The 144,179-nt window shown below is 35.0% G+C and overlaps 7 protein-coding genes and 1 long non-coding RNA gene across 16 annotated transcripts in view; 4 read left to right on the top strand and 4 right to left on the bottom strand.

Moving 5' to 3' along the window:
- The window catches only part of LOC106664314 (sortilin-related receptor-like), a 74,897-nt gene extending 39,457 nt beyond the window's left edge, over nt 1–35,440 (top strand). For all 4 annotated transcript variants that reach the window (XM_014389931.2, XM_024229195.1, XM_014389933.2 and 1 more), the window contains 6 exons: nt 225–356; nt 7,059–7,244; nt 8,163–8,347; nt 17,688–17,913; nt 33,381–33,623; nt 35,363–35,440. In XM_014389931.2, the coding sequence (XP_014245417.1) occupies nt 225–356; nt 7,059–7,244; nt 8,163–8,347; nt 17,688–17,913; nt 33,381–33,623; nt 35,363–35,379 (989 nt within the window). In that variant the 3' untranslated portion in view covers nt 35,380–35,440. The remainder of the gene's footprint in view (nt 1–224; nt 357–7,058; nt 7,245–8,162; nt 8,348–17,687; nt 17,914–33,380; nt 33,624–35,362) is intronic.
- Nucleotides 1–39,107, bottom strand: part of LOC106664218 (MORN repeat-containing protein 3-like) — a 106,708-nt gene extending 67,601 nt beyond the window's left edge. Inside the window, exon 1 of the mRNA XM_024229196.1 lies at nt 38,834–39,107. The gene's annotated coding sequence lies outside the window, so the exon portion shown is untranslated. The remainder of the gene's footprint in view (nt 1–38,833) is intronic.
- LOC106664313 lies at nt 37,316–54,261 on the top strand. Of its 5 annotated transcripts, none has more exons than XM_014389925.2 (5): nt 37,316–37,685; nt 45,251–45,403; nt 50,689–50,850; nt 51,188–51,521; nt 52,739–54,261. In XM_014389925.2, the coding sequence occupies exons 2-5, from the start codon at nt 45,277–45,279 to the stop codon at nt 54,252–54,254; spliced, it is 2,139 nt and encodes a 712-aa protein (XP_014245411.1). In that variant the 5' UTR covers nt 37,316–37,685; nt 45,251–45,276; the 3' UTR covers nt 54,255–54,261. The 5 variants fall into 5 exon arrangements, with proteins under 5 accessions (XP_014245411.1, XP_014245412.1, XP_014245413.1 ...); XM_014389926.2 differs by lacking the exon at nt 37,316–37,685 and adding an exon at nt 42,810–42,975; XM_014389927.2 differs by lacking the exon at nt 37,316–37,685 and adding an exon at nt 43,152–43,223.
- Nucleotides 54,262–57,088: 2,827 nt separating this feature from the next.
- Nucleotides 57,089–69,810, bottom strand: LOC106664344. Its single transcript, XM_014390011.2, has 16 exons — nt 69,587–69,810; nt 69,269–69,496; nt 67,247–68,222; nt 66,958–67,085; nt 66,694–66,867; nt 65,887–66,017; nt 65,643–65,823; nt 64,749–64,850; nt 64,480–64,665; nt 63,620–63,776; nt 61,538–61,695; nt 61,243–61,441; nt 61,026–61,179; nt 60,623–60,948; nt 58,211–58,486; nt 57,089–58,150 (listed from the first exon to the last, which is right to left on the bottom strand). The coding sequence occupies exons 1-16, from the start codon at nt 69,653–69,655 to the stop codon at nt 57,201–57,203; spliced, it is 4,395 nt and encodes a 1,464-aa protein (XP_014245497.1). The 5' UTR covers nt 69,656–69,810; the 3' UTR covers nt 57,089–57,200.
- A 2,861-nt stretch (nt 69,811–72,671) lies between these two features.
- LOC106664243 (thiamine transporter 1-like) lies at nt 72,672–112,242 on the top strand. Of its 2 annotated transcripts, XM_014389771.2 has the most exons (11): nt 72,672–72,904; nt 107,745–107,881; nt 107,946–108,116; nt 108,979–109,189; nt 109,262–109,389; nt 109,582–109,710; nt 110,561–110,669; nt 110,724–110,916; nt 111,108–111,243; nt 111,303–111,382; nt 111,467–112,242. In XM_014389771.2, the coding sequence occupies exons 2-11, from the start codon at nt 107,756–107,758 to the stop codon at nt 111,528–111,530; spliced, it is 1,347 nt and encodes a 448-aa protein (XP_014245257.1). In that variant the 5' UTR covers nt 72,672–72,904; nt 107,745–107,755; the 3' UTR covers nt 111,531–112,242. The 2 variants fall into 2 exon arrangements, with proteins under 2 accessions (XP_014245257.1, XP_014245258.1); XM_014389772.2 differs by lacking the exon at nt 72,672–72,904 and having other exon boundaries at nt 111,445–112,242.
- Nucleotides 76,072–77,746, bottom strand: LOC106664246 (mast cell protease 1A-like). The gene has a single exon (XM_014389774.2). The coding sequence runs from the start codon at nt 76,959–76,961 to the stop codon at nt 76,140–76,142; it is 822 nt and encodes a 273-aa protein (XP_014245260.1). The 5' UTR covers nt 76,962–77,746; the 3' UTR covers nt 76,072–76,139.
- LOC106664247 lies at nt 82,779–83,611 on the bottom strand. The gene is made up of 3 exons (XR_001340145.2): nt 83,456–83,611; nt 83,290–83,382; nt 82,779–83,020 (listed from the first exon to the last, which is right to left on the bottom strand). It is a non-coding gene; the product is annotated as an uncharacterized LOC106664247 (long non-coding RNA).
- LOC106664245 (trypsin-like) lies at nt 86,478–89,025 on the top strand. The gene has a single exon (XM_014389773.2). The coding sequence runs from the start codon at nt 87,083–87,085 to the stop codon at nt 88,001–88,003; it is 921 nt and encodes a 306-aa protein (XP_014245259.1). The 5' UTR covers nt 86,478–87,082; the 3' UTR covers nt 88,004–89,025.
- Nucleotides 112,243–144,179: the final 31,937 nt, after the last annotated feature.

Genomic DNA, 144,179 nt, shown 5'->3' with positions numbered 1-144,179 from the left:
CTTGAGAATGTCCATCAGGCCAACGTCCTTCATTAAAACATGACAAACATCCAACTTTAAAACAGATTAAACGAACCAGGAGGATTGATTCTCATGATAATTTTACGTTCAAACTGTTAGTAATTAATTAGTCTTATTAATATTTTTAGCAGGAGAAAACATTTTTGACTTATGACTGTAAAATAACTCTATGATGTAAAGTAATTTTTAAAATATTGTTTCAGCAACTCTTATGGGCTCCCCTTGCATCATTTCTGAGCAGTGTTGGCAAAAGGTAGCAAACAGCGTCTGTCACGCCGGCGTCTGCAGATGCAGCAAAGGATATCTTCAGTACAGAAGGCATACCTGCGTGCCGCGTAAGTGGTAGAATGATTATCTGATTTTATTCGGCTCAGGTTAAAGCTTTTTAAGCCTGTCCTTTATAGGCGGTAATCCCCGTAACTGGCAAATGGGGGTCGAACTAATTGCGACAAAAACTATCATTGTTGTACGTCCTTCCTCGATTTTCCCCTCAGTTTTTTATCCGGATAACCTTTAATGGATGTTTGACGTAGATTTTTTTACTCCTTCGCATATTCTCGTAGTATAAACAGTTAATTAAATTTAAAATTAATCTAGAAAAAAAAACGATAACGCTGACAAGGGTAAATAGAATATTTTACTTGGTTAATTTAGTAAAAGTCTAATCGAATCAAGTAGGATGATGTATTTTGCTTGGTGGCGTGACTACTCAATCGGTAAATGGTGTCCAGAAAGCCGGCATTGAGCATAAATTATGCTCCGGCTTCCTATCTCGATTTCACAAGAGCTAATGGGTCAATTCAATTATGGAAATGGTTTCCTGATGTTTAGTTTTTGTTGCCTTTTAACCCCAATTTTCAATATGCGTTATTGACGAAACAAAATTCTTAAATGTGATTGATTTAATTTAAACTGGGGTTTTAATGATATCTTTGTGCATATAAACAGAGGTTTCAAAAAATTAATTAAAATAAGCTATTGTTTTACTACTTTTACCAAACATGGCTCAGGTTTAAACTAGGTCATCACTAGTACATTTCTATTTTAGAGAGGCAAGACGCTTACATATTCCAGCTTTGTTTATATGCATGTAATTTGTCCACCTGCAGTAGATGGCATTTTTTTCAAATATAAAATTTTCTCGCATTGTATAAATTCATAATTTTTTTTCCACATTCTACATGTATTTGTAAAATTTTAAACAATGTTTATAAATCCCAGGCCGTGAAGATGGTCTCAATAAAGCTCGAAACGTTGGCACGATAAAGGAAATGTTTTTGTAAAACCTACGACACACCAGACCGCACCTGACGATCTCCAAATAATCATTGGCTAACGGTCGCTAAACACCACACATCTTTTACACCATTCAAAACATTACACAAATTAAAAAGGAAAATGACTGAAGATCAAATAAGCCAACTAGATCAATAAACAAAACTCAACTTACACATGAACACGCAGAGAAACACTACTAATTCCGAACCCAGCCCCACACACCATGCACAACCCCTTAACTAAAACTTCACCCCACAGAAATCACCCACACCTAGCACTGAAGATTGCCAAATGTCGTTACCCATCATTTTGTTCTACACAGACCAACACTAAAGATGGTGAATAGCCGAAATGCGTCTGACAGACCAATCTAGCGATGATATACAGACCAAAATAGTCCGTAAAATAAATCGATTTAATTATTTGGGCTATTTTGTGTTTTTGTCTCTATGCAATCTTTTCACGCGGCTTGAACTCAAATAAAAATTCCCGGATGAAATCAATGTGTATTCCTCGTCGGTGTATATATTATTTTAGTTAGCGTGGCGTTGTAAGGCGATGGAGGGGCTGGCTGATTCCTTAAAGCGATAATAGTATGAAAATTGTACTGGTAAATCGATATCATTTAACGTCCTCACCTGTTGCACGAAACTCCTACGATAAATATTTTTCTATTTAACTTTGATCTACGTTTATTTTTCAATTTATTACATTTCAAGAGGTGGAATCGTCGTGTGAAAACGTTTACAACATTCCAATCATTCATTCACCTTTGTCTCACCTGCCACAGCAACGAAATTCTATTAAATTGTGCTGTTTTTCAATGATGAACCTGTAGTTTGGCAGTTTCTGATCATTCTGAACTGCATGTCTTCGCTGTTTTGGCTTTGTTTTCTCTGTTTTCAGTGATAAAAACAGGTTGAGCTTTGTGAGAGAGAGTTATTATTATATTGAAAAATGCCCAAAAAGGAGGGAAAATTCAAAAGGTAGGGTTGAGATGGGAAGTTGGTGTCCGAGAGGATCAAAGTCACGATAGCTTAAGTGGTAGAGCAGCTTCGTATTTAGCCGAAGGTCGTGGGTTCGAATCCCGCTCGTGACACTGACTTTTTTATCTCAATCAAAACCTTAATTAAAAATTAATTAATTGAAAAGGTTTATTTGGTCAATCGGAATTTTTTTAACCTAGGGTTAAATATGTCGAGTTCGAATGCAGGGCCGCTGGATTCGAACCCGGGACCTTTACCTTACAGTGATGAGCGCCGTGTCAACGTCTAAACCGTTGCGGCCACCGACGCCCCAATAGAAATTATTATAGTTTCAGTTGGTTCTATCCAACGTAACGTACAGTAATCATTTTGTTTTAATCAATTTGCAATACTTGGTAGATATAAACTATTACCATTAATTGATTCAGCACACAACAAGGGTGTTGTCTAGACAAATGTAATTTAAAAAGGGTCAATGAATTGTTTGTTATATCCCCTGCACCCATTAACCGTTTACCTTATAATTCAAACATAGTCCAGCGAGAGCAAAATCACCAAAAATGTCCAATTATATGAAACTACAGGCTAAAATCGAGAATACTCAAGCTGCCACAACAGAGAGGTGTCATAAGAAGAAGATGTAGATCAATATCATTAGTTCAAAAATGGTGTTGAACTGCAAAACCAAAATAAACATATTAAGCAAGCAGAGCAGTCAGCCTCTGCTGGGTCCCAGGACATATGGGGGTAGAAGGCAACGAGAAAGCGGACACACTTGCAAGGAAAGGACCTGCTACACCGCTGATAGGACCTGAACCCTTCTGTGGCATAGGAACCCACACTATTAACGAATATCTCAGACAGAAGGACAAAAAGAAAATGAAGGAACAATGGAGTTCACTCATTGGACAGAGGCAATCCAAGAATCTCCTAACAAATTTCGGAAGAAACTGAATGTGTCAAAACAAGCGGAAATAAACTGCGAATCCATAGAATTGTTAACAGGACACTGCAAGCTAAATGGACACTTAAAGAAGATTGGAATCATCTAAGACGGCACATGCAGATTCTGCAAAGAGGCAGAGGAGACACCAACACATCTACACAATACTATAATGGAGGGGAAGAACACAGGAGAGCATCAGATACAATAATATGGTATACAGATAGCTCCAAAACAAACGAAGGATCCGGATCAGGCGTTTTCTGTGCAAGCCAAAAACATGAGCAATCAACCTCATTAGGGAAGTACACTTCGGTCTTTCAAGCAGAAATCATGCCATCAATGCTTGTGCCCTGGAAAATCCTAAAAGAGGTTACACTGACAAAAAATTCTCATAACATCTGATAGCCAAGCAGCCATTAAAGCATTAGCATGTAAAAGAATCACATCAAAATTAGTCAGTGAATGCATCCAAAATCTCCAAAACCTGGGGAAACACAACAACCTGATTATATCTTGGGTGCCAGGGCACGGGAATTTTGGTTAACGAGAAAGCAGACAGACTGGCCAAAGGAGGATCTGCAAGACCATACATAGGCCCCAAACCTATTCTTGGGATAACAAAAACAAATATAGAATCCTCCACTAGCGGTGCTAGACATAGTAAACATATGATGAAACCCTCACCGAGACTGGCAAAAGCATTGCTTCAATTGGAGAGGGCCAAACTCAGAGGAGTGGTAGGTCTACTAACCGGTCACTCGCATCTGAGAAACATCTACACAACATGGATATATACAAGGATGATGCCATTTTCAGATTATGTAATGTGGATGAGGAACCAGCCATCCATATCATCTTCGACTGCGAAGCAACAGCTCGATGCTACCTAACATACGAAAAAACTTAGGGAATGAAATGGTAGCAGCGGCAGTCAATGACCTGATACTTCTAAGGAGAAGGATTGAGTCTATTGCACTGAACTAAGGAACTAAGAAGGTACAATAAGCCAAAAAGCTGCAGTCCCTGGGGAGGGCAAACCCCGCTTCCTAGTATTCTTTTTACTATACCATACCATACCAACATACCTACTAATAAACTGCATTGCTACACTTGCCCGCAAGAGGAAGTGCTTTGGTATGTACAATGTGACCATAGAAGAGATTCAACCATTGAAACCAGGCCTATTAATCAAGTTCTTGGTGAAATAGAAATCACTTGTGTGCTTTAGGCAGGGAACGAGGGATACAATAGCTCTTAAAGGGCGCAGTATATACTGTATATATGCGCAGTATATATACCCCGACTGTTTATTACGTCTACATCTAAGAAGAAGATACTTCGATTGGGATCTATCACAGTGAAATCTAGTTTATACAAAGTTCAAATGTTACAACCATCGGGTTATTCTCCATCCTAACTATGTTACTCATTTGTTGTTTTCCTTAACTTAATTGATTAGTTATTTAATTAACATGAACACGGCGACCTTTGAGCTACAACTAAATCATATCCATTTGATGCTGTTTAATTTAAATTAAGTACCAACATTTTTAATGCTTTTTGAATTTTTGAATTAAGGTATAAGGCGGATGATACTACAGAAACGAATAAATACGATTAATCAGGGCAGAAAAGGTAACGCTTGTTGACTCTATCGAGTATTATTGACTTTTGCATTGTTTGAGTTGAATTTTAAGTAGGTCTGTCAATTGAAAAGTTTGGATTTGAAGTATTATATGTTGAAAAAAAATGTGTTTCTTAAGGAAGTTTTATTGCATGTTGGCAAGAAACCTAGCTTAATAAAATGCTTAATATTTAAAAGTAACCGGATGAGAATATGAAGACCAAATTGGTCGGTTTAGGTAAAAATTGAATATCCATTGACACAAGAATAAATAAAATATTTGACCACTTGTTCATCTAGATCATTTAATAAAATTAAAAACAACAAAATAAAGATTGTATCAAATTAGCATTCTTATTTGGTTTAATAACGTCATTCTAATACAGTTTAAATTCGTCAAAACTATTTGAAATACTTTAAATCAATTGTGCACATGTTTTTTCCGTGCAGCATTGAACACAGTTGCGTGATTGAAGATTTATTCCGACGTTGATTAAACGGAAGTCATTCCAGTGAAATTTAGTCATGACAAGAGGAAATGTCGCTCACTGAAGATCCGTTAAATTGTCCATTTGTAGACTTTGTTCTATTTCTTTCGCTTGCTTTATTTCATCGACCAAATCAAAATTAAGTGGGTCTACATAAGAATTTTTTTTTTATTTCACATTTTAATAAAATTATTTACTTGTATTCCATTGCATGCGATTGCAGATTCATTTGTCCATGATCGACGCGATACAGAATCCAATTTTTAATGTCGGTCATTAATCTTCAAAGGAATCGATCGTTATCGTGATTCTTTGAAATAACAAAGAGAAATGATTTCTCTTAGTTTGCTCTTGTTAAATCAGCATGACGCCAGAATTTAGAGACAGTAGAGATATGTACCCAAATATTTGCAACAATGACTAAATTTACCCTTTATTAGGTTCGTTTTGAATTATTCCAGACAAAGAGATTAATTCTATTCGAAAGTTTTGATCTAATTTCATTTTCAAACTTGTTCACATGAGTTATGCTTGCTATGTAAGGTATGGTTGAAATGAAAAAGCTAGTGTCACGAGCGGGATTCGAACCCACGACCTTCGGCTAAATACTCTGTTGCTCTACCACTTGAGCTATCGTGACTTCGACCCACTCGGAAACCAACTTCCCATGTCAACCCAACCTTTCGAATTTTCCCTCCTTTTTGCCATTTTTCAAAGTCGTGTTATCAGGATTCGATTCTCGGCTACAAATCAAATGGCCACGGAGAGCTTTAGTGAAGATATACTTCGTTTTACTTATTAAATGGGAAAATTCAATCGGACCACGAAATGTAATGGACTAGTTCACATATTTTGGAATCTACATACGCGTGTAATAAATAATGACAAAATTGTTCATTGGCCTAACGTTATTTTAACATGAAACACAAAAATACTGGTTTTCCCTAGTTTACTGTTAGCGTTTACTAGCGTTTACTTTATAAAAAGCGTTTTTTTTTCTTCTGTATATTCATATTTTATCCAATTTAATCTTTGATCGATTTTTCTTGTTGAGCATAACAAAAATTACTTCAGTCTTGTATCCGCCAATAAGACAATTGGTATATTCGTATCTTCCACACGGTACCAACACTTGTATTTTCACGATCAGAATATTCCCACAATAAATGCATTCTAATCGGCTAAATAGTCAAATGTGATACCCAAATCCGATATTATATGTATTTGTTCAAACCGCTCATAACCAGTGCATTCACTCTAATAAATAGTTTTACTTAGTCAATTCCAAAATATTTATATAGTGGATTATATTTATTCACTTTAAGATGCTGCTTTGTATATATGACACACGTATGTGAGTTTCGGTTGATTCCTTTGTCAGCGATATTTGTTCTGTTTAATAAACTTGCATGGATAGAATAATATTCCGTCTGTGTTTGTGAATTTGTTTTTATGTTACTTTAAAAAGTAATAAACCTATTGGTTTAGAGCAAAAATTAGATTTTATAGTGTGTATTTGTGTGTTTTATATGTACATATGTAACTACTTTTTGTGTGTATATTTATATACAATTCAAACGTTTTTAAGAAAATCTCGTTTTGAGACATACTCAGGGTGAAATTGTCAATTAATTCGTTAGTGGGAAACTATTGACGTTTAAAATGAAACATGTTTCCTTTTATTTTTCATATTATTTTTATCGTCGATGTTTCAGCTGCGCGGGTCGGGGAGGTTTGCTACAGCAACACGCACTGCAAGATGTGGGACACGGAGTCACAATGCGATTTTCTCATACCGAAACTTTTCGGAAGATGCGGATGCAGAGGAAGAGTCAAAGGTGACAGATGCCTACCAGCGTCTAGGCAGCCTCCTCCGAGGATTAAGCACAGGCCTCACGCAGGTGAGAATTTTTGTGAGATGGACAGTGTTTTGACAATTTCGGATAGTTGATCTTTCGCGGACGTCGTCCTTACTCCGTGGGAGTTTTCGCTTCTCATTATTTTGTCAGATGGTTCGATAAAAAGTGACTTTTCCATTACTAAACTTTTAATAGGTTTTCCTTTTCAAGGTACATGACATCGTTTTAACTCGCGCTTAGGAAATTAAGATTTGAGCCGTTTAGAGCAAAACGTTTCTGTAAATATTTTTAAAAAGTTTGTGCACGCTTCACTCCGTTAAGTGTCGAAGATCTTAATTATATGTTTGAAGAGGATCGATGAATTTTGAAAGAAACTAGTTTTTCTACTTCACTCCAAAAAATCGAAATACAAAGAGTATTGACACTATCACTAATTCAATTACTTTCCACTTTTTGAAAAATATACATGTGCATATGAAAATTTCAGTAAACTTTTTTTTTTCTTCTTTTTTAATATTGTTAAATATTATTGTGTTTAAAGAAAACGTTTTGACATAACATTTTCTTACTCACATTATTTCCATTCATGATGAAAATTCATATTGATAGTTGCTTAGACCATGGACGAAACTAACGTTATTTATGAACTATCGATACTTTGTAAGTACTGTCGACCATCGCCCTTCCACAGTACTTAGTAAGAAACTTACTAATTAATTTATTTTGACCATACTTTCTGGTAGTGTTGAAGGATGTATAACGGAAAGTTTGTACAATTCATTATTTCATGTATTGTAATTTTATTGTTTTGTTAGTATGTACAATCAGTCTAAAGCTTGTAATTAATTGTACACAATAATTCTTTATGTCCTATATTGTTATTAATTATTGCCCCTAGGTGAAGCCAATACTTATTGTTAAATCTAATTTCGGTTTTATATTATGTTTTTGCTGTTAAAGCTGAACAGTTGCGTCACGGCGAGGTCTTATTCCACCCGGTCTCACTTGGGCTGATCTGTGGCTCGGACGAGCAGTGCAAAGCCGCAGATCCGAACTCGATCTGCAGGGACGGTATTTGTGATTGCGTCGTCACAAACGGCACCTGCTCTGCTGCATCAACTGGATGCCATAAAGGCACGTTTCAGGTACAAACAAGTCATTTTAAACTTTTACAGCAAACAAGGTAGGAATGGAAAAATATTAGCTAGTTTACTAGTAGTACGTACTTGTTGCTTTTGTACCAGGTTATTTGAAGTATTAGTGCATTCTGTTCAGTTAGAACCAGAACAATGATTAATTTAAAAAAATACTAATTAAAGAAATTTCTAATTCATACTTTGAAGACCACTTGGGGACCATAATTTTAATTTCATATGGTATAAGTCTGAAATAGAGTAAGTATGTGTATAGAAGTAGGTGCTTGATGATGTCTGTTGTTGGGGCTGATGAGGTAGTTGGCATGTAGTTGGGTGTAATGCTACACGAGTATGGCTGGAATTGCGGGTGGACAAGTTTCCCCATACAGGTGGTGATGTTGGGGCAGGGATGAAGCCTGAAAACACTCTGACTGTTTTCCCAATGCTACTGCTTGCTGAATCTGGTACTGTTGGGTTCGTCTTTCGTCTGGGCCGGAGTGCTGGGAATAATGCTGATATCGTTGAGAGTACTGGAACTATTGGCACTTTAGTTTTGGTTATCTCCTGCTCAGTTTTCTATGGTTTTACAATTCTGCAAGCTAGTTTTTCAGATGTCGTGTAATCAGGATTCGATTCTCGATGATCGAAGTCACGAAAGCTCAAGTGGTAGAGCAGCGGCGTATTTAGCCGAAGGTCGTGGGTTCGAATCTCGCTCGTGACACTGACTTTTTCATTTCAACCAATACCTTACATAAAAAGATAAATTAATTGAAAAAAGTTATTTGGTCAATCGGACCACAAAATATAATCGGTTTTACATTGTATTATCCAATCGAAAATCGTGTTATAAGTGAGCATATGGTTCTCATAAATTATCATGATAATTAAAAAATACTTTTTCCTTTTTTTAAAATTAAAATGAAATATTTTAATATATAATGATATATAATGATTATACGTACAGCTAGAATGTTTTAAATAGTAGTTTCTCTTTCTATTCTTAATTACACTGCTCAATCCCGTTCATATCTATTTGGGATTCGTGTTCGATCTCGTAGCGTTTCTTATGCGTGTCGAGTATCAATGGCTTGTACATATTATTTTCATTTAACAAGTGGTAATCTCGCGATAATTGCACAACAATTACCGGTAAAACCAAGAGGAACATGTACAGACTTGGAAGTCTTGATTTTTGTTATCAATTGTACAAATGTAAAGGTTGTTAACTATTGTAACTCAATAAATGTATCTTCCTTTAGAATTACAGTTTAGTTTAATTAGATTAGCGTATATTTGCCAACAGACAATTTATTACATAAGCACTTCCCCAAGGCGAAGGTAATTTATCGCGGTATTTAGAAATTGTATTATACAAACGATTTTTTTAAATAATTACATTGCAGTCCATATTTTAACTTAATCTAAATCGTAATCTTCTGTCGATTAATTAATCTTTATGTAAGGTATTGGTTGAAATGAAAAAGTTAGCGTCACGAACGGGATTTGAACCCGCGACCTTCGGCTAAATACTCCGCTGCTCGACCACTTGATCTATCGTGACTCCGATTCACTCGGACACCAAGAGGTGCCTCTCAAGTGGTTAGAGCAGCGGCGTATTTAGCCGAATGTCGTGGGTTCGAATCCCGCTTGTGACACTGACTTTTTCAAGCGGCTTTACTCTTCTATTTGCTTAATAGCTGTCACAATAATCTCTTCCCGTAGATTACTGTCCCGTAACGGCAAAACTGTGATGCTACCTAACCAACTGATGATAGAACGGGAAGTTGACCTTCAAAAATCCTAGATGTTTAATAGTACTTTTACCCAAACGTACCGTATTGGGGAAATTTATTTACAGCTTTTGCCTTAAGCTCTTGACCAGTCCAAGAAATCAGGTGTTGGAATCTAAAATTGCGACTTGCGTTTTTAAAAATGACCCTAATAAATATTTATCCCAATCTGTGTTTACACGCTGACTTTCATCTGTCAGTTCATTTGTGAACACAGGCCAGTTGCACAAGGGGAAGATGACATGGAGCTTATATCCATGAGAGACTGTAAAGTAGGCTAAATGTGAAAACTCATGTGACAGACACTACCAGCGAGGAGAGTTAGAATGTGCTTAATTTTGCAACTAAAGTACGCGTAAAATGACCAAAATGCCCGTCGTTGAGTGGCGAAACGGGAACGCGCTTATTTTGTGAGAAGACACTTTCAATGATGACAGCATATTGTGCTCTCTTCTAAAAAGAAAGCGTTCAGTTAAAAAATGATCAATCAGAACCGTTTATAGCACGCCGAATTCATCCTGCCAATGAACCTAACGCGGGCTATTGTCGAGGTGATCAAATGTTTGCCTATCCCGACTTGGGGCAGTCATGACTTTATGCTTATCGGAATGGCAAGCACGTCGTGGATGTTCACCACCACGGTGTTTGAATTATTAAGTCACTGTTCTGGGAACCTTTAGTCGACACCGAAACCGCCAAGTTAGATTCAATCGATTCCGATCAATTTGAGTTAAAAGAAGAACGCTTTGATTACTAGAATATTACTAAGCTTTGATTATTAGAATATTAAGTTTTTACAGGATCGAAAAAAAATTTAATTAACACATTCGAAATTTTATCTCAACCTGGTCGTTTTCCGGATTTTGAACCTTGTATTATTATTAGGTATTGGTTGAGATAAAAAGGCAGTGTCACGAGCGGGATTCGAACCCACGACCTTCGGCTAAATACGCCGCTGCTCTACCACTTCAGCTATCAGTAGTAGAGCAGCGCTGTATTTAGCCGAAGGTCGTGGGTTCGAATCCTGCTCGTGACACTGACTTTTTTAACTCAACCAAGACCTTACATCAGGATTAATTAATTGAAAGATGTTATTTGGTCAATCGGTCCACGAAATGTAATGAACTTGTATTATTAGGTTAATCTCCTGAGCTAATGAAATTACACTTCTTTTATTTCTTATTATTCATTATTTTACCAATCTCCATAATAATTAAATTTTCCTATTAATCTTTTTGGATCTTGACATTTGATGATGCAAATATTTTTCAAAATTGTTCTTAATGTATTTCTCTCCCCTTTCATAAATACTGTTATTTGACCACATGACGTTTATATGCATAAAAGTGTAATTAATCTTTTTCTTCTCTATTTTTAACCCGTTATATTTCCTGGTCCGATTGACCAAATAACTTCTTTCAATTAATTAATCTTTACGTAAGGTGTTGGTCGAATGAAAAAGTTAGTGTCACGTGAGGGATGCGAACCCACGTTACACGCAAGTTGCAAGTCGAAGGTCGTGGGTTCGAATCCCGCTCGTGACACTAACTTTTTCATTTCGACCAATACCTTACACAAAAATTAATTAATTGAAAGAATATATTTTTAACTTTTATTTTAACCTCTGACTGTCCTAGGATACCAATCGTTTAATTATTGAAAGTATTTTCTAATTATAGGCGTTTCTATAATTTTATTCAATTATTGTTCTAAAAAAATTAACAATTGTGTAATTATTCTCCTATGTTTCTGAAAGAATTTCAATTTCTGTTGGCGGTACTTATTTACCAAACCAGGAGGTTCCTCGGTGGCCAGTCTTGCTGCAAGTTGGTTAAACAAATATGCATGCAACCTAGAAACTTTTGTAATTAACATTAAGTTTTATTTCCAGCAAAAATTACTTAGAATTTATGAAAATCAAAGAAATATTAATTTATTAAGTTTGGGGGATAAGGATAAAGAACTATAAATTTGTTAATAAAATAAAACGCCTTAAAACGTGATGTTAGTGAAACGGAAGAAATAGAAGAAACTGAAATATTCTATGAAATGGAAAGGTGAGTCAGACAAGGAAATCATTATCGCCAGAGCTTTTGAAATGCATGCTATAAGGTCGGTAAAAAGGTAAAATGAAAAATAGCGTGAATGATAAAAAGAGCCGAGTCATTTGCGCCCTCCTCAGAAATAATGACAATTATAAAGATTTCTAGCCCACTACGTGAAAAAATGATATGAGAATTGTTGTTTTCTTTTACAAAAGAATCATTAACCAATTTCCATTTTTGTAGTTGATTATTGTTAATTTATGAGTTGTTTAGTGTTTAATGTGTTACGTTTGTATATTAATAAATGTTCAAGTTTATTTTTCGTCCTTTTCGTACAGTACGTTGTGTAGTAGTTTCATGATTGTTTGTATCATAATTGTATTGTGCCACAACAATTTTACACAAAACCATTATGACACTTCAAGAATAACATCACACTTTATGCCCTGAAGATGACCCGAATAGAGGTCGAAACATTGGAAAAATTATGAAAGAGGTGTTTTCGATAATACTTTATTCCTGACCGCTCCTCACAAGTTCAACAAATTATAATAACCGGTTACTAAAAAACATACATTTTTACCCGAGAGGAACAACAAAACTAACATGGCTTTTTACGAGCATGTCACCATCAAACATAGTCATCAAGCCTCACAGTGAAAAACATATCAAGATGAAAGAACCAAAAAACCAGAAGAAACTAGATGCTTCTACAAATCGACGGATTTTCGTACTAAAATTAAGTTCCTAAACAAGGTATTCCCTACTCACATAATAAATAACTTCATCCAATTAATTAATCTTTGTGTGGGCACTCTCACCACGACTCACACAATGACACATCTACACGGAAAACAATCACTTTCAGCCTGAAGATGATCTGAATAAAGATCGCACCGTTGGCACGATAAAGAAAATGTTTTTCTAAAACCTACGTCACACCAGACAGCATCTCACGACCTCTAAATAATCATTAAATAACGGTCACTAAACACCACACATTAAAAATAAGAGAAAATTATTTCTGCATAAATGAAACAATTTTTTTTTTGTGCAAAAATTTGTTTTTCGGATTTTTTTTGAGACTTTGTCTAGAACTAACAATAAAATTTAAAAAGTATGGTATAAATATATTACACAAAACATTAGAATCAAAATTATGTAAAAAGATTCCTATAAAGAATTAAGGTCGGAAGAAATAGGGACAAAATAGAATGTGGCAGATGAGAGGAAGTTAGAGTTAGAAGTGAGTTAGAAGTGTTGACATCCGCCCGTAGAAAGAAAAGATCGTATTAATAAGGCGTTAGAGGCGTAAAAGTGGGCCGGAACCGCGTTCAAGGATTTAAAAAAATAGAAACGTCTCTCTTTTTAAATCTCAAAACAAATGAAAACTCAAAGAATGAATGGAAAGAGACGAAGACTTAAAAAGTTAAACAGAAAAGCTGATACATTAATCTTTATGAAAGGTATTGGTTGAGATAAAAAAAGTCAACGTCACGAGCGGGATTCGAACCCACGACCTACCTACCGGTCGAACTTTAGTGACATTACTTCATTTTGCTTATTAAATCCATTAGGTTACGTGGTCGGACAGTCCAAATAAATTGTTTTCAATTAATTAATTATTAAGTAAGGTATTGGTAGAGATAAAAAAGTGTCACAAGCGGGATTCAAACCCACGATGTTCGGCTAAATACTCCGCTGCTCTACCACTTGAGCTATCGTGGCTTCGATCCATTCGGACACCAACTTTCCATCTCAACCTGTCATGTTTTAAACATGTATGATAATTATGATGATGAAAACTAGGAAGTAGGATTTTGTTCCTACTAAGGCAGCCTTCTGGTTTATTGTACTTTCTTAGTTCTTTAGTTCAGTCCAATCGACTCGATTTTTCTCCTAAGAAGTAGTAGGCCAATAACTGTCTTTGAATTGTAAATCGATTCCAGGGTTTTATTTGCATCCCGGGTTATGTCTTTGAGTGATTGCTTCGCATTCAAAGATGATAAGGGTGGCTGTTTCTTCATCCTCATTTCTTAACTATAAATGGGCTCATTATTGAATAGTTGAATATGCCCATGTTGTGTGGTTGTTTGATCAGATGCCAGTGACCGATTAATAGTCCTACCACTTTTCTGAGTATAGCCCTTTCTAACAGTAGCATTGAGTTGCCAGTCTTGTTGAGGGTTGTGCTAGCAGAAGTTGATTGTGCCTAGGGCCCCTACAGTTTATTTACTCCCCCTTTTGTCTTTTTTGGATCCATTCTGTGATGAAGGATTCCATGTTTGTTTTTATTATCCCAAGAATAGGTTCAAGACTTATACATAGTTTGCAGATCCCTCTCTGGCCAGTGTGCCTGCCCTATCGTTACCTAAAATTCCTTTGTGTCCTGGTATCCAAGATATTATTGTTTTTCTCCAGGTTTTGTAGATTTTGCAAGTATTCGCTGACTAGTTTTAATGGATATTTTTACATGCTAATGTTTTAATTGCTTCTTGGCTATCCGATTTTATGAGGTAACCAGTGTAATCACTTTTATGATTTTAGACAAGCATTAATGTCATGCATTTTAATGTATTCATGATATTGAAAGAATGAGGTATATTTCCTTCATGAGTTTGATTGATCATGTTTTGAGCTTGTACTAAAAACGCCTGATCCGGTTCATTCATGTGTTTTGGAGCCATCTGTATATTACATAATTGTATCTCATGTTCTCTTAAATTCTTCTTCTTATTTGTAGTCTGTTGAGACTTTATTGGGTATTGTAAAGAGTGTTCCCAGGTTCATGTAGTCAGCTCCCATTTTTAAGTATTGCTGTCTGATTTTATTCGTTAAAAAATGTGTGCCCGATATTCTCATTCAGTTTGATTGTTTCTGGGGTTTAAATGAACTGATCCTAGTTTCTCTTTAGCAGATTTTCTAGTACAATTGAGAGGGCTGCTTTCATTGGCCCTGTGATCCATTGTTTTATCAATCTTTGTATGTTGCCTAATTTATGAGAGACATATGAAAGAACTTATCTACGAATCAATACATTGAATATATTTTAGAAGATTTAGTTTAACTGTGTGTCTGAGAGATATTGAGAGAGTATGACCATCAGTTGACCAATTTGGTGCAAGGAATGTTTAAATTATTCCATTTTTAGTTATCGAAGCGGCTGAGAGTTCAGTGGATGCTATTCAAATGTTAATGGAATGGGATTTGATTTAGTTCAAGGGCCAAACTGGATCCAAGTGTCAATATCTGTTAATAATAGAAAATGTCACCCCCACTGGAATTTACCCAAATGCCAGTCAATAATTCATACCCAACTCAGGGTCAGTACTCCATTTAAATTTTTATTTTCGGATTTATTTTTAAAAGTAAGCTGAAACAACAGGGTCGATTAAACAATATTCTCCATTAATTTTAGCAAACAAATAACATAATTATAATTATGTTTGAGTGGAATCAAGGCCTAATTTAACATATTTTGCTTCATAGTGTAACCATCCTTAATTAAATTGTCGAATGCTGACTATCACCTAATATGCTCGCGTGATCCTAAAGCGAGGGTAGAAATAATAATATTATAAGAATTGAAACTTGGCCAATGTTCTAGGATTTAGTAATTCCTTAGTTGGTAAAACTATAAGATTCCCGCTAGTAGAACTCTAACTAAACAATATATTTAGGTATTTCTACAGCAGAGCGAAATAAAATAGCATTGGTTTAACATAATGAAGAATAGGGTTTAATTAATTAATCTTTAAGTAAGGTATTGGTTGAGATAAAAATGTCAGTGTCACGATCGGGATTCGAACCCACGACCTTCGGCTAAATAGGGCCGCTGCTCTACCACTTGAGAGAATCAAGAAACTCTATCGTGGCTGCGGTCCACTCGGAAGTCCGGAGTACATCTCTAATATTTTTTTTAAGCTTAAAACCCTAAGAGGAATTCGGATTTGCGCGATCATACAGTAAAATATTCAGCTCCTCTTTGAAATTACTCTGCTGGTTTCTTTTAACTTATCTTTGTCATTTTTTGATCAATTTAAAATCAGATTGCACCATTATTTTTAACGTACAAAATCCTTTAAATGATGTGTCAGGGTCATATTTGAAATTTTGAAGTTGAACTGGGCCTGAGATACCCTGAATAATTTTTCTTTAACAAAATTTTAAAATTTGGGACTAGACTAAAAATATTAAAACGTATTTTTTTTATAGCGTCAGTGGTTCAAATTCAGTCGGGCCATCTAAAAAGGGCACCCTGTATAATATGTATAGAGGGTGATGGAAGAATATCGATTACTCCACCACCTAGCTGAGGGAATTTTATGAAAATAGGAAAGAATGTATTTTTTATTTATTTAGAAATCGTGAGATGCGATCTGGTGTGATGTAGGTTTCAGAAAAACATTTTCTTTATCGTGCCAACGTTTCGAACTTTATTGAGATCATCTTCAGAGCCTGGGATTTACAAACATTGTTTACATACAACAATTACATTTTGGATTTGGAAAAGTTTTTATTCATTTTACATGGTTCCATACTTCTGACTACGTGTAATTCTTTTAAATTTTATTATTTTTCTTTCACTATTTGATTACATTTTTATTTTACATATTTACACTAAACATCAAGATGTTACAATAATTGTTATATATAAAATTATTATTTATATAATTATTATAGGAAATTTGTATCCATATTATTAATGAATTGGGTGGTATATTTTAAGAATTGAAGTTCCAGTAGTTGATCTTTTCTTAGGTGCCAAGATCCGTCCGTTTGAAGAATGATTTATTAGGATGCTTCTCACGTCATACATTGGGCAGCAAAAAAAAAGTTATTCCAGTTCTGAATCTCTGCTACGCAAGGACAATTAGGTTGTTTTATGATGTTAAACCGATCGAGTATTCATGGTGTCTCCCATGGCCGCTTAGCATAAATGTCAGGTTATGGTTCAACCTTATAAGACAGTCTTTCTTTTATTGTTTGGAAATATTCTTTTGTTTGATGACCCTTGACAGAATATTTCCATATATATTCCCAATTTTCAAATGTCTTTCGGCACATTTCATTATAACTGATGTGAATTTTTGAATAGCTTCCTTAGCAAGTTTGGCCGCTTCCTCATTTCCATGATGGCCAGCATGTGCATCCACGTTATTGTTGTTCCCCATCCTTTCTCGTTTAGTATAGTTATTGTCTTATTTCATACATTTAAGAGTGAATGAAACCACAAGTAACTAATTGAAACTGTCCTTCTGGAAAAGGACAAACAGAAACGAGGCACCTGAGAACCATTTGCCCAGCCTAAAATCATACAGCTAATTGCTTATAGTTAATAGCATTCGCGGATGGTTAAAAAAAAGCTTATTTTTAGTATTACAAAAATAAGAAAGTTTTCGAACACCACAGTATTGTTTACGTAAATGGTCCTGGTTTATTTTCTCACCAGGCTCTGTAACTTGTCTTTTTTTCAAGTTCTAAGTGTTCACTACAGTTTCTATTATATTCTAGTGTCGGCGAAGCGGAAAGTGCATTAGCTGGTACATGGTCTGCGATGGGAGGACAGACTGCCCTGGAGGTGAGGACGAAGACTGCAGAGGACACTGTCCAAGGACCGCTTTCAAATGCGCCAGATCGAAGCCGCACCAGTGCATTTCTGCAGGACTCAGGTGCAACGGGATTCCCGACTGTCCAGCCGGCGAGGACGAATTCAACTGCAAGGATTTGGCAAACAGGGGTAAAACACATCTTTCAGATGAATACTGTTTACGCGTTAATATTTTTGCAACAGTTTTGGATCCAAACACCACTGGATTTACAACTGAACTGTACACCTTCTCCTTAAGGAATCCCCAAACATAGAAATCCATGACGGTAAGAAGGGGGGAAAGAGGTGACCACAGATGACTCCTCCTCTGGGGTATTGCTTGCTAAACCAGGCACGCACTTGTTGGATGTATGCATACAGTTCACTATTGAATATTGGTGAAGATCTAAGGGTTAAAACCCTCGAAACATCTGATATACTTAGAACCAGTTTATCCACATGAATAACTGTATGTGCCAAGAGAAAAAGAACATGGATGTGTGTCAGACATCGTGGTCATCATTTTGAAAACAATTTGTAACGTCTTCTGCTTGTAAATCCTTTAATAATTTATCGTGGGAAAATTATAATACTGAAAACAAACATTTCTATTTATCGTCATCACCTGAGTCGTGACCATTCGCAGGTAGTCGAGCATTGATTCGCAATTAGTCTACTACAATCAGAACGGGTTATGAATATTCTTGTACCGTTTGAAAGCTTAAAAAATAATGAACTTTTCGTGAATTTTGACAATCTATAGGATTTAAACGCAAGGGCATACCTAATTATGCATTATTTCTTAAAAACCAAACTTTGTGGTATTTTTAAAATTTGAGCATTTGCTAAGGTTCTTAATTGAAAATTAATTTTCAGACAAAAGTAATAATTTGAGCGTTTTCGAGAAAAACTCCGAGACACGTGAACTTTTATTTATATCTTAGTTTCTCATGAGCTAAAATTGTGGATTTGTCTCTCCAGATTAGCAACATACGAATGGCAAGACACACATCAGTGTACATTTTTGAGGGGGTGTTGACACTGAATTCAATGGTGCAAACGGTTTTTAATTTAGTGCAACCGTTCTCAAGTTATTCCCAAAAAACTTTTTCTGAACATTGGTCTTCTGATAAATTTTTTTCAAACTTCTTCAACCAAGATCAAATTTATATATTTATGATTTTAATCGGCAGTAAAATAAATTGCTCAAGTTTGTATTTTTAGAACGAAATTTGCACCAGGTAAGTTAGCGTTTTAATGAGCTACACCCAGAGCGCCTTGTTAAGCGATGTTTTTTGAGAAAATTGTTGCAAATTTGTCTTTTAGTACAAGAGCAATTATTTTATTACTAATTAAAATTATAAATAAATGTTACATACTCGGCCCTACCCTTATCTATTGTAACCCTTTACCTCCTTCTTTATCACATCTGCACGTATGCATTACCAACAAACCCCTTCCTTCTTTAAATCCCTTAAGCCTTTCCAGAAATTACGTTATGAAGTTTTGTCTCTCTCAAGATGTTTTCTTCTTTCCTTTTTATTGAGTTATTTTTCCTTTTTTATTTTCTGAAAGTGGCGAGGATAATAATGAACTCAACAACTTTTTTTCCCTTCTATAGTTTTTATTTGTCCGCAATGCATTTTGGGGTCATCTTCCCGGTTCCCCAAAACCATTAGGGGAGCGGAAAGATGGCCCCGAAATGCATTGCGGACAAATAAAAACAATAGAAATGAAAAAAAGGTTGTTAGGTTCATCTTTACCTCTGTTAATGGACCACATTGGCAAATTGGAAAATGTTTTCAATGATGAAAAACGAATACTGTCGTATTTATCAGTTATTTCCATTAAAATGATGACATGAGTCTTTCTTTTCAACGGAAAAGTGTCACAACTTTCGATGATATCAAAGATCGCGCCTTTAAAAGAAAAATCTCATTTTGGGTTGACTCTGTAGAGAAGGAAAAGGTGGAGTAGTTTCCTGTGTTAAATATTGTTTTAAAAGAAAAACTGGAGCTTGCGAACGGCACGTTGATTGATGAAATATGGAAACACCTTAGAAGTTTGTAGATGCCCTTTTAGCACTTCTTCCTAACAGCTTGAGATACTGCTATACTACCTCGAGACAGCTGCAAGACCAATGGTGGGCAAACAGTTTTCCGTTCCGACAAGCCAATAGACTTCAAACTCCACCTTGAAAACTACTTTCGAGTTCGATACTTACCACCGTTTTTGATTCCGTCTGGAAAACAAAAAATTTCAATCATTCGTTGAAAAAGGAAAACTTGGTCTTCATCCATTTGCCCGAACTTACCTATGCGAATCCGGATTTTCTATCTGTACAGCCATCAACACACAATACCGAAGCTGTCTAGATGCTGATCCGGACATCCGGCTGCAAAAAATTAGAACAAACAACTCCAAATTTTGCAGGTTAAAACAACCTCACTCTTCCTATTAATTGATATTCATTAAATCATTCGTGTTCAAATTATTACTTTTGAAATCGGCTCGAGTTTTACCTAACTATGATTCCGTTCTGTCTAATTTCGGTGTTCCGGATTTTGTATATAAAGTCCAGTATGTCCGCCAAAAGTTTGTTTTCTGTAGTGATATCCCTCTCAATCACCTGATTAGGAATGGACTGTCCAATTATAAAACTTTAAGAAGAAGAAGAAAACATACTTTATTTATACATTCTAATAACAAACAACTCAACTTTTCAAACTTGAGATAGAACTTGAAGTTAAACTGTAAATATGTACATATATACAAAAAAAATACTTTCGGAAACAAAAGTATTTTACGACATGGAAAGAATCCTATGTCGGAGGCTGTCTGTTTCTTATTTAATTCTTATTTTATTATTTATGTATTACTGGTAATTATTAGCATTTATCAGTTAAATTCACTTATTAATTCATGCCAGTTTTACATGTTTGGCGGGAAAATTTTGCAATATTTTTACAATTATTTATATTAATCCATTTATGTTTTAGTGGTCTAATTGACCAAGTTACTTCTTTCAATTAATTATTCTTTTTATTTAAGGTCTTGGTTGAGATAAAAAGAGGCAAAAAGAGGGAAAATTCGAACGGTTGTAGGTTAAGATGCGGAGTTGGTGTCCGAGAGGATTGAAGTCACGATAGCTCAAGTGGTTTAGAGCAGCACCGTATTGAGCCGAAGGTGGTGGGTTCGAATCCCGCTCGTAACGCTAGGTTTTTCATTTCAACCAATACTTTACATAAAGATTAATTAATTGAAAGAAATTATTTGGTCAATCGGACGGCGAAATAAAAAGGATTTAATAAGGAATACGAAGTATATCTTCACTAAATCTATCCGTGGCCATTTGATTTGTCGCCGAGAATCGAGTCCTGATTACACATTTGAAAAATGGCAAAAAGGAGGGAAAATTCGAAAGGTTGTAGGCTGATATGGGGAGTTGGTGTCCGAGTGGATCGAAGCCACGATAGCTCAAGTGGTAGAGCAGCGGCGTACTTAGTCGAAGGTCGTGGGTGCGAATCCCGCTCGTGACACTGACGCTTTTATCTCAACCAAGACATTACATAAAAAGAATAATTATTTATATCGTTCAATAAGGATTTAAAAAGGATTTATGGAATCGATCGTATGCCTAGTTAACGAATACGAAACTCAAGAATAGGATACTCGGCCATGTAATGAAACCCATTTTATTTTGCACCGGAGTTACAAGTAGAACAAGTATCATTGAAGTTTCCTTCTCTTCATGGTCGCGAGTTCAAATTCATTTGTTCACATCTCAAGTTAACAAAACCAAAAACTTCAAACAACCGGTAGCTTTCTGTAGTCGTGTTGGTTGGGTCGAAGATTGCCAAGGATTCATCTCTTCGTAGTATGAATAGTGCCTCGATGCTCGCGCACTATTTAAACAGTCATCCCTGTGAGCTACTCTAGCTTTGTCCAGAAGTTTCTTTGAAAAATCTGTCCAGTCACTTATGTTCTCCCATGAAAAGGAGAAACCAAATACCAGATCCCAAGCCTTAAAATTCCATTAGTCAAGCTATGCACCTGCCATTAAAATCCCAAGCCCTGATATAAAATAACAAAATAGAAACTTACAAAAGTGCCTTTTTTAAAAGAAGAATCATACAAAGACAAGGCGGTAAGACGTCTATCGAATGATGATTGATTTATATAAGTTCAATTTTAAACGTACAAATACAAATATACAGAATTGAGCTTATGACGTTTCAGCCATTTCGGTGTTCGGGCGGTCCGAGGACTGACCTCCGTCTTATCTATCCCGTCGCCCAAGTTAGGCTCCAGGGGTTTTCAGCAGTTAAGTTATTTCATCCCTCAATGCATGCAATTTTTAAGCCTACGAACATTCTCATACATTCTTAAATACATTCACGTACCATTCACACAAGTAGGATGACGGTGTACTCGATATTCCTCCAACACCCTTTACTTACAACATTTAGTGAGACTCGATGGGCTCTAAAATCAGAACCCAAAACGAACATATATTAACCACTATTTACAATAAAATATCCCTGTTTCCTCCAAAAATCAGAACAGTTGTGTAGTTTGTCATCTTCACATCATAGGACATTCTATCAAGCAACAAAAAGTGAATGGCTTTTCATTTTACATATATGCATTTATAAATTTGTGACAACCATCGATTTTTTCTTTTTCCTACTGTTCAATGATTAAGAAACTCATTTCATAAAAACAAAACAGATATTATCTTCTCTGTTAGAGATCTTTTATAAGAAATTGAGGATAAGTGGCAGAAAAGAGTGAATCCGTTGACTTTTCCCATCTAAAAGGGCGGATCAATACCGTCCATCTAAACTCAGCCCACCCGAAGCAATTGCAAAAATGGTCTCTGCACTCCCATGATTCGATTACACAAAATGGCAACGGTTCGCAAAAGTGTGAATATCATATGTCTGTATTGCCTTTACAATGAAAATGGTTTTCGAACCTGATAACTTTTGATTGGTATGTTATGGTTTTTAAATGTTAAATGTTTCGGCTGGATACTAAAATAAAAATTTAAAATAAAAGAAGGAAAATAAATAAACCTTACGGTTTAGTGTGGACTGTACAAAAAGAGGAACCATTCACTGGAGGTCGTCTCGTGAGGTTGGAGCCCCCCCCCCCCCGTTGCAACGCCGTAGAACGTCCTATAGCTCAGAAAGTGAAGAATAGAATGGGAAATAAGTGAAATTTTGGAAAATGGTTAAGAAAATTATAGGGGAAAGTGAGAAGTGCTCAGGGAAGAGGTTATAAAAGGGTGAGTTCGAGAAGAGTTTTCCCAATGGCTCCTTACTGACATACAGAAAAATTGGAACGGTCGGAAAATGACGAAGTGGAGGTTGAGGACGATTCAAAGAGCCTATCTTGCTTTAGCCAAAACCCTAACCTTTTAAATCATGTTACTTTCAATTTGTGATTCACACTTTGTTATCACTAATTAACTAAATACTGATCGATTTATTTGTAATTGAAGGTCATCCAGAAAACTAGAGATACTCAAAAAAGAACTTACCTGCTTTGTAATGACTTAATTTGCAGTGTTTCGATAATATCGTCATCTGATCAATGAAATCTCACATAAATATCAAAATATGCAGACATTTTCTTACCTACTCTTCATTTTCAATAAACAAACATTATAAAATATCAATAGTAAAAGTTATAATTTGTAAATCTTTATCACGATAGCTTTTGTCGTTGTCGTAGATGTTAGCTTTTGTCACGATAGCTCAAGTGGTTAGAGGAGCGGCGTATTGAGCCGAAGGTCGTGGGTTCGAATCCCGCTCGTGATACTGATTTTTCCATTTCAGCCAATACCTTACATAAAGATTAATTGAAAGATGTTATTTGGTCAATCGGACCCCGAAATATAATGGATTATAATTTGTATTGTTTTTTCAAGTTAGTGAACTGTAACGTTCAATCCGATCATTATGGAGTGTTATTTACATAGAATACAGCATCATTTAAAATGCTAATTTACCTGAAGCATAAATTAAGGTGAAGTCCTTTCATTTCTATAGCATGTATATCTTGGGAAAACAATCTGCCGCGAGTATGTTAAGCCAGCATAACCGGAAAGCAGTTATGGTCTTATCGGCTAATGAATACTCAAAGAAATTAATTTCTATAAAATTTATAGAATTTAATATAATTTAGAAAAACTTTATTTAATAGTGTTTAATAAATTTTTATTTTTATTAATTAATTAATTTTATTACGCATTCATTTATTTTTTTAATAATGTTTTAACAATAAGTTTTTTTTATTGTAAACATTATTAGTTATAAATAAAACATAACCTGTACAAAAAAGTATTGATTGCTCCAATCTTTAAAAAAAAATTTTTTTTTTAATTAGTATTAATTTTTCAGCGCGTGTTCACACAGCAGAAGTCATATCAATCCTCGGGGTGCGTAAAAAAATCCCATTTGTAAGTACGTGAGTTTGAAAACAGGGCCGCAGGATTCGAACCCGGAACCTTTACCGTGTTAACACCTTAACTTTTGAAGACACCGACCCCCCTATTGTATTAGTTTTTAGTAATTATAATGGAAAATTCGGTGTTCATTTTTTAAACCGCAATTCATTCAATAATATTATTATATTCTTATTGCAATCAACTTCTACTGTATTATTATATTACTTGTCGAAGATATAGTTTATTTATCGTTGAGTATAGTATCGGCCTTCATGATAAATATTGAAGTAAAGTGATCAGGGATGAAGCCATGTAGGTAAAAAAAAATCAACGTGTTTTTCTGCAGTCAAGCTTTCGGCTGTATTTGACGCCTTCCTCAGGACTCTATTTGAGTAAATTTAATAATAATAAGTAAATTTAAATAGAGTCCTGAGGAAGACGTCAAATACAGCGGAAAGCCCGGCAGCAGAAGAAAAGTTGGTTTTTTCACCTACATTGCTTCATCCCTGATCTCTTTACTTCAATGTAATTTATTTATTTTATTAACATTGGAACAATATTATTCCATTTTTTCGAACAATATTTTGAAAAACAACCGTTGGTTAATAAACAACCAAACAAAATACTATATTACAGAATATTACACGAGATATTTGTGGTATTAATATTGTAAATGAGAGTATTTGTACCGCCGAAGCAAGTAAGTCTTAGAAGGCAGAGAAATAGAAGTAGCCAAAATCTATAAATATTTAGGTATCCACTTGACTCCTTCATTTAATTTTAATGCTCATTTTCGGGACAAAATAAGTAAAGCAAAGTCCGGGATTAATTCTACTTGACAGAATGTTTCATTAAATTCAAAAATTCCTATGAACGCCAAACTTAAAATGTGTTACGCAGCGTCTCGAATAGTAGTTTGTTATGCAGCCCAAGTTTTCCAAATCTATGAACAAGTTGAGAAACTACAGAGATTTTTTGTGAAAAATCTACTCAACCTTCCTTACAATAGTCCTAATTATATTTTACATTTACAAATAGGAATGAATAGCACATATGTATATATTTTAGGACTGCATTTAAAATACATCTTAAGAACTTTAAAACTGCCTGATTATAGTCTCCCAAAAAATATATGTAAACATATAATAAATAAAAATATTCTTTCGTTAACTCATGGCAGAAATTATGTAATCAGTACGATATTGCCATAAACGTAAACGAAAACGTAGAAAAATTTTAAGTATAAGTTTAGAAGAAAATCGAAATGCATAAAAAAAGCTAGCAATGGGATTGTTCGTGGAATGTACCCATAGCTAAATTATAATGTTTTTATTTACACTCCAGATCGTTTACTGAAGTTAAACTATAATGAAAGCAAGGAGGGAACAGCTGAACTTAAATTTTAGACCAGATTTGTGCCATCTTTGTTCATTGTGTACTTAAAAAAAATTGAAGATACAAACCATATGATTGCAATCTGCCCTATTTTAAAGCCATATAGAATAAAATACTTTAAGAAAGATAATTTAACAGACTCTGAACTTTGTAATTATCTAAACGGTAGAGACTGAGGTTTACTATGTAATTATTTAAAAGATGCATTATATTATAGAAATTTACTTGTCAGAGAATTTAATTATTAATAGGAATTCATTTTATTTATTTTTTTTTACTCTGTGCTTACGGGTAAGGATCCTCTGACTCTATCACTACTGATGAAGGAGGCGATGGGGTTGCTAAGCGGATGGTGTGGTGACAAAGGTCTTTCGATAAATCCTGCTAAACTGGAACTGATAATGTTCAGCAGGAGAAGATCAATAGGCAATTTTAAAAACCCAAAATGTCAGGGTATTGAATTAAAATTAAAGGATTCAATCAAATTCCTTGGGATAATGCTAGATAGGAAACTTGATTGGAAAGGCAACATTAAAAATATACATAGGAAAGGCACTATATCCATGGTGCAGTGTAGGAGAATCGTTGGTAGAACATGGGGTATTAAACCATGGGTGGCCAAATGGATATACACCGCGATCATACTACCAAGATTTATATTTGCAGCCCTAGTTTGGTGGAAAGGGCTAGAAAACAAAGGGGCTATTAACAAGCTAAGGTCATTCCAAAGACTAGGTTGTATGATGATGACGGGAGCATTTCCCACTACACCAACCCTAGCTTTGGAAGTGATAACTAACACTACACCTCTACACATTGAGGTCAACGTTAAAGCACTAACCATAAGGGAAATAATATAGGACACTCGAAAATTATACATTTATTGAGTAAGGTCAACAAACAACTACTGGGTGTAAGCGATAAAAAGGTGAAAACACCTTTAGGGAAAAAGTACTTTCAGGTAGTTACTCCCTGTGACTATAACTATAGGTCTGATGATGACCATCGTAGCCTAGACTGCTTCACCGATGGCTCACTCATTAAGGATAAGGGAAGCGGTGCTGGAATACACATACCTAAATTAGGGATCAGCATCTCCTCCCCTCTTGGTAATAACACCTCGGTCTTTCAGGCAGAGGTCTGGGCCATTAATGTTTGCTGTAGAACACTCATGGATAACAAGATTAAGGGAAAAGATATTAAAATTTTTTCCGACAGTCAGGCCAGTCTAAAATCATTACAAAAAGAACTATCAACATCTAGACTGGTAGAGGAAACAGTTGAACTCATTAATAGGATTATTACCAGGTATGAGAATAGGGTAACCCTCATATGGATACCTGCTCATAAGGGGCACTATGGCAATGAGGAGGCGGACAGCCTGGCCAAGGAAGGATCAAGACGATTGTCGGGCCACAACCGGTATTACCCCACTCTTTAAGCACAGCGAAAGAGAGTATAAGTTGTTGGGGCATGAAACAATTCCTTAAGGAATGGAATATGTCCCCCGGATGCAGGCAATCGATGGGGTTTGTGAAGGAAATCAAACCTAAAGAAGCGAAATGGTTACTCTCTAACTCTAGGAGAGGAATAAGGAGACTGATAGGTATCCTAACGGGCCATTGCCCCTTGAGAAGACACCTCTTCATAATGGGTACTCTAATAGGAATCTAATAACTTTCGAAGGAGAGGACATAACTAAAACACTCCCCAGGATAAAATGGTCCACAATCCTAGGGTTTGTGAATAGGTCCAAAAGGTTTCTGCAGGACTCGTGATCCGACCAGGTCCCGGACCTGTTAGGGATGGGGTACGGGCCTACCCAGGCTTTTAACCCCTCGGGTCCTGGTCGCCCGCCCTGCATAATATATATACTCTGTGCTTTGTTTCTTTTTCTTTTTATAGCAGAAGATGTAGATGTAATATTCGGGGTGTAGTATGCTGCGCCCTTTAAGGTATCCCCCGTTCTCTGCGTAAAGCACATCGGTGAGTCCTACCTCACAAGAAATTTGATTAATAGGCCCTGCTTCAGTGGTTGAAGATCTTCTATGGTCACATTATACATCCCAAAACACTTCTTCCTGCGGGCAAGTGTAGCACCGCAGTTTGTTAGTAGGTGTGTTGGTGTCTCCTCTGCCTTTTTACAGAATCTGCATGTGCCGTCTTGTATGTCATTCTGCGTGTCCAATCTTCTTTAAGTGTCCATTTAGCTTGCAGTGTCCTGTTAAGAATCCTATTAGGATTCGCAGTTTCTTCCTGCATCCCTTGATACATTCTGTAATTTCTTTTCTTCCGAAATTTGTTAAGAGGTTCTTGGATTGCCTGTATCCAATGAGTGAATTCCATTGTTCCTTCATTTTCTTTTTGTCCTTCTGTCTGAGATATTCGTTAATAGAGTGGGTTCCTATGCCACAGAAGGATTCAGGTCCTGTCAGCGGTATAGCAGCTCCTTTCCTTGCAAGGGTGTCCGCTTTCTCGTTGCCTTCCACTCCCATGTATCCTGGGGGGGGAGGCTGACTTTGTTCTGCGTACCTAATATGTTTAATTTGGTTTTGCAGTTCAGCACCATCCTTGGACTGATGATATGCTTTGATGGCTGCTTGGCTATCTGACATGATATGTTCCTGTTTTTGTACCCTTTATTCAGGTTGAGTTGAATACATCTCTCGATTGCGTGAATCTCATCTTGGAAGATACTGTGTAATATCCCCATGGGTTGTGAGTATTTGGCTCCAGGACCGAATACTCCTACCCATTTACCTTCTTGTGTTCTAGATCCATCTATGTACCAAAGGATGGTGCCAATCTTAAAAGAGGTGTTTCCCTCTCGTGACCATTCTTTTTTGGTACCTACGTTTATTCGGAGGTTTTGATTAAATGCAAACATCCTGTTCATGTCGTCTCTCGGAGCCATGAGTAATCGGATGGTCTTTCATTATTTTATTGCTGTTTCTCCATTTTAGTTGTATTCCTGTTGGAGATTTCTCTTTGCTAATACTAATGATGGTTTTCTGCGGTGTCCTCGTTACCATGGGTCGATTAATCCCAATACTTTTTCCATGCTAATTGTGGGACATGTTCTCATTGCACCCGCTATGGAAATGCATGTTCTTTTCTTTTAGATATTTGTTCTGCTTTATCGGCCTAGGCTACAGCTCGGTATGTAAGTATGGGTTTTACCATCATAGTGTGCATCTAAAGCAGGGTTTCCAGTTTTTTTTACTCTGTGCTTTCTTTCTTTTTCTTTTTATTGTAGTAATAAAAAAAATAAAAAACTTGTAAAAAAAATATTGCAACTCTGCTGACGGATTAGTATCCAAGGAAAAAAAATGTTTTCGCTGAGATAGTTTGTTTTTTATTTTGTAAACAACTTTATTAATAAACATTTTTATTATTATTAATTATTATTGTAAATGAGAGGCCAGGGTCAAAGCGAGCGGGCATTTCTGAAAGGCGGGCATCAGAAACCACTGCCGAGAGATTAGATAGCCATATTGTTTATCGGTTAATCTTTTTGAATGATAAAAATATCATTCAGCATTATTGTATCCTTGTGCAGCGCAAAACATAGTTCAAAACGTGCGTTTCGTTACGGAAACGATTTAATAGATATATGAAAAGACAAAAAATTATTCATGTTGGACAAATTGATTTCACATCTTCTCCTCGTCCCCAAACCTTTCAGACCTTACGTCGTATTGGAAAGAAAGCTTTTACGGTAACCAACCAAGGCCTTAACTCTCGTTATTTTTGTATTACTTAATCTAAAATGTCAGGGCATGAAATTTTAGGAACTTATGAACAAAACCAAACTTTAAAAACCTGTTGTTTATTACTACTATGTTTACTTTGAAAATAGAAGTGGGTTAATCTGTTTTCATTACTACATGGTTCCATTCGTCACCAGGATAGAAAGATATAGATAAAAGAAGATAAGAAGGCAAAATGGAAAGGGGCAGATAAATAGAAACTAGATAGATTGAGACAGAAAGAGTAAGTATGTAAGAGAGAGGAAGAGAGAAAGAGAGAAAGAGAGAGAGAGAGAGAGAGTGTGTGTGGTAGGTGAGTGAGTGAGAGAGAGAGAGAAAGAGTAAGTAAGCTAGTGTGTTGGTGAGAGAGTGTAATTCAGTGAGTGTGTGAGAGAGTGGTAGATAGAGTAATTTATTACTACGCGAGTTATTGCCATTCCGAAAGCCATGGACTGGCTGCTAAAACGGTCAATTAAGGCGATAGTAATAACTATCTGGACTGATAGTCAAATCGCACTAAACCGAGTGATGGATCGACGAAACCACCTGATTACTGTAGAGAACATCAGATATCTAATTTGGAAACTTCGAAAGGAAATTTAGGTTAATGTAAACTTCGAACAGACCAAGGCTCACATAGGTAATGAGGTAGTCGACAGGCTAGCAAAACAAGCAGCAGGTGACTCTAAACTGAAACCAGAATTTAATCCTGTACCCTTCTCCTACGAAGCCAAATAAGCGAACGTGGACACCAAAGATGGGAGCAAATAAGGCACATCACGGTCAAAAGGTTGCACGCCTAAAAGTTGGCGGTGGAATTGCCAATTAATTATAAAATTACTCTGACTATATGCGGACATGGCAAAAATGCTGCCAAAAAATTGGCAAGACTTCCGAAAGAAAGCGATCGCTGTATATACTATATATATACTGATAAACCGTAGACGTGGGAACACATCATCCTGGATTGCACCACTTTCATGCATAAAGGAAGAATTTGACAGGTGCAGTCGTTTGTCAGGGAGAAGCATGGCCAGCATCATTTGAAGTTTTACTTAATAAACATTTGAAGAACTTTTTGTAATTTTTAAACTGTATGGACTTTAACTTAATCTGAAGCATTACAATTTCTTTTATTTTCTTGTTTCTGGGTAAATTTTGTTTTAGTTATTGTGTTTGTGTTTTCATTTCATTGAGTAAAAATTAGTTGCATAGAATGAAAAAATTTTTTTTAATGATCTTTAATTACTTTGTCGGAATGGATCTGATAAATTCCCCTTCAGCAAGGTGGCTGCAGTTGGAAAAAAAGAATGAGTGAGAAAAAATGAGTAAGTGAGTGAGTGGTGAGAGAGCGATAGATAAAGTAAATGTGTGAGTGAGAGAGAGAAAAAGTGATCGAGTTAGTGGGTGAGCGAGTGATAAAGGGAGTACTTGAGTGAGCAAGATGTATACTAGAGATATACTGTATTACCTCTATTTTTAAATATATCATACACGTTTTTAAATAACCAATTTTTAATAATTAAATTAAATTAAAACACAAAACAGTATTTATAAATTATTTTCTTGGAGTAGATAGCTCAACATAATGTGTTTATAACATGAATTATGATTTCCTTGCACAAAATAGTATTCATAATTACATAGAGTCGTAGAAGAAAATTTCTCAATTTTTGAAATTAGTAGTTAGTTTTTTATGATTTCAGTTATATTTTGTGCTTTTTATCAGTATTACATATTATAATTGTCTATCTCTTATTATAGTTATCGATGGGATAATTTTTAATTGCTGACAATCGTTGTCTATTTCGCAATGAATATTGTTGGTGACATTATTTGGCTGATTTTGGTTAAATGGGAGGGTGTTGCCTGTTCTAGATAGAATAACAGGAAGTTAATATTCATGATATGGAATGAAAGGGACTTGCTTGATATCTGTACATTTAATTCGTAATTTACTTGACGTCTTGGGTTTAAATATTGTAAATAGATGCTAATGTGACCATTAATTAGTGACCGTTAATCGATATTTATTTAGAAATCGTGAGATGCGGTCTGGTGTGANTGTGATAGGCCTTGGATAAATGGTATGGAAATGTATGCTGGTTTGTTTGTATTCGATAGATTTAATGTAGTATTATTAGTAATAGTGGATGGTGTTAGAGTTGAGTTGTAAAATTTACAACTCAACACTAACACCAGTTAAATAGTATCATGGTAAAATATGAAGGAGGTATATTCGTTAAAACCTCAACGAAGAAATTAATATTCTTTAATTGGCCTCATCCCTGATCATTTTTATTATTAAAGAAAATAATTGTGCTAAAATATGAGGTGATATATAGATGAACTCGCCCATCCTGCTATGTTACCCTTATTTTGTTGAAAAACCCAAATTAAGAAAACCAAGCCTTGCCAATTACAAAATAAAACAAACTGTTCTCAATGAAAAATATTACAAATTATATGCCCTTTATTTTACCTTTATTGTGCATAATTTTCTCGTGATAACCGTGTGAACATAATTATATTGGATACCCCGTATAAATATTATGTTTTTCCTAATGTATATTTATCGTTTTGCCTTCCGTTATCGTAATTCTTTCTAGCAGTCCGTTCTTTTTTGTTACTTCTTTTAATTATTAATTTTATTTATTTCATTTTAAGAAACAAATACGATTACATGCACAGTGTCCCCCTGGACAATACCTTTATTCACCAGGCAATTAATTGGCAACTTAGTTGCCATTGGTAGTCATTTATATGTATATGTTTATAATAGGGAAAAATTAAAAAAAAACCTTCGACTAATATTTCTTATTGTGATAAGAATAAACAAATAAGTCTATATATGAGAACCTAATTTATTTAATAAAGTAAATTAATAATAAATATAAATACATTTAAAATAAATATAAATATATTTGTATATATTTATGCAAATATATTTGCATATACAGACACATGTTCACACATATACACACATACTAACATGTTTGAGTACACAAGTTAGGCGATAATATATTTGATCCTCCCACTTGGTCCCATAGGGTTTTGTGTTTGGCTCTGGGTGCACATTTTTGTCCGAATCTTGAATTAATCTTCTGGTGTTACCAAAATATCTATCAAAAAATTTTTGACTATTGGTTTCTATGAACTCACGCCAAATTGCACTCCGGAGTTTGTGTGGAGTTCATCTATCTTGCTAAAGGGCTGTTACTGCATAAACTTAGGTACTTATTTGGCGTTCTTTGTAGCTTGTTATAATTGGTGTTACAAGTTAAGTCCCAAGCAGTGCATGCATATGTAATCACTGGTCTTACTATGGTTTTGTAGATGAGCATTTTGTTATAAACACTCAACTGGGACTCTCGGCACAGGAGTGGAAAAAGTATTTTTACATGTTTTTCCCTTTTTGAATTAGTTCATTGATATGGGCTGTAAACGTTAACTTAGCATCTAGTCGAACGCCGAGGTACCATATTGAGGGAGACCAGTAATTTCTTCATCATTAAAGGGAACTTTAAGGTCTACAGTTGGGGGTCTTTATGGCTAAGAGTATGGCTTCAGACTCCTGTTCACACTTTTTTCCACCTCGTCAAGTACCCGATAGTCCTGTCCGCTGCCTGCTCAATCGGTTCACTACAGACCCACTCTCCATGATGATGTGTAGAGCTAAGTGTCATCCGCGAGCAAGGCCAGTTAACGCCAGGGGTTTTGGGCATGTCATTAATATAAATGAGGAACAGTGTAGGTCCCAGAACAGAGCATTTTGGGACTCCAGCTGACCAACCCGTAATTCTACGCATTGAATTGATATTACGAACTTTTGTCGGACGAGGTATGATCTTGATTAAGTACTGGGGGTAACCCATCTTGATCAAGTTTGATGAATGATAAGTTGGTTTCTTTCGTTTTATCTGATGTATGTATGATTATTATCGTAATACATGTATATGCAATGCCCATATTACTTAAGTTGCTCGCCAAAGTAGTTCTCAACATTAATTTGTCAACAGGATGCCCGAGAGGGACGTACAGGTGCAAAGATGGGACTTGCATCGGAGGCCACGAGTTCTGCAACGCGGTCCTCAGTTGCCCGGACGGAAGCGACGAACCGGAAGGCGCCTGCCTAGGAAGAGGTCCTGCACATTTCTGCCCTTTTCGATGCGCCAACGGACGGTGCAGGTCGACAGCGGTCGCCTGTTCTGGAAGGGACGGATGTGGCGATAACTCGGATGAAATTAACTGCTCCGTCTGCAGTAAGTACAACAATAACTGTTTTATGTAGCACTTGTACTGCATCCATTAAAAACTCTTGTTCACCAGTTCTATACTTGCGGTACACAGTGTTGATTTTTGTCCTTTCCTTTGTACATAAGTTACTGTATGGTAAAACATTTTCTTCAGTGAATGTGTGTATCCATAAAGGCTGACAGTAAATTTGTAACAATCCCCTTTGTTTATTTGGCACATGTTCATTAAATCTACACTACCCTGTTAATAACCTATTAAAGTAATAGATAAAATAACCTGTTCCTGATCTAACTTTTTCCTGTATCGTATAATGTATTATACCATTTCAATTTTTCCTCAACTGCTTTATGATTTTTGTTTTCTGTGAAAAATTTTCTTGTATCCTCTTGTACATTCTCCAACTTCTTAAGCATTTTCTATCTCTCTTACATACATTCTCCAGCTTCGTCTTGTGATTCTTTTGAATTCTTCTAGTACATCTTAAGTATTCCCTTGCTTCCTCTTGTGAATTCTTTGTGCTTACTTTTATGTGTATACTCATATTTCTCAGCAGGTGTGAAATTCCCTTCATTTTCAGGGGAGAGTAGGATAAGAAAAACCGATTATCGAGAAAACCGAGGCTCTAACAAATCATTCATGAACAGGTCGGCTTCGTCGTGTCTGGAAATAACACAGGTTAATAACTCGACAAAACCGAAAATGTTTCTTTAATCACGTAAGAATGTGTAATTGCGATCGATCCACTTTCCAAACTCGAATACACAACGCTTTCCTTTTTCTAAGAGGGCAAACTACAAATCGATTGGAGAATACAACTTTTCTATTTAAAATTTAGAAACAATCTATTAGGTTTCGTGGTCCAATTGATAAAACAAATTCTTTTCAATTAATTAATCTTTAATTAAGTTTTGGTTGAGATAAAAAAGTCAGTGTCACAAGGGGGATTCGGATCCACGACGCCGCTGCTCTTCCACTTAAGCTATCGTGACTTTCATCCACTCGGACACCAACTTCCCATCTCCATTGGCCAAATAACTTATTTCAATTAATTAATCTTTATGTAAGGTATTGAGACTTTTTTATCTCAACCAATACCTTAATTAATTAATTGAAAGTGGCTATTTGGTCAATCGGACCACGAAATATAATCGACTAATAATGTAATTAAAAAATTGAAAAACGTTGAAATTATAAAATAATGTAAAAGTTAAAAGACAATATTGTTAAAAAATTACGAAAAACAATATTACAATTAAGTATGTTATTAAAATAAAAAAATGAAATTAAAATAATTCACGAACACTTTAGATCAAGGTATGGTCCTCAAAAAATAAAAAAATTTAAAAAAAAATATATATATAAAAATAAAAATAAATAAATAAATAAAAATCAGTTGTTACTGCCAAGCTTTCGACCTATTTTAAGGTCATCAGGGCCTATATTAATTTCACATTATGAAACATATTTGTGCAATTTATTTAACAGTTGTTTTTCATAATGAGAAAATGTGTCTCTAGGACAGCATAAAATCCTTCATTAAACAAGAAAACATTGGCGTAACTCGAAATGTGGTAATTTTCCTGATAAATACGCACACTGATGGTTTAAAGCTCGACACAGAACTTACGATATGCCACTTTTCGTGAATGGTGACAATACGGGAACTACACGTCAGTCAATGCTGATTGATCATTTCATATTACCAAAACAATCGTTTTATTTATTTAATTGTCTTTTGTTTCAGAGTGCCCGAAAGCATGATCTCCATTCTCTCAACATCTCGACGGTTGTATTTTATTTTTTATTATTTGTAATTTAAATTAAATTTTGTATTTATTTTCTAAACTTCTTTTTATTTCACCACCTATACAATTAGTTTATTATACAAATTTTGTAAAATAAAAGAAGAAACAATACAGATTTAAAAAATAAACTGGGACTAATTGGTCATAAATGGAATGAAAATTTAATTTTTGCATGTTTTAAAATTAAGGTCAACGCCGTGAGATATAATCAAGACCTAAATTCCCGGGTTCGAATCCAGCGGCCCTGCATTCGAACCCGACATGCTGTAAAAAAAAACATCGGCACCCGGGGGTTGAAATGACCTCTCCTGTTGTGAACCCTCGTAAGAAAATGTAAAATATTCCAAATTTGAAATAAAGGAAGATGTGTAATATATTGTCATTTTTTATTCACAAACATAACAAAAACAAAAAGGTACGAAGAAAAAATCTAACAACAATTCTGGTCAGAAAAATGACATGCAACCTGTTCGTTCGTGGTGATCTATGCCATCTACAAAAGGAATGTCTAGATGCTATCTGTCTAAGGTTTAACAAAAAGTTTTACTATGCTCCAAATTGGTTCATAGCACCACCCTTCTCCAGTTTGATCAAAATTTTTTGTTGACAATACAGAAAAAAAAACTATTCAAGACTGCTGTGAGAGGTTTTTCCACATTCGAATAGGTTCATGGACGATACGTTTTTTCTTGTAATTAAATTAAGAAAAAATTAATAATAAGAATAAAGTTATTGGACTATAATATGATGGAAACATAAGAAAAAGTTTGAGATTGCTGACCTTTCAGAGTTTGTTAAAATATTTGCCATAAAATTATTCACGAAAAAATTGCACATCATAATAAAAAAAAAATTTTTAATCCAAAATAAAATAAGACATATGGCCACATAGTAGTGGCCTAATTGTATAATTAAGAGAGAGGGAGGGAGAGAGAGAAAGAAAGAAAGAGAGAGAGAAAGAGAAAGAGAGAGAGAGGGACAGAGAGAGAAAGAGAGAGAGAGAAATAAAGAGAGAGTGAGAGAGAGAAAGAGAAAAAGAAAGAGAGAGAGAGAGAGAGAGAGAAAGAGAGAAAGGAAGAGAGAGAGAGAGAGAGATAGAGAGAAAGGAAGAAAGAGAGAGAGAGAGAAAGAGGAAGAAAGAGAGAGGGTGAGAGAGAGTGAGAGGGAAAGAGGAAGATAGAGAGAGGGAAAGGGAGAGAGGAAGAGAGAGAGAGAGAGTATAACTTTTTATGTATTTGTTTATCATTTAAAACAAGTTATGCGGTAAAATACACTAATAAAAACTTATAAATATGCTTTGTGTGTATTTAATTTTCAAAAATCAATTGCTTTCTAGTCGGAATCAAGCACAAATGACATGATGTTTCAAAAAAATGTATATCTGTGATATTTTTGCCGAAATAGACTGTAAAACACCTATTTTTAATAAATAATAAAATACTTTTAAAAAAATTCAAAATTTGACATTATGACATATTTGTGGCCTAGTTGTATAATTAAGAGAGGGACAGAGAGAAAGAGAGAAAGAAGGAAAGAGTTTGAGAGAGAGGGGGAGGGGGAGAGAGAAAGAAAGAAAGAGGGTGAGAGAGTGAGGGAGGGAGGGTGAGGAAGAGAGAGAGAAAGAGGGAAGGAGAGGGAAAGGGAGAAGGTGAGGGAGAGAGGAAGAGAGAAAGAGGGAGGGAGAGAGTGAGAGAGAGAATATAACTTTTTTATTTATTTGTTTATCATTTAAAAGTTATGCCGTAAAAATTAATAAAAACTTTTAAATATGATTTGTGTATTGTTTTCAAAAATCAACTGCTTTCTAGTTTGAATCAAGCACAAATGCCATGATGTTTCACAAAAATGTATATCTCTGATATCTTTGCCGAAATAGACTGTAAAACACCTGTTTCTAATTAAAAATAAATAAATAGTTTTAGAGAAAAAGTTTCGACGAGGCCAGTTTTGGCAGGAAGAATCGTCAACATTGAAGCAAGCTCCACTGCCACGTCAGTAAATCCCGGTCATACAAGAATACATTCCTCTTAAATAGAACATAAAAAGACAAATTACAAAAAAAAAGCATTCCGTGAAGATTTCTAATTGCTCCTTGAAAATGTAAGTGGAACGAGCCGCATGCGCCAGTCAATAAAGTGGGGTTGTGGTCGGAGGGTGGATTTGGGGGTTGGAGTCGTTGTCGGGGGTTGGGGTGGATGAGGGTTGGAGCTGCCCTTCGCCTTCAGGCACCAGTACGTCTCCAGATCTCTCACGTTTGAGACGGTGAGTTGACAAAATTACAACCTTCACTACACAGGTTTTTTTAAATACATTTCAACAATATTTTGAGTAGTTTTAATTAACTGTATTACGCTTCAAATATCTAAAGCATCCTCCTTCTTCACGGATGTACATCCTATCTTATCACCCTTATCAAACTTAAACGCTTTTACATTTGAATGTTTTCGTTTGTAAATCGTTGTGTCAAAACTATTAGTTGTTAAAATTTTGTTGATTTATCCGATTTTCAGTTTCTGTTTAAAGTTTATTGTAACATATGTATGCGGAAAACATTTTATTCTCTCCAATGTTTTTTTCTATTTTATACGAAACAATAGACAAAAGTAAATATAACGGTTCCTTTTTGTATTAAAAATAAGTTCATCCTGGTAATCAAAGTTTTTATCTCGGCCTTTTTTTATTAGGGCTTATCTAATCTTGAAATAAAATTCCCTACTGAGTTGACCTCAAGCGTCTTTTTGTCTAAGAACATCGATTTAAGAGAGTAACCAATTTAACATACGATTTTAATAATTATACCTGAAAACAAACACGATAGACTTAAGTGTTTATACAAAATTCAATTCGGCATAACGCATGATTTTGTATTGGTAATTTAATTGTGTTTTAATGGCATATTTTACAAATGGCTAGAAGTTACATTATCTCGTTTCTTGCTGGTACATCTTAAGTTATGATAGAGGTAAAATAAAAACTAGGAAGAAGCCGAGTTCCGTTTCGATTTATTAATTTAATCTGAAGTTTATAATCTTGTAACACAAAAATCAAACAGTATTATACATATACCAATATACATTGTATTATAGTAGCAATAGAAAAAAAAATTAAAAAATGTGTGATTTAAACAAACGTACGATTGGATTTTAAATATAATTTAAGTGTTCCGTGAAATTTTGTTTATATGTTATAGTTTTAATTGTTGTTTGATTGTTTATCGAAGCGAATCATAATAAAACAAAAAGGAATTAAGTCAAATTATTAAACCTATTTTTACCATTTAAACCTATCTTTATTCCTATCACGTTTTACATAAAGTAAAATACCAAAATTATCGTTAATTTTTTATTTAAACGAAGATTTATTTTGATTTTAAAGTTTGGGTTTTATGTACATGGATGAAAATGGATTACCTGCAATTTTGAAAGTAGGCAAATTAAACTACATACGCGTTAAAAGTTAGGCTTTTCTAACGGATCACTTCACCGGCTGACTGCAACTTCATTAAATCCCAGTGATGAAAGACCTTCATTTACAATGAACCGCAATCGTCGACAAGGGGATTGAGCAGTGCGTTGAATTGTTTTACACAAAAACAGAACGAAAAGTATGCACAGAGCCCGATAAACATTTTTTAAAAAGATACGAAAATATTAGTACTATCCGTATGAATACTGTTCTTGACGATAAACAACTTTTGATCAATTGTAAATTGAACGTTTTTTTGTAAATAAATGAAAATCGAAAGGAAATGTGTTTTTTTATTCATGTCTACAGACAGATCACTGTGGCGATCGTTCTAGCCTACCTCTATTTTTATACAAAGTTCTATTGGCAAAATTAACACACCTACCAGCTGCCAAGTGTTATCTAAATGGGTTTTGTACCAGAGAAAATCAAATAAGTTATCCAGTTTAGTCTGAATCTATTGAAAACGAGACTTTTGAGGATAATATTAAAAATTATGTTTATTTGCGCGGGTAGACACGATTAATATCGCCCAGTCGCCAGATCTATTTCTGCCATCGTAAAAAAAAATATTAAAAAAAGACTTAGTCATTAAAAATATTACTATTAAATAATTTTAATGGAAATGTAGCTAAAAATAGCTCTATGGTGGTTAATCGCTATCTCTAGTCACGCCGCGCCCCTCGAGATTTGTTTTATTTTCTATAGACTTCTACATCAGTTGTCACGACAGTGTGTGAAACGCTTTAAAATCATTCTGAAACATATGCACACCACCAGAACAGAAAGCAGTTCACGTGATTAACCATATCGTCTTGCCTTGATAACGCACTAGATGTTGTTCTCAGAAACGTAATTGCGCTGATAGGAACTTAAGTTCATGAGGGTGGACAACGTTGATAGACCAAAACCGGCTATCTGGTGGCTCCTTTCCATTCCCAGTAACTCACTAATCATTGTCAGATATGGTAGAAAATTCGTGTGTTTGCGTAGAGTTTGTAGTCATCGATTGATTTGTTGTTTGTATAATACACTGATGGACATCTTCAACGCAACACTCAATTTATTTAGTCTAAAATTAAATCCATTATCTTTTTACATTAGTTACAGATAATTAGAGGCTATCGTAGTCAAAATAAACAGTAAATAATGCGTTGTTTGCACTGATTAATCCCATTGCATAAAAAGTATCATTACGCCCGTCCTTTCCGCTACGCCTAAAAATAGGATTCAGTTAATCTTTCTCCTTCGAATTCATTTGATACTATTCTTATATCAATTAATTAATCTTTATGTAAGGTGTTGAAGTGAAAATGTTAATGTCAAGAGCGGGATTCGAACCCACGACCTCCGGCTAAATACGCCGCTGCTCTACCACTTCAACTATCGTGACTTCGTTCCACTCGGACACCAACACTCATCTCAACATGACATTTGAAAAATGGCAAAAAAGAGGGAAAATTCGAAACGTAGGTTATTTGACCATATCATCAACCAATCAAACCACGAAATATAATGGATTTATTATTATCATTAACCGTGTATGTAGAAGTAAATGTAAATTTTACAAAAAAAAAATATGTTGAAATTAAATTTTTTTATAGCTTTTTGTATTGCCTGTTATATTTACAACATGATGTTAAAAGTATTTAAATAGTAATTTAAGACAAAGTAAATCTCTTGGGGGGCTTATTTATAGTTTACGAATGCCTAACACTCATCGGCTTACGTTGCATTCAATTAATCCCTATTGAAAAAGAAAAAATACCACTTTTGACAATGCAAATGGGAGGCAACAAGGAACAAGTTGAGAGGAATAAATACAGAAAACACCACCCGTAAATGGCTCTCATCAAACCAAAACAACAGTAGATAAGAAAAGGCTCTTTGCAGACTCTGAATTGGGCATACACATGGCTACCTAATCGCCAGGGAACCCCCACCCGTATGGGCGGTATGTTATGAGGCGCTTACAATAAAACATATATTGACTACCTGTGAACAGTACAACCAGGAAAGAAGATACGACAAGCTGCCTGAATCCCTGCATGATGTTCTAAACGATGATGCCTCTCTTTACGCCCTTTTCCGGTTTGTCGAACGTACAAACCTTTTAAAAGTATTGTGACCGTGTAGTCTGTCCTACCGGGGGATGCTGCTCACGCGTGAGCTCCTCTTATCCTTCACATATACATAACAGAACACCCAGCCTAAATGACCCTTAGTGGATGAACAAAAAAATAAATCCTGAATCAACAAGGAGGATTTTTGCTATTATTGGTCTAATATATATCAATAAGAGTTTTACATGTTACGATCCAGTTTGAAAATGTTTACAGATTAGCCAAGTACAAATGATTTAAGCCTGAAAATCCGACTCAATATCCTGAACTAACTGATTTGTCGCTATGTTAAAAAAGTATCCTTTTATCCGTGTCTCATTTTTTTCAATTAATTGTTTTACTAAACGGATCATAACCAAATTAGACTTATCGGTTTTTTCCCCCCCCCCCCAATCAGAGGAATAATTGTTAGGATTTACTGTTGCAGAATGGCTGTGAAAAGAGGAAAAAAGTAGTTGTTTTTTTTTTAATTAAAGGCTGCGACCTTATTGGTCATTAAGCCTTGAGTCTATACAAGAGCGAGGTCCCCGCAAACCCCGGCGCAGTGGCAGCGCAACTGACGCTTTTAATCTTAATATTGTGCCCAGGGCTTTATCGAGGAGGGGTCGATGTCTAGTGACCATCGACACCTCCTCCAAGCTCGCTGGAGATTTCTTGATCTCAGAGTCCGGGGAGGCACCCCTCAATCCAGCCCAAGACTGACCAGCACCAGAGGCCGTACGAGCATCGCCAGAAGTCAGCCGCGCCACGCTGCCAACATTGAGAACCAGCAAAACAAGAGTTGAGGGATGGGATATTAAATTTTATCTATTAGTTGGATGTCTGTTAAGAAGTTAAAAATTTTGTTTATTGATGTTGAGTTGTTGCTTAGTATGGATTGGAGGTCTTTGGGGATTTGGAGAAGGTTCTTGTAGAGGTTTATAAAGAACAATCTATTAGGATGTGGGACATTGTGATAGTAGTTTTGCAGAGTGGACATATATGTTTAGGGGTTCTTTCAAGGAGGAAACTATGAGTGAGTCGGGAGTGGCCAATTCGTAGCCGGGTTAGGAGGGTTTCTTCTTTTCGAGAAGGTCTGGAAGAGGACCCATTTCTTTACATCTTTCTTTATTGCGAGGAGCTTGTTTCCTGTACAGGCAACCCCTCTGTGAGGAGTACCATCCATGGCTTTCTCTCTCGCCACTCGGTCCGCCTTCTCGTTTTCAGTTATTCCAGCGTGGCCTGGAATCCATTTGAATAATACTTCTACACCTGCGTCTTGATATTGCTTTAACTTTGCAACAATATTACAGACGGTATTAGGTATTAACTAGGTTTAATAAAGATTTGGAATTGAACAGTTGGCGTATAGATTGCAATTAATCATCGATTACGATGGTATTTCCATGGTTAACAAAAATTAATTTGACACCCATAGATGTTTTATTTTATAAACAATTCCCACCTGGATGAGTTCTATGACGGTACTGAGTCCATGTTTGTTATTCCACCTTGCACCAGAAACATGTTTATTTTGTTTTCCAATGTTACTTCCCTTTTAAGTGATGCATCTAATAATGCTCTGCAAATAAAAAGTCCAATAAAAGAAATGATCTTTTTTTTAGAGGAATAACAGAATTGATTCAAAGAACAATAAAATGTATTTAGGGAAAACCTATTATTTGGTGTGCCAGCATGCTAACAACATAACGTTTATGAACGTGGTACCAAAACAGCTGACGAGTTGCAAACGAAATACATCAAAGCTCTCGTTTGAGAAAAAGAAAAAAAAATTCTTTTTTTCTCTACCACTCCAAAATTTTTGTTTAAATAAAGAATTCTAATTTAGCTTTTAGTTCATCGTATGAAATGTTTTTACTTTTGGGAAGTAGACGATTGTTAGGAAGAAATTATAACTGAAGGAGCAAGGACAGGGGGTGTAGAAGTTCTCCTGTAACAATTCAGTACCGCCATAGAACATCCAGGTGCGAATTATTTATAAAATAAAACATCTATGGGTGTCAAATTAATTTTTTTAAATCATGGAAATACCATCATACTCGGTGGTTAATTGCAATCTATAAGCCAACTGTTCAATTTCAAAGAGGCAATTCTTCATGTGTTTATTTCAATGGAGTCTTAAACTTCAATTTCTGTTTTCCAAAAAATGAAAATATTTCTGACTTAAGACTAGGAAGAAATAGTCGTCAGAAGGATCAAGCCAGACTAGAAGGTAGGGGTGGTTTGGTGTTTTAGCATAAAAACTTATCAAGGATCATTTCCTCTTAAACTGTACATGATTGATTTGATATACAGTTCGGATAATCTTTACTCTGTTTGTTGGGAAGTAAACAGACGAAGCAAAACATTCTTATTATACAAAACTGGGTTTCTCCTTTTGGTATCATCGCCATAGAGCATTGACAAATCATCTAAATCCGTCTATTTTCAGACCGCGAATAGTGACCGAAGGCTGAACTTGTTTTATCTATTATCCCAGGTGGTTCTTTCGATGAAAAGTTGGATTTTGAATAAACGGCATGTAACCGGGATAAGTTCATGCTGGGATGTAAGCTCGAGTTGAACTTTTCAACATCTCCCTGTCAATTTTACTCACATTTCCATTCGGCAATTCACACTTGACTGTGACAGTCCTAGATCTTTTTCCGGTCGGAGAGTAATATTTCATTCGGCTTCATTAGCGCCTTGAAGCGTTACCCAGCACAAATCTCCCTGAACATGGATCTGAGAGAAATGAGAAACATAATGCTTACGCTTCCCAACAAATACGCCCAGCTGATCTCAAGTTATTAATTTCAAATACATTAAAAGAAGAATGGAAAAACCGCTGGGCTCGGCAAAATAGGAATAACCCTGCCAAACTGTGGCAGGTTAAGAAAGACGTCCCTGGTTCACGGAAAATGGGTCAAAAAGGGAAAAGGTCCTACTGACAAGACTACGCATAGGTCATACAAGGATTGCACACGGGCACCTTCTAGCAGGAAAGCGTCCGCAAAGGTGCCCATTATGCAAAGATAGAGTAGCAGTCGAGCACCTTTTCAATTGTAGAAGGCTCGACGTTTATAGGCAATATTTTGGAATATCGTCGGACCTGTGCGTAGTCTTGGGGCACGGCAGCGGGCACAAATCGCTGTACCGGTACCTCAGGGCTATAGGGATCTTCAAATGTATATAGTTTATGTGTGTTTGTTCTGTGCTTGTGTTGTGTCTGAAGTGTTTGTGTCGTGTTTGTGTGGTGTTTATGTTATTACATTAGGATGAACGTAATTTATTTGCGTGAAAGGAAGGGGTTATTTACCCCGCCCCGAGGAATATCGAGTACTCTGGGGTGAGTGTGTGATGTCTGGGGAGCAAAAGTAAGTTATTAGCGCGAATGGAGTGGGTTCGGCCCCGCCCCGAGGAATATCGAGTACTCTGGGGGAGTGAATGTGACCAGACTTTTCTGTTAGTATTGTATGTTGTTTATATTTTACTCTGTTGGAATGAATGTAATTTAAGCATGAAAGGAAGGGGTTATTTACCCCGCCCCGAGGAATATCGAGTACTCTGGGGTGAGTGTGTGACGTCTGGAGAGTAAAAGTAAGTTATTAGCGCGAATGGAGTGGGTTCAACCCCGCCCCGAGGAATATCGAGTACTCTGGGGGAGTGAATGTGACCAGACTTCTATGTTTGTGGCGATATATATGTTATGTATTGTATGTTGTGTATCTATTCTTAAATTGACAACCTGAGGTACTAACAAGAGGCTAGCTTTTTAAAATAACTACTATACAAGTAAAAGCAGAAAGTCAGTAACCAGATCGAGATGCTCAAATGGTTGCAGTTCAATACAAAATACGCGAGAAAGACAGGAAAGAGAAGGAATACACGCGGAGGGCCGGCGATGACCTCAGCTGTTTGTCGGCCCATAAACCTTCCACTTTATATATATATATAATGCTTACGAATTGATTCGATAAAGTAAATAAACACGAAAACAAAGTACACATTCATATAAATGCCCCTCAAGAATCGAGGATATCAAAAATTTAATATGTAAGTGTAATATAACTTCGTATGAACAAGACTTCACTAGGCTTAAAGTGATGAAATATTGCATTTTAATCCTCATTCTTTCCCCCTGTTTTGTTGTTTTCTTTTTATAACCTGGGTTGGCGTTAAAATGCAGCTGCCTGCTCTATTATACAAATCAACCAGAAATGTTATACTTATCATAATAGTTTACGCATTATTTTTCAGGTACGAATGGATCGCCAGAGATCAACATGTGCCACAACCACCAAGAAGGTGAAAAAGACTTACTCTTGAGCGACATGTCAAAGCCTGTTCTAAATGGAATTGCAAATGGTACACATCACTGGGATCATTCAACCAATCCGATCATAAAATATGGCAAGTTTTTATACAAATTAGATACATATTATTTAGTGAATATAAACAAAATAAAATTTCTTAGCCAAAGGGAAAGAAAACAACCGTAGTTTTTTCTCTTCCTATGAAAATTTATCACCAATTGAAATGGGTAATACCAAACATCGCGCGTATAGGGATAGGGATAGGAGAGGCAGCCACAAGGCCTACTGCACTTCGACCTAAATAGACCTATTGTGCTCCTCTGTTAATTATAACTCACTGACCATATTCAGGTTATTAATCAGCCTTCACAGCTTTGCCAGCGGTTCCTTGGTGTAGGACCTTGCTTGTGGTTTTTCTGGTCCTAGTTGCAAGAACCTGCACCTACATAGACTTTCACAGAAACATAAAATGTGTTCTGGGGTCTCCTCCTCTTCCTGGCAGCATCTGCACAGTGTTTCTTCTGCCTTTACCCTATCCAGACCATGTGCTTTCTTATTTGGCAGTGTTCTTTCAGGAGTTCAACCCGAATCCTGGTTCGGTTGCGGTTGCCTTCCAATAATTCTTTGGTAAGTTTTGCGGATGGTCCTTCTATGAATCTTTTCGCTTGCCTCATACCTATGGTATTGTTCCACCAGGTTTTGAACTCATTAAGGATCCATTTTAAGATGTATCCTCTTTTGTGGCAGACTGCTAGACCGCAGTAGGGTTCTGGGCCAAGAGAGCCCATGTTGGTTCCCTTTTTGGCCAACTTGTCGACATTTTCGTTGCCTCTATGCCCCGAATGTCCAGGTACCCATGCCAGGGTCAGGTCATTAGAGTCGCTGACTTCCGTCAGGGCCTCCATGCAGTTCCAAACACTCTTTGCCTTCGCCTCGCATGAGGCTAAGACCCTGAGTGATGCCTGGCTGTCAGAGAAAATGGCTATCTTCCGGGAATGTACTCCTAGGCTTTTTTATTTCTCTAGCACATTGTTCAATCGCAATGATTTCAGACTGGAAAACTTGAACATAATTACCTAGGTTTACCGTCAGTTCGGTTTTGGGGTTCATCCCAAAGACCCCACTTCCTGTACCATTGTCGGTTTTGGAGCCGTCAGTATACCAGTAGGAATTTGCCTTTAGAGGTGTTCAAAAGGGGTTTACATTTTCTTAAATTCGGACTGTGGATAAACGAAAAACGAGAAAGGTTGGGGACGATATTCCCATAAAATTGAGCATTCATCCACAAAGCGAAAAACATTTCCCTTTTCTCTTGTGTTTGTTCGCATTAAGAATGCACGTGAGTAACAATGGGTCTGGAACTGCATGCGTTGGGTGTTGAATTGACCTAGAAGTTGACACAACCCCCCCCCCCCCGGATCCTGACATCGGTGGATGGACGGATAAGAATGAGGTCTGCCCTCGGACTGCCAACACCCGGGTTGGGTGATTCTCGAGCCTACCGGCAATTTACTGCAAACAGCAAAAGTTGGAATTGCCGGTGAACTACGAGAAGCGAATAGGCTCAACTCGGAACATGTATGCGGTCTGGTGTGGTATAGGTTTTAGAAAAATATTTTGTTTATCGTGCCAACGTTTCGATCTTTATTGAGATCATCTTCAGGGCTCAAAGTGTTTGTTTTCTGCGTGGATGTGTCATTATTGTGTGTCGTGTTGAGAGAGCCAGAAAACAAACACTTTGAGCCCTGAAGATGATCTCAATAAAGATCGAAACGTTGGCACAATAAAGAAAAGTTTTTCTAAAACCTACGTCACAACAGACCGCTTCTCACGATCTCCAAATTATCCTTAAGAATAGTAAACATGAAGATTACTCATTTTGTAAGCCAACATCTTTTCTCGTCTTTTCTCCGTTTTAATCCAGTTCTATTCTCTTTAACCATGGAAAGATATCATCTTGAACCAGAAGTTCGCAACATTGTTGTCAAAATGAGTCATCGAGGTCACCGGCAACTGGATATCGCAGAGGCAGTTGGCGTTTCTCAGAACGTGGTCTCCCGGGCATTAGCCCGATTCCTAGAGACTGGAAGCTCCAATAGGAGACCTGGTAGTAGATCTCATCATCTCAGCACATTACGACGCCAAGGGAGGACAAAAATATTGTCATAACTGCAAGACACAAACACCACGAGGGTTAACATGAACTCTGCTGTTGCGAACCATCGGGAAAAAAACATTTTACACATCGCTAATGAGGCTAAGCAGGGCCTAAAAATTATCATATTTATTTCACACGTAACTACCAAACAGTCAAAACAAAATTAATATGCGAACAACTTCAAAAAAAAAATAAATAAATAAAAAACAACGTAAAATTAGGATAATCTGTCGTTTATGTCCCATTTCAATTTATTTCTAAGTGACAATGTTGTGATTTAGATTTTATGATTAGGCCTAGAGTAAAAAATAAAAGAAGATCTAGAGAATGAGGGAGAGACATTCGAGTCAATAAGTGAACAGGTCCATTCCGTGTAGATGAGAGACAAAAAGAAGTGTGCGATCCTCAAAAGAATTTAAAAAGTATTGTCCCTAAAATAGAGTGCTTGGGTCCACTGCGGATTGACTGTAAACAGTGAGTACCCATCCACCCCTGTTTGTTTAAAGTTTAAAAAGGAAATTAATTGATTTAAATTGTTATTTTCTTGTGTAATTAATAAATTGTTTTCAAACTTTAATTAAATTTTATTATAAAAAGGCACCTGATCGGTTGTATTCAGGTTCGATCAAGATCTGGGGCTATGTTTCTCATAAAAAAAGGATTCAGAGTTGGGCCCGTCTTGTTGAATCGAGAATACACCGTGACATATATATATTTGTTTTCAAATGGTTTAATTTAATTATATTAACCCGATTAATTATAATAACATGTTTTAGTGTTAGTTGTAGTTATTACATGTGAGAAGTCAAAAATTCACCATGTTTAGGCGCATGCGTTCGTCTTAAAAATCATATCGCCGCCTTGTCTAAGGGTACTCATTTCTCAGTGCACATTGAGTAATTTGACTGGCAAGAACTCAGCGAGCTATGCTCGAGACAAACGTTAAATGTTGTTCAATACAGGTAATTTTTTCCCACAAATTTAGAAATTTAAAGGAAAAACATTTAGACAATTATTCTTGTAGTTTAGCCTCTGTTTACAAAATATATATATATTTATGTATCAACGATTGGACGATAAATAAAGGATTAGAATTTCATTGTTAATCAGGCTATTACCCTCTGCTAGTATTTATTTTTTTTTTAACTGATTTTGATTTGATAAAACATTGCTCTTACTGCGAAAAACGCAAATATTGTCACAAGCAAACCTAGAATTTTACAAAAATCCTTATTATTCTATCAAATTTATTTTATTTTATTTTAGGAAGGCAAATGTCATGTCTCCACGTTTTATTATCCATTTTGTTGGACGACGGCTAACGAATTAGCCGGTTGAATTTCAGACAAACAAGCTTGTGTTCATCCAACTTTTGATCGCTTCTTAAAAGAAATAAGATCAGAATTGAATGTCACGATTTCGTCGTAGGTCGAAAATTCGCTGTGGGGAAAACGGATCCACCTTTATTATTTTATTAATTTATCAAATCAAGTTAATGATATCTTAAAATTCAAAGTTATAATTAAAAATAGTAATAGTAAAGATGCGTGATGAAAAAAAAAGAGTCTCATGAGCAACAATGAACATCATGTCTTGCATAAATGAGTAGACACGAAACGAGCGAAAAAATTGCTTAAACAAAAACAAGATAGATAATTTACTATCGTTTATTCGATTATAATTTTTTATTTTTCGATTGAAAGGATTGATCCGGTTGATGAAATTTCGCCCAAATGCGTGAATAAAATTTTGCAAGCCTCAACAATTAAATATTAATAATTTTATTCTAGTAATGAAGATTATTTTTAAAATCCAGTGGACTTTGGGTAGGAAATGGCGGAAAAGTTTGGATGAGTGCCCTGGGCATTGGTGTACACAGGTGTACAAAGTGGTTTATTTTTTTTTTTAATTATTCAAGAGGATTTTATTCATTTTTAATATTTTTATAAGAAAGGGAGATTAACTAATTAAAGAATTTTGTTTTTTGTAAATATGTGTGTACACAATAATTTACAACCGGAAAAAATTTTATGCCCAATTAAATTTAATTACAATAAAACAAAATGTAAAAAATTTCTCTATAATTACAATTACTTTAAAAAAAGATTATAGTATTAGCCAGAAATAATTAAATATAACTAATAATCAAAATTAACTATTCAAATATATATTCTAACCTTTTAAAAATCTTCGATATTCATCACTTAAGTTCCAAAGTACATCTCTTCTGGACAGCTGGTATTTTGGTATTCCCTATAAATGCCAAACCTGCTATTTTTCCACAACTTCCAAGATTCTTCTAGATTTTTGAATTCCCTTCAGCCTCGGTCATCACGAGCTTTTTTTCCCCCTTCTTCTTTCTTATTTATATGTAATGATTTATTATTGGTACAGTGGTAGAGAAAAAGTTTTGTTTACCAAAGAGGGAGGATTATCTAAATCCTTAGGCCTAGCGTCTTGCCACAGAAAGATACATCTTAAAATGGTTCCTTAATGAGTACAAAATTTGGTGGAAACCCCAGGCATGAAGCATGTGAAAAGATCCGTAGAAGTGCCATCCGCAACACTTGCAAGGGAATTAATTACAGGAAGGCAATAGCAACTGAACCAGAATTCCGGTTGAACTCCAAACAGGGCAGTGCCACCTAAGAAGACCTAAGAGTATATACAGAAAAAACACTGTACAGAAACAGGCAGGAAAAGGAGGAGACCGCAGAACACATTTTATGTTTTTGTGAGGGCCAATGTAAGTGTATATTCTTTTAAATAGGAGAGGAAAAGCCGCAAGGATTCTACAAGGAGCCGCTGGCATTTCAAGGCTATGAAGGTTGGATAACAACCTGACGCTGGCCAGCAAGTTTTAAAAACGAGGGAGCACAATAGATATATTCAGGTCGAAGTGGAGAAAGCTTTTGGCTGACTCTTTCATACCTATCCAATCATATCCTATGGATGGATGAGAAAGAAAAAATGTATGAGCAAATGCCAGAAAACTTGATGCAGACAGATAAATCAGAAAGTGAGGGGTAAAGAAAGAGAGTTTAGGAGAGGAGAGAATGACCTGTGGCTTATTTATTTTAAAATTATGCTATTACAATTGATACTAGCATAAATAAAATATTTAATTATTTAATTTTCATTCAATTAACTTTTAGAAATGGAATGATATTGTCATCTTTTTTGTTATATATTGAAAATTATTAATAAAATGTCATTATTTACAGGATATAAAATTTTGCATTACCTCCAGAGCAGGCCTTATTCAAAAATAATCGTTGGATTTACCTTAGTTGCCATTTTGATAGCCTTTTATCTTATTAGCGATGTCACAAGTTTTGGATACTCAGATTTCATCCGTCAAACAATCAGAGACAATTCCCTGAAGTGTAAGTATGATATGATTTCAGGCCTTGTAGATTAATTTTTGGTTTAAATTATTTAATATTAGATTAGATAGATAGATAGATAGAGTGAGAGAGAGAGAGAGAGAGAGAGAGAGAGAGAGAGAGAGAGAGATCATATGTTACAAACATTACATTATTTTTCAATAAAAGTCTTAATGTTAAAAATAAATTTGTATATTTGAAATTTTAAAAAAACTTTAAACTTCATAATATTATAAGATTGTAGTTTATAATAACTCAAAAAAAAAGAAAGTTTAGAAACGTATTTTAAATTATAATATTTTACAAGTGTTTAAGTGTTTTCTTTTGTTATTTTCAGCATCTTATTTTTCCTATCTAAACTCAAATAAGAACTGGACTTCCAGGCCTGAAGGGTATCTAGTATGGAATCCAAGCTGCCGAATCCGTGATACGAATCCTTTTGATGAGAGCATCAAACACTTTTACGCGAAGCAGAAGCTGCCGAAATGTGGATATTTGCCCCTTCTCACTTCTCTCAAACGGGTCAACTCTTCCTCGCATGTCCTCATATTGCACAACGAGCATATGAACAAGTACCAAAAAAACCATAAAGTGATATGTTGCTACTCTTTGATCACGAGGACGGACATGCCAAACGACACTTCCTCAACCACTGCTGACAATGTATATAAGTGAGTATTGACAAATTTGTTCATTATTTTGTAGAATTTTTTATTTCTTTTGATTTATTGTTATCTTTTAGCTAATGGTATGCTAAGTGCATTGAAACATGTAAAAGATTTAGGTACATATTTTGAAAAAAATCTTTCCTTCAATGTACGTACATTTAAAATTTTTTTAAAAACGAGGGCTTAAACTAATTGGGTTCATTAAAAGGAATACACCATAATATTAATTATTATTAACCAAATATTAATATAAATTATTAAACATTCATTAGGCGAGTGCACGATCAGTATTGGCATACGATTTCCCAACTTGGACCCCATAATATAGCAATAATATGCAACTGGAAAAAAATCATTAAATACGTGGCTTATAAACTAAATAAAAAATCAGATGAAATAAATATATAAAATGAAGGAATTGCTCACCATGGATGCCTTAGAAAACAAAAGGTCTTTAGGTCATATTTTATTTATTAATAAAGTCGTTAATGACATTGCATTCTATTCATTATTGTTAAATTCCTCAATAACCTAAATTTATGGACAGCTTGTAAACATTAAGCAAAATCCAATATTTTATATTCCATTTGTGAGAATTCATTACATATCCTAGCCCATTAAACAAAGCATTAATATTATTAAATGATTTGTAAATAAATTTATTTAATTCATAATTCTGTTTTTGAATTTAAAAGAAAAAATTATATTTAAGAAATTTGAGCATGGTAATAAATAAAATATTGTAATTTATGGATTTTTTAAAATAAATATCCACTCAGAAAAAAAAGATATTTTGTTGTTTATTTGAAACTATTTGCACGGATTTTTATTGTTATATTAATTACAACAAATTTATTTTTATGTGAACCAAATTAAAGATCAGAAATTCATTAGTTGTAATAAAAAATATTTAATTATGGTGTTTTGAAAGAAAATTCACCAAAACACTGGAAAATCATTCAGTGATAACAATCTGACTAAAATTTATTTGCTTTTTTTTTTCTTTGAGTAAGTAAATAAAAAGCTTGTTTTTTATGTTTATATGAAAACAATGTAGCTAACAACGTTTGCTTGTGTAATATTTAGTTAGATTGTTATAGTACATATCGTTAAAATGGATTATGTAAATGCTACATGTTTATAGTATATTAAGTGCAATTTCTTACTTTAACAACTTAAAATAAAATTGTTTTCACTAATAATTTAAATTTCTCTTCCAGTATTGGGAAGTGCATCACCTTCAAAAACAATATTATATTTTCTCAAGAAGAAGAATTTGTTAAAGTAGTCTGCTCGTATAAAAATGGAGGCAGTTCGAAGGAAGTGTATGTCAATTTGCATGCATTTGTGGGAAACATTACGAAAGTCGGACCAAAATTGGAACACTGGTCGAAACCTGAAAGTCCAAAAGACAGGTTGGGTGTTATGATCATCGGGTTAGATTCCATCTCAAGACTGAACCTTTTAAGAACAATGCCGAAGACGGCAGCGTATTTAGAGGCCAATGACTGGTTCACTCTAAAAGGCTATAACAAAATGGATGACAACACATTTCCGAATTTGATGGCAATTCTAACTGGCTACAGTGTCGCCCAGATCAGAGCTGAATGTTGGCCGTCACCTAAAACCAAACTGGACAACTGTCCTTACATATGGAAAAACTTCTCTTCACAAAATTACATAACCGCATATGGTGAGGATGAACCTACTATCGGTTCGTTCAACTATCACAAAACAGGGTTTGTGAAGAGCCCTACAGACTTTTACTTAAGGCCGTTCATGCTGGCAGCTGAAAAGGGGACAAAAATCAAATTACTTGCGGGGCTCAATCTCTGCCTGGGGCCTGTCTTGAGCGTCGACCATGTTCTAAACTATCTTTTGGATTTTGCACGACAGTTTAACAATGTGCCAACTTTCTCGCTGTTCTGGATGAACAGTGTCAGCCACAACGATTTGAATACACCTACTGCCATCGATACAAAAATGGTCTCTTTCTTGGAAGATTTGAAATCGACAGGAATACTCAATTCCACTCTTGTCATTTACCTCAGCGATCACGGAATGCGATTTGGCAAAATAAGGGAAACATACATCGGGCATTTAGAGGAGAGGCTTCCGTACATTTATTTCTCGTTTCCAGAGTGGTACAGGAAAGAAAACCCAGACAAAATAGAAAATCTACAGACAAATGCTTACAGACTCACTTCACCTTATGATGTTCACATGACACTGGTGGAAGTCCTTGGGGAAACAAAAAACGGCTCAAAGGCCTGTCAAAAATGCCAAAGCCTGTTAGAAGAAATACCCTGGAAGAGGTCTTGTGCCGATGCCGGAATCACGAACCACTGGTGTACCTGTGCCGAATACAAGACTCTTTCCACCAAAACCTCCCTAGTCAAAGAATTGGCAGACTATGTGATGAAAAAGATAAACCAAATTACTTCCAAATCTGCCGAAGACTTCTTACAAAACGGCACCAGGTGTGCGAAACTTGTGACCAAAACTATCCACTCGTTCAGGAGCAAAGTGTTTTTCCACCAAGACGACAAAAAAGAATATGTGATTCTACTTTCTGCCGTGCCGGGTAATGGTATATTCGAGGCTACTGTCTCACACAAAAAAAAGAAATTCAAAATTGTGGATACTATAAGTAGGATCAATTCGTATTCCTCTCAAAGCACATGTATAAATGACTCCGGCTTAAAAAAGTATTGCTTCTGTGAAAAATTCAAATGAAAAAAAATATTTTTGTATTTCTTTTAGTTCTGAAGCCATTTATTTTCTTCAAGAAGATATTTCTAAACATAGTATTTTTCTATTCACTTTATTTTTAAGGTGAAAATTGCCAAAACTACTGTTATTATTAACTAAAGTCAGTATTCAATGTTGTCTTTTATGGAACATTTATTTGGACCAGTTAGTTATCCAGATATATTAAAAACTGAATTTCTTACAAAATTATTTTTGTATACTGGAACAATCATTGTTTATTAGATTATGAACATTTTTTCAAAGGCAATTTTAAATATTCATATTTATAATAAACCAAAGCTAATAGGCATAAAGATTGTTGTTTTACTGGTTCCAAACATCTTATAATAAACATTAAAAAAATTAAACTGTTTAATACAAATAGTTCAAAAAGTTCCCAAGAAATATTTTAATGGTTATTATAGTCAAAGTTGCCTTTCATTTTATTACCAAAATAGAATTTGTGATTAAAGAATCTCTTATATTTGCCTTCAATGAAGGCATGTGTATAATAATTATGTAAGATTTATTTGTTCTTAGGACTGAATGATGGAATCGTCTTAGTAATGGGAGTTCTGGGGAGAATATTGTGATATTTTCTACTAAAATTTTTAAACTACAAACACCAATTTTTTGTTATAACGCTAATTTTATTTAAAATAAAAGTTACTGAAAGTATTTTATATATACTTAGTGAAGAATAGTTCCAATAGTTTGTGATTTGTTTCAAAATGACCTTTATATGGTCGACATTAATTTCAATGAGAAGATAATAGTTTTATGTGAAACAAAATTTATAGTCTAAAACTGCTATTTTCAAAATAACCTACATCACATTGTGATATATTTAAGAAACTTGTATTTATTTTTGTTTAAATATGTTTGTTTTTTAAACTTAAAATCCATACTGTTTTTTTTTTTTTTTTTTTTTTCAATTCATTATTATTATTTTATTTTTTGCTTATTAGCTAGCTTGAATTGTACTTGGTGCCAAAATTTTTATACTAATATAATTGCATTTATTTCTTTTTTAAGTACCAAATAAATAAAATGGTGTCAAATTCCTTTGATTTATGTTTCTTATAATTGGGTGATCTGAGAAAAATATTAAAAAAATAAAAACCTAAGTGTCTTTGTATGCAATCTTTGTGTATTTACTGTATACAGCTTCTATAGTAAATTACCAGTGTATTTAATAAAAATATTTATTTTTAATTGTGTCTTTCTATTTTAGTTTTATAACAGCTAAACACTAAGAATTGTATTATTTACGTTTTTCCTCCTACCCTGGTAAGAGGGAGTTTATTTTCTGCATATTCCTTACATATTAATACGTGCATTTAATGAACCGAGTTTTGCATTACAAACAGACATAGTAGCATTTATTTTTTTAGTGTTATTTTTTTAAAGACGTAATGTAATTAATATTAAATGAATTTATGAAAGGCAGTTTTTTGTATGTGCTGCTGGAAAAATGCGGAGTAGGTAGTCGATGTCTTCTCTGGAGGCTATCTTCCTCCCTTCATAGGCATTCCCCTCATGAAACTACCCTTAGATCCTTCCGCCCCTTGGTCCCTTATAAATACAGGCCTTTATCTTTCCATGGCCACTCAATACCTACGTATTTTACGGTTTAAGCGAAGGGTGGATTTGAAATGAGCCTTAAGTGTTGGATGTAATTCCTTTATGAAGAAACCTGTCCTACTCATTGCCCATTCCTCTTCCCATCTAGTCATAATTGTGTGTGTTGGCGGGCAGGCGCGTATGTGTTAATTAATTAAAAGATTAAAAAAGGTATGGTGTTCATAAAATGGTAGATTTCAAAAATCCATTTTCCTTAACGATCCTTTACCAATCACAAGTACGCACATTTGAATGAAGGGTGTCTAAATCTTATTGTTCAAAATGAATATATCTAACAGCCATGACCTCCCCTTGAGGTCAATCTACTAGAATTGGACAACACTGAGAGACAGAAAAATCAGCTCCTGTGTTGTTTGTACAGAAGATTCTGGACAGTGTAATTGATTCCCCATTTGTCCAATATAATTTTAGGGCCCTGTGGCGCCAACACCATGTCCATGATTTGTTTCAAGCTTGCCAACATAGGACAGGCTATGATTTGGAATTAAGCATCTATAAGCAGTGTGACACATTAATCAATAAGGAAACCAGCTTTAAAACTGATTGCAGGAGCATAAAAGCAGAAATTTATTTAGTGATGTTTTGCTTTCATTGTATATTTAACTTCCTATTTATTTTGAGAATACTTTCTTTTGTGTACGTGTAATTTTTATTTAGTTTTTGACAAATTTTTATAATATATTTTATGCCTGTCTAATGCGTTTTTTAGTGACCAGTTGTTCAATAATTTATTGAAATCGTGAGACTTGGTCGAGATTGAATTATTTTAAACAAACCTTTTTAATTTTTTTGCCGACGTTTTGACCTTTATTCGGGTCATCTTCAGGGTCTGGGTGAATTATAAAACATATGTTGATTGGACAAAATAAGTACACACATATATTAATCATTATTTTGCGCCAAGTATTTCTTACTCACATAATAGCACCACACCTTATGTGAGTATGAAATACTACAGTCAAAATATAGGTAAAATTATGTGGTTCGAAAACACCGACAACTGAAGGGTTCATATAACTTCTTAGTTAAAATACCCTCATTTAAAAAAAAAGAAGAAAAAATGAAGGCAGTATTCAAACAATTCAATAATGATTTAATTACAAGTAAGCCTTTAATTATTTTAAACAAATTTAAGTTATTACACTTTACAAGTGCATAAATAAAAATATAAAAAAATCATTTCATACAGATACTATGTGCACAATTTACTAAAATTGAATGAAAATTACAATTTAAAAGATATTTATTCATAAAAATCTCCAGTTCCTTGTAGACTTGGCACTCGTATTAAAATAACCGCCGACTTTGCATTTTGGACATTGGTTTCCTTTCACTTGATTTCCCAGGCGCCTTTTTCGCTTTAGTTGTGCTTACTGTCAATCTGGCGAACTGGTCTGAGATTATTTGGGGGGTGAGAATGATTTTAGGCCTGGATTTATTGGTCAACTTAGGTGGTGTCCTTTCAATAATTGAAATTTCTTCTAAGCTGTTCTTTCCCTCTTGATTACTGTCTTTAGTCTGATTAGCATTATTTTCTGACTGACTTTTGCTGTCATTTTTCTTTTCTTCGATTACCGTATCTTCAGTTAAATCAACAAATTTCAACACTTTGGGATTCTCGTGCGGTTTTACTCTCCTTTGTACTGAAATCAGTTCAATATCATCATCGGAATTGTTATCATCGACGTTAAAAATAAGTTTCCTAGCACCAGAGTTATGTTTATATTCAGTATTTTTCTTAGCCAACTTCTTAGAAGTAGAAGGTACTGCAAGTATATTTTTCTTGGCTGTTAATTTTTTACTTGTTTTCACTTTTTTGTTATTGTCATCGTCATCACAATAAACTTTAATCGCTACTGCAGGCTTGACAGAAGATCCATGCTGATTTAGGCCTACTTTTAAGTTCTTTTTTTCTGTATTTGCTTTCACTGCAAAATTGTTCTGTCTGTTTTGACTAGGCCTAGCTTCATGTTGAGATGAAATCAACTGCCTTGGTCTTAATGTTTTTGACTTTGATACTAAACCATCTTCATTCTCCTGTGTATCACTGGAACTGAAAGGTGTTAAAAACTCATCTCCATCTAAACTATCCATATCCAATTTTTTACGGCGAATCGGCCTTGGGGTGATGAAACTTTTAACAGTTTTAGTATTTCTATTTATATTTACAAAGGACTCGGGATTTTCTGGCGTCTTGTCTCCCACTGGTTTATTTTGGAATCTCCTTCTTGGATTTACTATAAAAACAGAATTTTTTTTAAATATTATAACAAGAAATAATAAAGACAAATATGAACCTTGTTCTACTCTGTCCCCAGTGGCCTCTTTTTTCCATATGATGCTGTTTTTCTGGCTGAGGATGGATAACCTAAGATCTTCACATTCAGAATTTGCATTAAGTAAGGCTTCTAAGCAAATGGAATTGTATTTGAGTGCATTGTCATACTCTTCCCAGATTGTATAAGCCCAACAAAAAGCAGAATAAAATTGAACCTTGCTGATATGCAGTAAGGAGAACAATTCATCAGGTTCAGTACTTTTTTGATCCAAATAATTTATTATCTTGTGACCAACTAAAATATTTAAAAAATTTATTAATAATAAATAACAGAATGTATAGATTTTATTAAATTGATTATTATTCTTTTCATTTATTTTAACCCCTTAAGTGAAAATAATGATTGATTTCCACATACAGAGCTATTCATCATATAAGTTTTGCAATTTTTACAATTTTCCATGATGAAAATTAGAAACATAAAATGTAAATAAATACACGGTGCCAACCATACCACAAAAACAGAACAACAGGCCTTGGGGCTTTTGGCATGTTTTCTAAAAGCTAAACCTAAGTTCAAATCAATTTGTAAAATGTTTCAGTAATGAGAAAAACCAGTTTTTAGGCATACAATTTAGTTGGGACTAGCTTAGTGTGTCTGGTAATGAAGAGTGAGTGCATAATGTAGCAAAATGCAAAACAAGTGGATTGGTAATAAATTAGTTTTGTTTTACGCTTTTTTATTGATTATTTGGAGGTTGTGAGATGTGGTCTGGTGTGACGTAGGTTTTATAAAATTCTTTATCGTGCCAACTTTTCTATCTTTATTGAGATCATCTTCAGGGCTCAAAGTGTTTGTTTTCCGTGTAGATGTGCCATTCTTGTCTGTTGTGTTGAGAGTGCCCAATTTTATTTTTATTTTATTTATTTATTTTTTTTTTAATGGCCTCATGAACTATGCATATTAGTCAAGGAGTTGATATATTATGCGTATGCTTCATCTTCGGTGCGAAGAGTGGGCACTCTCAACACGACACACAAGAATGACACAATTATGCAGAAAATAAACACTTTGAGCCCCGAAGATGATCTCAATAAAGATTGAAACGTTGGCACGTTAAAGAAAATGTTTTTCTAAAGCCTACGTCACACCAGAGTGCATCTCAAGATCAAACATAATCATTAACTAACGGTCACTAAACACCACACATTCCTAAAATTAATTTTGCATCACATAATATCCTATAATGACATAAAAATATTATTTTCAATTTTAGTTACTGGCGGTGCCGCCGTGAAAATAGCTTAGAATAAGAACAACATGAACTTTTTAATTTTTAGAACTTCTCAGAAAATTCTATTGACGACTTCCATGCAAGTTTTAATGCATGAATTAATCATACGTATATTATAAGCGGAGACCAGATTTTTATGCAGTAAAAATTGCCGAAATATGCAGTTGAATGTCTTTTAATATGCAATAATATGCAGTATTAATACGTTAAAAGTTAAGAGGTTTTTATTTAACCCTCGGGGTGCCGGTGTTTTTGAAAAAAAAGCCCATTTGCAAATATGTCGGGTTCGAAGGAAGGGCCGCTGAATTCTGAAGCCCGGGAACTTCACCTTACAGTGATGAGCACCGTTTCAACACCTAAACTATTACAGCCACCAATGCCCCCTAAAAGTTTATTTACATTTAACAAAAATATTTTCTCACTTACATAATTAAATTATATATTTTATACTAATTGAGGTATAATTAATGTTAATAAACATGTACTTCTCTAAAATGTCTACTGTGAAATAGTGCTACAGTCACTTAAAATTTGTGAGAATGTTGAAATTGAAATAAGGCCTAAGAAGAGGTTTTATGTTATTTTGCCGGTATTTCTAGAATCTTCTCTTACTGTCAGCACGGCCTGTTTGAGCTGTCTTTGAATTAAACCAACTTGCTATTTTTGTCAACTTGTTATTTTTTATAGATTTTTTAAATTTTATTTTTAAGTCGAGAGACGTAGTTGTAGAACTCCTTCAACCTGATGATGAGCTAAAAGCTCAAAATCCGGATCGTTGGAAAACAACTTAATGTGAGTAGGAACTATCTTTTAAAAGGATGTTTTTTATGCTTCCCCCAAAAACCAATAGATATTTTAAATATTTAATGTGATAAATGTATTTTACGTAAAAATCCTTCAAATAGGCGATATTGTTCAAATATGCAATTTTATGCGATATTCATCAAATATGCAAAAATATGCTCTATAAAATTTAACCTACAGCTTCCTACATACATGATTTGGATAGATAATTGATTTCCTCGGTCATACGTGGTGGTAAACAAAATATGCAACTGCATAAAAATTTAAACTTTGCAAATTTTGTATAAAACCATCAAATTTTATAATAAAAGTTTAATAATGACGATACTTACTATTGAAGACTGCTTTTGCACTTCTGTAAAACCCTTTGGAAACTAGATGTGTTGCTCTGAGAGTGACAGCATTTAAAGCTTGAGTTTTATAGTCAATGCTGTTGCAATAAAGACATAAATGGTGAAACTCTGAAGAAAGGAAATGAGGGTTGGAGTGGATTTTTTCCGTAAGCCTAGGTGATGACGCTCTAATTTGACCCTCCATTTCACAATCGATTTGTTTAAATTCGAGTATTGTTTCAATTCCTTTCAGGATTAAATCACACTCGATGGTGTTACCGCATTTAAGTTCTACTTGTCCGAGAACTAAAAGAAGATCACATACTCTGAAAAAATGGAGGAGGGGAAATTAGTTGAAATTTTCTATATTAAAAAAAAAAAAACAATGGATGAAATAAACAACCTCAAAGGCAGGGCAAGTCTTTGTGCGACTGTCAGTTGGCTCTTTGTGTAACAGCGTGCTTGTCTGACGTAATTGGCATGGATGTACAAAGAGCCAAGGAAATACGATGTTTCCAGCAACAACCAGTGGAGGACACAAAGTTCGTTGAAAGAATCTAAAACATAAATACGGTTTATTTATTATACAAACACTGGCCGTGATATACCGGTCGACTTACTCCACAATCCGAACTTCACCAAATAAAGCATATTTTCAAAAAGCTTGACTACCGAATATACAAAAGGTTCTTGAAACTCATTGTTGTTAGTGAACCGGCTAGCCATAGTAATTAAAATTTTGTATTGGACATAAACTAAAAAATTATACTTGATCAAGTTACTATCAAGATTATTTAAAATTTCCAAGCAGAGATCTTCCTGAAAATATTACCAAAAATTATTTTAATAATAATATAAAATCAAATGTTTCTCTCTAGTTTTTAAATATAACATAAATTTATGAACAAAACCTACATTTCCTTTGTTGTAGGCATTTCTTGCGAGATTCACATGAAATAATTGCCAGACATAATGCTTATTTGTCAACTCAGAACACTTTTCTAATTCTGATTTTATTTTATCAATAGAAGTTTGCTTTACCGAAATCTGGAGAGCCAACATTTCAGAAATTGCTGGAAAATAAAAATTACAATTATCATTTACATTTTTATTTTTTTTAAATTAATCACAGTTTAAAATTATGCCCACTAGGATTTTGTATTTCCTGAAAAATATTTATTTCTTCACATTTTTTAAAAATTGTTTTATCCTACTGAAAAGGATGATTTGTTTAATGATTGCTGTAGCAAAATAGTATTTTCAACTAAGCAGATTTATATCGCAAGAGATACAGTCTAATAGAGAACTATTTTTACACTTATGGCTTTTTCATGTATAACAAAAACGTATGGTGTTTAGTGACCGTTAGTTAACGATTATTTGGAGATCGTGAGATGAGGTCTGGTGTGACGTAGGTTTTAGAAAAATATTTTCTTTATCGTGCCAACGTTTCGATCTTTATTGAGATCATCTTCAGGGCCTGGGATTTATAAACATTGTTTAAATTTTATAAATACATATAGGATGTGGAAAAAAAGTGAATTTATACAATGCTAGAAATTTTAGACTCAAAGTATTTGTACTCACTCAAAGTGTTTGTTTTCTGTGTAGATGTGTCATTATTGGGTGTCGTATAACAAAAACTTTAAACGCTGCTCTTTAGTACATGTGATATTCCACATACTGTCACACTTATGGATGTTCTAACATCAAACTATAAACAGAGTAGAAAGATCTGCACTCAGTAACAACAGTAACGTAACGACTGCACTCAATGATGGTTTTTTTTAAACAATGACCGGCTGAAAATCCAGACTCAAATTCACATAGGAAATTAAATGGCCCTCTGCCGTTTGAGGACTGGAATTGAAGCGGGCTAGAATGATTATGTAGATGTAGATGTAATATTTCAGGGTATGGTATACTGCGCCCTTTAAGAGCTATTGTATCCCCTGTGCTCTGCCTAAAGTACATCGGTGAGTCCTATTTCATCAAGAAACTTGATTAATAGGCCCGGTTTCAGTGGTTGTAGTTCTTCTATGGTCACATTGTACATCCCAAAACACTTCCTCCTTCAGGCTAATGTAGCTCTGCAGTTTGTTAGTAAGTGTGTTGGTGTCTCTTCTGCTTCCTTGCAGAATCTACATGTGCCATCTTGGATTATTCCAATTTTCTTTATATGTCCATTTAATCTACAGTATCCTGTCAGGAATCTTGTTAGGATTCACAGTCTATTCCTGCTTCCTTTTACACATTCTGTGATTTCTTTCTTGCCAAAATTGGTTAGAAGATTTTTGGATTGTCTATGTCCAATAAGTGAATTCCAAAGTTCGCTCGTTTTCTTTTGTCCTTCTGTCTGAGATATTCGTTAATAGTGTGGATTCCTATGCCACAGAAGGGTTTAGAATGATTATAACGATCACTGAATTTGTACGTTCATTACCCACAGACCTCAACAAGAATTGTGAAAACTGGATCATTTAGACAAGGATTTCTTGAGATTTGTTTATAAAGTTTCTTTGAGACAGGAATTTTTTTTCACCCCATCAGTCATTTCTTGTCGATTTTATCTGTCAGACATGTTTCGTCAAATTCAGTATTGGTCTGTTGTTTGAAATGTCACCAACACTAATACTACACAATATTTTACATTTGTTAGTATTTAGACGAAATAATGGAATGACTTGATTGATAAAGCTTACAATTGGCCATATTTTTTACAAATGCCTATAACGAAGATGTTTTAAATCGTCCTCCAGTGATCTAATATTATGAGAGATGGCCTCAGCTTTTCTAAAAAAACTAGATGCTAATAATAAAATGAAATGTCCCAATTGGTACAAAGTATGCCAAGCTAAAGAAGTTACCAAGGCAGAACATTTTGTAGTCTTTTTTTTCCACTACAGTAAATGAAATGACCTTACAGTCAAATCGAAAAGTTCCAAATGGGCACAATTTCTCCCCATTTTAAATGTAGTGGGGAAAAAACTTTCTTACCAATTGTTTTGTACTTTAAAGAAGAGAGTTTAGATGCAAATTTATATAGTAACTGCCAAATCTGTAATTCCTTCTCCTTGAACTTATACAACCTATACAAGTAGCCCACTGCTTTTATATATCTCATGGTACTGGATGTAATAATGTCATTAGTCAACTAAAAAATAAAAATAAAATAAAATAAATACACTCTTGTTAATTGTAATAAATTCAAGCATACACTTAATCGGTTTTATACATAGGCATCAATTTATTAAATTAATGTTTTAGTTGGTCTTAGCTAACAAAATTCAAAGTAATTTATAATTCTTTATGTAAAGTGTGCTTGAGATGAAACGATTAGTGCACAAGTGGGACTCGAACCGATGGCCTTTGGCCCAGTGGCCTTTTAAAGTTCGCTGAGAATTCAAACAATTACACGTAACTTGAATGTAAGGCAAAAAGAGGGGAATTTAAATAAGTTTTAGGTTGAGATTATAAGTTAGTGTCTTGGGGGTAATGAAGTCACGATAGTTCAAGTGGTTAGTGCAAGCGTGAATTAAGGTGAAGGTCATGGGTTCAAGTCCCACTTGTGACACTAATCTTTTCACCTCAACCACACTTTACATAAAAAAATATAATTCACTTTGAATAAGTATATCAAGTTTTGTTTGTTGTAAATTATACTGTTCTAAAAAAAAAAAAAATAAATAAATAAAAAATAAAAAATAAAAAAATAAAAATGAAAAATCCAGACCATTCATGGTAAAAAGAAAACCTTTTTCTTCCTTCAATAATTACACTGAACAGTTAATTAACATTTAAATTTTTATCCTGGAGGAAGTTAAATTTTTGAAAATGAAACAGCAGACAACACTCACAGAGTCTAACGAAATCTCCCAATACGCTATGGCCTGATCCATCTTTTCAAAAATATCAGCCTGTGCGTCAAGTTGGAGATAGGAGAATGCAGGCGCGAACGTTGTGTTGTCCAGGTCGTCGCCTTGATCAGCCTGAAGGATTGGGATGTCTGCTTTCATGTTGTCATCAAGCAAGACTACTTCTTTCTTGTTTTTGGATAACAAAATTAGTAAGGTAAGTAGTATGTAGTATTAATAGTAGTTTATGTAATATTAATCATAAAAAAAACCTCGGTCTTCTTCCTCAGCTCTAAAAGTTCACATCTCACTAACTGGTAATGTATGTTCCCAAGCAGTACATTTACTAAACTGTGATCTTCACCATTAACCACCTAGAAAAATTTCTGGATTAAAACATCACTGGATAAGAAAACTGTAAATATTAATGAAATAATTTATTTTGGTTTTTTATTCAACTTTTTAAGTACAAAGTATTGTAAAGTTAATTTTTTTTTTTACGAGGGTTTGCAACAGCAGAGGTCATATAAACCCTCAGGGTGCCGGCGTTTTTGAAAAAAAGCCCATTTGTAAGTATGTTGGGATCGAATGCAGGGCCGCTGGATTCGAACCTGGGACCTTTAACTTACAGTGATGAGGGCCATGTCAAAGACTAAACCTTGCGGCCACCGACGCCCCTATATATTACTTATTACTATACAATTAATGAAAAATTAAATATAAAATTTACAGGAATAAAAAAAAAAAAAAGTATGGAAAAATAGAAAACGTATCAAACAATACATTACATCAAACAACTTAGTGTTAGTAATAAAATAAGTATGAGTAACAACAAAAACATGCAACATGCATTAGCATAAATAATATGTACAGAAGCCCCTGCTTGCTGTCATGACCAATAGGATACTAGATATTCCGCCATCAGCCCTATGTTGTACATTAATTACACAACCACATTTGATTTAATTTAATAATTTACATAAATATCAAATAAGTAAATAAGTATACTACACACATATTCATATGCACATACATGCAGTATGTATTTACAGATAGTAAAAAAAAAAGGGTTATTAGGAAAAATTAATATTAGCCCAAACCATCCTTAATAATATTGCAATTTGAGATGTTTAAAGACAAGAGAAATGGTGACTTAAATAAAATACCTTAGTCAATCGCTGAATGAAATTGTACAAAGATTTTTCAAAGTTAATCATGTTTGATACAGCCTCTCCACAAGAAATTGAGTCTACAGCGCACAATAATATAAATGCAAGAGTCTTTTCGTCTTTCACAAATTTTGCCGCTATTTTGTAAGCTGCCAGAACAGGTTCTTTATGTGTCATCCTAATGCGAATTTTATTTTATAATAATAATAAATAAATAAATTGCTATTAAATTTGTACTGACTTGAATTTGCAATAGGCTTTTATTTCCCAGGAGAGAAGAGTGTTTAAGTCAGCCTTGTTAACTTTAAAGGGAGGCCAAGATTTTTCAATATTTTCACCATGTTGATTTATAATGGTCACAACGGTTGACTCCTAAATTTTGAAGAAGGTAATTAAAATATATTTTCTATTTTTATTTATTACTGATTTGATCTGGTATGACCTATTTGGACCTTGTAGGATAGAAGAAATAACTATTTTCTAGAGGTCATAAATTTTCTTTTATTTTAATTTTATTTTGGACATTTCCAGACAATTAGAAAAAATTATTTTAAATAAAATCTGAATTCTGAAATAACATTTTACCAATATACTACATACATTTTCTAGAAAGTATTTGCAAATTTGTTATTAAGGTGAAGTATATTATATTTACATATTTTGTATTTGTTTGTATTACATTTATATATTATTAGTATTGTATATTTATATATTTTCAACATAATTCTCTATATTGTGTGAGTAAAGTGTTATTTCAGATATTTTTTAAAATTAATTTTTCGGTGATGATGGGGCATTGACCCCGAAATTTCCAAAACAAAATTAACAATGGATATTCAAATCTTCAGCTGACTCGCCACTTTACATGGAAGAAAAATATCATTCTCGCCTTCTATTATATGAGCAATAGGATTCGTATTTTTATTTATTATTGGGGTATAACAGGAGTTATTATTGTTTAAAAAAATAGGTGTTCCTTCTTTTTTACAAGGTCTGAAAAATAATATACGTTCATTCTAAGTTCATTTCTTTAGTTAATTTAGTTTACCATGTCGAGTTTGATAGAACTGGAGTTTTTCATCCCGGCCCAGGTTTCAAAAACGAAAGGGGAAAACTTCGGGTGAACACTTGCAATTGCTATCAGTGCCATTTGTGCATCGATGCATAAATTAAGAAAGCTGAAACTCCAGGTCAGAATATTAAGAGATACATTGATGAAAGCCTGAAAAATAAAAAACCACAGATTACTGAGTATAAATCAAAATGAAACCTTTATTCCCTGAATAAATAATAATGAAACAGTGTCTTTTACCGAAACTTCTTCTGCTTGTTGTTTACTTAAATTTAAATAAAATCTTATAATCAATCGAACCAAAAAAGCACACTGTTGGAATAGATTTTGCTTTTTGTACACAGTCATTGTGTTGTTGGCAGTAGCAACTTAAAAAACAAACAAAAATACTAATTAATAAATGGTCATTATGTATACATATATGTAATATGGCTATATATAATAGTATGGCTGTAGTCAATTCCTGAAGACATGTACATAAAACAAACAATTTTTCAATCAACCGTTTAATTTAAAAAAAATTAAATACCTCCATATGTTAGATAACTATTTGTATCAATCTCTTTAGCAATGGTTGTATAAATTGCAAAAAGGTGAGCCACATCATCATAGATTTGGAGTAATAACTCTTTGCTAGGATCCGTCGAAAAGACAAAGTATAATCCAGTACAGGCTGCAACAATACTCAAATTTTGTGCCCTTTTAGGAGATACATTTTCAAGTCTTACGTTGGTCAAAGCAAGTGAGAGTTTTACCACTTGAGCCAATCTTGTTTTGATTGCCGGAGAGTTCTTTGCTAAATGCTGTTTATGTAGAGAGATAAGTTCTATTATAATATAAAGCACATATCGGTCCTTTTCCGTCCAAGGCTCACTGGCCAAGTGCACTAAATCAAATAACAGACTGTCGATTACGACCTCATCTTTTTCATTACAAAGCTTAATGACTTTTTCAACAATATTCAATTTATCGCAGTACAATTTTCCAATGGTTTTGAAGCTTTTTATACATTTTGTTAGCGGTTCTGTCGAGTACTGCATAATCAAATCTCTACCCAATGACGCTATGTAATTATCTATTAAACATGTGAAAGCCATGAAGTCTTTTTCGGTGATTTCAAAGTTCGATTTTTCCATGGCGATTTTTTCAAACCACTCTGCCAATAAATTCCAGGTCAAGGTGCCAAAATGCAAATACTCGTTTTGAGTCAGACTGTTTTTAAGGCGTGGTAAAATCATTGTTAAAAAAGTGAACAGCCTGAAAATTTTTTCATAAAATTGCAGGTCGATAAGCTCCATAACGTACAAAATCCACGATTTCAGCGAATTCTCTTTATCGCCAAATGTTGATTTGGAATCCAGCACCAGTTCATTCATTTTTGACAGGAAGTTATGAATTACATTAGATATCACCAAGTTTTCCTTTTCTTCCCATTTATTAATTTGTTTATCTTTTTTTATCTTAAAAAAATATTCGCATAAGTATTTGGATTGTAATGGATGGTCCTAGAACAGAAAAACAATTTTATGAATATATGTTTTTAAAAGATTAAAATTTTATCTGAAAATGTTACAGTTCTTTATTAATTTCTTCAATTTAATACTTAATACAATATACTTAGAAACTTTCATTCATATTGTATCATTCTTTTGTATTTTGTTAATGTCAATAAATGAATTTGTAGCCTGATCATCTCTTGATCATACGACCCGATGCACAATGCGGGCCCGACCATTCAGAGTGGACAAGCAGAAAGCGAGGTTGTTTTGGCCCTTAGGGGCCGGGACACCTCTACACCAATGCTGCGGCGGTATCACTCTTCCGCCGTATGCTCTCATCTTGAGAATCAAAACGTCCGATAAGGCCGAATAGGCTAGGTGCGGACGCTAAAGATCCTCTAGTCTTGTGACAACGAGTACTCGGGAACCTCAAGTACATTCAACTAATTGAATGAACTGAACTCCTCGTGAAACTAGCCCTACGATTCCAGATTCAAATCAGAGATGTAAAATTGAATTGATGGATTAAAAATTGTGATTTCTGCTGCTATAATGAAGGGAAAATGGTGCTTTGAATAATCAATAAGTTTAAGACAATAACCAAAATGCAGTTCCAGTGTATATATGTACACAGGATCTATTACGGTTTCAATATGGCGCAAGCATTGAAGGCATGTATTTCTGCTTGAAACATCGAAGTGTACTTCCCTAATGAGTTTGATTGCTCATGTTTTGGGCTCGTACAGAAAATGCCCAATCCGGTTCCTTCGTTTGCTTTGGAGCCATCTGTATACCATATCATTGTATCTGATGCTCTACTGTGTTCTCTCCTTTATGGTCCACTGAGACTTTAAAGGATGTTGTGAAGAAAATCTCACGGAAAATAATTGTTTAATACAATAGCATTGATATTTCTCCACTTAGTCGTAGTGATCACAACCCAAATCTGTGCGATTTAACAAAGGACAGAACTTGAACTGTGTTTGGTATATATGTTAATACATATACAACCATTTTACATAAAAAATAGTTGAAAATTTTTATCTACTTACATCAATTAAGAACTTATGAATGTGATAAAGACATTGAAGAAAAGAAAGCTGCTTGCATTCCCAAGTCGTGCTGAGCACGTCACAGCAATGTTTGGTCAACTCGTAAACTTCCTGAGTTCCTTTTTTCTTTACGATATTTTCTTTAGCCTGCTTATAAATGTATTCGTTCAGCAATTTCAAAACATTAAAGTACGTCGAGAATTTATTTTCTTTTGTTAGCTTCAAAGCCTGAAATGGATATTTTAATTTAGGATTTTTTTTTTCAATTGCAATTTTAAGATTTTTGAACAATTTAAGACGAATATTTAAACGTCTTACCTTGAACGTCTCCAGCGCTCTTTTGACGTTGTCGGCCTTGATAGCCGTGTAAACGTCCTGAACGAGCATTGAGCGATTTTTAATTTACAAATCATACAAACAGTAAATCCTTCAAAGACACAAAAATCAACACGTAATAATAATTATTATTAACAAACTTCTCTTATTTTCAAATTCAAAGTAACGGTTCTGCACGTTACAACCAGTTACAACCTTCACAACTCAAAAGGGCCAAAGAGGCTTCAACGTTCAATGACGAACGTCGTCTATGGAGCGTCAAACGTCACCGACTCCATTACTTGTACTACAAAAATCTTACTATATTACGCGTTAGGGTGAATCCCCTTCACACGATGCAAAACTCGTTTCATTGCGAGTGTAAAATAAAAATAAGAAAAAATATTTGTGCCACAAACTCAATTTAATTAAACGGAAAAGACAAAAATTGGGACCTGATCCAAATAAATTATAACAAAACCTTAAAAAAAAATAAATGTATTCAGATTTGAAAAAAATATGTGATCTTTGACATACGCAACTAACTCCTTGCCATTTACATAAAAAGAGCAGGTGTCTTCAAACAAAATTGAGAGAGTCCTTCCTCGTCCTTTCGTAGCTCAGCTCGCACGGCCTGATCCTGCTGTAGGGGATTAGCTTATCCTTTGAGGTAAGCTCCATTTAAAAATATTGTTATAAAAATTACTAGAGTTTCTACAATACGTCTTTCCCTTCACGTTCACAGTCTAACGGCAAAACCTTCGAATTCCACGTTCCTCAATTTGTGGAGAGATTGGATACAAAGAATATATGATATAATCATCAAATATATAATATAACCAATACAAAAGTTTCGATCATGGAAAACTTCAGAGCGGACGAGTACTTTGATATCCAATCCGATTAAAATAAGCTATCTGTCCCCTCGATGCCAAAGCCAAATGTGGCATTAAAAGAGTTCTTTACACCATTAGTCTATCCATCGACATCAAGTTCCTTTACACCATTAGTCTATCCATCGACATCAAGATCCTTTACACCATTAGAACATCCAACGACATCAAGATCCTTTACACCATTAGAACATCCAACGACATCAAGATCGTGTTTTATCTGATGTAACCAACAGTAATGGCAATGGCAAATATCTCAAAGGAGGGAGACCTATTATAAAAGCCAAAAGGTGAATTTCATATTTGGATAAACAGACTCAAACTGAAGGGTTAAAGAAGGAGGAAAATAAATCAGTTACCACATGCGAACGCATTCAGTTAAATTCAAGGCATGATGTTTTCAACAGTCCTAAAATTGAGAGAGTCCTTCCTCGTCCTTTCGTAGCTCAGCTCGCACTGCCCGATCCTGCTGTAGGGGATTAGCTTATCCTTTGAAATAAGCTCCATTTAAAAATATTGTTATAACTAATAAATATAATAACTTTTAGTTAATTACTTATTAATAATTTAAATACAAATAAAATTAATATGTATATAAAAATGCAAAAATCTTTGTCTTACGATGATAATAATATTTTAAAATATTTTCATTGCAACCAAGACCTTACATAAAAAACAATTAAAAAAAGAATTAATTAAAGAATTTTTTGGTCAATCAGACCACTAAACATAATGGATTTAATAAATAATAATACAAACATTAGCATTTTATTTGAAAAAATTATTTTGACAAAAAACACTATTATTATTATTAGTTTAATAATATTAATTCCATCACGTTTGTCTGATTTAAAAGAAAATTCAATATCTTCTTTATTATTATCTGATGATAGATATGTATTAGTTTTTCTCATGCAATATAATTTCCATGGAAAAACAAACAAAAAATCATAAGTAGTCAGGGACTAAAGATACTACACACCCAACTCAAACTGACTTTGAAATTACTTTTCATTTAATTCTTTATTGTTGTTACTATTTATTTATTACAAATTGTCCAACTTGCACTTTTGCTAGAAGTCTAGCGACAAAGAAAAAAAATAGTCGAATGTGTTTTTAAAAAACTTTTATTCAAAGAAATTACAAATAAGTACTGATATAAAAAAATGACAATTATAAAAATTTGAACTAACTTATTCTATGCTAAGGTATTATTTTATATTTGCAATGAACTACACCTGTGGTTACTTAAGGCTAACATACTTTTCTTATATCTATACAAAATAATGGTGATTACAGTTAATATGACGGGTAGAATTATAAACAGAAGGATAGTCCAAAGGCTGGGATTAACATGTACTGCTGGAGTTTCGTGAATGTTGTGGGTGAACGTTGGTATGTCCATTTCCAATTTTCATAAATGAACGGTGATGTTCAGGTTCTTCATCTTTTCCATTAAGAACGACAAGCCACTCAACCTGTGAGGTCGACCAGAAGTGCGGGTCTGTGGGTTAACCTCCTTGTTCCTGTGTGCTGTCTTCTGCATCTATGAGGAACAACCCTTTCAATTTGTGCGTTTCCAGGCCACTTGAAGTTTCTATTTTAACAGTGTCAGGTTTCGCAAAAATTGCTAGGTATTGGTTAATTTCTGGAATTCGTTGCAGTAAATTGTTGGCTATGTTGAGGTCAGCAATCTGGCAATGTTCCATGTTTTCATGAAGCATTATTTTCTCGCTGCAAGGTGTTGTTTGATGAACCTTCTCCTCTGCGGAGCGAAGGTAAACTCCGTTGATTTCAGGGCACAGTTTTTTCAGTGGTTGGATAATCGAATTGTCCCTTGACTTCAAAAAGTATTTATATCTGCCAGCACAGTTATAAATTTGTTTTTGTAATAAGATGGAATGGAAAGTAGACAATACAGGTCGTAATCTGTTTGTTGCGTTACAGGTAGCGACAAATTTCATTATTATAATATTTACATTTAGTTTTTATCATTGACTCAAGTTTTAGAATATTCTCTAGTTTTAGCTCAAATAAATTATGCTATTTCAATGCAAATAGCTTACAAAAGTAATTACTTTTTCCTTTAACAAATTAGTTAACCTAACTCTGCGTTTGACGTCAGAGAATACTTCAGCGATTCTTTATCGGTCACAGCTGTGTCACGCATGACCAGGACGGCCGGGAAGGAGGTAATTGTTGATAAGAAGGATTATAGAATTATGCCCCCTCCTGTTCAAAAGTTTTCGTTCTTACTTGTTAAGGCCAGTTCTTTTTTAAATTGAGAAGGATTACGTTTTGATCTGTATTATACGCGGTCATTTAGCCCGGAATTTTATCGTCACACAACTTCCAAGGACTTCTCGCTTCAACTTTTGCCACTGAAGGACGTTCACTTTTGTTTCAACATTAAAAAATATATATTGCGGTGAGTGTTTCCGTCTAGGTAAAATATCATATTTTTAATTTTTTTAAACGATTTTGGTGGATTTATCACCGGTTTTCCTTCCACGTTAAATGGCGCAACGTTAACACCAGTTCTTTTTATTCCACTCTCTTTTCTGTGTTCTGGAACTAAGTTTACATAAATTAAAAAAGAGAGAGAAAAAAATTAAGTCATCTTAAATTTGAATTACTTGCGGGCCAGCCTGTATACTGCATCATGTACCATGTCTGTATATATTTATGTTCTGGAAGCAATAGATAATAAATATGTTTTTGGAACCGTAATTTTTTTATTGATTTAGAATGTAAAGTATAAAATATTTTAGACGTAAACGAAAAAGGTTTAGTTTGTTCCCTGTAATGATTTTGTAAATAGTATTTTTCCTTCAGAGACTAATGACAACTTTTTTTTAAATACTTATAAATTTTTAAAAAGAAATTGATTCATTAATTTCCTTTTATCAGCTTAATCTTTTATAAATGAGGCTTAAGTCTTATTGCTAATCTAAAGTATTTCGTTTAAAACAAATAGTCAAGTGGTGAATTGAAGTAAATTAAACGCCATATGCAATTGATTAACAATCCATAAGATGCTGTGGTTTAAAAAAAAAAACGTAAATGTTGAGACTAAACATTTTTTTTAAACCGATAAGCATGGAGTTGAGTCGTTTTGAATATATTTTGGGTATGAAAGTGGTAAAAAAAAATCAACTAATGCATTGTGATGCAATAATAAATTTTTTTGTTTGGCCTGTATAAATATTGGTCATATGGTCGTTCAACAAAATCATGAGAGAAAAAAAATCAGTTGTTTTCCACCCCAACTAAATATGAATCCCTAATGGATTCTTGTCTAGCATAATTCCACACAAACACATTTCCACGAACAAGAAACACAAAACAAAATGACTTCGGATAACGACAGACTCTTCCTTTTGGAAGTGTATGTCGACAATGTCTCTATCGAGGGCCACGATTCGAAGATACTTATGAACTACAAAGACACGTACGCATGCTTCTTCTTCAGAAATTATCCGTTCCTGCAGATCCTGGGTGAGGATTGCTTACAGGGGAGTACGACGGACAATACGAGGAACGTCAAGTTTTTGAGCGGTAAGTCGTGCTTGTTCTCTTTAAAAACGACAAATAGCTTGAGACCGGATTTCGACCTCGTCGTCAAAGTGATGAGGTCGAAAGGAGGCTCGCCGGCGAACAACGAAGCGATTGACATCGGCGCCACCAGAGTGGATCTGGGCTCGAGCTTCACCAATCTCGTTAATATGACGGACAAAAACGTGACGGCGAATCCCGTTTCGAAAATTGTCAAAAACTCCTTTGAACTGAGGGACGGGAACGGTAAGATGGTCGGGAACATCAGGCTTTTCGTCAGGCTGTCCTGTTTCGGTAAACTGATCGTCACCCAGTTTCAGATGTCTGGGAAGGAATGCAAATCCTTCTTGTTCAAAGCGGCTTCCGCCGTACCCAGTCAAGCTCCTTCCGACATGTTCCAGGTCAATCCGCAGACCGGCGCTTCCGGTTACGGCGACGGTTACGGCCGTTATCCCTCTGGGTACCCGGGTGACGGGGCCCCCGGCTCGCCGGGCGGCTATCCTGGTCCGTACGACTACGATTACTACAACATGTACGGAGACGGGATGGGAGGGCCGTTCGCCGTCCCCGGAGAAGGATTCCCCGGCATGGGCGGCGTCGGGGGGATGGGCGGTGGTTATCCTCCACCTAACCCCGATTACAAAGAGATGACTGCCGAGGTCAACGGACATTCCATAACGATCAAAGTGCTAAGAAAACCGAGGAAGCCCAAACAAGCGCAGCCTATGTTTTGTCAGAAGATATCCACCGCACCTCCAAAGAAAAAGAAAAAGAAGAAGGGACCTCAGCTGCCGTTCGACTTGTGCAACTGTGACATACCCTTGCCTCCGGGGATGGTCAAGCCGAAAAAGAAGAAGAAGAAGGAGAAGTGCCCCGCGGCCAAATTCTGTGTCAACCCCGAGTGCCCCTTGGGCTACCCTCAGGTCCCTAAGCAGCTTACTATGCCTGGAATGGCCCCTGGCGGCTTCCCGACGACCCCGTACTACGGAGGAGCTATGGGAGCTCATCCCGGTTTGATGGGGCCTCAGAAACCTCCACAGGGCGCCATCAGGACAGCCGAAGGCGAGAGGGAAAATTACATTCTGAGCCTAGGTCAACCGCCTCCGTCCGGAGTCTGCCCGCCGCCCCCGCCTTACGGTTACGGAGCGATCCAGATAAACCAGGGGACGCAGATCGAAGGCGGCGACCTCGACGAATCCGAAGAAGCGCCGCCTAAGGAAAAGAAGCAGAGCGGCGTTGGCAAAAAGAAAGGAGGGAAAGGAGGAAAGAAAGGAGGTGGCAAAGGAAGCAAGAAAGGAGGCGGAAAAGGAGGAAAGAAGAAGAAAAAATAGCTTAAGTCAATGATGTTGTGAAATCGTCCATTTGTGATATTTCGCATACTCACAATTATACTGGGAAATAAACTTTTAAAATTGTTTCAAATTCTTTTGGGGAATAAACAATTTTTCTCAATTGATTTATTTTGTTTTCAAAATTGTATTAAGAGAATGGAAATAAGTTTTTATTATCTCTTTATTGGGTCATCTGGACCAGTCGAAAAATTAACTTTTTGCCACTTTTTACTCCCTTGCATCGAAAAATACATTGGCGTAATATTTTTTTTATAGTTACCAGAAATTTTTTCTAAAACAACTTTTATTACGAGAAATACCAACAACAAACTTAGGGATCGAACTCTTGAATGCAAATTTTTTATCGTATTTTTGCAATTCATTACGTGCTTTAAAAATAATAATAAATAAATTTAAAAAAATACTGTCTGAAGAAACGCCTCACTAGTTTAAGTTTTAAAAGGGTTCATTCAAAGTTTATTCGCATTTTTGGTTATTTACAAGGTAAACCTCCAATGGAAAACGATTAGGAAAAAGGTATAAAAATACATAAGGTTGGAAGCTAAAATTACTGTATTATTGATTCTTTTTCCACTTAGTCATGAGGTTAAAATTAACCATTTACGGGTGGCTAATTGTTAAACAAAAACAAAAACCGACGAAACTAATGACAGCTGTAATATATATATTTACTATTTAATTTAAAAAAAAAAATAAAAAAAACAGTTTGTTTCAAATTTACAGTTTTATCTTTAACGAATTGATTGATATTGATTATTAGAGGAGAGGCAGCTCGAAGTAATTTACGTATGGCCAGAAAAGGATAAAACGTTCTACGTTGTTCGATTCGTTGAGAGTAGCTCTGGCGATGTTTATTCCGAAGGCTAGTCCTTCACAGATCAAAGGACAACCCGAATCGCCAGTGCCCAACATCTCCCCTTTTACTGTAGTAGCAGCGCAGATTTCGCCGTGTTCGGTCATGTCCTCTCCCAATTTCGACAGTTCACGGCATTTCTTATTCGGCCACGGTGTGAATTCGAACGTACGCAGCACATTCGATAGTACTACTTCATGTGGGCCGATCTCCACTCTTTTCAGGCCCCAACCCATAGACCGACAGAGGGAACCTTTGCTCACCAAGTCGTCCCAGCCCTTTTTAAATTTACGGGGTTCTTTCGAGAAGAGATTTATGGGCTTCAACGTATCGGAAGGTACGAACGAGTTGTCAACCTGTGCCAAAGCTATGTCGTGAAAGCTCGTCGTATCTTCTTTGAAGTGATACTCGTGGTGCATCAAATACATGGCCACCTTTCTCGATTGGTACCCTTCTTTATTCAACTGGATGTCTATCGATCCTGCCAACACCAGGACATTAGACAGATCAATTGCATCCCCTTTGTAATGGAAACAATGACCGGCCGTTATAAACCTGTCCAGGGTTACCAACGTTCCGCCACATCTGTTATCACCCACTACGCAGACGACATATGGAAATTCGCCCTCATAAGCTTCACGTCCTCCGATTACTTTTATAGTATCGTTATTCCCTGTCCACGACATAGCAGGGAACAAAAGGAAAATGATAAAACATCTACCCATATTTTAAATTTGGCCGAATCCTACAAACAACATTTTCAAAATTTGCATTAATTAAATAGCTTATTAGATTAACACGTGTTTTATTTCACAGCCAACATTTGATACCGAAAAAACTTAGTATTATAACATGACAATGTGGTCTCTGCTTTTTGCAGTTTTCATTTGTAATTAGCCTTAAGCTTAGTCTACAATCTCAACACTCCTGATTCAAAGGAGATTCAGCACATGTCCCCATGTATGTGAAGTGTATTGCGGGTCTACGTGAAACGGGATTCAGTGATATAATGTTGTGCAACATTGCAAGTGTAGACGCGTGTTCCGGGGGCAGCCGGAGTGAGTCTGGTTGCCAGTTTCACGGTAGGGGAAATGGGGTTTCTAAATTTTGAGTTTTCGTTAAACCCCTTCGGCGCAACCGTTTGCAAAATCATTAGTTGTAATCGTAAAAAGTTGACAAATCCCATTCCCTCTTATATCCCTAATGTGTCCGAAAGATTGCGGCGTAACATCATTGTTGTTACTAAACAATTTACGCGGACCCACCATCTCCTTTGATTACTATCATTTATATTTTGAATTAATAATAACAATGACAGAATAACACCCGCGAGGCCTAACTACTGAGACATTTTGTAGGGAACTGCCTTTGTAGTGTAGACTTGACTTGTTGCGGGGCAGCCCCCAAATGGACGCGCAACATTGAATCGGAGCTGTTCCAGCAAAGATGAGCAACTTTGCCCCTAGTGTGGACTGAGCTTAAGTATAACAACCCACAATAATAAATAAATTTTAACCTCAAAATACAAAACTACGAATGGATTGTCATATTCGGACAATACCATTGTGCCATGTTCGTTTGATTCTTAAAGTTCGGGATTCTCATGTCTGCTAATGCTTGGTGTAGTCCCGTGTAGTTGGGTTTGTAACGTTTCTCTTACTAATTGGTGCATTGATTGAGTATATTTGCATGTACCGAGATTGTGACTTGACACCTCTGCTAGTCGTGGTAAACAAGCTGGGCAATTAAATTTCGCTGTGTACTTCGTTCCTTCAGTTTTTCTTATTATCAAACGGATCCCGTTACACAAACTGACTCCTATGCACTAAGTTTTCAATAGCATAACGATGCATCCTGCTTTTAAATGCAGTTCTGAAGGAGGCAAACCAGAAGGCGTCATTGATTGTAAATATTGGATTGGATACTACGTTTTCATTGTCGGCTTTGTCACCAGCTAGTGACTCAGCATAATCTATGGAAATACTCTTATCAATTTCTCCTGGTAGTAAATCGTAGATAAATCTAATATTATCTCTTCACTTAAGTTATCGCATAATATATCCTGGGTGTTTTCAAGTTTTTTTATGATTAATTAATTTTTAATTATGTTTTGGTTGAGATAAAAAAAGTCAGTGTCACGAGCGAGATTTGAACCCACGACCTTCGGCTAAATACACCGACTTCGATCCAAGTCACGATAGCTCAAATGGTAGAGCAGCGGCGTAAAAGGTCGTGGGTTCGAATCCCGCTCGTGACACTAACTTTTTTTATCTCAACCAAAACCTTAATCAATCGGACCACGAAACCTAATAGATTTTTTAATGTTATTTCCGATAACCAATTGAACATTCAATGGAATTACAGGTGTATAGTAAACTAAGTAGCCCACGGTACACTAAATTCAAACCATTTATATCTGTCTTTAAATTACACGCTCTATCGTTTTTGTAAATGAACATTATTTCTTGTGACAACTTACGCCCTAAACCTGGTTCAATCCAAAATCCATGAGTTTAATATCATTTGTATAGTGCCCTGAGGAAGGCCTAATAAAGGTCTAATGCTAGGCGTGGCTTAAAAACTTGTTTTTCTTAGGCCATTACCCTGATCCTTTACACCTATAATTTGTCCTCCGTTGGTTATTGCATTATATAAATTCATTTGAATCCGCACATATTTTTGGACAATTTGAATTTTTGAAAATAATTCCATAACAAAAAATTTTTTTAAGCATGATTCATAAATTTTCCCCTGCCTCTGTTTACTTATCGAAAGTCACTACCCAACATAAAAATGTTCCCAGAGAATGCATTATCGTCGTTAAAAACATCTTCAAATGTCTGATCGATGGTGCTAATACAGTTTTGGGAATCATCGACTCTTCATCCCAGATTAAAATGTCTGTATCTTTGAGAGCCCGTTTCATTTTACTTCACCAGTTGTTCAATGTGACGGGGTCTTCAACTAAAATTAGAAGAACTGCCGCTATTCCTGTCCTACCAATGGTTGTAACTTGTTTGCCCAAATGTCTGCAGGAATGTATCTGTATATGAAAATATCGTATCGCTATCTCACGGTCCGTCAATAAAGAACATATTTTGAGAGCTACTCATTTCTCCGATTACGGCCAAATTATTGGTACCGAAAAGTGTTGACTGGTATGAATTAATTTTTGTATACATTGTTCCTAATGTTTATCATCACAACGCTGTAGATCTTCGACGACCCTAATTTCTTTCAAGATTTTCAAGTCATCAATATTTTCAGGAAGACCATATTGCTTCATTGTCATCCTTTCGTTTTCAATCAGATCTCGAATGATGGACAGTGCAATAGCTTCATTAGAGTGTTCGCCTAATTTGTATTTAAATTGTTACCAAAGCATCGGTGCATCTACTTCAACACTTATTATTAAATAAACAAAGAAATGCCTCTATCTATTTAGCATGATTACTGAACCAGCATCGGCCAACATTTCGAGCATATAATTTTCCGATTCGCCCAATCCCGCTGCTCTCGCTGCCTCCTGATAAGTATAATATTGTACTCATTTTATCGTGAGCAATTCATCGAGACTTGGAATTGCCTTTGCGTCTCTCAGCAATAGTTTCAGATGAAAACGTTCGACTTCTCAACTATTTCGACTGAAACGATGTTCAATGGTGCCACAACTTTGTAATTGTTTTTACGTACCTGTTTTCCACGTATCATTATTATCATCATTGCATCATAATTCTATAATGGAATTTATGAGCACGTACATCGCCGAACATTCTTATCTGTTCATTAGATTTCGCGGTCTGATTGACCAAATAACAACTTTCAATTAATGTTTATTCAAGGTATTGTATCTGTACAAGAGATGCCTCTGTAATTGGATTTATTGTTTACGCCACCATTTTTAAAGAAAGGAAAAATAATTTATTTGCTAAACGAGGTTGGAAGTTGGTCTTTATCGAAAATATAGTTGAAGTCCAAAAGCCTCTCAGTAAGGGAGGCAAAAAATTCAAGGGTTATGCGATCAGGACCGGAGCTTTATTTAATTTGAGGTTGGCAATGACTTCATTGAGTTCCACGCAAGAGAAGGGGGCGTAAGAGACTAAATGCGTACTGGATGGGATTGGGTTGAGGGGAGTTAAGGAGAGCTTCGAAATGTGAAACCTATGCTTCTGGGGTTATACCAGAGCCACAGATAAACATTTTTTTAAGGAAGCTGTTAGCAAGTGACAAATTGTTTGGCATCTGAGATATTCTTAAACCTATGACCATTCGCTTCGAAGTAATTTTTCTTCAGTTCATTGCAGAGCCGGTTGTAGCTCGTGTTGGCGCCAAGATATGCATCTTAAACAATATTTGAATCAGTTTAGCTGAACAGATTTGGAAGTGCAAATACTTTTTTTTTACTGGCTTGCCAGCATTTGAAAATTAAACCATGGGCTTTTCTATAGCATCTTAAAAGTTTAGATGTGTTCAGATTTCTCGCAGAACATGAAAGGATATCAGTCAGATAATTGAGAATCTTTAGAAATTTTCCATTATTTTAAATATATGTCTAAGTTTCATCTGTACGTAACTAAATCTGATTCTTTCCATAAGAGTTGAGGGAGAAGAGGGAGGGGTTTTACTTAATTACTGATGAACGAAGGGAAAGCGGAAGGCGGTCAGGGAATGGTTAACTACGAAGATAACCACCATAATTTACCAATTTTATCCGTTTTTACAAAACCAATATGAGTGGCAGTGGAATTTTTATTGTCTAATAAAAATACGATGGAATTCTGTACACGAGTCGGCTAGTTAGCTAAGGAGGCATCCTTTAAAGTTCTCCCTCATATCAAAATTGATACGACACGGGCACAGCAGGGAAGTTCTACCGTTCATTATTCCCAACATTACAAAAGAAGCCGTGCTTTCAAGAAATATAGAGAGTAAAAAAAAGCCTTCTTCTCAACAATTACACGAACCCGAACTGGCCATGGCATCTGCGGTTCATATTTTTACATGATTAACGGTAGAACATCGCCAAACGGCCGCAACTGCTATGTAGAAGAGAGCCTTTATCATAAACTACTACAATTCACATGAGGCCGAGCGAGAACAAATTCTGAAAGAAATGAATAGTAGCTAGTAAAGAAAAGACCACTAAACTTAAGCTCGCGGTTGGCAGAGGGTATCATGGAAGACGAGGTCGCCCTGTTCAAATACTTCAGCAACTGTGACATTAGTGTTTAAATCCATTATATTTCATGGTCCGATTGACCAAATAACTTATTTCAGTTAATTAATCTTGATGGAAGGTATTGGTTGAAATGAAAAAGCTAATGTGACGAGCGGGATTCGAACCCACGACCTTCGGCTAAATATGCCGCTGCTCTTCGATCCACTCGCACAGTAACTTCCCTGGTTGGTAATTCCATTGAGGCCACGGACATTCCATTCCACATTATCTAGAATCTATGTACTGAACTTCATCGCACAAATCTTTGCAAACGGTGAAACGTGCTCTGCGGTGACCTTTATTAGTAAATGTATTTGTTATTCATGACAGAAGCGCAATGTTCAATAGTAGTACAATCATAGAACTGTGTACGTTTAGTATAAAAGTTTGCCCTTCGTTTGTACAAAGGAAAACCAAGTTTTGTCATATCGGTATCTTCTGTAAACGGTTTTGCATACGTTTTCGAACAGATGCGCGTATGTTCATCCCAACACCGTGACTGTTTAACGTGAGAACCACGTTACATATGTTTTATCAATTTATGCCACAATGAAGGGTGAAATTCTTTATTCGGATTTCGGATATATGTATTTCCACACTTACAAATTTATCCTCATCTTCCACTGAAAGTAATTTTTCATTCTACGTAACAAGGAGATGCACATGCGGTAATCTTCTCTTTTGAAATTAAACTATATATGAATAAACTCGGACCTTTCCAAATACAATTTCCAATTCTTTCAATAATGCCAGATACTCTTAATAAAGCAAAGGACGTACAAAAGTAGGAAGGTCTGATGCAGTCGTGCCATGAAGAAATGACGTGATTATTTCTGGCCAATTGGGATTGCATGTCATGGTTATGGACAAATACAAATAATCGCAAATGGCAATAATGGACAAATAGGACGACCGATGTTACGGGAAATGGCGATCGCATTATGGTATAACTGTTGCAATGCCTGAGGATTTACTTGAAATGAAGATGGAAGAACATTTCCCAATCTGAATTTGGCTGAAGTATTGATCGTGTTATTTTGTGCTGATGCTTTATGCTTGGCGTATGTTCAGTTCGTAATTTTACTTGGTTATTCTTAATGTAGAACAATCGATCCCTTAAACTTTCAAATACGCGTGGATGATGTAGTTGGGTCAATCTTTGAGAATAGTTATATTGATTTAATTCAATCGGGAGAATTGCTAATCGGTATACGTAATATTGAATAGGACTAAGATTTATGTTGCTGACCGAGGTTTGCTTCTCGATCCAAGTCCATCCTGTTTCTCCTGTCCGAAATAGCAAAGGAAAAATAATGGATCCACATGCGGTGAAATTGCTTTCTTTATTTTTTAAATATTTTTTATTTATGTATTTTATTTTTGTTCGTCAAGGAGTCAGTACAAGTATGTAGTTTAGATAGTAAGTCGTCAGTACAATACTTATTGTATAGTGAATGCAATAGATAACTCATCACTGTTAGTTAAAGGTTGCGGGTTCGAATCCAGCCGCTCTGCATTCGAACCCGACATACTCACAAAACGGCTTTTTTTCAAAAACACCGGCACCTATGTAAAAAAAAAAAAAAAAAAAAAAAAAGATAAGTATCAGTAATAGTCAACAACATGACATATAAACCTATTTAAACACAATAATTCTTGATCAATGAGTTGCAGGAGTACATGTTTAGCTTTCATCTTGTGAATTGCTGATTCACTTGGCTCCTTCATTAAATTTATTAAGGAATTATCAAGAGCTACCGGGTCATTTAGGAGCATTAATTTAACGGGTCTGTAAGCAGGCATTCCAATAAAAAATTATGCAAATTGTCACTTACTTTAGAACGCGTGCAAGGCAGAATATCCCCTGATCGGATAAATAATTATGTCCTTTTTTTGTGTCCAAAGTCAGCCTAAGTTGAGCGAATATTCTAATTTTATAAAAAGGTAGATTACATTTTAAATAGAAATTTTTAATGTTAAATAGAAATTTATCAGCCTTACCAACAATATTCCATTCGCTAAGTGCATAAGTGTATAGAGGAAGTGTGTAATTGGAACTTCATAACAATAATTATGAAAAGTGGAACAATAATAATTGTTAGGGGCGTCGCTGGCCGCAATGGTTTAGGCGTTGACACGGCACTCACCACTGTAAGGTAAAGGTACCGGGTTCGAATCCCGGCCCTGCATTCGCCCTGCACCCTGAGGGTTGTTACAACGTCTCGTCTGCTGTTGCGAACCCTAGTATAAAAAAAAATATTATTTAATGAACCGAGACTGTCTCTCCTTCTTACAATAACGAATTGACTAAACGTTTAATCCGGCGATAACCTTAATATAATCAAAAAGGTGCCCACAAATGCAGGAGTACGTATGAAAGATAACATTCACCCCACCGCCAGGAATGTCAATCACTAAGGTCGTCGAAATTATCAGTCAAAAAATAATTTATACCGATTTCCGCGATAGTCCGCATCTAAGGGTTTTATAACGCTAGAATCACGATAATGAGGTCAAAGTCCAAGTTTTGACCAAGAAAAGTTTCTTTTATGACCTAGTTTATTTGAAATATATTTGGCTTTTAGAAATTTTTTGGTTATTGATAAAGTTTGTTAATAGTTACTATATTTTTATTTAAGACATTTTTTTTCAGCCATGTACTTAACATGTAAGGCTCTGGTTGAGATAAAAAAGTCAGTGTCACGAGCGGGATTCGAACCTACCACCGTTCGAATTTTCCCTCTTTTTGCTATTTTCAATTGTCGTGTAATCAGGATTGGATTCTCAGTACTTATGAAGTGGCCACGGGGAGCTGTTTAGTTGGTGTCACCTTACATTGAAAGAACAATAATTTAATTGAAATAAGTAACTTGGTCAACTGACCACTAAAACGTAAATGCATGTACTTAACCTTTATTCAGACTCGAAATCGTTTTGGGCCATTGTAAGAAAATTCTGAAGCCCAAAGTACTCGCAAGAAAACCCTATAGATATAAACAAGTGGAATTCACCTATGCCGGTACTATACCCATGCTTTCCTACGTTTTCTTCAACCGTCTATAATGGACGCGGTGCATCCTTTCTTCGACTAACCTTTTTCATTTAAACAATTGGACGCAGGTCTCGTGAAATGCAAGAATGGGAAGTCCCCAGGACCTGATGGTCTTAGTAACTAGGTTTTTTAAACACATACCCCGAAACGCTCAGTACCTCCTTTTAAACACAAACAATAAATTTTTTCAGACAGAAAGCTTTCCAAGAAACGGGAAAAGACGGAATACTCTAATTAATGAATTGCGCCAGCAAAATTTATGCAAGCATGATTAAATAGTGCATTAGTCTGCATTGGATTGAATAGTGCAATCCTCTACTAGAATGTCAAAACAATTTGCTCTCATGTTAACTTTTTTGATAAAATCTACCACTTTGGTTTCATGTAGAAATGTAAAATTACTTAGTTATCTAGTCCATTATATTTAGTGGTCTATTGACCAAATTACTTCTTTCTATTAATTAAACTTTCTATGTAAGATTTTGGTTGAAATGAAAAAGTCACTGTCACAAGCAGGATTCGAACCCACGACCTTCGGCTAAAGGCACCGCTACTCTGCCACTTGAGCTATCGTGACTTCGATCCACTCGGACACCAACTACCCATTTCAACCTACAACGAGTTATCTATGTTCGAATTGTGAATTTTTAAGAGATTTTTATATTGGATTGCGGTTCATAATAGGTTGAAAACCTCTGCCGTTTGGCTTTCTGAGCTCCGTTCATCATTGCTTCTCAAATGTATATTTGACCGAAGCTCCGAGTGTTTTTTAACGTATACATAACATATAAGATATATAGCTTTGATATTGTTGCACCTTGAATCTACATGAAGTTGAATTTGTATCTGCATTTTGAGCATTGAAGGAGGCAAAAGCGACTAGATTTATTATGTTTGTTGATCTATTTGAATCCATATAAAAGGCTTTTTAATTTATCGGGACAGGAATCGAGATCAGGTGTAACAAATTTCCCCCTAAGATATTCGGTCTCGATTGTACTATTGCCTTTAACTCTACCAACACTGGGTCTTTCTTTATCTCATTTTTTTGCATTCTACATATCATACAATTTTTTTTGTTGTACGATTTTGCAGACCTTGATTGTTATCATTCGAAATTGCATTGAAAACTAACACGTCAGAATGACCATGAAAGACATCCTCTTGTTTTAGCCTGTTTTAATGTACGTTCATAATGCGATGCAGAGTGGTTGTATGGCTTTCTAGTATAATGTCTCATTTCTCAAATGCTTTTCTTCTTCAGTTCACTTCGGTCTATGTTTATCCATTGAATTGTCCATCTGATCCCCGTAGGGACGGAAATAAAAAAAAATCCTTTCTTAGCTATCCATGTCATTATGGGAATGCACCGTCAACATTTCAGCCATTTGATCCCTCGGTTTGGTCTGTACGTTGTCAGTCAGTCACGGAACTGTTTTATATATATATATATATATATATATATATGAAAAAATTGGCCCGGGTTCGCTGATAGAGGTTACATTACGATCCTGAAAAATGTTCAAAAGCTTTGTAGACTCTTTTCTCTTTTGAATTTAATTTGGACATATGATGTCCAGATAATCTATGGAGTTTCCAATCTTCGTAGAGGCCATTAGACTCCATAACCTTAAATCCAAAATGCTTGGGAAAGTACGTATATCATTTTATTACATTAATTATTAATTGTATGTTACTGTGTATTTATTTTTAATTTGTAATAAAATAGGCCCTGATGATGGCACTATAAGGTGCCGAAAGCTCGGTGAACCCAACAATTAGTCTTTTTTTTCCACCTGTCTAATGACCTCTACGAAGATTGGAACCCTACATATGATTTCGACATATTGTCAGGCGACGTAGTCCGTCAGACGTCAGACGTACTTAAAATACTAAATAAAATCAAAACGGAGAGAGAGAGAGAGAGAGAGAGAGAGAGAGAGAGAGAGAGAGAGAGAGTGTGTGTGTGTGTGAGAGAGAGAACACGAGAGAGATGGAAGAAATCTTATGATAAAATACTACCGTAACTTCGCGAATTTTTAATGGTTTTTATTCGATTGGTCTTAAATAACTGTTTAATATTATGTAAACAATTAAGTCCCCGCGGAAAATCTTTCACAATTTTGATCCGAGCAAAAAATAAAGTAGCAACAACAAAATTTCCGTACTAAAATACGTACTGAGTGTAATTGTTTACAAATTTAAAATTACCTTTATCAGATTAATTCTTGTTTTGGAGAAAAAAGCTCCTCTTTCAAATGATGTGTAATATGACATGGTTTCTTAAAGTTTAAACTGAGAAAATAGTGAAAAAAGTGAAAATTGTATTAAAACGTAGCGTTTACCCTCCCTCGATCATTTTCCCTTTCTATACCATTAAAATCGTATAGGTCCTCCTTTCTCTCACAAATAGAGAGATTTAGATTTGTGGTCGTTAAAAAGGCAAAGAGAGCACTTTTTCCATGTGTTTCAAATAAAACACTGTTTTTGTGTTCGATCTTTGTTTTTCAATCAATCGATTGTCTTGAAAAGTAACACATTACTATTGCAGTTTATTCTGTTCAGTTTTTAATAAAATGAATAAACTAACATTTATAACGTGTTTGATGTGCGTAATAGCAAGTACAAAAAGTGATGAATCCCGAGAAGCTGATGAAAATGAATTTCCATACATTGTACGTATCAAAAGCTCTAACACGAGGTGCATTGGAACACTTGTGACATATTCAAGAGTTGTCACTGCTGGGCGGTGTTTTTATGTTTTAGACAAATCTTCCAATAAAATGGTACCGGAGAATTTGAATAAGTACGCCGCGTATGCTGGAAGTGTTTATTTTTTTTCCAGTAATATCCTGGGCAGGAACATTAAAAACGTGTCTATTCACCCTAAATTTGCAGAAAATCCTGACCGAGACTATTATCACGATATAGCTTTAGCAGAATTGTCATCACCGTTTGTTAAACAAAGTGGCCTACGAACAATAAATTTATCGGATAAAAATAAACTGATGAATGCTTGGGACGACGTGTACTCGAAAAACAAGACTTGCTATGCTGTCGGTTGGAGTTGGAACCTACAGGAGTGTGATCCCAAAAATAACCAATTATATTTGAGGTTTGTCTGGAAATATTTGCAAGTGATAGAAATTATGCCGACAACAAACTCGACGTGCAAGAAGTACGCCCCGACAGGTGAGGACATGTACACCCTGGGCCAAGTGTGCACCACGGGTTCAAATCTTAAAGAGGGTATATGTGGTGGAGACCCCGGAAGTCCTATAATATGCGATGGTCAGCCCTTGGGCTTGCACTTGTCCAATTTAGTTTGCAGTCAATTTCAAATGATGCATTTCTACCAACTTTTTTGGCCTTATTCGTCTGATTTCTTATCAGAAAGTGGGTTCGCCGCTTTAAGCGGCTCCAGTCATACATCGATTGATTTATTTCTGCTATTAATTCCTATCATATTGCGCTTATTACCAGTTTTACATTATTAATATAAATAAAAAAAAACTAGATAGTTTACGTTAGATTTTTTTTATAATTACATTTTCATACCTGCTAGGCCTTACCGATTTTTTTATCGATTAAAACTTACCAGTAACTTGATAAATGTTATGGGCGGTTTTTATTTTATATGAAATATACTTGTGTATTAACATTATATTTAAACTCTTTCACTATACAAAACCGCTATATTTTGCTTTCCAGCAGTTACTTCCTTTTTCTTGGGCTCTATCAAAAACAGTCTTCCCAACTTCATTCAATACTCTTAGAATGTACCATTAACAAGTCGAACTGGCATTGGGACACTTGTTGGGAAAACTACTTATTGAACTACTAAATTTTCCATTTATATCAACGAGCTGCCCGACTCCATCCAGGCCTGTAACTATCACCTATATGTCGATGACTCCCAAATGTACATATCTTTCCACCTTTCCGATCTTCACTCGGCCATTCTCAAGATCCAAAAATCCGTGAAAATTCCCTCCCCAGTATCCCACCTCTCTTGCTAAATGACCATCCCATTCTCTTCTGCTCCTCGGTTAAAAACCTAGGAGTAATCTGTGCAAAACCTTTCCTAGCATCCTCACATTCCCAAATTTCCCGCCATTGTAGCCTCCCTCAGCCTATTTCGTCGGTCCTGGTTTCTCTTACCTTTCTCCACCCGCAATCTCCTTGTATCTTACCTTATACTTCCCTTCTTCGATTATAGCTGTGTGGCATACAGTAGTCTCTCGGAGGGGGGGGGAACGCGCGATTGAAGCGTATTATGAATTATTGCGTAAGATTCGTGTTGGTTACCCCACGGGGATCCCGGTGTCGGGGTTGTATTCCCAACTTTCCTGGCTCTACCCCTCCTTCCGTGCACAGTATTTCCTAGGTTGCTTTCTTTTCCAGTCCATCCACACTCGTCGTCCTCCTTACATCACCCGATCCCTCCACAACTCCCCACATCACACTCGTAACACCCACTCATCCAATCGACCTTATCCTTCCGCAACATACAACCCATACCTTCGAAAGATCCTTTCTGACCCGAGCCCCTAAACTCTGGAACTCCCTTCCCCTTTCTATTCGTCACACTTTCTTCTTCTTCTTCTTAAAAAATATGGATTATTAAAATAAATAAAAAGAAATAACCGGCATTGGGCCACTTGTTGGAAAAACTACTTATTGAACTACTCAGTCTTCAGTGAGAACTCAAGATGGGGAAACGCGTTTGAATATTCAACAAACCCACGAGCGAATACGGACCCAATTGGAGACCCACTTCACCATGAATACGACATATTTACAATAAAACCATTTTTTTAAACAAAAACTTGCGCTCTCGTCAATGATAGCTATCGCTACGGAGTGATGATTTTTTTGAAAAAATCTCATTTTTGAGTATGTACGGTTCGTATTAAGGGGCGCAGGATTTGAGACTTTACGAGAGTCGCCTTGTCAACACCTTAATAGTAATTTTTTCATTTGTTATTAAAATTTTAATGATTGTGTTTTAGTTTAAATTTCCTATTCTATTCAATGAAAGGTTGATTATTATTACTGTTAGTATTAATGATTATTTTTGAGATGGTGAGATGCGTTCTGGTATGACGTAGGTTTTAGAAAAACATTTTCTTTATCGTGCCACGTTTCGATCTTTATTGAGATCATCTTCAGGGCTCAAATTTCCGTGTAGATGTGTCATTCTTGCCTGTCGTGTGTTATTATTAATATAGAACTTGTCAATTTATGCAGCTGCTGTCCGTTATTTTTGTTTTGTTTTTTAATTTTCAGCCGATGTTGTTTTTTCCCAATTTTTATGTGTGTCGTTATAGTGTGTTAGTTTTGATAGTGTTTACGTTAATTTCAATTCAGATATAATTTCAATGTTTAAACAATTCGGCATATTAACGTGCCTTATTCACTTAATCCGTATAACGACGGGTGACGATGACGATCTTGACGAATACAGAACAATGAGAGAGGGGGAATTTCCTTATGTCGTGCGTGTGAAAAGCGATACGGTGAGGTGTATTGGGACACTAGTGTCCTACACTAGATTCGTCACTGCTGGACGGTGTTTTGCACATTACGACACTAAAACCAATAATATGGTTATGAAGGATATAAAAAGGTATGCCGTGTATGGTGGAAGTGCTTATTTTTTCTCCAGTAATATCGAAGGCAGAGATATTATACAATGTCACGTTCATCCTATGTTTTCCCCAAGGCCGGACCATAACTATTACCACGATATAGCGTTGGTCGAGTTGAATAGACCTTTTGCTAAAACCTTCAGGATAAAACCGATGGACCTTTGGAGTGATCTGAGAATGAAGGCGGCTTGGATGGATGTGGTCATGCGGAACAAGACTTGCTATTCCGTCGGTTGGAGCTGGAGCTTGTACGAGTGCGACAGATCACGTCAAGGTGCATTGTATTTGAAGTTTGGCTGGAAATATTTGCAAGTTATGCAAGTCAAGCCGATGCCGAATGAGACGTGCAGAAAATACGCCTCGACGGGCGAGAACATGGAGTGTTTGGGCGAAGTGTGCACCTGGGGTTTTAATTATTACTCTGGCCCTTGTGGCGGAGACCCAGGAAGCCCGATAATTTGCGACGGTCAACCCTTGGGGTTGCACATGGCCAATATCATTTGCGGCCAAGTCGAAATAGCGCATTTTTACCAGCTTTTTTGGCCATACATGTCGTATTTTCACTCACCAGATTGGTTCCAAGGTTTAAGCGGCTCTAATCGTTCAGCGGTAGATCCTTTCCTGCTATTTGTTGCATGTATATGTAGCACTTTATCGATCCTATATACATTGAATAAATAAACAACTACCGAGCTTGGATTTCTTATTCCAACAAATACACACATGTATTACATTATTTTTGTTCACTAAAAAAAGATAAAATTTTAGTGAAAAAAATAATGTAAACAGATTATATTGGCCATAAAATGTATAATAAACTCATATAATAACGACGTAAATGTGCAAAAAATAAAAGTAAAGTACATAACGTAATGTACACAGTATAATTGTAATGTTTAAAGAAAAATCATGCAAAATCTGACGTATTGTTTGAACAGTTTCTCGAATTGGATAAAATTTATGACGAAATATATAACTGTATTAATAATAAGAATATTAGCTGTAAAAATAATATATAATCTGTAACTGATAAAACGGTAGGGAGGACACTGTAACTTATTTAGCGTTAATAAATAAAAGTTAATAAATAAATAATAAAACATGATTGGCTGTGGCTAATAAGGCTAATGACAAAAAAAAAAATAATACTAGAGGAATAATATTGGAAAAGTTAGAAATAGTTTTTGTAAAAAATTCTAACAATATTATAACTAAAAGAGTTTTAATTAATGGATTAGGATCGACAATATAATTTATTACAGGTAATCTAGATTCTTCGATGGAGCACAAGTTAACAAAGATATTGAAAATCTAAACGGTATCAGATTTACTTTGAAAAACAAATGAATTTGCATTATTCAATAATCAATGAACTCGTGGAGGAGTTTAATAAATCAATAACAGTAATTGAAGAAAATACAGCCGAAATAAAATAAAAAATGTTAGCAATAAATAAAAATGATCATTCGGAGATCGTGAGGTGCGGTCTGATGTGACGTAGGTTTAAAAAAAAACATTTTCTTTATCGTGCTAACGTTTCGATCTTTATTGAGATCATCTTCAGGGCTCAAAGTGTTTGTTTTCACGTTTTTATGTCATTCTTTTCTGTCGTCGGGCCCTCTCAACACGACACACAAGAATGACACATCTACATGGAAAACACTTTGAGCCCTGAAGATGATCTCAATAAAGATCGAAACGTTGGCACGATAAAGAAAATGTTTTTTTTTAAACCTACGTCACATCAGACCGCATGTCACGATCTGACCCTAGTATTATTTCTCTGCACGAATTGTTGAAGGAAGTTACTAAAATTTATACATGTTATAAGGGTCAATTACCACTTGAAGTAAGTTTAAGAAACATTTTTGAATTTGAAAATTTAATTAGTGTACAATATAAAATTGTTAACAACCAAATTATTTATCTTGTACAATTACCCTTAGTAAGAAAACAAATGTTTGAGTTATACAAACTAATTCTTAACAAAACATAACTCTAATTTTGTAACAATTGTTTCCAATGTAAAGTATTTACTGAAATCAAGAGCGAACGCAAATAAAGTAAATATTGAACTTTCAATTAATTTTCTTTCTAAGGTCTTGGTTGAGATAGAAAAGTCAGTGTCACGAGCGGGATTCGAACCCACGTCCTTCGGCTAAATACGCCGCAGCTGTACTACTTGAGCTATCGTGACATTGATCCTCTCGGACACCAACTCTCCGCCTCAACCTACCTTTCGAATTTTCCCTCCTTTTTGCCATTTTTCAAATGTCGTGTAATCAGGATTCGATTCTCAGCGACAAATGAAATGGCTACGGAGAGCTCTTTCTGAAGAGATACTTCGTTTTACTTATTTACATCTATTATATTTCGTGGTACGGTTGACCGAATAACTTCTTTCAAGTAATTAATCTTTATGTAAGGTATTGGTTGAAATGAAAAAGTTAATCGTAGAGCAGCGGCGTATTTAGCCGAAGGTCATGGGTTCGAATCTCGCTCGTGACACTAACTTTTTCATTTCATCCAATAACTTACGTAAAGATTAATTACTATTAGTGTTATATTTACTATTAGTATTATATTATTATAATTGTTTGCATCCTTGATATTTAAATTGAACTACCAAGAGATAATATGTATTTACATTAATTAGAGGTGGTAGCAGAAATAAACAGCTTTTTCACTCTTCATATACTTGTGGACATCCAAAGTTCCTCAACGAAGTTAAACTTAGTTTGAAGGAAGAACAACAGCCAATGTAAAGCACGTCAAATTGAACCGACTTGAAAGTCAACATTTGACTCCAGCTATTTCAAAACCGATCATCACTATATCGATAGGTATATGGACGATCCTCCTGTATGGACTTATGCTGTCTGGCTGTAACTATACTATCTAGCTATGGAATCGCCCGGTTATCTTCGCAACTTGCAGCAGCTGCCGCCGACGAAAACCAACATTCTCCGAATATTTCATGTAGGGGTTGAGGAATTAAGTCTCAATTTTAATAACGAGATTTCTTTTAAACAATTACTTATCTCAGTGCTTAGGAATATGTGGATTGAACAATTGCCCCTTCTTTCAATTTTTCCCCATAGATAAAAATAATAGATCCTTTTTTTCTAATTAGTTACAGGAAAGATAACTGACAGCTTTTATCCGAATATTTAATTGAAAGAGAATAATCTAGCCCGTCCACTGAAAGGGTACTTTCTGTAACTAATTATGTTATTTAGCGATAAAGATTCGTTTTAAAAAGTCTTTCGTCTAAAGATTGCATTTAACTTATATAAACAAAAAACATTAATATTTCACTAACACTCTCAACACAGCACCCAACAGTGACACATTACACAGAAAACACACTTGGAGTGAGACAAATAGTTTGATTAAACCTAAAATTTCTTTATTGTGTACATCATTGTATAAATTCATAGTCATATCTTTTATATGTTTATAAATCCCAGGCTCTGAAGATGATCTCGATAAAGATCGAAACGTGGCACGATAACGAAAGTGTTTTTCTAAAACCTACGTCACACCAGAGCGCACGATCACGATCTCCAAATAATCATTAACTAACGGTCACTAAACACCACTTGGTCTTGGTTGAGATGAAAAAGCTAGTGTGAAGAGCAGGATTTGAACCCACGGCCTTCTGTTAATACGCCACTGCTCTAACCACTTGAGCTTCGATCCACTCGAACGCCAACTCCTCATCTCACCTTGGATAAAGAATAAGCATAAAGAAAATATTTTTCTAAACCCAATCACACCAGACCGCATCTCATGATCTCCAAATAATCATTATTTAACGGTCACTAAATATTTATTACATTATTTTTATAGCTAATATTCTTATTACTAATACAGTTGTATATTTCATCGTAAATTTTATCCAAGTTGTGTAATTGTTCAAAAAATAGGTTAAATGTAATATAACGAATGAAAGACTGTTTTGACGTTTCCAATCTAGTTGGACCAAGATTTATGGATATTATCCCAGGGTTATGCGAGATATCCATCATATCGCTCCTGATGCGTTGATTCCAAGAAGGAGGAAGGACCTGCAAAATTATCGTTTGTTGCGTCTATTTCTGCCGTTTGTTTTTATCAACGGATTTTATTTTTCCTTCTTATATTTATTTTTTGTTTGTATTTGCTTCTTTTTAACAAAAACGTCTTTAGGAACTTCTGGTAGAAGTAATCTATTTTTATTTACATTTTCTGTTAAAGCAGCTTTATTTATTTTACAACGTTCACTAATTTTATAATACAATAATTTTAGTTTTTCTTTGTGATTAATAACATAATCCTTTATCAATTGTGCTTCGAAAAATATTTCTCATTAACGTCTGTATAAAAATACACAGAATTTTTTTCGATTTACCAAAGAGACCTGCTGAGGAGTGCGTATTATCAAGAAATTCGAATCATCAAGGTTTGACCCGATGGTGCAGAACAAATTGTTTCAAATGTATATATAAGTTACGTGTGTTGGCTAATCGAGAGTCTTTTTACAAAAACTTTATTAGTTAAACACAACTTACAATTTGAGAAGAACCTTCCTGTTCACGGATATGATTAATCTGAATCTGTCTTTACAAGTGTAATGGAATAGTGAACAGGGAAGGGTCTTTTGCTTACACATGCTTACAATTCATTCTTAGAATTTGTACTGGGGTAATATAATTTGTCGCTGAATTAATAGTTTTGTGCAGGCGTAACTCCTCAATGCCCAAATAAAGCTCCCGGGGGTGGCTGATTGATAGGGGTTGCAATGGCCAAGGGTTGTCTCCGCTGACGATACCATGTGAAGACTCCATAAGCTGAGGCTATGACCAATAAACAGCAGACTGGCATGGTCCATATGCTCATAGACGTTGAAATGTAGGACGTCCTGATGATTGGCGAAACATGGTTGAGTTTCAGCTCCTCTAATCCCAATTTTTTAATGATAATTGAGAATTTTGGCTGTTGATTCTTGCATAATACGAGCTTAACGTTACTAATAATTTTCGGATGCCCAGAAGATTTGGAAGAGTGGTTCAATTCCCTATTCCTGTAGACCACTTTACTACCATTGATGTTCAGTAAAAATACTCCTTTTAGTCGTTTTACTGTAGTCCCATCCTGGCGGCTTATACTAACAGGTTCTTTATTAGGAAATACAGCCAAATACTGGTTGAGCTCAGGTATCCAAGTCAGATGATTGTCGGTTACGACGAGTTCTGTTTATGTACAGTTCGATGGATCAACAGTAAGAAGTATGGCCTTGTCACCCAGGTTGTCCTTATGGCTGATTTGTTCGTATGAGCATATATTTCAATTTAGTTTGTTTACAATTATTATTTAAACTTATGATATCTATATTATGAATATGCATTTTGGGTTGAAGAAAATAGTTAACATTAGGTATAATAGTAATGAATTTAGATTCATATTGCCTAGGTACTGATAGTAATTTGTAAAGATTATAGTCATTGTTAATGACCAAAGGTAGGCGTAAGAAAAATATTATTTGCTCATGATGAACTTCGCAATTAACTTTTATTAAATCTTCAAATTCTAATATATTTTCTAATATATATTAATTTTGATTCAAACGGTAGTTTATTATTATAATATTTTGCGATTTCCTGAATTTAAGTTAATAATTCTTGAGAAGATATAATGCTGGGGTGAAATTTTTGTAGCTTACAAAATATTATGGAGTTTTCTAAATCTTGTGCAACATTTGGTACATAAGTTGTAATTCAGTAGTAAAATCTCTTAGTTTTTCTAGCTCGACAAAATCACTTAACTTGTCGTTTGATGCTAAAATTTTAGTTTTTAAGTTTTTAGTTCGATAGTTTTCATTCATTATTGACAAAGTTTTATTAAATTCCTCTATAACTTGTACACTAAATGGGTAGTGCGATTCTATCTGATTATTAATGTTTTCTTGGTGTTTTCGTAAATGTTCTAATTTTTCACCGTCGAAAGCATCAAGATTACCAGTTAATATGTTTAAAATAGATCCTGCACCATTAAATAACCCTCTTTTTAACCATTATCCTTATTTTCTACAAAAACTATTTCTATTTTCTGCAATTACATTTTTAGTATGATTAATTAATTTTAAAATATTTACAATATGTCTTCATTTACTACTATTATCAGTTACACAATCTACATTTTTAACAAAATATTATTAGAGTAGACAATCTTCGATACGTGGTTATAAAATTCTTCTAAATAATCTAATTGATTAAACAATTCTCTTAGTCTAAAATAATGAATAAAAGTATGTTCTGAAATTTCCAACTTTGCCAATCCAAGGTTTACAGGAATTATGCCAATGCCGTTTGCAATATCAACTATGTTGATTCCTCTGGTTGCGGTCCAGAAGAGGAGTGGGAAGAACCTGGAATGTTGCAAGAATTTGTTAGTTTTCTTGGTCTTTTAATGTTTGATATGTGTATTTTGTCTATTGTGTTGTGATGACTTGGGATCATTTCGGCAATTTTTCGTATAAGTCTGACTCGAAATACAAGTGATATGCTGTTTTAGGCACGTTGAATTCTTTTATGAATTTAATAACTTCATTAGTAAAATCGTTCTTTGAAAATTGGACGCTTATTCTTGTTTTTGAATTCCCGAACAACTTAATAATTTTGGGCTTTGCCGGATTAAATTCGACTTCTGAAATTATTATTTGATTTTTACCGAAATTAACCGAACCCTCAATAATCGGTATATTCGTAACCGTATTCCAATTCCGTTGGAATGTACCGTCGCATCGTCATCATCGATGTTTTCATCTGCATTTCCATCAAGTTCATCTACACTGACGATGATGGATTCATTTTCTAGATTTACATTAGATTCGTTTTCCAAATTTAATCTATCGGGTTCGAGATCTGGATTTTGTAAATAAAAGTTTCTAATTCATTCGTCTATTACTTCGTCACCGGTTTCATGTACATTCAATTCTATTCTCGAAAGAGCATCAGCTACCTTGTTCTCTTTTCCTGTTTTGTATTTAATTTCGTAATTGTATTCTTCCAGTTTGAGTCGCCAACGTAATAATTTAGAATTCGGCTCCTTCATAGAAAACAGCCATTGTTGTGATCGCACTGTATAACAAATTTCCTACCGAACAAATATGGCCTAAAATATTTTGTTGACCAAACAATTGCAAGTAATTCTCGTTCTATTGTAGACAATTTTGTTTCAGTTTCACAGAGAGTTCCACTAGCATAAGCTATAGGCAATTCTTTTCCATTAAAATTTTGGGACAAAACTGCGCCCAACGCCACATTGCTGGCATCGGTCGTTAATATGAATTGACGAGAAAAATCAGGGTATTTTAAAATTGGATCATTCATTAATATACTTTTACAAAGATTGAAACTGTTAATATAAGATGTGGTTCGTTGATGTTAATTTTCGCTCCTTTTTTTAGACAGTGTGTAAGGGGTTTCGTTATCTTTGCAAAGTCAGGTATAAATTTCCTATAGTACCCGACTAGACCGAGGAATGCTTTAATTTCTTTTATTGTTTTGGGAAGGGGATATTCTTGGATAGCTCGTACTTTATTTGGATTCGGTTTAGCACCTTCCGGAGTAACGACATGACCTAAATAATCTACTTCGTGTTTTAAAAATTCCGTTTTGTCCGGCTGTATTTTAAAATTAGCACCTCTAAGTTTTTCGAAAACTTCCTTTAACGTTTCCATTTGCTCTTGAAGACTGGTACTAAATCCTAGTATATCGTCTAAATATACTACAGCATTTTTTGTGCCTCGAAGTATGTTGTCCATGGTCTTTAGAAAGGTCGGTGGACTATTTTTTAGACCGAAGGGCATACGAAGAAATTCATAGTGGCCCTGTTCTGTCGAAAATGCCGTTTTTTGAATGCTATTTTCATCCAACTCGATTTGGTGAAAACCTGAGGCCAAATTGATGGTGGTAAAATACTGACATCTCCCTAATTGTCAAGTAGTTCAGTAATGTTAGGAATTGGATATTTGTCTTCTATTGTTTTATCGTTCAGTTTCCAGTAGTCAATTACTATTCTCCATTTCTGTCTTCCAGACATATCCATTTTTTTTAACTATCCAGATTGGTGAATTCCATGGAGAATAAGACTGATAATTTTTTGTTGTAACATAGAGTTAACTTGTCTATTGACGACTTCCTCTCTATGAACGTCCGGATATCTGTACGATTTTGTACATGTGGGAATTTCGTCCCTTGTCCGAATGATGTGCTTTACGTTATTACTAAATGTAACTGGCGTACCTTCTTCATAAAATATGTCCATATAATTATCCACCAGTTCCATAATCATTTCTTTTTCTTTTGTGTTCATATGTTTTGTGCGGATTTTTTTCCCAGTGTTGTTTAAAATAGTTCGTTTTTACATGATCTAAACCTGATTTTTGTTTCTTTGTTGTTCCGAGCATGTTAAAATTATTATTAATTTTTGAATTAGTATGCCGCGATTTAATTTCGTAGTCTTCTAGATTATTTACCACGAATGGTTGTGCTATTGTTAATTTAATGCTAGTATCCTTTGGGTTGTACATTTTACAAAATGCTTCATTATTTTTACTTTTTACTAAGCATTGCGGGATTTCTATTCCCGCTACGTTATGATAATTTAATACACCTTCTCCATCTGTTATGTTTTTTACTTTTATTTTTACAGTTTTTTCGCTTCTGGGCTCCAGAACGTAACTAGTCATATGAGATCCAACCGGTGTATCCCTGTTGGAGGCTTCTCTTGACTAGAACGCGTATCAAAATACACATGGCGGCCATACAAATTCAAAGAATGTGCTCTAAGCATTGTAAGCAAAAGACCCTTCCCTGTTCACTGTTCCCATGACACTTGTGAAGAGAGATTCAGATTAATCATATGCGTGAACAGGCAAGGTTCTTCTCAAATTGTAAGTTGTGTTTAACGAATAAAGTTCTTTTTAAAAAGACTCTCGTTTAGTCAACACACGTAACTTTATATATACAGGGTGAATTGCTACTCGTGCTACAAACTTCTCCAGTAGATTCTTCACCCTAAAATGAACAAAAAAGTTCATATTGTCCATGGTCCGATNAGAATCGGACCATGGACAATATGAACTTTTTTGTTCATTTTAGGGTGAAGAATCTACTGGAGAAGTTTGTAGCACGAGTAGCAATTCACCCTGTATAATATCCTCCATGATAAATTCTGGAATTTTATCACTGAACGGTTTTTTCTTTCTTTCTTTTATTCGAACTTATCTGCTAGCGTTTGAATTAAGACTGATAAGAAAATTCATAAATTGAGATTTTTTAATTTGATTAAATGAAGCCGATTACTAAAACTATTTTTTTTAAACAGTAATTAGAATATTTTTTCTGTATAACAAAACTTTTAAAAACATTTAACAAAATGTATATATATATATATATATATATATATATATATTTACACTACAGTAATTGTGCTTGGTTGAATTGACATTGAAGGTGAAATAACGACAAAAGTAACGGTCTTGGGGCTCAAGGTGGATTGAAATTCTTGATAAAGCGGTAGGTACATAAAAAAACCAATATAATTATCAAAAATTAGCAAAAAAAATCCGTATTGGAACCAATAACCCACAAACCAACAGGGTCGCAGATAATTCATTGTTCGACTTAACTGTATAACTTTTATGCAAATATTTACGATCATATCGTTAAAAACACTTTCAATGGTAAATTGACACGTGTTGATATTTAATGATTCTGGAAAGATGTTATCCTACGAGTGTAAATGGCAAAGAAAACGAAAAAACTGTGGATCCTCAGGTAGCCATACATTGATAAATATTTCCGCTAACAGAATACCTTTGATAAGATGTATTTTTGGTCACGTGGGTGGGTATTTAATGGTAATGGCTATAAACTTGACTTCAAGAAGGGCAATGCTGAACAAATATATCGAAAATGAGTTAATTTGTGGATGTGTCTTCAGGGTAAAGAACATGTAATTTGGTCATTACCGATCCTGCATGTTCTACCTACCCTCGCTAGTTTGGTTTGACAGGGGGAAAAATGAAAAATATGGATTCGGATAGGAAAGGATGAATTCGGAGTTCCACTGTTCACGACCTCGTCACTGCACTGTGGTGGGATTCACATGCCATGACGCATAGGAGACTCCCGAAGCTGATGATCGCCAGTGACGCAGAGTAGTGTTGTGAATGAATAACCGTTTTTCTAGATAAAAACATGTATTTTTGAATCGAAACAAAAGCCAACCAAGAGCCACCGACCTGCATCTATGTGCTATGATGACACATCTATGACTATGCATCTATCTGTGTCTGCATGAAAATATAGTCTGCATTGCAACCGGTATCAACCGATTCTACTATATATGTAATTTAGCTAGCAAAAACTAACTACGCCTATCTGAATTATTAGGGATACTGACGCCACACATCGTAGACTATATAAGACTCGTGAGATCGAACTCGTAATAGATATAACAGTATCCATTAAGCAACATTCACACAAGAAGTTATTAAGTTGCATTGTATATACTGTAATCTACCACTACCCGTTTATTTGAATAGTGTTTTTTGAAAACGCGAGTTTTAATCGGACAACGCCACAAAACAGTGTCTACGTCATTCATAACCTAGCAACCTCAGTGAAGAACTGCGGCAAAGGTTAGAAAATGCTTGTCATTCATCTTCCCTGACTCTATCGCACTGAGAATCGGTGAAGAGTGGTTAAAAAGACGCATCTTTAAGCAACGCAGACAGTTCGAACATAATGTGATTAATAAATAGCAAACCAAATGACTTTTCTTTATTATTTGTTTTGTTTTTTACTCGTATCTCTTGTGGTAGATAATGTACTTCATTATTATTTATTTTTACTTTTATTATTTCCATTTACTTTAGTTATTTTATTACTGAATTATGTGCATTATAGGTAATCGTAAATAAGAGATGTATATATTTGCAATCATGTTTCAGCTATTATTATATAATTATGTTCTATTATTGTATTACTGAAATTTTTGAAGAAAGTATATATTCCTTATGTAAATCCTAATTATAATTACTTGTAAATACTAAGAAGAGAGCTTTTAATTATATAAGTATATGTGCTAGACTCCCTCAGACGGTTTTAAACCATGAGGAACGTCTTTCTTGCTCTGTAATATGTACTGCCGATTTGTAAACTTTGTCTATACTATATTAAAGAATAAAGACATGTAGTAGTAGTAGTAGTAGTAGTAGACTGTTTTCTTTTTAAACTTTTTGCCATAACTTCGTCATTTTTTAACCAATTTAAAATCTGATTGAATTGTAACCGGTGATGGGAATATTTAATATAAATGAATTTTACAGCACGATTGTTTTCAGCGTAAAAATTCTTTAAAATGATGTATCAGGATGTATAGGGTCGTATTTAAAATTTTGAAGTTAAATTATGCCTAGTTGAATTGATTCCCTACTATTCAATCCCTGTGAGGCGTCTTGCTTAAATATGTTAAGCAATGAAGGTACTTTTTTAAGATTTACAAATAAAATGTTTGTTTGTCATAAACCCCATTATTCGAAATAACACTTTCTGCATTTATCTCATTTGGCCAATATTCGACTCATCCAATTATGGCCCCAAGTGTGCAGAATTATCTCATTGCCAATAATATTTTAATTGCCATTCAGAAAATTTTTGATGACCGCCTTGTTAAAGTTTTATCTCAATTATAAGCCACGATATTCTTTTCGTTATTCAATCTTCCTTGCCAATTTGATACGCAATATTTCTCTTCCTATTCGGTTTTTCTTCGTTTCAAATATTATCGGCACTCATAAATGAGTTTATATTTTCAATGTAACTTTATTGCACAATACAATCTTAGTTTAAAAAGTGATAGAATTTTTTCAAGTGTATATTTCATTAATTTTTCTACTTATTTTTTCAATGTGTGGTGATTAGTGACCGTTAGTCGATGATTATTGGGAAATCGTGAGATGCGGTCTGGTGTGACGTGTTTCAGAAAACATTTTCTTTTTCGTGCCAACGTTTCGATCTTTATTGTGATCATCTTCAGGGCCTGGGATTTACAAACATTGTTTAAATTTAACAAATACATGTAGGATGTGGAAAAAAATGAATTTATACAATGTTTTCAAATCCCAGGCCCTGAAGATGATCTCAATAAAGATAGAAACGGTGGCACGATAAAGAAAATGTTTTTCTGAAACCTACGTCACACCGGACCGCATCTCACGATTTCCCAATAATTATTTTTTCAATATTAACTGCTATTCAGAACATCAATGTGCTGTTAAAAATAGCACAATTTATCCCTAAGTTATTACTATTCCTATACCTACCCGGAACTACATGATTTATTTAGAATGTCCACTGACCTGATTTACGTATACATCCTAAAGCTTTGACTTCTCAGCTATTTTTAAAAATTTTCAATTCCCCAGATAAAAAATTGCACAATTGGCAAAAAAGTAACCACGGTTGAAGTTATCAGGACTAAGACCTCTGGTATACCAAATTGATTACGCTCTTTCAGATGTCTCACCCACGAAAACCGTGCTGACTGGCCAGATCTTTTTTCAATTCTTCAATCTAGAATCGAGGAAAGAGCATAGTGCCGATTACTTACTCCGGGCTCAGTCTTCGCTTAACTTTTCCATATTTAAAGACTTGTTTCACCCCACATCTGTTTAATCTTCAGTGCGATAATCTGGACGCCCTACGATGACTAATAATAATCTCTTAATTTGAACTCCGCCCTTAGGTTGAGGGGCACGTATGTTATGAGCTCTTTGCAATTCTCAGCCCATTGAAGAATTTCATTTTATGACTGAGTGTACATATTTGGCGAGATCAGGCACTTGCCTTGTTTTAAGTAGAGAAAAACTGTAAATTTGTCGAATGCGTCGGATAACGGGCGCTCACTTGTACTTCCGCCACTCCTGGATGCATAGCTTAGACCTTGTTATGGAGTTCAATTTTGAATTTTATACTAATTTTCGAATTATACATTTTTTTCTCTTACCTCTTCAAGACTTTTATCCTTTGTTTGTTGTACAAATATTTTTACTACTATTATTATATGATTATGTGGAGATCGTGAGATAAGGTCTGGTGTGACGTAGGTTTTAGAAAAACATTTTCTTTATCGTTCCAACGCTTCGATCTTTATTGAGATTATCTTCAGGGCCTGGGATTTATAAACATTGTTTAAATTTTACAAATACATGTAGGATGTGAAAAAAATGAATTTATGCAATGCTAGAAATTTTAGGTTTAATCAAATCAAATTTGTACTCACTCAAAGGATTTGTTTTCTGTGTAGATGTATCTGTTCTTATGTGTCATGTTGAGAGTGCCAGTGAGGTATTGATGTTTTACGTTTATATACGTTGGACTTTGAAGGGGTGGTGGTTTGAAGGGAATAGAAAGATAGTTTTATATGAGGAGGTGAAAGGAGACGACAATGGGAAAAAATGGGTAATGGTTCGGCCTGATTCTCCTTTCAAGATTATATAGACGGGGTAATAAGTAGATGATATATTGACAGCAGTTCCCACAGATCAAATTCACACTACATTAGATCATTTCATAGCTTTCACCCACGCCTACAATTTACACATGAAATCGAAAACAAAACAATACCATTTTTAGATACACTCTTTCTAAAACAACCAGATGGCACATTAATCACAGATTGGTATCAAAAACCAAGAAACAGATCGCTACCTCAACTTTACATCACACCATCCTCTTCATATAATAAACACGGCCAAAGGGTTACTTCACAGAATCATTACCCTAAGCCATGAATCATTTCACCACAAGAGCATAAATATATACAAACATATCCTCCATAACACTCACTACCCTAAACACATAATCAACAGAATAATCAACAACGACAGCTCAACTCTAACACCATCCACGGTTGCTACATCAAATCTATCAAATACAGACAAACCAACATACACTTCCATGCCATAAATTAAACACCTTTCTCTCTTCTGATAACTTTAAAATAGCTTTCAAAAACTAAAAAACAATTTACACACTTTTTTCCAAAATTAAAGATCCCACACCAGTAACAAATAAATCAGACGTAATTTACAAAATGAATGGTTTAAATTGGCCGGCAACTTACATCGGTCTTACATCCCAATGTCTGGATAAAAAAGTAAATCAGCATATCTATGATTGCAAAAAACCCAAGCAAAATCCTACAGCACTGGCTACCCACCATTTTGAACACCAACACAATTTCGATTTTAATAATCCAAAAATAGTACACACAGAACAAAACAAACATAAAGGTAATTTTTTATAAATGGTTGACATCAACAGTGATAAACACAGCATCAAATACAGAACAGACACATGTAAACATTAATCAAATTCAATATCAATAACAATAAATCACATCACACCAAACATATAGAACAATCATCACATTCCACACATCAAACATTTCTACATAGTCTAATTCTTCTAGAATGTGGCTTTCCTTTCCCTAATTATCCCCGTCGATATAATCCTGAAAGGATAATCAGGCCGAACCATTACACATTTTTTCCCCCTTGTCGGGTCCTTTCTCCTCAAAGAAGCCGACTCTTCATATAAAAATGTCTTTCTATCCCGACTTCCTTCCCCACCCCTTCAAAATCCAACGTATATACTATAAAAACATAAAACATCAATATCTCACCGGAACTCTCAACACGAGACATAAGAATGACACATCTACACAGAAAACAAACACTTTGAATGAGTACGATAACTTTGATTGAATATAAAATTTCTAGCATTGTATAAATTCTTTTTTTTCACATCCTACATGTATTTTTAAAATTTAAACAATGTTTATAAATACCAGATGATCTCAATAAAGATCGCAACCTTGGCATGATAAAGAAAATTTTTTCTAAAACCTACGTCACACCAGAGCGCACGATCACGATCTCCAAATAATCATTAACTAACGGTCGCTAAACAACACACATTGTTATTATATTTATTAAGTATAGTTTTAATCTAAGGTCTTGGTCGAGATGAAAAAGCTAGTGTGGAGAACAAGATTTGTACCTACGACCTTCTGTTAAATACACCAACTCCTCATCTCAAACTTTCGAATTTTCACTCTTTTCGCCATATTTTTAGGGTTCGATTCCCGCTCATGTCACTAGCTTTTTCATCTCAACTAAGACCTTAGATAAAACATACAATTAATTAAAAGAATTAATACGTCAATTATAACTACTAAATATATATGGATTATTATTATTATTACCATTTTTTGGTAACATATAGCTAATAATGTCAAAACTTTGATTTCTTTATTTCTCTTTATCTTAATTTTCGGTTTTTGAATTTTTTTTTCTGTTCTTGTCCAAAATTGCTCAACTTTTCTTTAACTCTATTAGATTACCATTATATAGAGGTAAAGATTTCATTTATTGATGTACGCTGAAGACGTTGTGCTACTATCACCTTATTAAAATGAAACTCAAGAAAAGTTAAATTTACTTAATAGAACCTTTGCAGATAACTTGTTAACTGTTGATATCAACAAAACTCCCTGTGATATTTATTTGATCTGGGTGCTTGGTTGTAAAAAATAAAAATTTTATGTACAGAAATGATATAACTTCTATACAAAGTTTTATTTCCCAGGATTCCCTTTTCATCAGCTAAGTTCTCACTAGCTGGTAAATATTTCTTGGGGAAAAGTACTATAGAGACCCACTCAGTCATTGTGTAAAAGTTATAATTGTGATTAAAAGTGCATGATGTACGACTATTTCAGAAAGTGTGCTACTGTGTATCTTAGAGATTTGATCACCTAAATACGCTGACAAAATTGAAAGAAGACAGCTGAAATTTTTTAAACAAATTTTACATCTCCCACATATCATTCCTGACCCATACATCAGGTTAGAATGTGGTAGGGTCCAATTCAAAGTGTTTAAAAGAATAGTTGATAACAGACAGTTTTGAGAATGCTGGACCATCACTCGATCAAGCAATGTCATTTAGATTTGTTTGAGTTAATAAACAATAATGAAATGTTTTTCAACTGGGCAGGAGAACTCAGAAATTATGTATTTCTTGCTTATTGGGCATGAATGTATTTCGGGCCTAAGAGTTAAAAGTAGTTGAGAAATATGAAAATTTGGTTGATTCATTTAAAAATAATCTTATCAGTCTAGATGTAGAGCTGTCTTGAACAGTCGGCATAATAACTGTTATCTTTTTTTATGCAATTTGACTGAGCCACATTTCAATATTATTATTCACATTAACAGATTAAGATTCCTTGTACAGCTTTGGTTAGCTAACATAAAGATATGCAGTATTTTTGGCAGAAAATTTTTTTTATTTCAGTTTGTATACAATGTGTCCTTTACTTCTCTTTTTAATACCAGTCCTGTTTTGACTTCATTCGGATCAAAATATTTATTGAAATATTTCTTCATTCAGACTTAGAAAACGTTATATGCTTACTAGACCTACATTCTGCTGACTAAAAAAACAAAATAAATGACATTTTTATGTTCTCTATTGAAAGTTTTAAATTAATGAGTCTCCTCTTGTAGGTGGCTACAACGGTTTAGGCTTTGACACGGAGCTCATCTCTATAAGATAAAGGTCCTTGTTTCAAATGCAGCAGCCCTGCATTCGAACCCGACATACAAATGGGCTTTTTTTCAAAAACATTGCAACCCCTAGGGTTGATATGACCTCTGCTGTTGCAAACCCTTGTGAAAAAAAGGTCAAATAGACTTACCCTGGGATACAAAGAAAACCCAGGAAAAGGATTTGCAGCAATGACAGTCACTGTCCTATTACTCCTTGAGGGTCGAATCGACAGACTTAACTAAAGAACTAGGAAAGGACAATGAGTCAGAAAGCTGCAGTGCTTGGGGCACAAACACACCCACTTCCTAGTCACCTCTCATCCTCTTCATCATCATTATCATCAAATTAATTGGCTAAAACAGCTGAGCCTTTCTACGACTATGTATGAAAAGAGAGAAGACATCTTATATCTAATTATTTCTATAGGAATCTAATAATTATTTCTCTAGATATCTAATAATTATTTCTATAGATATCTAATAATTATTTCTATATATATCTGACAATTATTTCTATAGAAATCTAATAATTATTTCTATAGAAAGTTTCTTATTAAAGAGTCTCCTCTTGTATGGATATCGGTGGCCATACCCGCACCGTTTTAGGCGTTGACATGGCGCTCATTACTGTAAGGTGTAAAAGACCTGGTTTCTAGATAAAACATCTAATAATAGAAATAATTATTTCTTGTAACAAGATTAATTTGAAGACGGAGAAAATGCAGTTTTTTGCTGCTTACACAATTTTGAAGAAAATCATCATAATATACATGTGTCGTACGTCTGTGGGAAAGGGTAACTAAAGGAAATGGCATCCACTTTACCAGGCTTCGAAAATAAGGCTTGCATGACTCATGCATAGAGCTAATGAGATGAAACAGATTTTTTCCAATGTTAACATGCTTTTTGCTATTGTAGATCATATAAAAATGGAACCATGGATGAAGATATCTCTAATTCTAAGTGTTTATGGAGTCATCAAGGAATTTCGACCCTCAGAGCCATTTGTGACAAAGTATTTAAACAACCCTCCTATGAACTTTACTATCGACCAGGTGACTTATTATATTCATGGTTTTAAATTAAATTTAATATTAATTTTTTTCCTTCTGATCCTAGATTAATGTAGATATATACCCAGTGTCCATTTATTCAAGTATGATACTTCTTGTCGTGATGTTTTTAATAACTGACATGCTACGGTACAAGCCGATTATTATAATAAATAGCCTGGCGAGTGTAACGGTTTATATCATGTTGATTGTTTGCAGATCTCTATTTGAAGTTCAGGTAATAAACAATAATTAATATATAATGATTTTTTTTGTAACGTAAGATTGGCATTTCCCATCGAAGAAGCGTTGATAATACAAAAAAAAAAAAAAAAAGCCATGAGCCCTGTAATTCAACAGTCTTCCAATCTTCCATTTCTCGGGTTGGAGAAAGGAAGACCAGGACTGGAAAACGAATACAAACAGGGACGACGAGTGTAAGCTTGCACCCTCAAAGAGGAAACAAGCCGGACCTTGATCATCAAAGTGTGAGGTGGCAGTGATGCTCTGTATACCCCAACAGCTCCATCATCACATGCCTAGGAAAGAGGAACATGAAAAAGTAAACAACATTAAAAAAAAAAATAAGAGAAGGGGACTTTGGTAGCTGAGACAATGCTTGGATTGCCATACATCTCATCAGAAAGTAGTCTGCATTTAAGCCCAAAGGACAATTGTCCTTCACAAGAAGTGGAAAAAATTCAGTGTCTTGCCTAACCCTACTTATATCCCTGCCAAATAACAAAGATGGCGAAATGATAAAACACCAATAAGGATAAGTAAAGAAGGATGAACAGAAATAACGAAACGACTGTTTTGAATTGTTCATAATAAATTAATGACAATATGTATTTATGTATAGTTGTTGGTTTTGGTACAATCATATTAAAATAAGTGTTTTATTTTTTATTATTTATAGGGCCTTTTGTTAAGGTGTTTCAGCATAGAAACAACCTAAAATTGCCTAGAAATAACAAAAATTAAACAATCCATAAAAAGAAAAAAAGAGAACTAGATGAATTAGAAATGTAAATGTTTTATTTTTAAGCTTAGATACAAAAGTAGTTATGTATCTATTTCTATTTAAGTGTGATTTTTAGGTACTGGAAGTTTTTTATGGTTTTATTATTGCATGTGATGTAGCGTACTACACATACATTTATGCCACAGTTAGCGTAAGCCATTATCAAGAAGTATCAGGCTACACAAGAGCGGCTTACCTTGTTGGCAGGTGTATTTCTGGTATTACATCACAAATTCTAGTTTTCATCGGATTTTCTTATTATTTTTTAAACATATTCACACTTGGAGGTAAATGAAAAACAATAACAAATAAAATTGTTTTCTCCCTTGCTGAAATTAATTATGAAAAAACACTTTCAGGCATGTGCTTATCGTTGATATGGGCACTGATACTACCGCCAGTACCAAGATCTATTTATTTTCATAGGGAACGTGATAATGGAAAAAGTGACAATGGCGATGATACTAATGTGTTGGAACAAACAGAGGTGCTTGCTTTTTTATACTTAATTAGTTCATGCATTTAATTATTGTCTATCGCGTTTTTTATCAGCTTACGAGAAACTGACAATTTTAAGAAAATTTAGATTTACAATTGATAAAAATCTTTTTTCCATGGATCCATTGCTAAACTATTCATATATTCGGTTTATTTATATTTTGTCTGTTGTTCAATGTAGGTAGATTGTGTAACATTTTTAAAACGAGGACTTTCACGATTATGGAAGGATTTTATTAGTGCATACTCAAATCTTTATGTTGTGAAATGGGCATTTTGGTGGGCTGTAGGGACATGTGCATATTATCAGGTGATTAATTTATTATTAATTAATTGCATATATGAATGTACTGACAAATATTATATGTAATTCTTAGATATATATTTATTCTATATACATATCATAATCATACAAGTTAGCGTTATTGGAATGAAATTCGTGTTTTTAAAAAAACTTCATTCACAATAATGGGTAGAGATTGCAAGTAGCAACCCAAAAATGGAACTTAAATTAACCTATTCTCAGTTACAGTCTAAGTGCAAATGCTACTAGATTAATACTACTAAATCCATTGCAGTTCGTGGCCCGATTGACCAATTAACTTTTTTCAATTAATTAATCTTTATGAAAGATATTGGTCGAGATAAAAAAGTCAGGGGCATGAGCGGGATTCGAACCCACGATCTTTGGCTAAACACACCGCTGCTCTCTACTATAGCTCAAGTGGTAGAGCAGCGGCGTATTTAGCCGAATATCGTGTGTTCGAATCCCGCTTAAGGCACTGACTTTTTCATCTCAACCAACACCTTTCTGAAAAGATTAATTAATTGAAAAAATTGATACTACTGCGATGTTCTTTTGATTTGCGATTTGAGCTTAACCACTATGGCGGCAACATCCCTGATTATTTCCTGGCAGTTCAGCTAGTTCTGGCTTGCCAACTTACATGCATATTGGTACTTACTGATATCCATGTATTAATAGGTTAAAAGGAGTTAGTCTCTTTACTTCAATTTTGTACTATTGTTAAAATTTTTGTCTAAGAATTACATATAATATAGTGTAAGGTATATCGTAAAAGATCTAATTTTTATTAATTTTTTCTAAAATTATTTTTTGAAGTTTAATAAAACTAATTTTATTATTATACAATTTTCAGATACTTACTTACATACAACCACTTTGGGAGCAGGTAATATTAGAGAATCATATCACGGGGTACTTGACTCAGCTTAACGGCATCGTTGAAGCTATTTACACCATTCTCAGTGAGTCCTTTAACCTGAATGTCTTGAATTTTGTAATTAAACTTTTTCTTTCAGGTGCTGTGGTAGCTTTCTACTGTGGTAAACTCAAAATCAATTGGTCCCGATACGGGGAAGTGCTCCTCACAGTATGTTCGTTTATATTTGCTGGGATATTGTTTGCGTTATCAGAGCTCGACAACATTTGGCTGTCTCATGCGGCTTACGTTCTTTATACTATTCTATTTAATGGCATGATAACAATAGCAGCGTAAGGATTAAAGAAAATCTTTCTTGAGATAAAGCAATTATTTTGAAATGAAAAAGCTGTGTTACAGATAGGACATATTTTTTTCATTTCAAATGTACAATTTACATTAATAAAATATATGACAAATCAATAAAAATAGTCGTTAAAAATTGATTTGAATATCAAATATTTAAACACATTTTTCTTTTTAGTTCTGAGGTAGCAAAGTGCATCAACTTGGACAGCCACGGATTGGTTTTTGGCATTAATATGTTTGTTGCACTTGTAATGCAAAGCTTACTTACATACTTCATTGTGGACTACCTAAATTTAGACCCAAGGCAACAAGTAATGTTAAATTATAAACATTCGTTTTGAAATATACTGATTTTTTCCCCCCATTTCAGTTTGTCAGTTATGGAATCTACTATTGCGTTGCAGGAATCATATTTGGTACTACAAGTTTGTACAGCCTTTGTAAGAAAAGGTAACAATAAATTTTATTTTTAAGACAGCCGACAGTATAGATCGTTTTGTGTAACGTTGTAGATAATTAACTTATTTATGTTAGTTCATCTAATCATGCGTTCCATCCTGGAGACATTCCACAAAATTTGAAATCAGTATTGGAGTGAAATGTGCCATTGTACAATATTAATATTGACTACACGAGTCATTTTACTAATGATTTCTAGTCACCCCCAAGTTAGGTTAAAGTTTATTTATAAATGATCTTAAATCCATTTGTTCATGAATAAATGTGTAGTATAAGTTAAAACTATTGTGTTCAAAATTTATGTCTGTTGTATAAGCGACCTAGAAAGTTATGATTAATTAAAAACAACTAATTTATTGTAAAATTAGTTTGACAGACCATTGTGGTATGGATAGATAAAGCAATACAAGCAGTAACATCCAAAGTTAGTAAATTTTATTGTCTCTGATTACTTTAAAAATCCATAACAGTTTAACAAAAAATATCATTCTTGATATTTCTGTACTCTTGAGTTGCAGGAATTCTTTTGATAGATGCACATATTTTAATAGTTTAATAAGAATATTGTATTACATTTATTGCTGCCACATGCACATTTTTTTTCAATTAGAAAGAAAAGTACTTATAGTGGATTTAACTTAATGTGTATTAATCTGTTAGCTCTTGAAATATTCTACAAAATGTTGTAGATTATATTTGTTCAATCCTTATTTTACTTCACTTGCATTTTAAAAAACAATCATTGCCATGTTTTAGTACTTAACATCTAACACGTAGGATTAAAAAAATATTCAAATTATAAGTTTCTTTATAAAAAAACGATAATTATTAAAGAATTGGTTTTCTTTGTATGTGTTCTTTGTGTTACAACCTTTGTGTAATTCCCCCCCTCCGATAATCTCATTTAGATAAGAAAACTGATCTCAGAATTGGAGCTATCCGTCCATTTAATAATTACCAGAAATATTGTATCCCGTGGAACATATTGGTTTATATGTTTTGTAATTTAATCCTAAATTTTAATATTTATTTATTTTAAAGGTACAAATAGGGCTTTAAGCCCCCTTACGTATTTTATAAAAATAGTATAATAGTAACAAAGCAATAATAATAATAAAACCTACAATAAAATATACAAAACAATAATGACAATAATATATTCTTTAAAATATTAATTATTAATTGAATGATGAACTCACATTATGAAAAAAAAAAATAGATAGAGAAAAAAGCTAAAAGGAAACTGGAAAAAGAAAAGGAAGAGGAAAGAAAAGGAGATGATTCAGGTCTTTCAAAACTGAAACACCATGGACTTGAAACAAGACAGCATGGAAGCAGAATGTACTTTCCAGTCTCGACCCTGCAATTCTGAAGGCTTGCTCCCACACCACATAGCCTGCCTAACTCTGCCATGACTGGCCAAAAGTTGCGTAAGTCTGTCAGGTAAGTGGTTAGTACTTTTCTAATATATTTCAGATGCTGGCTCAGAGTATAGCTGTAAAGCGGTGTGAATGAGCTCTCAATATATAAGATGTAGTCTGGGGTGCTAATTGGCGACAGTTTGAGAAGCTTCTTAATAAAGTATTTCCATTTAATTTTAGTTTAATGAATAAACTCAATAGATTTTGAAGCAACAATTAATTAAGGTTTTTAGTTGAGATGAAAAAAGTTAATGGCACGAGAGGGATTTGAACCCACTCTCACTCATAAGGTGGGGGTTGAGATGGGGAGTTGATGTCCGAGTGGATCGAGGTCACGATAGCTCAGGTGGTAGAGTAGCGGTGTATCTAGCCGAAGGTTGTGGGTTCGAATCCCTCTCGTGCCATTAACTTTTGTCATCTCAACTAAAAACCTTAATTAATTGTCATGTATTAATTAGTCAAGCGGACCACGAAAGTAGTGAATTAAAGATTTTGAAGCTTTAATTTTCTGAGTTCCGTCAGACATAGTTATTTTTCAACAAGTTCCACAAAATGTTACTACATTACTATTCACTTTGAAAATATTAAATACAAATAAAACAAAATAGTTCTCAAGAAAATTAATATTTGGACACATGGGAGACATCCCAACCTCCAGACTTAACCACACGATCTGGCCCTCCAACACTAAGGATACAATAAAAAATGACTAAAAGAAGGTAGCAGCGCCAATTTTTCTCACTGAAGATGGCGCAATGCTGAAAGCGTTTGAATAATTCAAACAAAAAATGCGCGAGTGAAGACAGACCCAGTAGTGGCCATGTGCCGGTTCAACACGAGTTCACAGTCTCGCAGACCAAAACCCATCATCTACAATAGTTGTGTATACCTAGCTTGTGTTTGAGTGAATGTATTTATTAGCGGGAATGTGTGATATGATAGGGTTGATGGTGGAATATTGAGGACCCCCATCGACACTCAATTTGGTTAGTTGTAAAATATGTGTAAAGTGTGTGTTTTTTAGTGACCTGTTGTTTCATAATTTGTTGAAGTCATGAATTGCGGTGAAGAAGGTTGTTTAAAAAACACCTTTTTCATTCTTTTGCCGATGTTTCAACCTTTATTCGGGTCATCTTCAGGGCGTAAAGTGTGGTGCTTGTAGTGTCATATTGGTTTTGTGGGTTCACAACACTCACACAAAAATGAAAAAGGTGTTTTTGAACTACCTTCTTGACCCTGCTCCTCAAGACTTCAACAAAATATGTGTAAAGGTTGTGTTGAGAGTGAATGTATTTATTAGTGTGCACGTGTGATGTGAGAGGGTAGATGGTGGAATATAGTTCCCCATTGACCCTCAATTTAGTTAGTTGTAAATTATATATAAAGGTTGTGGTGAGAGTGAATAAATTTATTTGTATGAATGTTTGATTTGAGAAGGTCAATAGTGGAATAATGAGTACAGTATCAACCATTAATAGGTTAGTTGTAAAATATACGTAAAGGTTGTGTTGAGAGAGAATGTTCATGTGTCATGAATGCGTGACGTGTGAGGGTTGATGGCAAAATATTGAGCACCCCATTGACCCTCAATTTGGTTAGTTTTATAATACGTATAATATGCAAGTTTCAACAGTTCATTGAAGACAATCGTATTAGTTCCGTGATATGGGACATGAAGTGTCAGGAGTATAGTGATAAAATTAAAAGAAGCAAAGCTTGGAGGGAAGTAGCACAACGGTATTTGAGAGAAAGCGCCCGTTTCCCAATTTTATAATAATGGATAAACCCACATTTTTCTTTACTGGGGTTCCTCCTTTTTTGCTTCTCTTTTTGCAGAAGTGCAAGCACAAGATCAAGAAGTGCTCCTGCTTCCGTGGATTCTAACACCGTAGTGACCTCCTGTTGGGAAGAGAGGTTGATTCCACAAGTGGCCTGGTGTGAAAACAGAAAAGAAATGTCTTCAAATGAAAGTAAACTAATTAAGAGTCAACTGGGCAACATAATTGTATCGACCAAACAGCCTCATCTGAAAGAGGCCTTATTCTCCATACTTGTCTCCAACAGATTTTCACCTGTTTAGGAATTTAGACAACTTCATCAAAGGAAATTTTTTTTCAAATGTTGATCAAGTCCAAAAAGCATTTTCAGAATTTGTTTCATTTCAGAGTTAAGAATTCTTCAGTTCCGGCATAAAAAAGTTGGTTCATGCGTTGGGAAAAATGTGTAAAAAATTAAGGTAAATACTTCGACTAAAATGATTTTGTATTTATATAGCTCAAAACAGCTACAGGTGTTCCACAGGGTTCGATCCTTGGACCTTCCTTATTCAAATACACTCTTCTTAAACACCATGCCTAAAATAAAAAACTCCCATCTTGCATTTTACGCTGATGACATGGCCCACTATTGCTCATCATGGAGACTATGCACCATCGTAAAAAGATTAAATCTTGAGCTTGCAAAAATTAGCTGTTTTTGTGTTAGATGGAAGCTCAATATAAATACTAAGACCGAAGCAATTCTCTTTACTAGGCGCAGACCATTGCTCACACATAGGATCTTATTGGGGAGAGTTTTAGTAAATTAGGTGGAAAAAGTTGTTTATCTGGGACTGTCATTACCCAGGAAACTCAATTTTGGTAAGTACGTCCAAGGGCTAGTCGTTAAAGGACGATATGCCATTAAGACATTATTTCCACTTTTATCTAGAGAATCGCTTCTCAGCATGGGGAACAAAACTCTAATTTTTAAAGCCATCATCAGACCCATGTTGTTGTACGCCTGCCCTACATGGAGCTACACTTGTGATACAAATATCAATAAACTTCAAGTCATACAAAACTAATTCCTAAGACTCGCCACATCATCTCGGGAATACACAAAGCTTACCCAAATCCATACGCAAACTGGCATAAAATGGATTCACGACATCATAGTCGTGAGCACGAAACAATTTTTTGCACTTCTCTCTCACAGTTTCGAGGAAACATAGGAGTATAATGTAAAGACAATGATAAACCTTGTAACTTCTACCTATGAAAAATATCTGACTCCTTAATGATACAAGCAAGCGCCTGTGTGTTATACCTGTGATAATAATATTGTATCTTGCCATTGTTTTAGAGCTATGCCATATTTATTTAAATTCATTTATTTATGCCTGGTAATTAGTGACCGTATGTCAATGATTATTCAGAAATCGTGAGATTGTGGTCTGGTGAGATGTAGGTTTCAGAAAAACATTTTCTTTATCATGCCAACGTTTCGATCTTTATTGAGATCATCTTCAGGGCCTGGGATTTACAAACATTGTTTAAATTTAACAAAAACATGTAGGATGTGGAAAAAAGTGAATTTATACAACGCAAATAATTAAATATATGTATATTTTTTTATATTCAATCAAAGTATTTCTACTCAATCAAAGTGTTTGTTTCTGTCGTGTCGAGAGTGACAGTGAGGTTTTGCTGTTTTATGTTTATACACTGGCACTCTTAACACGACACACAAGAATGGCACAATTACGCAGAAAACAAACACTTCGAGTGAGTAGAAACATTTTGATAGAATATAAAAAAAATATATTTATTTGCATTGTATAAATTCACTTTTTTCTACATCCTACATGTTTTTGTTAAATTTAAACAATGTTTTGTAAATCCCAGGCCCTGAAGATGATCTCAATAAAGATTGAAACGTTGGCACGATAAAGAAAATGTTTTTCTGAAACCTACATCACACCAGGCCGCATCTCACGATTTCTGAATAATTTATTTATTTAGTTGTTTTTATTTTTTATTATTTTATTGCTGTTTATATGTTATTGTTGTTTATGTTTTACATTTGATGGTATTGTTATTTTTATGTACTGTACTTGTTCTTTGTAGATGTTTTGGTTTATTGTTGACATCTATTACTATTTATTATTATAGAACACTAAAAATGGGTTTAATTGCCAAATATGAGTCAACTTAGATGATTAGTGGTTTTTTTTTTAATTTTCCCCCACTAAGTGAATCCTATGTTTCTACAATATATATATCCTAAGTATTTAAAATTATGGATGATTGCTTTAAGCCGGGTTAGGATGTACAGAGCCCTTGCTACTTTCCCCCTAAATTATAAATTTATGTAGTACCTATGTCTTATGTAATTTGTCAAAAAATATATTACTTACTACTTACTATGATTTTGTATTTATGTAGTAATTTTACTAAAAACATTGGAAAAAGATATTTCATGTGAAATAATCCAATATAATTAATATAATTATGAATGATGTGTGAATGTGTAAGTGGTGGCACCTATGGACGATGGTGCCAGGCATTTGGCAGCGTTGCACTACGCGCCATGCGCACTCTTCGAAAAACAACTTTCCCTAACGGAAACATAGTCGCCTCCAGCTCCAGTCTGCCTTCGCCCTCCGCGCCATCGGCTCCTCCGTCACGGCCCAGTCCGCCTTTTCCACGTCTTCGCTGTACTTTAAGTAAATAACGGGGAAAAAAGTGTTTCGCCCAGGAAAATGACGATCTCCGGCCAGCGCCGTGCACGGCGATTTCTGCCTCTGCGGCTTCTGTGAAAAAATTTTTTGTTGTGAAATTTGGTCGAGATGTCACCCGGGTGCCTCGACCTTCTTCCGCGGCTCGCCCTGTAGTTTTTTCACATATTCCGTGATGTACAGTTGTCAAGTGCCGACCATGGAAGAAAAGGAGAGGTACACATCCTCTCGCCGGTCGGACTCCAAGTGCAATCTGTTCTTCGTGTCTTTTTGCCTTTTTGGAATAACGATATCTCCATCACCGGTTGTCACAGGTAAATACTCAAAAAACACTACTATCTTCCATGTTACTACAAATCATTTATATATGTAAAAAAAGAATTTGTAATTCTTCTTCTCTTCCTGATTTCCCCTGGGCGGAGATTTTAACGGTCGTCCTGCGGAAACAAAATTTCGCCTTTTTTTCTCAGCACAAACTAGTTGTGTTTATGTTTATCGTTTTTTATTTTTTGTCGATCGACGGGCAATTTAATTATTTTATTTTCTTATTTTTCGATTACTTGTGTGGCCGATGGTCTCACTCTGAAGATGGCGAAATGGAAACACGTCTGACAGAGTACACCAGCGAGAATGGGCGGACCGTGTTGATCAGATGATCGATCAATTAGAATTTGAAGAATTTTTATGTTTGTACGATTTTTAAACGGCGAAAATTCACACGACATTAATCAATAACAATTAAATATCGATTTTATTAAAACCTCGGTTTTTTAACACAACACTTTTCTGCAGATGTCTTCAGAGATCATCTAGCCGCTAGCTAATAAACATGTCACAAACAGAAAAGTCAAACAAGATTCTATAAAACAGAGTAAAATTACGATTTGACTCGCGAGTACCGTTGGGTTCTGCCCAGGAACTCTATCCACGAAAAGTGCGTTTCTTCTTAAAATGGACGTTATTTATGTCGTTTTACTGACCGTTGTCTCTTTCACGCAAATTGGTTTCAATTGATTTTTGTATATTGATCAGACATCTCTGGAATGGGCGTTTTGTCGTCCTGGTTTCCATCAATGCACAATTGTCGACCGTTTTGTGAATTTTGCACACGCCCACTACAAAGTCCGGTGGTTTTAACGGATTCCTCCGGCAGTCTTGTTAATCATTCGACATAAAAACAATTAACTTGTTATTGTTATTGTTTTCTCTTTGTTACCGGTATTCCCAGTGGTTTACCTTGGTTTATATTAAATTATATTGTGTGGTGATTAGTGACCGTTAATCGATAATTATTCAGAAATCGTGAGATGCGGTCTGGTGTGATGTAGGTTTCAGAAAAACATTTTCTGAATTAAGTCAATTAATTATACTTTTTATCTAAGGTCTTGGTTCGGATGAAAAAGTTAGTGTCACAAGCAGGATTCGAACCCACGATCTGCTAAATACACTGCTGCTCTAACCACTTGAGCTATTGTGCATTTAAATCCCGCTCATGATACNTAAACAATGTTTGTAAATCCCAGGCCCTGAAGATGATCTCAATAAAGATCGAAACGTTGGCACGATAAAGAAAATGTTTTTCTGAAACCTACATCACACTAGACCGCATCTAAATATTTCTGAATAATTAAATTATATTGTTAAACGTGAATATTTTTTTTAAGAGTCGCTTTTTTGTGTTGAATTTGCAACATGGCTACATTTTTTCTCACCCTGCATCCTTCTTATACATCATTTGTAACTTATGGCTGAGTTAAATCTTATTTTGAGCATTGAAACTAGATTTCTGGCAAAAAATTAGTATTTACATTAACAAAAGACATAGGTATTGACAATTTCTTACCAAATAATCACACAAGCACATTTTGGGTTTATAATTTAAATGTAGGTTTAAGATTAATTCCATTATATTTAGTGGTCTATTGACCAAATTACTTTTTTCAATTACTTAATCTTTTTATGTAAGGTTTTGGTTTAAATGAAAAAGTTAGTGTCACGAGCGGGATTCGAACTCCAGACCTTCGGCTAAATACGCCGCTGCTCTACCACTTGGTCACGATAACTCAAGTGGTAAAGCAGCGGCGTATTTAGCCGAAGGTCGTGGATTCGAATCCCGCTCGTGACACTAATTTTTTCTTCTCAAACGAGACCTTACATAAAAAGAATGAGTATTTAAGATTAATGTAAAGTTTGAAGGTTGTTAATTTAAAAACTAGCCAAATAAACCATTATTATTACATTGGCTTTTTCAAAATCTGGTAACATTATTGTAAAATAATTTTTATTTCTTTTTAGCACTACCGGCATATGTTAATTTAGCATATGTGTAATAGTTTAAAAAACTGGCCACCATATTTTTCACGAAAACTTCAGTTTTAATAAAGTTCTTACTGTGAAATCTTCAATTAAATAAATAAAACATTTAAATACCATCTGTCTTATTATTTTTTATCATGTTTTATTATATCACCTTTATTATCTTTCATATCAGGTCAATTTGACTCTATAGATATTGTATTTTTTTAAGAGGCAAAAAATAGAACTTGTTAGCTCAATTAATTATTATTATTGCATTTACGACAAATCGGATTTTTTAATTACCAATCGTACTTCATAATTTTTAAAGAAACAATACAAAGTTGTATCATGCAACCTTTTTCCCTTTATTCTCTCCATTATACAATTGTATTTATTTAATTTTTTTAAAGATATTTATTTTAAATAAAGTTGTCTATTGTTTAATAATAGTATTTAAAAGAGGGTTTCGATATTTAATAAAGAATTGATTCAACAGGCACAGATCCTTGATACAATATCTCAGGGCCATAAATATTTTAATGTATATAGACATTTGTACCTTTGTATGGGATTTGTTTTATTTATTGGAACGAATGTATTTATTTGCGTGAATGAAAGGTCTTATCCCGATGGATATCGAGTATTCTGGTTTAGTGTGAATGATTTGTGGTGTGTATATAATTTAATATCGGGAATGGCAGGGTTTATCCTGACACCCCGAGGAATGTCGCGTACTCTGGGATAAATAAAATGAATGTGAATGAAATTATTAGCGTGGATGGCTCGGTTTATTCCCAATAACCCGAGGGATATTGAGTAATTGAAGAGAGGGCTGGCGGTGACCAATGCAACTCTAAAAAATAGATTCACACACATTGATATTATTTTTAAAATAAAAAACTATAAGAACAGTTTATATAATTATCGTATAAACAAATACGCGAGAGATGTTTTGATTGAAATTTTGTTATATCAACAAAGTATGAGCCAATATTGTTTTTGCAAAGTTAGCAAGTCTCTAGTTTCAGCGTGGGTTCCCACAATTCCAAGCCAGGTGTACGAAGTTTCCTTTAATCGCCTTCAATTACTTTTTCCTACCCGCTTCCTTCTACCTGCATTTCTTTTTGAACGGACTTTCGTACAGGCACAAGAAGGATTTAAAGTGAAAAATATTCCATGAAAAACCTATAACGGGAACTGCTATAATAAAATTGATCTGATTGTTTAATTAGGTCGTCGCTTTAAAATGTCTGAACTCATCGGACCACGTGCAATATCAATTGAAGGCCATGAGTTAAAAACTTTCCAAACAAATTGAGAGCAATCTGCAAGCTTATTGCACTAATCAAAACTTAAAATTGTAGGAATTTTTATTACTAGGTACTGTCGGCTTTTTAAAGAGCTGTCATCCTGAAACAATAATTTTGTGATAAATATCTATAAATCCGTAGAAGTGTTTTACAAAAGCTATTCTTCGTTTTGAAGGCGTGGAGTAGTTTACAATGCGTTAGTTTTTATCTGACTCAGCTGTACAGAAAACGTTATGCAAGTCGGCAAAAATAAAATACATTAAATAAACAGCATCCCTCTCTAGCATCTATAAAAGATTGAACTCACTTGGTGATTCAAAAATAGAAACGACCTGTGACTTCGACCTTTTTTCGCTCTCAATTTTGACCGGGTGTGGGAGAGATTGGATGATACGGGCGGGCCGAAAGCCCAAGGCCGGTTATTTATTTACCAGAATTATAATTTTATCGTAGAAAAGAACAATACGATCCCATCCAGAACGCATTCAAATAATGCATATACGAATGCCCAAATCAAAAAGTCAATTCTAACGTAAAAAAAAGAACAAAAATATAAAGTGCGATGCCTCAGTTAACATGCGTTCTGGATTAACGTGAAAAACCTCAATCAGATGACAAAGTGGGACAGAAACAAGCAACGAGAACAGGCGGACCAGAATGGTCAACATTTACCATTAATGTGTAATGATTATTCGGAGATCGTGAGATGCAATCTGGTGTGACGTAGGTTATAGAAAAACATTTTCCCTATCGTGCCAACGTTTATAAACATTGTTTAAATATAAATCCCAGGCCCTGAAGATGATCTCAATAAAGATCGAAACGTTGGCACGATAAAGAAAACGTTTTTCTAAAACCTATAAAGGAGAATCAGGCGAACCAATACCCATTTTTTCCCATTGTCGTCTCCTTTCACCTCAAAGAAGCCAACTCCTCATATAAAAAGTCTTTCTATCCCGACTTCCTTCCCCACCCCTTCAAAATCAACAAATACAAACATCAATATCTGACTGGCACTTTCAACACGACACACAATAATAACACATCTACACAGAAATCTAACTAAACAATTTCTTTCATCGTATACACAGGACAACACGACAGGCAAGAATGGCACAATTACACAGAAGACAAACACTTTGAGCCCTGAAGATGATCTCAATAAAGATCGAAACGTTGGCACTATAAAGAAAACGTTTTACTAAAACCTATAAAGGAGAATCAGGCCGAACCAATACCCATTTTTTCCCATTGTCGTCTCCTTTTACCTCAAAGAAGCCAACTCCTCATATAAAAAATCTTTCTATCCCGACTTCCTTCCCCACCCCTTCAAAATCAACAAATACAAACATCAATGTCTGACTGACACTTTCAACACATAAAGAAAATGTTTTTCTGAAACCTACATCACACCAGACCGCATCTCACGATTTCTGAATAATTATATCAATCAATAAATCCCAGGCCCTGAAGATGATCTGAATAAAGATCGAAACGTTGACACGACAAAGAAAATGTTTTTCTAAAACCTACATCATACCAGACCGCATCTTAAGAACTCCAAAGTATTCATTAATTAACGGTCACCAAACACCACACACATTTACCATTAAACGATCGGATGTAAAACAATTTTGATACATTGAATTTCTGTTGCAGTTGAAAATCAAATTTTATTGTATCCTCTATGTTTTATTTGGTTATTGTAAAAACGAATTATCTCATTTAGTTGATTTTTTTATTTTTATTTATGATTATGTTATAGAAGATTTTATGTTTAATGTTTTGGCATTAAATCAGAGAACTTTAAAAGCTTGTATTACGTAATGAGATACAATATTTATCAACTTTAAAAGCTTGTATTAGGTAATGAGATACAATATTTATCATTTGCATATATCCTGAGGGGAGTCAGCAACCATTGTTTCTCTCCCAGCTTTACGAATAGAGTTATTTAAGAACCATTCTTAAGGAGGTCCCGGGGCCATCTCTGCTTCCTTGGTCCTACTGGGCTGTAGAGGTGGGTAATATTGGACACGGATCGGTCTAATGTGTTAGTTTTCCATGGAATGTGGAAAATTTGGTGGGGATTAATGTATTTACAAAGGGTATTTTGAGGTCGTTGGGAAGGGTGGTATTGGAGACATACGTAGTAGTGAGCGTTGATTATAATTCTGAGGACTTTGGAATGGAAGGACTGAATTAGTTAGATATCGGTAGGTTTAGCGATGCCCCACCGTTCGAGTCCGTTAGGTCAAATCGGTTTTTTAGAGTGTCAGTTTGTTATTTGTCAACATTTAGATTTCCAACCAAATAGTTTATAGAGATATCCGAAGCGTCTGTTCAGTTCCTGTCATTTTATTTGTATATGTCGGTTCCAGGTTAAGCGAGTGGCTAGAAAGGTACACAGTCAGTTTTAGGTATAGGAATGATGTTGAGGAGGATTGTGTGATATACTTTTGAGGGTAAATGTAACATGGGTGCATTTGTTTTCATTAATTTTTATTTTCTCCATTCGCCTATTCGTTGGACGTGTGCATGGAGCTCCTCCGAGGCGATTGCAGAATCGGGATCAGAAGTGTCGTCTGCAAAGGATGTAAGTAGGGTAGAGGGTGAGGTTGGGATGTCTGAGGCATAGATGAGGTACAGAGTGGTCCGAGCACACTGCCTTGTGGTACTCCCGTTCCAACAGTGCTGTAGTCGGAGTAGTATAACCCTTGGCGAACTCGTCTTGTGTAGGAGCAAAATATTAGATATAAGTCATTTAAATGGCAAAAGGGAAAATTCGAACGGTTGTAGGTTGAGGTGGAGAGTTGGTGTCCGAGAGGATCGAAGTCACGATAGCTCAAGTGGTAGAGCAGCGGTGTATTTAGCCGAAGGTCGTGGGTTCGAATCCCGCTCGTGATACTGACTTCTTTACATTAATCTTAAACTTACCTTTAAATTTTAAACCCAAAATGTGCTTGAGTGATTATTTGGTAATAAATTATCAATACCTATGTGTCTTTTGATAATGTATACACGTAATTTTTTTTCTAAAATCTAGTTTCAAGTGCACAAAATATTATTTAACTCAGCCATAAGTTACAAATGATGTATAAGAAGGATGCAGGGTGAGAAAAAATGTAGCCACGTTGCAAATTCAATACAAAGAAGTAACTCTTAAAAAAATATTACGCCGAAGGTCGTGGGTTCGAATCCCGCTCGTGACACTGAAATTTTTATCTCAACCAAAACCTTACATAAAAAGAATAATGAATTGAAATTAGATATTAGATAGATAGATTCTGCCATACGCAGTATGGAAAATAATGCAAAGAATTGGAATTGAACTTAAGACGGTTTTGGTACAAGCCGAGAGCCCGATGTCGGGATCGTCCGCCAATTCTCGCTAGTATTGGTCAATATTTCACAACCAATTAAACAAACAAAAAACATGCAACATAATCTTTTAATGCAACTGTAAGAACTTGTTTTTTTTAAAATTACATGAGATTTGACCGCTTTTGATTATGATCATCATTTTGATTTATGTGTAGAGATTAGTGACCGTTAATCGATAGTTATTCAGATATCGTGAGGTGCGGTCGGGTGTGACAGGAAGTTCTGGATTTCTGGAGGAATGGTAGTTTTGGTTAGGTTTAAGAACCATTTGTTTGTGTTAGAAGGTGTTTGTTTGTTAAGTTATTTAATTTTTTGATGTGTTTATTTGACACCCGACCGCATCTCACGATATCTGAATAACCATTTTGATTTATGATGAGGGTTTTAAGATCGTGAGGTACATATTTATCCTGATGTACGGTTTTTTTATATATAGTTTTTTGTTATACATATATATTGTTTTGTAACTTTTGCAGTACTGGAATTGATATTGATTCTTGAAAGTTAATGGTATCCAAGGTAATTTTTCCCCTCTTATCACTTTTCGTTAAGACAAATAAAATAGTTTATTTAAAAAATATTAATTGAATTTATTATTTATTTTGAAAATTTATTTTATTAAGGGTTAAAATATTCAAATTTTTTTTTTTTTCAATTCAAATTTAGGATTTTAAAATTAAGTAAATGCGTGTCGAGGTATTTTCAGGCTCTAACCGTTTTAACTAAAGGCATTACAATGTAATTTTAGCGCTAATGTGCTGTAAGTAGATGGTTAGCACCATGAATTTGTGTTGTATGACTAACGATTAGATAAATACGATAAAAATGATGCCTACGGATCTTCTTACAACCGAACACATTATGTTGAGAATTTAGACTTCTAATCCTTAAAATGTGGAAAATGGTCTCCGTGGCCGTTTAAATTTGTGTTTGTCTTTTTAACTCTGCTCCCGTAAATCAACTCGGAACGTTTGTTTGCTTTGGAGGAAGACTTTGACTTGAAGTTTACGCCACCCGTTCGTCGATTGGGATCCTATTTTACAACGCGCCCCGCAATCCACGTGTAGAAAAATTTAAAAGGACCCTCCTTTGAGCTACAACACGAACGGGAAACGGTTTTACTCTGTGTTATTCTGATCATATGGGATAGAGAAGAATTTGAAAGCATTACTTTACCTGTGATTAAGCATTACCTGATCTGTGATTTATGGTGATCCTGCGTATGTCTGAACTCTTGGTATATTGCATTTCTATATAGGTTTGTTGATGCAATTAAGCATAGAGCCTTCTTCTATACTATTATTAATTTTTTCGTGTAGAAGTTGACAAGTACAGCGAGACTAGGCGGACCAGAATGATGACGGATACTCAAACTGGTGTAGTCATCAGTTATATCCGGACACCTTGTGCATATCACGCGAGATGGAGCTTTTATCTATGTTATTTTTTATATTAACATCAAGCTTTTGATTGATCGTGAGAGGTTAACCCTGTGCATAAAATTTATTTGTTAAAATTTTTTGAGAAATTATTCTCATTTATAAAAAGGGTCATGATGGAGGGAGTACAGTGCAGACAGCATATCCAGTTTGTAAATAGAGCCGACCGTTTCAATTATTGATTCTCTTTATGCTTAAAATGGATAAAATGCCACGTGATCATAGTCCTGTATAAACATAAAAACACCGATAACCAATAATAAAAAAATATACATCCAAATTAATTTTACTTATTTAAGGTTATCTTTAAAGTTAATAATTTCATATTAAAAAATTGTAATAATATAATAAACAATCCATTATATTTCGTGATTAATTAATTGTAAGAAGTTATTTGCTCAATAAGTTAGTGTCACGACCGGGTTCGAACCAAAGATCTTCGGCTCAATACGCCGCTGCTCTACCACTGGAGCTATCGTGACTTCGAGAGCGGCGTTTTTAGCCGACGGTCGTGGGTTCGAATCCCGCTCGTGACACTGACTTTTCATTTCAACCAATACCTTACATAAAGATTAATTAATTATAGCAATGTATAATTTAAAAAGTACAGAACTTAAGTGCATGATTATGGCACAAGATACTGAAACGGAGTAACACAAATAAATACCATTAATTAGCCTAATGTTTCTAGTTTATTCATTTATTTTATGTTCTGATGGATCTTACATAAATCGAGTGCATCTAGATTTATAAAATATGCCTGATTCACTTTTTCCTAGGTATTTTAATAGCCGAACTTAACCGTAATAAACCGTTTTTTTAATAGTAGTTAACTCTAGTAGCAAGTAGACCATCTTTATCGATTGGCTACGTTAGTATTTACGTCGTCCAATTTAATTACGATATAATAAATTATAAATGTTTACAACTGAACATATTTGTTAAAAAATAAGTCGTAAGAAAACTATATTAGGACATCTTAAATTTTATTTATTTTTAAAGTTATTTTTAGATTGTGCTGAAAGCATGCTGAACATATCCGAAGTTCAGCACAAGTTTTGAATGGAACTTCAAATGCATTTCTGACATTTATTTTTCCACTTAATATCCTACAAACCGTTGTTATTGACTTGTATCGAATTCTTAAAAACAGTACTCTGTATTTTAATAATAATTTGTTTTATGAGTGCAGGGCGTTTTTACAATGCTATATTTCAGAGTATATTGTAATTTGACATAACAGGGAAATAGTTCTGACAGTTAAATCTGATTTGTAGATCCTTTAAAGGCCATCATCCAATTATCTAATTATAGTTTTTAAAATTATAAAAGTCATTAAATAATTAACATCCCCTATGGCCCAGGACGTATTTACATTAGAAAATCGACAATAAAACATCATCAGGGAGCTCGTAGAATTTTTTTCTTCCCCTTTATAAAATCGTATCAGGAATGAAGTCATGAAGAGCTAGGCGGAGTTTCGGCACAAATTGAGGCCGGTTTTTCTAATGGAACGAGGATTTCGACCTCTGCAGAATTCTCGTTTGTCCGGTCGCACTACCGCACTAACTTTTTCATTTCAACCAATTCCTTACATAAAGATTAATTAATTGAAATGACATTATATATATTTTCTTCCTAACCAGTACAGTCTTATAACAATATTTACAATTAACAAATATAAATAATTTTCAGTGTAACCAAATCAATAAAATTAATTATAATCCTGAGTACAAGCATTTCATTTTTGAATATATTAAATAGGATCCAAATATATTCAAATTATGCACATTATAGTTTTCATCAAAGACTTTTGTAAGTAAATCATTGAACCAAATTTCTCGTAATTCGTAATCTATGAAACTGGGTGTAAAAACTGTGTCCCTGATACTTACAACTGTAAGTAGGGGGATGGAGATTTATCTTGCCGAGAAGTTGTGGACAGAAGTAATGGCCGTTTGTTACCTTCTACAAGAAACAACCCCTTCAACAGAGAGCCATGCTGAAGGGAGAACATTTTGCCCAGTTTTAATTATCATACTCGTTATCCCATTGAAAACCTTGCAAATTAAGTATTTAATAAATTTCATCTGAACACCTTCAATTATTTTAATCTTACATTGAATGCTCCAGGGATTCCAAACCAAAAATAGATATTTTAACACGATAGCATTCCGGAAATCTTATGTAATCCTCTAATGGACCCCAAGCTTATATTACTCTTGGCTACAGAAAACACAGTCACAACTCCCAAATTACCAATCTCAGACTGCACTCAATTGCGGTCCCAGTAAAGGAGTAGGAGTGGTAGGAATGTTTCCTACTATAAAGGATATAACCTTACATTTGTCAACATTAAGAGAAAGATCATCCCTCAGACCTCAAGAGGCAACGTATTCAAATCCTCTTGCATACGCTCATTTCCCTCAACATTATTGACAACGGCGAACACTTTCTGATAAATCATTTTATTTTCTTGCTGCTGTTTGTTGCTTTTTAAAGAAAACGCAAGCTTAAGCAACATTTATCAGTTAAGTGATGATTTTTGTTGACATATGTCTGACTCTCTTTGGTAAACTTTAACAGCAAAGGCGTATCCTGCGTGTCCGATGATTCGGTTGGTTTATCATGTAATGTTGAGCATCCTGGAAGGAAAATAGCCGACATGGCATTTTCTTCAACGTGACACTTCTTCCACTCTTCTCTTTCCTCTAATGAGAATTCCTCCTGGGCTCTGAGAGCAGTAATTTTCACTCGTAGTAAGCTTGTAAACAGCCGTTATTGCTGGTGCCGCCTCTTAGGCTTTTCCACCCCCCGGTGTAATTTACAATTAGTTAACTAAGTGTACTTAAATTTATGGTACATGTAGGTAGAGAGACGGATTTTATCACCCGGTGCGGATCCTTTACGAGAAAATTGAATAAACCCCCGGTCGTCTAATCTCTCCGTTGATTCATGGAGGAGGAAAAGACGACCCAGAATGTTAAGTTTTTTGTTAGGTTTTAGCTAGGGTTTTTTTTAGAAAAATGTAATTCCCGATTAACACTTAAGGGGGCGTCAGTGGCAGCAACGGTTTAGGCGATGATACGGCGCTCACCACACACACATAAAGGTAAAGGTCCCGGGTTCGAATCCAGCGGCCCTGCATTCGAACCCGACATACTTACAAATGGGTAAATGGCAAAAAAAAAAAAAAAAAAAAAAAAAGAGACAACAAACAACAGAAACTATATCTACGACCGAAACGACCTCAGTAATGTAATAACAATTTTAATACAACATAAGGAAGCAATATAATTAAAAAATTTGCTCATAGATACAGCTTTCAAGTTAAAGGCATTCAGCAACTAGTTACTGTAGATACGTTCTGAATTAAAATCGGCGTCCTGTGATGAAAATATTAGTGTTATTTGTCGAAAATACATATTTTTTATAAGGCCAGCTTCATAAATAAATCATATTCGATGAATTACTTTATTGAAGTGGTAGTTGGCTTTGTTATCAAACTCTTCGCATGGGTCATCAAATGCACATGTGTACTCGGGTTATCTACGTCAAATATTCTCTATCGGGTTATCTCATGTCGGAAAAAGTTATATCTGTGCATGATCGAATGTCTTTTAACATTATATTAACTGAGAATTTTCCCCTGTTGAATTGTGCTTACTTCAGAAGAAAATCGCGCCAGGTCAATTTTTGTAACTTTTTAGGATAAACCGAGTTAAACTAGGATTTCTATGAAACTCGTTAAAGGAGAGTGGCTGAGACTTTTTACCAGACCACTGTCACCTGAAACCACTAATCCAAAGGAAAATAAAAAAATTCCCCCCATGGGCCCAGGTGCCCATTCAGTGAAGCCTCAGTCAGGTCCTATTTCGAATGCATATTATGCGGTTGTTGTTTGGCTTTCAACCGGGCTGCATACCATCCTTGCTACTCATATTTTATAACTAGTCAAGAATTATAATGATAAAAGTGATTATTCGGAAATCGTGAGATGCGGTCTGGTGTGACGTAGGTTTTAGAAAAATATTTTTTTATCCTGCCAACGTTTCTATCTTTATTGAGATCATCTTCAGGGACTGGGATTTATAAACATGGTTTAAATTTTACAAATATATGTAGGATGTGAAAAAATGAATTTATACTACAAGGCTAGAAATTTTAGATAAAAAAATGAATTTATACAGTGCTAGAAAATTTTAGATTCAATCAAAGTATTTGTACTGTATTTTCTAGTATTGTATAAATTCATTTTTTTTAATCTAAAATTTTCTAGCATCGTATAAATTCATTTTTTTAATTTAAAGTTTTTAGCATTGTATAAATTCATTTTTTTAGTCTAAAATTTCTAGCATTGTATAAATTCATTTTTTCACATCCTACATGCATTTGTAAAATTTAAACAATGTTTATAAATCCCAGGCCCTGAAGATGATCTCAATAAAGATCAAAACGTTGGCATGATAAAGAAAATGTTTTTTTAAAACCTACGTCAAACCAGACCGCATCTCACGATCTCGGAATAATCATTGACTAACGGTCACTAAACACCCCACAATATGATAAAAGTATTGAATTTCGATGAGATGAATTAATTATGACTGCTAACAAAGATTTTACCTAGCTCAAAAAAATCTTACTTAACCCTTTCTTTAACTGTCGAAGAACACACAATTACTTGACTTAACGAACGACAAAAATATTGAGCATCTTTTTATAGCCTTCAATATTTTAATTAAATTGTTATAGTTTTATTAGCAATTTGATATCACATAATTATGGTCAAAATGTTTTTTATTGTCACACTTGAATTTCCTTCGCTGTTCCGAAACTAACATACATTACATCGTATTCAGCAATTTTCCTGAAAAATTTACTCAATTGTTCATAAATTCAGTTCCAGAAAAGTTTCACTGTTTTCCTTTGTCGCGTTTTGTACAACTTTTTCCGCAAGGAACACATACATGCAGATCTGATGATGACATCACATTATCACATAATTTATTGTTTGTAATAATATTCCCTATTTATTATTTTATTGTTGTCTTATTTACTTTACAATTTATATATCAATATTTTATTACAGACTGCAATTCTTAGTTATAACATGTTGTTGTTATTAGTTGCGAAGTCGTGTCCGACCCATCGCGACCCCATGTACAATGCTCCTCCATGCCTTTCTGTTCTCCACCGTCTTCCGGAGTCCGTTTAAGCTCACACCGACTGCTTCAGTGACTCCGTCCATCCACCTCATTCTCTGTCGCCCCCTTCTTCTTTTGCCCTCAATCTTACCCAGCATTAGGCTCTTCTCCAGTGAGTCATTTCTTCTCATTTGGTGGCCAAAGTATTTAAGTTTCATTTTCAGGATTTGGCCTTCTAGAGAGCAGTCAGGGTTGATCTCCTCCAGGATTGACCGGTTTGATCGCCTTGCAGTCCAAGGGACTCGCAGAAGTCTTCTCCAGCACCAGAGTTCAAAGGCTTCAATTCTTTGGCGTTCAGCCTTTCTAATAGTCCAGCTTTCACAGCCATACATTGCAACTGGGAAATCCATCGCCTTGACTATACGCACTTTTGTTGGCAGAGTGATGTCTCTGCTTTTGTGTATGCTGTCTAGATTTGTCATAGCTTTCCTCCCCAGGAGCAAGCGTCTTTTAATTTCTTGGCTGCAGTCCCCATCTGCGGTGATCTTGGAGCCCAAGAAAATAAAGTCTGTCACTACTTCCATTTCTTCCATCTATTTGCCAGGAATTGAGAGGGCCAGATGCCATGATCTTAGTTTTCTTAATGTTCAGCTTCAAGCCAACTTTTGCACTCTCCTCCTTCACCCGCATCAAGAGGCTCTTTAGTTCCTCTTCACTTTCCTCCACTAGAGTGGTATCATCTGCATATCTAAGGTTGTTGATATTTCTCCCTGCAATCTTAATTCCAGTTTCTGACTCATCCAGTCCTGCCTTTCTCAGGATGTGCTCTGCGTATAAGTTAAATAGGCAAGGAGACAGTATGTAGCCTTGTCGAACTCCCTTCTCGATTTTGAACCAGTCAGTGATTCCATGTCCAGTTCTCACTGTCGCTTCCTGACCGGCATATAGGTTTCTCAGGAGACAAATAAGATGGTCTGGTATTCCCATCTCTTTAAGAACTTGCCACAGTTTGTTATGGTCCACACAGTCAAAGGCTTTAGCATAGTCAATGAAGCAGAAGTAGATGTTTTTCTGGAACTCCCTAGCTTTTTCCATGATCCAGCGTATGTTGGCAATTTGATCTCTGGTTCCTCTGCCTCTTCGAAATCCTGCCTGTCTCGGTCTACATACTGTTGGAGCCTAGCTTGTAGGATTTTCAGCATAACTTTGCTAGCATGTGAGATAAGTGCAATGGTGCGGTTAGTTTGAACATTCTTTGGCATTGCCCTTCTTTGGAATTGGAATGTAAACCTTTTAGTACTGTCCATGGGGTTTTCATGGCAAAGATACTGGAGTGGGTTGCCATTTCCTGCTCCAGTGGATCACATTTTGTCAGAACGCTCTACTATGACCTGTCCGTCTTGAGTGGCCCTGCACGGCATAGCTCATAGCTTCACAGCGCTACGCAAGCCCCTTCGCCACGACAAGGCAGCGATCCATGAAGGGGTTATAACATGTAATTTGGTGTAATTACAGCTATTTACATATTTTCATTGAGGGGAGCAGACTAAATATGCCTACTCCTCAGAAAGGAGGTCGCTGGGCTATTTCTAGGACTAAATGAGATTATATATCAAACTATAAAAAGGAATTCAAATAATGAAAAAAATAATTGTTTTTTTGCAATTTTGGAGAGAAAATCGTTTCACGGTATACAGATGGTATGAAATAGAATCCAACAAGAGTCATAGACTAGACAAGTCATAGAGAATTCGCTCGATGCTTATTGAGGCCTCTTCCTCACCCACATTTTTATTGTTTAAATAGGATAAAGAAGAATATTATAATGTTTTAAAAGATGCACATTGTACCTGCTCAGATATGTCATAACATATTTAAGGCATATATTTTCTGTAGGTATTTTGTATCTAATAGGAAATCGAATCTTAATCTAATATGTAGTCTATCTACCTTCTAGTTCAGTTTCTATAACTCTGGTATGTTTATATTAGCGGTTTTCCATTTCCACATCTTCAGTTTTTGGCCAGGGGTTAACCAGAGGATATTCGCTAACAACTTTGGCAAGAAAATAATGACTTTTTTACTGTTTATAGTTTTATTTTTTATAGCTGGTATGTTTTTTATTATTCGGAGATGATTTTCATTGTTGGCTATTACTTTTTGCAATGTTCCAGGTAGTACGTCTATTCGTTTCGCATATAAAATCCCACGTTTTGAATCCAGGAATATTGGAAAAACTGATACTTTCAAAACTTTCAAAGTTTTATCTATTTACAATATTTTGTGTAAATAAATAAATAGAAATCGGTAGATGAAATGTCCGGAGGGTATGGGTATGATTAAATTTTCCAATTCAGATTAGATAGTATTGTTTGGTTCTCAAAACAATGTGGGGGCGGGCTTTGTCGTGCTGAAAGACTTCACCTTTTCAGTTTGCTAGTGCGGGCCCTTTTTGCTTTATTTGAAGGTCTAGAAGGGTTAACCGTTGACAGTACAGTTAACCGTATGCCCTTGTGATAAAAACTCAAAAAGCTCACATGCAACGGGCCGGACCTGCCCCACTGCATTTTGTGCATGTTTTTGATCTGGGGATTTTTTTGCGGACTACGTTTTTGTATGTGTTTTTGTAGGATCCATACAACGTACTTATAATGAAACCCAGGTCTTTGGATCTGGGTTTCAATGGTTGCATGGGAGACATTTAACATCTTTCATAGCTCTCGGGTCGTCAAAATGGGATTTTCTTCCAACCTATGCCTTAATATATCGTCGTCAACTTCAGAAGGACGTATACTGCGTGCATCAACTTCAAAAACAAAATTTCCTTCTCTAAATCGACTTTACGAACATTTGCAGCATTACTACCAAACACTGCACACAAATTTTCACTCGCAACATTTGCATTGCTCGCTTTGTGGAATTCATAACCTAAACAATGACTTAAATGGATTTATCCAAAGATAGGATTATTTATTACATTATTTGACACAAGTAAACAAGTTGGAAACAGAAACTGAGGAGAAACGCCTTTTAATTTTGGTTTAATTTTAACCAAAAATAATGTAGACAAAAATGTAAATATTGAGTTAATTAATCCTATAATTGAAAATGATATTACTTTCTTGCCATACCAATATGAATTTGTAAGGACAATTCTCCAGCGTTTGCAAACGGAAGGAGTCGGTTTGTTGCCTCACCCTGCTTGTATCCCTGACACTGTGGAAACGAGTATAAACTAGATAGGCAGACCTGGACGATCGAAAACCAAACTACGTGTTCGGCTTTGTTTAAGAAGAGAGTTTTTAAATACAACTGAGGATTTTAATTTTTAAAAACCGGTTTTTGCATGAATATTGGTATAAGAGGGCTAATAGTGTTCTTAACGAAAAAATGGTAAACCTGTCCTTGTTTATTATCAAGAAGAAAAAAAGGCAGAATTCCAAAATAATTTCAATCCAGGGAAGATGTGATCTGTAATCATGTTTGAGTTAGCATGTACGGTTAGTAGCTCTATTTATCCTGCAGGCGGAGTGTAAATATAACCACAGTTTATAGATATTGCACTCTTTTGACTAGCTGGTTTTCTGAGGTTCCGATTTTTGGTCATTTCTTCTTCCATAAACCCCTTTCTACCATACCCAAGCAGAGACTGTTTTTCAACGGTAAATTGCCAGTTGAATTTAGGGTCGCTCCGAGTAATAAAAGAAGGGCTCACCCCTCTTGTAAGTCAGGTATGTCGGATTGGGGCTGCAGCCAGTCAAGTTCTCCTGCGGTCTGTGCCGGGGATGCAGTTCGGTCACTTTACCTGCAAGAGAACAGAGTCAGTGACCGTCCAGCGTTGCCGGATCGCGCCATACTTTTAAACCACATTTCCCTCTCCAGTCTTCGGCAAGGCCGACCCCACTTTTACCTTTATCCACCTCTGCTCGAGAGAAAATAGAAATACTTACTTGGATTAAGTACGGCTTGAGAGGGATTTCCTGACTTTTGGAGTTGAAAGTCTACCCTTTAGATGACCGTGACGACCGACGGATTTGCACCTACATGATTCATTACAACATTCCCACAAAAAGTTAAGAGTTTTCCTCTTTATTTATCCATTTGAAATCTTTCATCCTCTCATAACATGGCAAAACGGCAAATGCACCATTCAAACGATTGCCATTCTGAACATACGAATAAAGAGGCAAGATAAGTTTGATCTTATGTTACAACAGATTAAAAATACATCTGTTCTCGATAGTCGATAAAACATCGAAGCTCTTCATTTTCTTCAAAATGCCCTGTTCCAACAAATAACTTATTTCTGTCAAAAAGGAGTAAGGACCTGCAGTGGACGAATCGTTAAGGCCCGACGCACCTATTTGCCTGGATAGCAGTTCTGGGTCGAATGGACATTTATTCGAACATAATGGGCAAAAAACACTGAAAAGTGGTTTTGAGAAACCAGTGAACAGAATGGCATTAAGCCCCCTAGTATGTAATTACTTTATAACCAGGTAGACAATTGAGTCTTGATTTATTTGTTGGTTATGTTTTATCTACTTTTTGACCTGGCAATAAGGAAATACTTTACATTATTATTCGGAGATCATGAGATGTGGTCTGGTGTGACGTAGATTTCAGAAAAATATTTTCTTTATGGTGCCAAAGTATCGATCTTTATTGACATATATTTTTATCTTTATCTTTATCTTTATCTTTATTCTTGTTTATACCTAATGTAGTGCCTCATGAACGTATTATTTAGATAGTCTTTTATTCGGAATTTTATTCAGAAGGGTTGTCACTCCCCGATGGGCTGACTTTATTGCCTTTACATTAGGGAGTTCACCCACCCCGTTATGTGGCTGGGTCGCTAGTATCCCCCTTATGCCAGATGCCAGATGCCCAAAAGATCGTCGCTTCCCTACGTACAGGGTTAGGCTCCAACGGGGGCTTTCGACATCAAGGTCATATCAACCCCCAAAACATGCAAACTATAGCCTAGCCTAATATAAATCAAATTAGATAAGTCATCGCACAAATAAATGCATTGATACATATAAATACATTCATCCATTGCACTCATTCTGATTAGTACCCGGTATTAATAATCCAACCTAAATTAAGGTCGATGGTGTACTTTTAAAAATATTACGCCATCGACCCTAAAAACACACACACACACACACACACACACACACACAGAGAGAGAGAGAGAGAGAGAGAGAGAGAGAGAGAGAGAGAGAGCTGGAGGGTCGATGGTGACGATATATTTTATTATCACCCCTCGCCACTCACACTAATAAATACAGGCATTTAATATACAGCAAAATCACCCACGTTCTATAAAAAAACATAAAAGGGGTCCCAGAAACGACTGCTGTGCTAAAAAAAACATGCTTAAATCCGGCTTTCTGTATGGAGCCAAGGCATGACACGACTGTATTGTGTGGGACTCGTCGAACAACCTATGAGTGGCACCTCGCGGGCTTTGGCCCAAAAGCATGTGTGTAGTCTTTTATGGTTTATAAATATAGAAGAAATGCATGTTGAATAGGATCAGCGAGGGTAAAACTGGAAAAAATTGTTTCCGTGATTTGACTGTAACAACTGAAATATAGGTGAACATTTATATGTATGTGTACGTGTAGAGGATGCCAACATTAAATCAAAATGCAAAATACACAATTATGAAAACATGATGAGATATGTTATAATTATGTATTAGATTTTTTATTATCTTCCGAATTTAAGAAACAGACAGGAAAAAAAATATTGTAGTGAAATTCATTGAATAATTTACTTATTAAATCGTTGGCACGTGATCCGCAATTGAAGTGGTTCTCGAAGAATGTGAAACCTTTCCAACCTAATTGCACCTCAGGACTCGGTCTTTGCAGTTTCCGACACCATTTAACAGAAATCACTGGCCTGTGTTGCTCTCAGCGTGAGAAATTCCCACATTCAGGCCCGGGATTTGTTCCTTTTGGAATAAGGGCTTCCGAAATTGCTCTGGGAATTTTCAAACACGGTCTTTCCTTAATTTGATACGCGACGACACGAGAGTCGAAAACAATCCCTTCCATCGGAGTGACTTTAACGCTCGAAGATAGAATGCTTTTGGGCTTTGGTACTTAATTTCGGCCCCGTCGTGTTTTAATATCCGTTATATTCATGGATAGCGACTCGTGAAGGCAAAAATGACGGTCTGGTCATTTACAAAACACCTTCCCTGGTCTGGCCGTGCTCATCCGACCACATCTCCTCCTTAAACAAGGACTCCGAAACACATAACCTTTGTACGTCTATATTATGCATATTAATTCAGCTGGATGGCTCAGCCGTATTTGATTTGTTTTATACAATATATTAATTAAATATTGATGAAGAAGAAATCGACCACGTCAATTAATGTGTTTGGGATCTGGTTTCTGGTCAGGTAGAGAAAGAAGTAGACCCTGTGATCACTTGCCAAGCTTTCGGCCTTTATAAGACCATCATCAGAGCCTGAATAAATATTAAAACATTACATTATTTCATTAATTACAAATAATGTAATGTTGTAATATTTGCTAAGGCCCTGATGATGGTCTTATAAAGGCCGAAAGCTTGGCAAGTAATCACAGAGTCTACTTCTTATCTACCTGACCAGAAACCAGATCCCAAACATATTAAGTATATATATTCATTTCAACCAAAACCTTATATAAAAAGATCAATTAATTGAAAGAATTAATTTGGTCTAAATATAATGGATTTAATAACTAAAACGAAGTTTAACTTCACTAACAGCTCCCCGTGGCTACTTCATATGTCGCCGAGAATCGAATTCTGATTATAGATATTTGAAAAATGGTAAAAAAGAGGGAAAATTCGAAAGGTTGTAGGTTGAGATGGGGAGTTGGTGTCCGAGTGGATCGAAGTCACGATAGCTCAAGTGGTAAACCAGCTGCGTATTTAGCCGAAGGTCGTGGGTTCGAATCTAGCTCGTGATACTATCTTTTTCATTTCAACCAAAAACTTACACAAAAAGATTAATTAATTGGAAGAAGTAATTTGGTCAATAGGCCACTAAATATATTGGAATTTGTTATATATGTCACACCTGAAGAATAAGCCTTTCGAAAGTTAAATGTAATTAACAAAACTGCGGGTTTCTTATAAGACAAGCTATGTGCTTTATGCCCAAAACCATTTGTAAGTTTTCTTGTGCCATGAGATAAACCTGTAGATTTTTGCTCGAATAAAACATTCAAGGTCTAAACAAAACCACCACTGAAGATGGCGAAATGTGATGATCGGAACCGAACAGAATGACAACTTTTTGTTTAGCTTCAGTTCAATAGATTTCTTCGGTTTTCTTCTATAACAGTAAAAAGCTACCAAAATGTTTAAAAAGGGGAAAATCCTTTGGGCAGAGGAGCGTAGAATGGTGATGATGAGGTAGTTTCGTACTCCAGCAGGCTCAATTTGAACAGTCATCCGTGACACACACTGTCGTAGCGTTATCTTCTCCTCCATCGACGCAAAGGCCACCGTTACGACACGCTTTTAGAGCTAAACTTTCAATTTTTCACGTGCACACTGAACCTGTTTACTCAGAGATGAACACGGCTGATTCGTCATGTGAGAGCCGAATTTAATTTTAATTTAAACTAATGCTAACTTCAACAACATTAATTTTCCTGTATTTCATTTGTTTACAAATTTAATATCATCTCGATTTGCTTTTTACGGTCAAGGACTTTTTAAAATTTATTTTTAACATTTCGGATATTACATTCATTAGAGTTCATGGTCCGATTGACCAAATAACGTTCTTCAATTAATTTTTTTTTTTTTGCCTTACCGTAGGTATTAGCCATCAGCCAGATAGTTTGTTGCTTATTTGAGCTGTACTTATTATACATATATACATACGCGTACACACACATACATACATATACATATACATACACATAGCTATTGCAGCGAAATAATATAATTTATAAAATATATAAATACACAATTCTCCACATATTCACATATATATACAAATTATACCTACATATGTACAAACGTGCATGTACATAAAAATACCTATTCACATATAGACACACTAATATACACCTGTATATATTTACATAATATAATTTAATTTTGATTATTCATTCTGCAGATTATTATTTATATTTAATAATTGATATTGGAACATTGTCTTTATATTTATTGTTTAATTTTTTCCTAATTCAAACCGCGATGTTACTAGCTTGTAAAAATGAATATATAGCCTTGTAAATACTTTCTCTATCTTGCGCTAATAGTGACTTCCAATTGTACGGTTTCAGAACTTCTTGCATGGTATCCATCTTTTTGAACAAAGCTTCCCGTTGATATTCATACTCTGCACACGTGAAGACAATATGGTCGAAATCTTCTACCGTATCACAAGTGGGACAGTTAGGGGAGGGTCTGAGATTTATCTTATGGAGATACTGACCACAAATACCATGATTCGTTCGTAACCTGGTGATAGTAGAAAAATACTTTTTGCTACCCTCTGTACTATGGATGAACCAGGGCTTATGCCTAAGTATCGGAAACGTAGACCTATAATAATTACCTGTTCGGGCGCAGTCAAAGCTCTCTTGCCATCTGTTCCTATTTTTAATTAAAAACTTATTATAAGCATCATTTATAGGTAGCTTTATATCTAGTAAAGTGCCTTCAGTAGTGGCCCGCTTAGCTAGTGCATCAACTATTTTATTGGGTACCACCCCTGAATGACCCTTAACCCAGCATATTACAATTTCTTTATTCATATTTTTAAGGTCGAATAAACATTGGATAATATTGGCAAAAATGTATTCCGTCTTAAAATTCACATTAAAGTTCTGGATTTGATTAACATAACTTAGATTGTCTGTTATTCTTCAATTAATTAATTTTTATATAAAACATTTGTTGATATGAAAAAGTCAGCGTCACTAGCGCGATTCGAACCATGACCCTCGGCTAAATACGCCGCTGCTCTACCACTAGAACTATCGTGACTTCGATCCACTCGGACACCAACTCCCCATCTCAACCTGGCAAAAAATGGAAAAATGGCAAAAAGGAGGGAAAATTCGAAAGGTTGAGATGGGAATTGGTGTCCGAGTGGATCGAAGTCACGATAGCTCAAGTGGTAGAGCGGCGTATTTAGCCGATGGTCGTGGATTCGAATCCCCCTCTTGACACTAACTTTTTAATTTCAACCAATACCTTAAATATAGATTAATTAATTATAGAAATATTTTCATTTCACCTATGAATAACGAGAACTTTAATTTTTCACTCATAAAATATGCATACATCATGAAGCTAAATGAATATTGGATAACAATGTCATAATTATAAATTTACTACTCTACGTTCAACTAACATTTTCTGTTTAGGCTCAATTATATTAATATACATCAATAAAATTAATAAGAAATATATTAATAGTTTTATTTCTAATACATATATATGTTTTCCGTGGATTTGTTCATAGCATTTGGTATGATTCAAATGCATTACATTTTTGATGCAATAGAATGTTAGAAATAATTTTATCATCCATAGAGCGATGGGAATATTTGATTTAAAGTGTTATATGTATCGAGCACTTTTTTACTCACGAAAATCTGGATCTCGATATGGTCTGACTTTAAAATAGGTCCAAAGCTTGGCCAAATGGAATTTGTTTTATCATAGACCAGCCCGATTATTCTTGGGATATTTGACCCAATGAACTCAGGTTCCACTGCTATAAATCGATATTTAAATGACTTGCATGGAATACGAAATCATTTTGGTTAAATTATTAGTTAAGTGATAACAGATAAAGGAATCTAACAAATTAGACTAAAATGGATAATAATATAACTAAAAACTATTTGATAAAACGCAAAAATTTTTTCCACTCTGTTGTGTTTTTCTGTTCACTTAATTTCTCCTCATATGTTTCATGCCAATTAGTGTTAATGCTAATGTATATATTTTTCATTATTTGCCAAACCGTATATGACTAATGTCCAGCAAAGTTATCTACATTATAAAACAAAAGAGGTGTTTTTCTCTCTTTATGAAAGCGCTATAATGCAGTTAATCATTACACGGTTAAACAGTTATATACAACTGGTGGCGTATTTAGCCGAAGGTCGTGGGTTCGAATCCCGCTCGTGACACTGACTTTTTAACTCAACCAATACCTTAGAAAGAATAATTAATTGATTGAAAGAAACTATCGCCAAGAAAGCGAAAAGAACACAACAATAAATTAACGACTGTTGATGTGAAGCACTAGTTCAAAATACAGTCGAAGTGGCAAAGTTGATTCATAAATATAACCACTTGTTTATATTTGTGTATTTTATTTGCAATATATATTTATAGAAAGTCCTTAGATATGCAATCCTGAACCCTTCGAAAAGCTATGGATATAATTCGTGCAATTTTGATATCAGCTGTGTCGTCAGCTCCTCAAAACAAATCAGCATTTTCATTGAGACACACTTACTGATTTTTTAACTTAAGGCAGAAGAGAATCAGTTTGGCATCGTCCCCGAACTGTCCCACTTGCGATTGCCCTTCAAATCCTTCCCACATAAATTTTGAATGTCTAGAATATGAAAATGAAAGAGACAAACTGCTAAAAAATCTGAGCAAAGTCCCAAACAGTTCAAAACCAACAAACTTAGAATCTGTCTTAATAAGCAACAATCCATCAGCTTTCAACATAATCTATGGATTTCTAAAGTCGATAAACTTTTCTTTTTGATTATCTTCAAGCATGAAAATTTAGAAGATGAGAAGATGATGGAGCTGAAAGAATGGTGCGGGCGCGCGGCGGGGACCTGGCCCTGGTCGGCCGATCACGCTCGACAGTAAAATGAAAATAGAAAACTTCATGGGTATGCCAGCGTAAACCCCCTCCCCCCCAAAAAAAAACAACAAAAACTTAAGGCTGATATTAAAGTGATGATGTTTTTGCTGTTCTGATCGAGTGAATAGCTTTAAAGCGTTGTTTTTTTCTTGTGAAGCAGAAAATTTAAGTTCAATGTGGACACAGAGTCGTTCCTGCCACCAACTTGCTTTCTTTATTCCTTACATGTTTACTTTGTAACATTGAATTTGTTCTTCTTGATTCAAAAACAGCAAAGGCAAACATATATGTTAAATGCGTTATACACTCGAATTGTTCAGAAACAAACAAGTTGGGATATGAGCTCGAATCCACCGACCATAATAGCATATTCCAGTGTGTAATCAAGGCGTAAAGATAATGCGAGACTATCTGCCGGCGGTTTTTTAATGTCTGGGCCTCTGAATCCACTCGTTCTACACTACACAGCCTTATAAAACTAGGATAAAAAGCCTCCGGCAAAAAGAGAATGGCCCTACTTGGTAATAATTCCGGCGTGGGGATTGTTATGCAAGTGGGGCGAGAACGGGGCAAAAGGACGAGAGAATTTCTCCAGCAAAATTCCTTTCTTAGCGAAATTCTGGTTTTAATTAATTAAAGGGAAATATGCTTAATGGAAACTTTAACGGAGTAACGTGAAAAAGTTTTTCCAATCGTTAAAAAATTAAGTAATTATTGTCTTCTCCTCCCTTTCGAATATAAAAAAAGGAAATTTTGTACCCTTGTCCTAAAGGCACCCTGTTTATTGCAAATTTAGAAAATAAGTTGAAGTAGTGAAGAACAGTGAGAAATTAAGTATTTTAGATAAACACCTTTTTCGTTTTTTCCTGATGTTTCGAACTTTATTCGGGTTATTTTCAGGGCCGGGGTGAATTACAAAATATATGCTGATTGGAAAAATAATTATGCAATACACACATAAATATATAACCAAGTATTTCAAATTCACATAAAGTGTGGTGCTATACTTGTGGTGTCATGTTTGTATCGTGTGAAATCGTTGTGAAGCCTGAATAGCACCACACTTTTGCGAGAATGAAATAATTGGTTACAAACTTATATTATTTACATCCGAATATTTTTTCCAATCAACGTATGTTTTCTAATACCCCCAGGCGTTGAAGATGATACGAATAAAGGTCGAAACGTGGGCAAAAAATGAAAAAGGCGTTTATCTAAAATACTTCATTCTTCGCCGCTCCTCACTATTTCAACAAATTATTGAACAACCTGTTGCTAAATACCACACATTACAAAATAAGATTAATCTGTTATGTGTAATACTGGGATTACTGATATGATTTGATGTGGGAGCAATTTTTTACCATCTCGGTCGGTTTCTTTACCATAAATGTGAATTAAATTTAACCTATAGAAGAAAACCCTGCTTGGTTAGCCTGTGTAGTTTTAATATTTTTTTATCTGGTAACTTTTACATTTAATAGGCTTATCTCTCTGACTTTATATAAGGACACGATTAGACGACCCCTGGTGCCAGGACAATCATGTGGCCCGTCTATTTTCAGTCGGTAATTAAAAAGGAAACATCTGGTCCTCGGCATTACTACCCCCCGATCAACCCCGTAAGTTTACCTATACCTTTTTTCTGTGTTGTTTTGGTTTCCCGATAAAAATAGACATTGTTTGTTTAGCTTCCAAAAAAATCATTACTCTTTAAGAGGCATCTATACATCTGCCGTCTATGACAGTTGGTATTAATTTACATTTTTCTTTTTGGTTATACATATATTAATCCATATATGTTTAGTAGTCATAATAAACCATATTAATTATTTCAATTAATTGTACTTTTTATCTAAGGTCTTGGTTGCAATGAAAAAGTTAGTTCACGAGCGGGATTCGAACCCACGATCTTATCGAGTTATCGTGAATTCGATCTGCTGATGACACTAACGGTTTCATTTCAACCAATACCTTACATAAAGATTCTTTTAATATGTTAGTCAACTCAAATAGAACCGAACAAGTAAGCGAATCTGAGTGAGTTACATTTGTGTGTTGTTAGGGAAGATGGGATTATGAATGTCTGTATTGAATATGAGACGACCCCTTCTGTGAAACGCGGATTTGATTTTGCCAGAGGTGGCTTTACGCCTTCAAACGATGTGTCGTGTCGCATTCCGCACGTTCCGTTGAAAGGGAGAATACGGCTTGAATCGAAAATAAAACCACCTTTTTATATATGTGTACGTACCGACTGGGTAACCAGACGGAATTCATCATATTTCGCCTACACGATGTGCTCACAGGTCTTCGAACACGAACGTGAACTACCGACCTTTATAAGCAGTCGAGGCTTTTATTTAAAATCATTCTTGAAGACGTTTCTTACTTTATTGTAGATTTTATATTTGCCGTTAA

The sequence above is a fragment of the Cimex lectularius genome, unplaced genomic scaffold (assembly GCF_000648675.2).
Source record: "Cimex lectularius strain Harlan isolate CLEC.00 unplaced genomic scaffold, Clec_2.1 scaffold98, whole genome shotgun sequence".
Classification (NCBI taxonomy): domain Eukaryota; kingdom Metazoa; phylum Arthropoda; class Insecta; order Hemiptera; family Cimicidae; genus Cimex; species Cimex lectularius.
This window is presented reverse-complemented; position numbering and strand designations above follow the sequence as displayed.

What these genes read in the sequence shown, in the direction of transcription:
- LOC106664313 (XM_014389925.2), top strand. Translation starts at nt 45,277, where the DNA reads ATGTGCCACAACCACCAAGAAGGTGAAAAAGACTTACTCTTGAGCGAC. An exon ending in CAGAGACAATTCCCTGAAGT is followed by an intron (nt 50,851 to 51,187) that starts GTAAGTATGATA and finishes TGTTATTTTCAG; the next exon opens with CATCTTATTTTTCCTATCTA. An exon ending in ACTGCTGACAATGTATATAA is followed by an intron (nt 51,522 to 52,738) that starts GTGAGTATTGAC and finishes TTTCTCTTCCAG; the next exon opens with TATTGGGAAGTGCATCACCT.
- LOC106664344 (XM_014390011.2), bottom strand. Translation starts at nt 69,655, where the DNA reads ATGCTCGTTCAGGACGTTTACACGGCTATCAAGGCCGACAACGTCAAA. An exon ending in AGCTGAGGAAGAAGACCGAG is followed by an intron (nt 64,666 to 64,748) that starts GTTTTTTTTATG and finishes TCCAAAAACAAG; the next exon opens with AAAGAAGTAGTCTTGCTTGA. An exon ending in AGACTTGCCCTGCCTTTGAG is followed by an intron (nt 60,949 to 61,025) that starts GTTGTTTATTTC and finishes CCATTTTTTCAG; the next exon opens with AGTATGTGATCTTCTTTTAG.
- LOC106664246 (XM_014389774.2), bottom strand. Translation starts at nt 76,961, where the DNA reads ATGGGTAGATGTTTTATCATTTTCCTTTTGTTCCCTGCTATGTCGTGG.
- LOC106664245 (XM_014389773.2), top strand. Translation starts at nt 87,083, where the DNA reads ATGAATAAACTAACATTTATAACGTGTTTGATGTGCGTAATAGCAAGT.
- LOC106664243 (XM_014389771.2), top strand. Translation starts at nt 107,756, where the DNA reads ATGGAACCATGGATGAAGATATCTCTAATTCTAAGTGTTTATGGAGTC. An exon ending in ATGTGTTGGAACAAACAGAG is followed by an intron (nt 109,390 to 109,581) that starts GTGCTTGCTTTT and finishes TGTTCAATGTAG; the next exon opens with GTAGATTGTGTAACATTTTT. An exon ending in TACAGCCTTTGTAAGAAAAG is followed by an intron (nt 111,383 to 111,466) that starts GTAACAATAAAT and finishes TATTTATGTTAG; the next exon opens with TTCATCTAATCATGCGTTCC.